This window comes from Oncorhynchus keta, unplaced genomic scaffold (assembly GCF_023373465.1).
Source record: "Oncorhynchus keta strain PuntledgeMale-10-30-2019 unplaced genomic scaffold, Oket_V2 Un_contig_10789_pilon_pilon, whole genome shotgun sequence".
Taxonomy (NCBI): domain Eukaryota; kingdom Metazoa; phylum Chordata; class Actinopteri; order Salmoniformes; family Salmonidae; genus Oncorhynchus; species Oncorhynchus keta.
In genome coordinates this window covers 213,173-351,261 of record NW_026277201.1, presented here as the reverse complement: position 1 = coordinate 351,261, position 138,089 = coordinate 213,173, and the positions used below count along the sequence as shown (strand labels likewise).

At 42.4% G+C, this 138,089-nt stretch overlaps 1 protein-coding gene across 1 annotated transcript; it reads left to right on the top strand.

Annotated features, from left to right (window-relative positions):
• Window positions 1-19,650: 19,650 nt before the first annotated feature.
• LOC118373316 (espin-like) lies at window positions 19,651-131,651 on the top strand. Its single transcript, XM_052500495.1, is given in 15 exon segments — window positions 19,651-20,715; window positions 25,522-25,715; window positions 36,886-37,072; window positions 42,646-42,828; window positions 46,234-46,365; window positions 48,743-48,992; window positions 50,238-50,512; window positions 55,999-56,160; window positions 60,615-60,819; window positions 61,291-61,350; window positions 77,247-77,392; window positions 85,955-86,084; window positions 86,087-86,307; window positions 123,616-124,070; window positions 129,005-131,651. Coding segments are annotated over 14 exon segments (2,523 nt in total). The 5' UTR covers window positions 19,651-20,421; the 3' UTR covers window positions 123,700-124,070; window positions 129,005-131,651.
• Window positions 131,652-138,089: the final 6,438 nt, after the last annotated feature.

Genomic DNA, 138,089 nt, shown 5'->3' with positions numbered 1-138,089 from the left:
AGCCGTCCTCAGGAAAGGAGCTTATCAAGGCATCAAGCTCATTGATGAACTCTCCGAGGGGACCTGGAGGGCGATAAATGATAAGGATGTTAAGCTTGAAAGGGCTGGTAACTGTGACAGCATGAAATTCAAAGGAGGCGATAGACAGATGGGTAAGGGGAGAAAGAGAGAATGACCACTTGGGAGAGATGAGGATCCCGGTGCCACCACCCCGCTGACCAGAAGCTCTCTGGGTGTGCGAGAACACGTGGGCGGACGAAGAGAGAGCAGTAGGAGTAGCAGTGTTATCTGTGGTGATCCATGTTTCCGTCAGTGCCAAGAAGTCGAGGGACTGGAGGGAGGCATAGGCTGAGATGAACTCTGCCTTGTTGGCCGCAGATCGGCAGTTCCAGAGGCTACCGGAGACCTGGAACTCCACGTGGGTCGTGCGCGCTGGGACCACCAGATTAGGGTGGCCACGGCCACGCGGTGTGGAGCGTTTGTATGGTCTGTGCAGAGAGGAGAGAACAGGGATAGACAGACACATAGTTGACAGGCTACAGAAGAGGCTACGCTAATGCAAGGAGATTGGAATGACAAGTGGACTACACGTCTCGAATGTTCAGAAAGTTAAGCTTACGTAGCAAGAATCTTATTGACTAAAATGATTAAAATGATACAGTACTGCTGAAGTAGGCTAGCTGGCAGTGGCTGCGTTGTTGACTTTGTAGGCTAGCTGGCAGTGGCTGCGTTGTTGACACTACACTAATCAAGTCGTTCCGTTGAGTGTAATAGTTTCTACAGTGCTGCTATTCGGGGGCTAGCTGGCTAGCTAGCAGTGTTGATTACGTTACGTTGCGTTAAAAGAACGACAATAGCTGGCTAGCTAACCTAGAAAATCGCTCTAGACTACACAATTATCTTTGATACACAGACGGCTATGTAGCTAGCTATGTAGCTAGCTACGATCAAACAAATCAAACCGTTGTGCTGTAATGAAATGAAATGAAAATGTGATACTACCTGTGGAGCGAAGCGGAATGCGACCGGGTTGTTGAGTGCGGAAGTTCTATTCAGTAGACGTTGGCTAGCTGTTGGCTAGCTAGCAGTGTCTCCTACGTTAAGGACGACAAATAGCTGGCTAGCTAACCTTGGTAAATTAAGATAATCACTCTAAGACTACACGCTCTAAACTACACAATTATCTTGGATACGAAGACATTGAAGATCTAAACTAATTAATTTAACCATATTCAATATTTCTGAAATTGGCATATTTTCATTATCTAATTCACATCAATGTGGTACAGGATTACACAATGAAAATATTAGAATTATTGTTCTATTGGCCTATTATGTTGTAAATAAGATCATGCTATGCATCATAAATGGCGGGTTTGAACGGGTTCGCAGACGCAGTGCACCCCCTCATTGAACTCGTTATGAAACCGGCATGAGATTGACACGAGCCAACCTTTCAAGACAGATGGGGGTCAAGTGAAAATTCAGTGAAGCATAAAATGGAACATCAAGCTTTTATTTGGGGTAGACTAGCCTTGTTGGAACAGTTATTTGAATATTATAAGAATGCCATGGATTTGCCATCATGAAATGTAAATATTCCAATACTAAATGGATCCAGATGTTAAATATGTATAGGCCTACATCAAAACTGTATTTGCTAGCATAAATTAACTATAGTGCTATGATGGATTCATTGTTGTCCATAACGGATATTGATTGCCTTTCTAGTGGCATATAGAGTCATAGGCTACCCTCCCTATAGGTCGTTAGCAGAAGGATGGAGTACTTATCTATATCCAACACCCTCATGATAACCAGCCAATGAGTACTGTTACATGCACACAATAATGATTTACAAGCTTTACATGCTTTACAAGAATGATACATTCCCTAATAATCCTGTTTATGGACACATCTGAAACCGGGCTACCTGATGGCACTCTGGTAAGTGCAGAAAACCTCAAAATGAACAGCGACCATGTTACTTTTGGGAAGCATATTTGATTCTGAGATGGGACATATAACGTTTTAATGTGAAAACTACTTCTAAGACACATACATTCAGTTGTTCTGAAATGACTTCACTGGCCCTAAAGAGGGCGGCACATGCGCAGATCAAATACATTGCTGAAACGCCCACTAAGGTGTTTACATACCCTAATAATTCTAAAGATTGCTCAGAAAACCAGATGTTTTAATCGGCATATGCTTACTCCGATTTTGACCGTACGCCGATTCAGATAAGCAGAGTAAGGTGTTAACATGACTTTTGCGTAATCTGCCTACTGATACTCAACACGGGGGCCCCTCAGGGCTGCATGCTTAGTCCCCTCCTGTACTCCTTGTTAACCCACGACTGCGTAGCCAAACACCATCAATAAGTTTGCTGATGGCACAACAGTGGTAGGTCTGATCACTGACAATGATAAGACAACAAATAGGAAAGAGGTCAGAGACCTGGTGGTGTGGTGACAAGACAACAACCTCAATGTGATCAAGTCTAGGGAGCTGATTGTGGACTGCAGGAAAAGGAGCACCGAGCACGCCCCCATTCTCATTGAAGGGGCTGTAGTAGAGCACGTTTTGAGCTTCAAGTTCCTTGGCGTCCACATCACCAACAAACTAACATGGACCAAGCACACCAAGACAGTCGTGAAGAGTGCATGACGAAACCTATTACCCCTCAGCAGACTGAAAAGATTTGGCATGGGTCCTTAGATCCTCAAACGGTTCTACAGCTGCATTCATCGAGAGCATCCTGACTGGTTGCATCACTGCCTGGTATGGCGACTGCTCGTCCTCTGACCGCAAGGCACTACAGAGGGTAGTGCGTATGGCCCAGTACATCACTGGGGCCAAGCTTCCTGCCATCCAGGATCTTTATACCAGGCGATGTCAGAGGAAAGCCCTAAAAATTGTCAAAGACTCTCTGCTACCACACAGCAAGCGATATACCGGAGCGCCAAGTCTAGGTCCAAGAGGATTCTAAACAGCTTCTACCCCCAAGCCATAAGACTACTGAACATCTAATTAAATGGCTACCCAAACTATCTGCATTCCCCCCCTTTTACGCTGCTGCTAGCCTCTGTTATTATCTATGCATAAGTCACTTTAATAACTCTACCCACATGTACATATTACCTCGATTACCTCGATTAACCGGTGCCCCCACACATTGACTCTGTACCTGTATCCCCTACATATAGCCTCGCTATTGTTATTTTATTGCTGCTCTTTAATTATTTGTGACTTTTCTTCCTTTTTTTCTTAAAACTTAATTTTTGGTTAAGGGCTTGAAAGTAAGCATTTCACTGTAAGGTCTACTACACCTGTTGTAATTCAGCGTTTCACTGTAAGGTCTACTACACCTGTTGTATTCAGCATTTCACTGTAAGGTCTACAACACCTGTTGTATTCAGCGTTTCACTGTAAGGTCTACTACACCTGTTGTATTCAGCATTTCACTGTAAGGTCTACAACACCTGTTGTATTCAGCATTTCACTGTAAGGTCTACAACACCTGTTGTATTCAGCATTTCACTGTAAGGTCTACAACACCTGTTGTATTCAGCATTTCACTGTAAGGTCTACAACACCTGTTGTATTCAGCATTTCACTGTAAGGTCTACAACACCTGTTGTATTCAGCGTTTCACTGTAAGGTTGTATTTACCTGTTCTATTTGGCGCATGTGACAAATAACATTTGATTTGATTTAGGCTGAGAAGTGAGTTTCACAAATCCCCATATGATACCTTCATCCCCCATCTCACTCAACAGCAACCACAGCAGTGAGCTATGTGCAAATGCAGATCCGGGTCACAGTACTAAAGGACATCAAACTGCTTGCTTAATGAGTACAGCTTTCTCCTGATTCGGCTCTTAACGAGGCTCAAAATCCTGACTTCTGGCTTGCAAACACAGGGTCACTCTTTAGGAGGGAAGTCACATCTCTCCACCAAAAAGCCCGCCTTTCGTGAGTGCAAGTGGGGACACTTCAGGCTATGGAGTGAGTTTCACAGATCCTCATCTACTACATTTAGTTCCATCTGACCATCCTGTTTCTTTTGATCATGAAAAACTCCCCAGACCCTGCCCGTGACAAGCACTCATAACATAATGCAGCCACCACCATGATTGAAAATATGCAGGGTGTTAGTGATAGGATTTGCCTCAAACCTAGGCCAAAAAGTGAATTCCTTTGGTGTTCTTTTTCTTCAGTAACAGTTTTACAAACAGGCTGCATGTTTTGGAATGTTGTTGTGTTTTCAGTACAGACATTATTTTTTACTCACACCAGTTTTGTGTAGTGACCAAGACATTTTTCTCCCATCTAAGCCATTGAACGGTTTCCTTCCTCTGGCAGCTCAGTTAGGAAGGACATCTGGATTTGTGTAGGGTCTGAGTGGTATGATACACCATCCAATGCTTAATTATTAACTTGACTGTGCTCCAAAGGGATATTCATTGGGTTTGTGTTCATTTCGTCAACAATAACTATGACGAAAAATACTTTGCAATTACCTATTTTTCATGACAAAAACTATGACGATAACGAGATGCCCTGGGGAAAAAAACAATAACTATTACAAATTATTTTACATTTTAGTAGAAAATATGAGTCGAGACTAATGGACATTTCATTTGACATGAAGCTCCTTTTCGTCTGTTTTGTCCAATCCTAAACATGCAGGATATGTCATGCAATTTGCTTGATCTGATCTGCCCGGCTCTCCCACGTAGTTTCCAGGCAGTCACTTCAGTCACTCGTCCGTCTTTTTAACTGATGCGAAGCCAGGACACTTGAATTGTAACTAACCTCAACTAGAAACAATGTTTACTCTTACTCTCTCTTACTTTCATGTGGGCTATTTTCCATTGATCACATTATAAGCTCAATTTTCCCATGTGTTCTGTTATTCATTCATCTGTGTTGCTGCTCTCGTGCTGCCGTTTTCCTATGGGAAAAACCAATGCTATTTGTTGAATATTACACTGAAAAAATGATTTGAATTTACTTAATTCAAATGTGTACATCGGTTTCACATGAATGAAACATGTTAGCTAAACAGTTTACTTATTTTCTTTTTGTCAAGCCAATATAATTTGTTCAAGTAAATGCACTGTAATGGAATACAATCAATTTAACATGATTTGGTAAAGCACATTTTATTTGAATTAAATGTGTAGCTTCAAATGGATTGTATCATGTTCCCTAAACCTGATCACAACTTGATAATTAACATTTTATTGTTGATATTACTCATAATCATGTAGAACTTTGTCCATACTTTATATTGTAGACAAGGTTCGACATAATTATTCGTGGAAGCACAAGATGAAGTGCTGCCATTTTCTACCTTAGTGTTTGTACTTACAAAAATAAGGAAATCAAAAGCGCATGCTAAAGATGTGTAACCAAGGAGCAAGAGACCATCTGCATCAATGACTAAGAAGACATAAGGCATGTGTTTCAAACATGACTGTTTTTGTAATGGTTCAGCTCTCTGGAGTGACAAATGTCCATTCACTGACATTCAGTGTTCAATGAATTGCACAGGTCTAAATCACATTAATGTAGGCTATACAGTGGCAAGAAAAAGTATGTGAACCCTTTGGAATTACCTGGATTTCTGCATAAATTGGTCATCAAATTTGATCTGATCTTCATCTAAGTCACAACAATAGACAAACACAGTGTGCTTATTAAACTAATAACACACAAACAATAATATGTTTTCATGTCTTTATTGAACACACTGTGTAAACATTCACAGTGCAGGGTGGGAAAAGTATAAGTATTTAATAACTGGTTGGCCCTCTTTTGGCAGCAATAACCTCAACCAAACATTTTATTTTGTTGCGGATCAGACCTGTACAATGGTCAGAAGGAATTTTGGACCATTCCTCTTCACTGTTTCAGTTCAACAATATTCTTAGGATGTCTGGTGTGAACCGCTCTCTTGAGGTCATGCCACAGCATCTCAATTAGGTTGAGGTCAGGACTCTGTGTGGGCCATTCCAGTAGGCATATTTTCTTCTGTTGAAGCCATTCTGTTGTTGATTTACCTCTGTGTTTTGGGTCGATGTCCTGTTGCAACACCCAACTTCTGTTGAGTTTCAATTGGCAGACAGATAGCCTTACATTCTTCTGCAAAATGTCTTGATAAACTTGGGAATACATTTTTCCATCGATGATCGCAAGCTGTCCAGGCCGTGAAGCAGCAAAACAGCCCCAAACCACGATGCTCCCTCCAACATACTTTACAGTTGGGATGAGGTTTTGATGTTGGTGTGCTGTGCCTTTTTTTCTCCACACATAGTGTTGTGCATTCTTTCCAAACAACTCAACTTTAGTTGAATCTGTCCACAGAATATTTTGCCAGTAGCACTGTGGAACATCCAGGTGCTCTTTTGCGAACTTCAGACATGCAACAATGGTTTTTTTTGGACAGCAGTGGCTTTTTCTGTGGTGTCCTCCCATGAACACCATTCTTGTTTAGTGTTTTATGTATCGTTGTCACGCCCTAACCTTAGTATTCTTTGTTTTCTTTATTATTTTGGTTACGTCAGGGTGTGACATGGGTGATGTATGTGTTTTTTGTTTCCTGTCTAGGGGTTTTGTATGTCTATGAGTGTTTTCACTAGTCTAGGTGTTATGTATGTCTATGGTTGCCTAGATTGGTTCTCAATTAGAGGCAGCGGTTTATCGTTGTCTCTGATTGGGAACCATATTTAGGCAGCCATATTCCTTGGGTATTTCGTGGGTTATTGTCTATGGTTAGTTGCCTGTGTTTGCACTTGTTATATATATATATATATAGCGTCACGTTCGTTTTGTATAGTTTGTATAGTTTGTTTAGTGTTTCTTTGTTAATAAATAGAAGAATGTATTCACATCACGCTGCGCCTTGGTCTCCTCCATTCAACGAACGTGACAATCGTAGACTCGTCAACAGAGATGTTCGCATGAAACAGAGATTTCCATAAGTCTTTAGCTGACTTTAGCTTTCTTTAAACGTATTTATTAATGAGACATATATGCATTTTGATTTAGTAAATGTTCCATTTCATCTTACAGTGGTTTAAAAAAGTCCAACTCCTATAGGTCCAGGTGCAGAAGAAATGAAGTACCAAACTTCATTACTGTTAAATGTTTTAGTGGTGAAGCATTGACAGAAGTCTCCCCTATCATACCAGGCATCATAATGGTTCAAATGTATTTCAGGCCAACTTGAATGGTCACTGTCAAGAAATTGTCAATACATGGCACTGCAAACCTAAGAGTATATGTGTTAGTCTGTGTAGCCTCTCTAGGAAAGACAATGGTCAAAAAAACGAAGTTCAAATGGACTGAGACATGGTATGTTTTTCTCTTTATAGGGAAAAATGGAGTAGTTGTATTATAAATGATCAGTATTGTGGAATCCTTTAAACCCAAACAACCATAAAGTCATTCATCCTCTGTAAATCTGGGTACTTTACAATATAACTGCATTGCTTTGATCCTCTGGATCTGTACAAACTAGTTCATCTTTAAACATAATTATCAGAGTTTCATTAGATTGTAGAAATGACAATACTGTAGTTTAGTGAAATGCTTTTTACACTAATTATCAGATGATAAATCTCAATCAAGTACATTTTATATAGCATTTAAGTAAATTACACCCTAAACAAGCCAGATCTGGTGTGTACAATGTTACACTGCCCTTTGTGGTGCATCATATATTTACCATCTGTTTTTGTGAGTGCAATGTCAATCAGAATATGCCTCTGGAGGTGTTTGAGCTTGCAACAAGAAACTGGTATAAGAATTTATAAAACAGCTTGCCAAGCATAAACCAACGTCATTTTCATGAAGCGTCTGCCACTTAGAAGCGTAAACATATAGTAACATTTTTACACTGTAGCGAAGGACTCGAGTCAATACAACCAGGTGACGCGTCTCCTGGCCACAAAGCTTCCGCATCATTTCGAGTCCACAGGGGAACAACAAAGCGACACGTGACTAATGTATTACTGTATAGACATGTTTATTTAATAACAAAATAAAACATTTTATCAACTGCAATGATGAATAAAATATGATACGAGAGTGGGTGACACTGTAATATCTCATTTGTAGACTGATCAAATCATAATTTGTCTAAATATTTTTTGTTTTGGATTGTGCCATGAAAAAAACAATAAACGAATTCGAGTGACCTCCTGGAACAACTTGAACTTGAACTGACTGTAGTCTAACTGATCGGAGGTTCTTCAGAAATCTATGGTCAGTGTAGGTGAGGACAATTGTAAAACTCCAATTTAACTCGTTCGTATCTATTCTACAGTTGTCCATAGACTAAATTTATCTGAATTGAATGATTGAGCACCAAATGAAGGGTCGTATTGTCTACGTAATGAATGTCACGAGAACTGCACGAGCCGGGTAACTCGGGAACCAGTTGGTTGCGCAAGTGTGTTTTTGACGCACACAATAACCTACAAGATGAATGTAACAAACCCAAAAGACTGTCTCAGTATTTTTTTAAACATTTAGCCTTTATGACAACTTTATATTCTTTGTAGTTTGTAGGCCACCGAACTACCTGAAAACATAGCATGCGTAGCATTCATAGCATTCATTCTAACGAGACTTAGAAAAACAAGTAAAACGGTTGTATTGTGGATTCCTGGATAATATGTTTGGCTTACATGTCACTATCAAGTCAAACAACGTTCACTTCTAAATCATGTAATAGTATAGGCTGAGGCACCCTTTAGTCCCCAAGCGTGGACAGATTGTAAGCGTGTATGAACTTCATCAATGACATGAAATGTAAATACCCAAGCCAAAAAGGTACACATCTGGTGCCTCAACTTGAGTTTTCCCTTAAACATGTCGAAGGGCTCTATGGCGTCACATTAGACTCAAACTGTATTCCTAATTTCCCCCAACAGCAGTCTCTCTGACGCACCAGCCTGTATCAGACACGAGATCACGGTAGTCTGCATTATTCTAGGTAGTAATAACTACACTTTTACTCGTATGGCCTTTTTATAGCCTATGCTTCTATAACTGAAATTCAAGAGATCATGCAGTATTTCATATTTCAATCCCATGTATTGGACATTGTCTTTAGATATACAGAATTACAAGTGGGCTAAGCTGCAATCAGACATAGTCGATGTTATTGGACAGACGGCTCGATGGCGCGTTTTTTGAATGCACGATTTCATATGTGCATTGAGGGGTCTTCATTGTGCGGCCCCTGTAGATATGGGGGGCACGAGAACGACACGAGCCTGAGGAACAAAAGGACAGATGGCCCTCCGGTCCATCTAATGAATTATGGAGAATTTGAAGGAAATTGGACCATCAAATAGTTCATGAAGGGTGAGGTATCTTTCTATTTGATAATGTTGCATTATATTGTTATATTAGACCTATAGGCTACTGAAACTAAATACAATGCTCAATGCTATGGGCATCCAACGATATGATCATATTAATGATAGCCATCACATCTTTAAAAGAAGGTCTACCTTATAACATTATTTTACTGAAAATAGTGTGAGAAGGAAATAACTGGATTAATAAACTATATTGAGATCATTTTGTAAAATAATCTATCGATATGTATGTTTAACATTAATGTTATATATGTTTAACATGAAACAAATCATAAAACATGTTTTATGTTTTGATATGGTAATATGCATACGGTTAGGCTATATTCCAGATATTAAGCTTTGATGCTGAGGGCTTAGTCAAGCCTTAGAATGCGTGGACCAATCGCCTCCGCCCACAAATAGCACCCCAGCCACACTGGTTCACCAGCCTCGTGCGCTAAAAGGGCGCTCAATACAATCCACTGTTCCAGCCATCCACGCGCAACGCCACGCTCCTGCTCCATCGAAGCTCCATCAAAGCAAGGAGGCCGATTTCTGGTATGTAATCATCAATAATATCAGAAATAGTATTATCAGAACATGCTGTCTTGTCTGTCTGTTTTGGGAAAGACTAACACGCTTTCCTTGAACGAATGTGTGAACTGTTTATCATTTGGAGCACTCTCGAATTGGCAGAACAAGGTCCATTATGTTGCGCCATATAAACATGAATGTCATTAGCATTTATCAGTACATTTGTAAATGCATTAAAGTAGTATCGTAATCATATTGGTATGAAAGTAGCCTATTGTATCGATACAATGTAATCTTGTGCTTGTGCATGATTAAGTAACACGCATATCGAGAGCGTTTAATGTTACTCTATTGAATGTAGAAGGTCTGTTCTATAATATCTGTTATTAGTCATATTCCTATTGTTCACTCATGTCAAAATGTCATATTATGTCAAGTTAGTGTTAATTCAATCATGGATAAAGTGCTGTTGTTAATGGCATTCTTGAATTGTAAATGGAGGACAAGTGTGTGAGAAAGTTCGACCATGTAAATTCTCACCAGCAAACTCGCGGATGACTGCATTGCTGTGGTGTGGCAGAGGACTGGTAAGTTGGTGGTCATTAAGAAAGAATGTGTTGTCTCAAGGTTATATGGATGTTGGAATTGCTTGTATCTACAGTAAATAGGCTACATCTGTCTGCTAATGTAACATGAAACCCAATTGTAGTTCAATCCATGCAGTGTCAATAAGTGCATTTTGAATGACATAGTTAGCCTTAAGCTACTGACCATACTATAAAGTGTTTAAGTCAAACAATGTGGTATCTCAATAAACAGCTCAGATAGTTTTGCTTTATGAAATGGTAATATGTCAAAGACATGCATTAGTAGTACAAAAAAAAATGAGGAAATAAGAGTTAGGTCTACAAGGAGTTTACAACACATTATGCAGATTATTTTAGTTGGAAGTTGAGATTGCATTACGATGTAATTCATATATGTATATATATATATTTATATTATATATTTATAATTGATCAGTAAAAAATATGCATGAATCATTTACTCACTAACTGTTTTTAAATAATTGGAAAACTGTCAGAATGAATCTCAGTCATTTATAAACCCCATAGTTATTTGGAAAAGAGGTTAATCAAATGTTTCATTAAAGCGGCACTCATATAGTTTTAACCATGTTTTTAGGCTACATGGTGTTTGTTTAAATGTGCTTTGTTTACAACATTGGAGTAAAACAAGCGTATATTTTGGGTTCTGATGATTGAACTAAGGTCATGAGGCATTTATAAGTAATATTTTTCAAAAACCAATAGGTCGGCATACATATCATTTATTCACAAGTCCACAAATGGATGTAGCAACAGCAGATTGCCCCTTTATGGATCTTCAAGTGAATTGACTAGTCTTTATGAATATATATATAATAATAAAGACAATATATAAGAATATATATATACATGCCAAAAAGCTGCTTACAGTCACGCGGCCCCGGGAATCAAACCTGCAATCCTGGCATAGCACCAACCTAAACCAACTGAGCTACAGAGGACCACATGAATGTAGATTGCAGTGTTACCTTGTCATTTTAAACCCCATATAGAGAGCAAAAACCCATTGTTTCTGGTTGATTAATTCCACTGGGCACTCTGGTTGAATCGATGTTGTTTACGGGTCATTTCAATAAAATTACGTTGAACCAATGTGGAATAGATGTTGGATTGACGTCTGCGCCCAGTATACCTGTTAGATATACACAGTTAGGTATTGCTTCACAACGTGTGTGAGTACGCGTCTGTATGTCAAGAGAGAATTCACCATTAAAGTATTCAAGAGGATCAAACCGGACGACCAAATAAAGTGATCTCTTACCGTTTGTGTCTTATTCAATTGTGACAATTTCACATGATGTAGCTACTCCTCTAAACTGATACGCACATACATGCTGAAATATTAAAGTTTTTGTCTGGTCTGGTTATTTATGTATAGTACACTATGGATTGGGGTTATAAATGCGGCATTTGTAGATTGCAGAAAAGTATGTTGTTGGGATGCATATAAATCCTATTTGTCAATTATATAAGAACATTTAGTTGTGATTTCCTTGAGAACATATTTACATTAGATTATTTTATATGTGAAAATTCCAATTGGTCAAGGTATTGGTTTTTCTGAGAATAAATCTCTCCTTAGAGACTCGATGATGACGCACAGGACTGTGCCAAAAGGCATTTACATGCCTTACGAACTAAGGTGTCTTGAACGGTAGGCGTCTTGGAGGTGGGATAATAATGAGCGTCACAAAGGTTTAAAAAGAAAAGTGTTGAAAATGGAACCATAAAAAAACGACAATAAACACCCAATTTAACTCTGAGTAAAAAAATAAATAAGAGCACGTGGTGGCCGTTTTATTTGTAATTTGATTTCAAAATCGAATTTAAAAGCCATTTATTTGTACCTTGATTTCAAAATCGAAATTTAAGGTGCTATATGAGAGGCTCTTGATTTAAGAAGCGAATCAATGAATAGGCCTCCAACTGCACGCGTGCTGTTTGCTCAACCGAGGTTAATTGATGGCACGCGCCACCCCGCTGAACATTTGGACAGATGGGCCAACCTCTCTCTGCGGAAGCTGTGTGGAGGCACTGCCATTAGTAAAGGAATTTGGTAACTGCAGTAGACCTACACTGGAAAATGTATTTAATAACATGTTTATATTTAGCCATAAAATGTAAATACGTGTTTTCATTTGAATGTAAAACACAAACATTCAATATAGGCCTAATTGCAGGGTGTAATATGTAGGGATTTGTTGCTCATGTTATTGTTGTCAATGTTTTTAATTCGAGTCAATTTTGTTATTTTTGTTATTTTGTTTTATTTGATCTGTCTTATAGATTTAGCTATTTTCCCCCCACAATTTTGGTTTAAATTGCCATTGAAATCTATTTGTAATATCCTACATTGTTAATTTTCAGAATTTTCAATAGGTTACTAAAATGTTGAAAACAAATAGGCCTATATTGGAAACCAAAACGTCACTGAAGTTCCCCAGGGAGAAGCAGCGTTCCTGATTTGAATGTTCCCGCGCAGGCAAGCAGCAGATGGCCATAACAACGGGCCTTCAGTTTGGCTCTGAATGGAATTGCAACCAATTTGAATAACTGTCACACGTCAGACGCGTGCAAGGAATATCCCCGCGTTCCCAGACGTTGTCTTCAACGTTCACATTGAAAATCCGTTAGAAAGCCTGTTCCAATTCAATCGGGATTTCCAAACATTTGGGGTAATAGGGGCGTTTAAAATGACCATGGAAACAAATACCCATAAAAGACTAGTCTAGCGCTATAGTGCTTAATTTCTCGATATGGTCTATACAGCCTTATTACTCGAAATGTTTGTGCTATAAATGGTAGACTATATACACAGCAGCTGTTCTCTACAGCAATAAAATAAAGCATATAGGTTTAGGTCTCTTTTTTTTATAGCCTATGTGTTCTAGACATTTTAGACTAATCATTACGATTGCGCAACACATATCCATTTATTTCTGGCAATAAAACTATTGTTCCTTATTTGTGCCATCAATTAATTGTCAGTCCCTCATGGGGTTTTAACGGTCCAATGCAGCTTTTTATTTTTTTTATTTTTTTTAATCTCAATATCAAATCGTTTCTGGGTAACAAGAGGCTACCTTGCCGAGTTTGTTTTCAATTAAAAATATAAAAAAATAACAAAAATAGCTACTTAACAAAGAGCAATTTCTCAAGCAATACTTTTGCTATGACTGTCAGGGATTGGTCTTAGTGGGGAAGGGAAAACTGAAAAGTAGCTGTTATTAGCAGAGAGGTTTGTAACTCTTTCTTAATGGTCTATTAACTCATTTACAGCCTCCATCCAACAGGCGGAAACTTCAGGCAGTATTTTCAAACAGCTCTTACACTAAAAGGGCATTATCATAATTTTCACAATCTCACATTATTATTCCAAACTCGTAGTGTGGAAATATAAATAAAACACGGGAAAATCACGTGTTTGACCGCACTGGGCATTTAATAACCACCTCCTCTTAGCACGCAACCGCATGGTGTCTATAACAATTGGGCTTAAGGCAACAGATTGTCCCATGAGGTACGAGTGAAGCACGGGGCTCAACCCATAGAGACCCAACCAACAGTGTGCTTGAGCAGAAAGTGATAAACCAGATAACATGAGAAGTAAAATAGACATGTATGCGTGCTTATGATGCAGCAACAATGCTCATATTTATGTGCTTAAAAACCGTTTGTTAAATCATCTTAAGCACTGGAATTCCATTAAAGTCCATTACATGATTCTGGCAAGTCAAACTAAACAAAACGAATAGAATATGATTCAAGTCTCTGAAATAATATCATATATAGCCTACAAATATTATATTAGGCTATAAAAATGTTAGGAACTATAAGACCTCAATAATGCTTTTGGGGTAAAGAGCAGCCTAACATACAAGTCTCACTTAAAGGCCCAATGCAGCCGTTTTTATATTAATATCAAATCAGTTTGGGGTAACAGTTAAGTACTTTACTGTAATAGATGTCCATTAAAATCGTAAAAAAATGGCTTTTTAGCAAGAAAACATCTCTCAAGCAAGAATTTTGATAGGGCTAAGACTGAGTGGGGAGGTGGAAACTGAAAACTAACTGTTATTGGCAGAGAGGTTTGGAACTCTTTGTTATTGGTCTATCAGCCAATATACCCCATGGTGATGTCACCATGGAAACCCGAAACTCATGCAAGCATGCTGCTAATAAGGTCCTGTGTTAATTGGGGCGGTTACTAGTCCAACGCTCTAATTAGTGGTTAGAGCGTTGGACTAGTAACCAAAAGGTTGCAAGATCGAATCCCTGAGCTGACAAGGTAAAAATCTGTCGTTCTGCCCTTGAACAAGGCAGTTAACCCACTGTTTCTAGGCTGTCATTGAAAATACGAATTTGTTCTTAACTGACTTGCCTAGTTAAATAAAGGTCAAATAAAATTGCATTTTCAACCAGCAACTATCAGGAAATAACACCGATCACATTTTTTCTCCCTTTTACACTTCGAACACTGAAACTAACAGTGTTAGTTTCATCAGCTGTTGTACAACATGATATAAAACACAGGAACATCATTTTGACTGCATTGGGGCTTTAAGGCTATATCTTATTCACAGATTGTTGTTTTATCCAATAGTGACGCATACCCAGCTAGGTTGCTTGTGTGAGCTGTGGTCCAACATATGATGATTTCCTGTCACCCTCTGGTGATGAAACATATTGCAATTTATCACAGTCAACCATGGAGAGGCATATGCACAGGTATACATGCTATGGGGAATCAAATAAATATATATATATATATTATACAGTGGGGCAAAAAAGTATTTAGTCAGCCACTAATTGTGCAAGTTCTCCCACTTAAAAAGAAGAGGCCTGTAATTTTCATCATAGGTACACTTCAACTATGACAGCCAAAATGAGAGATTTTTTTTTCCAGAAAATCACATTGTAGGATTTTGAATGAATTTAGTTGCAAATTATGGTGGAAAATAAGTATTTGGTCAATACCAAAAGTTTCTCAATACTTTGTTATATACCCTTTGTTGGCAATGACAGAGGTCAAGGTTTTCACACACTGTTGCTGGTATTTTGGCCCATTTCTCCATGCAGATCTCCTCTTAGAGCAGTGATGTTTTGGGGCTGTTGCTGGGAAACATGGACTTTCAACTCCCTCCAAAGATTTTCTATGGGTTGAGATCTGGAGACTGGCTAGGCCACTACAGAACTTGCACAATTGGTGGCTGACTAAATACTTTTTTGCCCCATTGTGTATATATATATATATATATATATATATATATATATATATATATATATATATATATTTGTGATATGCTGGACTATATCAACAATAAGATATGGTTTTTGATATGAGCAAAAATGATTTAAAACTTTTTCTGATATAACATGGGCTACCTGGCCTACTGGCTAATGTATGTCCCCTGATGCAACCCACTAATTATATTGGGTAATGCAAAGTCTATCTCGTATTGCCTACGGAGCTGTGAGGGGAACGGCACCTCAGTACCTCCAGGCTCTGATCAGGCCCTACACCCAAACAAGGGCACTGCGTTCATCCACCTCTGGCCTGCTCGCCTCCCTACCACTGAGGAAGTACAGTTCCCGCTCAGCCCAGTCAAAACTGTTCGCTGCTCTGGCCCCCCAATGGTGGAACAAACTCCCTCACGACGCCAGGACAGCGGAGTCAATCACCACCTTCCGGAGACACCTGAAACCCCACCTCTTCAAGGAATACCTAGGATAGGGTAAGTAAGGGTAAGTAATCCTTCTCCCCCCCCTTCTCCCCCCAAAAAAAAGAGATTTAGATGCAAGTGGCTGTTCCACTGGATGTCATAAGGTGTATGCACCAATTTGTAAGTCGCTCTGGATAAGAGCGTCTGCTAAATGACTTAAATGTAAATGTAAATGTAAATGTAAATGTATGTAAAAGGATTTCGGAATTAAAATATACATAGGACTAACTGCTTTGAAAGACAACCCCTTATAAGCAGTGGTGTGTAATGATGGATGTCAAGGGAAGCCAGGCGTCCCCAAAAAATTGACCCAGAAAATCCGAAAATTATCGCATTTTCGTTTCTCTGTTTCATAATTTTCCTTCAATTCAATAGGCTGAATGTACACTACATTGTCAAAAGTATGTGGACACCCCTTCAAATTAGTGGATTTGGCTATTTCAAACACACCCATTGCTGACAGGTGTATAAATTAGAACAAACGCAGCCATGCAATCTCTATACACAAAAATTGTTGCTCAGTGACTTTCAACGTGGCACCGTCATAGGATGTCACCTTTCCAACAAGTCTGTTTGTAAAATGTCTGGCCTGCTAGATCTGCCCCAGTCAACTGTAAGTTCTGTTATTGTGAAGTGGTAACGTCTTGGAGCAACAACGGCTCAGCAGGGAAGTGGTAGGCTACATGTAACAGTGCAGCTTCCATCCCTCTCCTTGTCCCTAGCTGGGCTCGAACCAGGGACCCTCTGCACACATCAACAACTGACACCCACGAAGCATCGTTACCCATCGCTTCACAAAAGCCGCTGTCCTTGCAGGGAAAAACTACTTCAAGGTCTCAGAGCGAGTGACGTCACTGATTGAAACGCTATTAGCACGCACCACCGCTAACTAGCTAGCCATTTCACACCGGTTACACTCACCCCCCTTTTGACCTCCTCCTTTTCCGCAGCAACCAGTGATCCGGGTCACAGCACCAATGTAACAGTATAGCTTCTGTCCCTCTCCTCGCCCCTACCTGGGCTCAAATCAGTGACCTTCTGCACACATCGACAACAGCCACCCTCGAAGCATCATTACCCATCGCTCCACAAAAGCTGCGGCCCTTGCAGAGCGAGGGAAACAACTACTTCAAGGTCTCAGAGCGAGTGACGTCACCAATTGAAATGCTATTAGCGCGCACCTGGCTAACTCGCTAGCCATTTCACATTGGTTTCACACACACAAGATCATAGAACAGGACCGCCGAGTGCTGAAGTGCATAGCGCGTAAACATCGTCCTCGGTTGCAACACTCACTAGTGAGTTCCAAACTGCCTCTGGAAGCAACATAAGCACAATAACTGTTTGTCAGGAGTTTCATGAAATAATACCCTGTATATAGCCTCCACATTAACTCTGTACCGGTACCCCCTGTATATAGCCTCCACATTGACTCTGTACCAGTAGCCCCTGTATATAGCCTCCACATTGACTCTGTACCAGCACCCCCTGTATATAACCTCCACATTGACTCTGTACCAGCACCCCCTGTATATAACCTCCACATTGACTCTGTACCAGTACCCCCTGTATATAGCCTCCACATTGACTCTGTACCGGTACCCCCTGTATATAGCCTCCACATTGACTCTGTAGCAGTAGCCCCTGTATATAGCCTCCACATGAACTCTGTACAGGTACCCCCTGTATATAGCCTCCATATTGACCTTATTCCAGTAGCCCCTGTATATAGTCTCCACATTTACTCTGTCCCGGTACCCCCTGTATATATAGCCTCCACATTGACTCTGTACCAGTAGCCCCTGTATATAGCCTCCACATTGACTCTGTACCAGTAGCCCCTGTATATAGCCTCCACATTGACTCTGTACCAGTAGCCCCTGTATAAAGCCTCCACATTGACTCTGTACCAGTAGCCCCTGTATATAGCCTCCATATTGACCTTATTCCAGTAGCCCCTGTATATAGCCTCCACATGAACTCTGTACAGGTACCCCCTGTATATAGCCTCCATATTGACCTTATTCCAGTAGCCCCTGTATATAGTCTCCACATTTACTCTGTCCCGGTACCCCCTGTATATATAGCCTCCACATTGACTCTGTACCAGTAGCCCCTGTACATAGCCTCCACATTGACTCTGTACCAGTAGCCCCTGTATATAGCCTCCACATTGACTCTGTACCAGTAGCCCCTGTATATAGCCTCCACATTGACTCTGTACCAGTAGCCCCTGTATATAGCCTCCACATTGACTCTGTACCAGTACCCCCTGTATATAGCCTCCACATTGACTCTGTACCAGTAGCCCCTGTATATAGCCTCCACATTGACTCTGTACCAGTAGCCCCTGTATATATAGCCTCCACATTGACTCTGTACCAGTAGCCCCTGTATATAGCCTCCACATTGACTCTGTACCAGTAGCCCCTGTATATAGCCTCCACATTGACTCTGTACCAGTAGCCCCTGTATATAGCCTCCACATTGACTCTGTACCAGTAGCCCCTGTATATAGCCTCCACATTGACTCTGTACCAGTAGCCCCTGTATATAGCCTCCACATTGACTCTGTACCAGTAGCCCCTGTATATAGCCTCCACATTGACTCTGTACCAGTAGCCCCTGTATATAGCCTCCACATTGACTCTGTACCAGTAGCCTCCACATTGACTCTGTACCAGTAGCCCCTGTATAAAGCCTCCACATTGACTCTGTACCAGTAGCCCCTGTATATAGCCTCCATATTGACTCTGTACCAGTAGCCCCTGTATATAGCCTCCACATTGACTCTGTACCAGCACCCCCTGTATATAGCCTCAACATTGACTCTGTACCAGTAGCCCCTGTATATAGCCTCCACATTGACTCTGTACCAGTAGCCCCTGTATAAAGCCTCCACATTGACTCTGTATTGACTCAATAGTTGCTTGACCATGCTGTAGGTCATGTAACTGTTTATAACATGCAATATGCTTTGTGGCAATCACCAGAAAAGAGGTTGCTCTCCGGTTTTGTGATGAAATAAAGGTGTGGTTGAACTTATTCTGCCGCTGTGTCTCATTATTGTCTCGACCTTATCACGGTCGCAAGGCATATTAACAAACAGGTTATACAGAAAACAATCCAATTATCAATGCCCCATAAGTTGTAATATGGCTTTTTGGGGGGGGGGGGCTTGGCTTCCCAAGTGATTTTACCAAAGCACTGCTTATAAGGGTGGATAGGTTTTGCTACAATGTTATTTATCGACCACTGAAAAAGCACAATCACAAACTAAAAAGTGGTCAAGTCTCCTCCTGCAGACCAGCTGGGGTCTGGAGGTTTTGGTACCAACCCTTTCTCTAACACACCTGATTCTGCTAATCAAGGTGCTGCTTAATAGTTGATAAGCAGTGTCAGTGTATAAGGCTGTAGGTTGGTGCAAAAACCTTGAGAAACAAGTATCTCTCCGTGAGGACTGGCCACCCCTGACATTGGCTACTGTCTCCTTAACTACTGATCCGATTTCTAGAGACCAACCTGTTACTGCAGGAGTGATCTTCCCCTGATGGTTTATTTAACAGGTGCTGAGTCCCAAATCGCAATCTGCGGCCACAGATACATGAGCCAAGACAGCCCTGCGCAATATTCTCCGTAGCTAATTCAATGGGCTACAACTTCGATAACGTTCTCAAAGCGGAGTAATATCTAAGAAAGAAGGCGACATTAAGACCAGGGAATATCCCTGCAGCGGGTGTTTGAGCTATGGCGTGGAGGCAGCGGAGGACAAGGTAGCCAGCCATCAGTTGAACATTATCGTCGTGCGCAATAACAAATCACCGGTACGCAATAATGATGTTTAACTTAATTCGCTCAATTACACGAACGGTACTTGGTCAAATCTGTGGATATAAAGCAAAACAATGTTTTTAACAAGTAAAATGACAATACATGCGCATTGAAATACATGTCCAAAGAAATAGGCTTTTTGTCTTAAAAAGTAGCCTTTACTTAGAGATGCATTTAGATATGTCAATTGAGCAGGATAGGCTTCTAAAGACTGGACATGCATTTATAGGTTCCTGTACTGAACACATGATTTATCTGCGAAGAAAATAGTTCTAGAGTTAAATAGAGATTAACCTCATTTAGAGGGTGCGTTTATAAATACGGAGGAGTTGTCGAGCCGCAGTTATGGTGGTGGAAAGGACACTGATTGCCGCAAGGCAGGGGGATGTCCAAACTCTGAAAGTGCAATTAGCGGAGAAAGTACTGAACAGCGGAGTAAAGGACCTTTTGGGAGCCTCACCTGTCCACCATGCCGCCCGTACTGGAAAACTGACTTGCCTGCGTTTCCTCGTGGAAGAAGTGGGTTTACCGGGCAACGGTTTGGCCAATAATGGCGCCAGCCCCGCACACGACGCGGCTGCCACTGGTAACCTGGCCTGCTTACAGTGGCTATTGACTCAAGGGGGATGTCATACCGCGGTGAGTCAAGTTATTTTCTCGCCTCAAGCATACAGTACAGTAGCTTTTTAAATGGTCTGATTAGTTCCCTAAAGTCATCACGTAATTCATCACAGGCCTATCTCCAGCTGAGATTGTTATTAGTGATAACACTGTAATTATCACCAAGCCCCATTCAAAGGGAAGTGCAGTATTACTCACCACAGCAGGCACTCCAGTGTGCTAAGTTCCATACTTATAGTGCATAACAATGTCACATATCTGCTGGACTAATTGTATATGAGCTTTACAACAGCTTGAGAAAGAGTTATTTGTCTGAAGCCTTTCTCTGATTTTTGAAGTGTTACGGCCCCAGGCCCCAGGCACCCATGAGAGAGAGAATGAAGTAGACGGTATGTGTCAAAAAGTGATTGATTGAGTTATTGCTGTGTTGGTTCCGTAGGTTAACTGAAAGAATAAACGTCTTGTTTTTGAGAAGATAGTTTCCGGATTCGAGCATATTAATGACCTAAGGCTCGTATTTCTGTGTGTTATTATGTTATAACTAAGTCTATGATTTGATAGAGCAGTCTGACTTAGCGGTGGTAGGCAGCAGCAGGCTCGTAAGCATTCATTCAAACAGCACTTTAGTGTGTTTTGCCAGAAGCTCTTCGTTGTGCGTCAATCATTGCGTTTATGACTTCAAGCCTATCAACTCCCGAGATGAGGCTCGTGTAACCGATGTGAAATGGCTAGCTAGTTAGCGGGGTGCAAGCTAATAGCATTTAAAATGTCACTCGCTCTGAGACTTGGAGTGGTTGTTCCCCTTGCTCTGCATGGGTAACGCTGCTTCGAGGGTGGCTATTGTCGTTGTGTTTCTGGTTCGAGCCCAGGGAGGAGCGAGGAGAGGGACGGAAGCTATGCTGTTACACTGGCAATACTAAAGTGCCTATAAGAACATCCAATAGTCAAAGATTAATGAAATACAAATGGTATAGAGGGAAATATTCCTATAATTCCTATAATAACTACAACCTAAAACTTCTTACCTGGGAATATTGAAGACTCATGTTAAAAGGAACCACCAGCTTTCATATGTTCTCATGTTCTGAGCAAGGAACTTAGCTTTCTTACGTAGCACATATTGCACTTTTACTTTCTTCTCCAACACTTTGTTTTTGCATTATTTAAACCAAATTGAACATGTTTCATTATTTACTTGAGGCTAAATTGATCTGTCATCCACTTTGAGCCAGGAGTGATTGACATATTAATATTGGCTCTCAGTGTACATCCAAGGGCCAGCCGTGCTGCCCTGTTCTGAGCCAATTGCAATTTTCCTGTGTCCCTCTTTGTGGCACCTGACCACACGACTGAACAGTAGTCCAGGTACGACAAAACTAGGGCCTGTAGGACCTGCCTTGTTGATAGTGCTGTTTATTATGGACAGACATCTCCCCATCCTAGCTACTGTTGTATCAATATGTTTTGACCATGACAGTTTACAATCCAGGGTTACTCCAAGCAGTTTAGTCTTCTCAACTTGCGTTCGTGAAGAACTCTAATTCACACTGCTTTGTTCACTGACCAATGCTGCAGAAAACCTAGGGATCATTTTTCTCATTCATAAATAGGTCTCAGGGAGTTGGCTACTTATGATGGAATTGAGGAGGCGGCGACTAGTGCCAGTGTGAGCATTGAGTTTACCTCCACTAGCCTTTCAGTGTTTAATGCAGCCCCCAGTCCCACATGTCTGAGCTTGTCTATACATGATACAAAGGGTTGACAACAAAATAAACAGGGAGGAGTTCCAAAGAATGCCTTGCCTTTTGAAGAACCACAAATGATTATTTAAGGTGTACACACCCATGCTCCTTCATTTGAATGGCGGGATTGACGCGAGTACTGAATTTGCATAAATGTCTGAAAAGGAAGTAATGGAGCCTCTCTCTCCTCTGGCTGTTCTCCCATGTGTGTCTCAGGCTTTAGAGAGAGGGTACATGGAAAGGAGGGATGAGTGACTCCTCTGGCTGTTCTGCCATGTGTGTCTCAGGCTTTAGAGAGAGGGTACATGGAAAGGAGGGATGAGTGACTCCTCTGGCTGTTCTGCCATGCGTGTCTCAGGCTTTAGAGAGAGGGTACATGGAAAGGAGGGATGAGTGACTCCTCTGGCTGTTCTCCCATGTGTGTCTCAGGCTTTAGAGAGAGGGTACATGGAAAGGAGGGATGAGTGACTCCTCTGGCTGTTCTCCCATGCGTGTCTCAGGCTTTAGAGAGAGGGTACATGGAAAGGAGGGATGAGTGACTCCTCTGGCTGTTCTGCCATGCGTGTCTCAGGCTTTAGAGAGAGGGTACATGGAAAGGAGGGATGAGTGACTCCTCTGGCTGTTCTCCCATGCGTGTCTCAGGCTTTAGAGAGAGGGTACATGGAAAGGAGGGATGAGTGACTCCTCTGGCTGTTCTCCCATGTGTGTCTCAGGCTTTAGAGAGAGGGTACATGGAAAGGAGGGATGAGTGACTCCTCTGGCTGTTCTCCCATGCGTGTCTCAGGCCTTAGAGAGAGGGTACATGGAAAGGAGGGATGAGTGACTCCTCTGGCTGTTCTCCCATGCGTGTCTCAGGCTTTAGAGAGAGGGTACATGGAAAGGAGGGATGAGTGACTTGTATGACATCATTCTCACTAATACTATGCATCATCAAGAAACTTTTAATAAACGCAGCTAAATTCTCATGATGGTCCGTCCACCAACATTTTAGGGGGGTTAAATAAGTGGTTACTCTCCCCAAATCAATGGCACGACGACCAGTAGCGGTGCATGGGTAAAATCACTGGGGAAGCCAAACACCCCCCTGAAAAAAAGCCATATTACAACTTGTTGTGATAATTGCATTGTTTGATCTATTATCCGTTAATTCATATGCCTTGCGACCGTGATGTATAGGCCTAAAGGCTGAGACGGTAAGAAAAGTGGCAGAAGAAATTCAACCATAACTTTTTTTGTTTTATCACAAAACTGGATAGATACCTCTGTCCAGTGAAATCCACAATTGCATGTCACAGACAGTTACATGACCTACAGCATGGTCAAGCAAGTTCATGTTTCTGACATTTTCAGGACCACTAAACAACTATTGCGTTAGAACCACGGAGAGTTACTGCAAAGCGCAAAGAAAACAGGAGCTGCCTCCGCTATTCCAGCACTGCAATGTCAATGCCATTCTCCTCTCATGTTAACAACAGTCTATCACTCTGTTATATAGTACACTCCTAAAATGCTTGCTCGCTAGCCTAACTTCCATTCATGGGAAACGTTAGCTAGTTAACTTTAGCCTTCTATATCTAGCTACATATTGAACTTCCATCCTCTCAGGCCAGGGGCACAACAATGTATGAATTAATGTTTGGATCAGAACCACCGTCATAATCATTGGCCAGTACAGAGAATTAAGTTAAACCACAAGTCCAAATCCCTATCTACATCCATGGCTAATTTAGGAAAGGGCCAATTTTAGCTAGCTAGCCACCGGAGTGCAACACGACGAGATGCAACAATTGTAGTTTTTCTGTCAATGCTGTATGCTCTCAATGGGATTTGATAGATGTGCTGCCAAATCCAAGCTGGCTTCCTTGAACATTTTGTTTTTTGGTGCGTCAGGACCATCCCCAGTTTAGCTCAATGCTGATGTGGCTAATTTAGTTTTTTTTTTTTGGTCAAGGGAGGCCAGATGCTCGGTGGCGTCTCATCCCTTCAATGCTACGGGCCGCAACAATGTCATAGTCGTTTGGGCCAGACAGCATCAGATAAATGGCCTACATGTAGAGAGACAGAAGGCCGCTGTTTCACTCGCTTGGATGCTTTCTCCTGTAAGATACAGGAGAAAGCCTCTTGCGATTTGAAGGAAAATGATGACACAGAGACATTGTTTCCCTTTGCGTGCATGAAAACACACTGCTGACGACTACTGACGACAACTGCTACTACAATTATTTTGCCAGTTTTTCTGCTCAATAAACTAGTGCTAGTAACAGGAGCAGCCTAATAAGAGCTTCATTACCGCTACATGTTCACCATTCAATGCTAGGCTTACGTGGTTGACAGACTATACAGCCACCACAAAGTAAGCAAATTGGCAAACATTTGTATATGGCCTCTCTTACCATTAGTAATGTAGTCTAGATTAAGTTTGACACAGTGGGTGGTCCTTGTTCGTTTCCACTGTGTCATTGACACCTTGTTTTTGTGAGCGGTTTCAGGCACAGTGTTAACCAATTCAGATAATATATGAACGTCTTTCAAATTATTTCAGGTTCACCCCATCTCTTTTTAATAATGGTTTCATATCTGTTTTTAAATTACTTGAATGCAGAGTAATGATGTCATCTTTTTTAATGCTGTATGGAGCTATTTTGTTGTTTTAGAAATAGTACTCTCTTGTTCCTGACATAAAGATGAAGTGAGACACCTGAAACCCCACCTCTTTAAGGAATACCTAGGATAGGATAAAGTAATCCTTCTCACCCCCCCCCCCCTTAAAAGATTTAGATGCACTATTGTAAAGTGGCTGTTCCACTCGATGTCATAAGGTGAATGCACCAATTTGTAAGTCGCTCTGGATAAGAGCGTCTGCTAAATGACTTAAATGTAAATGTTAAATGTGAGTCCAGTGAATTGATTGGACGATACAAGGCATACATTAGCACAAACCAGACATTGAATGGTCCTGTGTACGTACGTGCTGTAACACGTGTCCTTGATCTAGGCTACTACTAAGATGTAACTGAACTAACCCGACACATAAGCCCTGATGCCTATTTCTGATATTTTCCACGTTTCTCATCTTTTTCAGGACCGGGATAGTTCCGGAGCCACCGTTCTCCACCTCGCCTCCCGGTTCAGCCATCACGAGATCACTGATTGGTTGCTGAAGAGCGGGGAGGCTGATGCCAGGGTGTCCACAGAGACTGGGGCCCTGGCTGTCCACTATGCTGCTGCCAAGGGAGACCTGCCCTCCCTCCGACTCCTGTTGAGACACATCCCAAAGTAAGAGCGCCAATGCTAATACTAAGCTAACCCACTTACCTAGCTATTGTCCACAAACAGCGCTAATGTGGCTAACCCTGACAGAATTTTGGGATGTTTAAATATATATATTTTTTAAATAATTTCTGGGTAACAATGAAGTACCTTAGCATAATATATTTCCTTTAAAATGCACAAATAGCTTTTTAGCAAAAAAAAAACATTTCTGAAGTAAGATTTTTGCTAGGACTTTCTTAGTGGTCTGAGTGGGAAGCAGAGAACTGAAAACCTAGAGGTTTTTAACTCTGTCAATAAACACATTTTACCGCATGGTGATATCAAAAGTCACAATATCATTGGATTTAGTTTGCAATTTGGGTGGAAAATAAATACAAAATGATTTTACATGGCCTTTTTCAGATCCAACCAGTTTTCTTCATTGCTTCAATGTCATCACATTTAAAAAACCTCTCCTCTGTTCTTCTGGTGATGTAGGATAAGGGTACAGCTAAAGGCTAACGGAACTGGTCGTCTAGTACGTTCAGAACAGAGTTAAAGGAGCAAGTTTCTGGGCATGATAGAATAGGTTCAAGGCATAATGTACAGACAAAGGGATGGTAGGATGTGAGTACATTGGAGTTTAACCTAGGCATTGAGTAATGATGAGAGAGATATTGTCTCTATAGACATATAAACCAGGTGATGTCATTGCATTATGTGGGAGGTGGAACTAAATGGTAGGTTAAGGCATATTGAGCAGGGCTCGAGGCTCTACAGTGAAATAAGACAATCACTAACCAGGACAGTAATGGACAACGCATATTGACATTAGGGAAAGGCACGCATAGCCACGTGATCATAGGGGTCCAGTGAGTGGTTGGGCTGGCTGGAGACACGGCGATTCAGACAGCTAGCAGTTGTGATGGATTAGTAGGGTTCCGAGTAGCAGAGGGGTGCACATCCAATTGGCAAAATAGGTATAGTGGCCCAAGAAATTGGCCGATGGATATATTCAACTAACAGTCCAATATGCTCTAGACAGCTAGCGGGATAGCAGATGGGCATAAAGGGGACATCGCGGCGTAGGGGCCAGTTGAGTACCCTCTCGAGCAGGTTACGTCGTTAATCCAGTCGTGAAGGATCGGCGGGGTTCCGTGCCCCGAACCAGCAGTAGGTGTCCAGGTATTGTAGCCCAGGGGTGGCTGATGGGCCTCTTCAGCTAGCCGGGAGACTGGGCCTAGCATGGGCTAGCTGCAGGCTAATTGGTGCTTGCTTCGGGACAGACGTGGGATACGACAAGACGAAGGACAAAGACGTCTGACTGCTACGCCATCTTGGATGAGCCTAGTAGCGAACTAGCGATACGCTAATGAGGGAAACTAATATGGGCATGAAGAACTGGACCGCTTTCTAGTTGTCTCTGGCATTGTTTAACCAAAGCTTTTTGCTGTGGGAAGATAGTGTTCTTATGTCAGGGTTTATGATGCAACATACTGTTATCTCATGGATTTCAAAGGGTAATTGGCCTGTTTGACAGAAATCACAAGGAAGCATGTCTCTTTCATCAGCAACACCGTTCCTTCATTTGTTTTATTGAGCAGTAGTTAGCGAAATGTAAAAAGCTTTGCATTCAGCATCATGATTTTGCTCCTTATAGTTTCCCTTTTTTCCACAGACTTAGCTAGCTGCACAGTACGTAGTGAGGATTGGATTTGTCTAAAGCATGTTATTTACAGACCGATGGTTTCAAGGCCTTGGAAATCTACATGCTAAACATTTGCTCAATTTACAGTGCAGGAAAAATGTAAGGCCCTATATTCCCACTGAAATCCATTCCACAGATCACCATGTGTTTTGACATTTGACTTCAAGGCAAGACATTCATGCGGGGTTCCGTGGCGCGGCAGGGTAGCCCAGTGGTTAGAGCATTGGACTAATAACTGTAAAGGTTGCAAGTTCAAATCCCCGAGCTGTCAAGGTACAAATCTGTTGTTTTGCCCCTGAACAGGCAGTTAACCCACTGTTCCCAGGCCTTCATTGAAAATAAGAATATGTTCTTATCTGACTTGCCTGGTTAAATAAAGGTAAAATAAATAAAAAAAATTAAAAGAAATCACACACGTGGTTATATGCTTGTATAAACCAATGTGTTGAAGGGAGCACGTCAAGCGTCTGAAATGAAACCACGTTATATTTTAGTTCTTGGCTACACAGATGTCGCTTGACGCACATGAGCAGTTTGGATGAAATGGTTGAATAACGTGTACATTTATTCTTCAATGCTCTTGCATACAATGCCAGTCAGCATGTTGGATGCCGATACAATATGTATTATGACTGGATATTGCGATTTGATGTTCCAAACATATTTCTCACTATACAGTTGGTCTGCTGCAGAGAGAGACGAGCGGGAGCTTGAGAAAATACAAAAATAACATTATCTTTTTAAAATGTTTATTTACTTTTTATGGGCCTGGGCTCATAGAGTTGAATCGGTGAATTTGTCCTCCACTGTCATCCTGTCTCTCAACAAAGCTAACAGGATGAGTCTCTGCTGATAGTGCTACTGGAACACAAAAGACAAGGAAAACCTCTGCGAGATGGTCACACACAGAGTGAACATGTTTCACAATCAATTGGAGCAGATTAAGAGCTTTGCCAGAGCTTAATTGCAGAATGTGGTCAAGGGAGGCACAGCGACAGGGCCATAAAATAAACCTTTTAGACTATGTGACAGTGGGTGAACTTTCAACTGTGTCTCTCGCTCTCTCTGGGGGTAAAGTGTAGGATTTGGATTAAGCCTAATGCACTCCCACTTTTCTGTATTGCTTTTTGTTACAACTTCAACTTACTAACAAGGTGTATTGTTGTCTGGGTTTATCCAAGTCTGTTAACCACTTGATGTTTATCAATACCTTTTCAATCGCTCTGGATAAGATTGTCTGCTAAATGACTGAAATGTAATATACCGTTTGGGCCAAATAGATAGGCACCCTTGCAGTTTTCTCAACAAATAATTACCTAGTTCATCTAAAAAATGTGAAATTGAAAACGTTTGGTCACCACACCTTATTGGATTTTCTACATTGTAGCACAGATTTTATTTTGTAAACACAAGTTTACCATTTTAATAAAAAACATTAAGACAGAATTATTGTCATTCTGGAGCTAGTGCCTGGTTGCACAGCCTTTGGCCAAGATGACTACAGACAAAAAGCATCTTGTAGCACCTTTCTACTGACAATTTGTCCCACTTTTCAGCAGCAAACTGCTCTAATTCTTCAACATTTGAGCGGTGTCCTCCACCAACTGCTGTTTTCAGATCTGACCACTCCAGAACAGTACAGCATCTTTTTTTAAACCCTTCCTGGGTGATTTCTGATGTGTGTTTGGGGTCGTTGTCCTGCTGGAAGACCCACAACCTTCAATGGAGCCCCATTTTTAGACACTGGGTTGAACATAGAACTACAAAACACCTGATAACGTGCCGATTTCATGCCCTGCGCATGTTCAAGGCCCCCAGTACCAGAGGCAGCAAACCAACACAACTTTATCAAGCCTCCCCATCTTTGATTGTAGGGTCTTTTTATGGAATGCTTAATTTGGTTGTCAGTAAACACACCGCTGATCTGTACTGCCAAAGAGCTCAAATGTTTTCAATGATCCACCGAACATTTCCCCCGCAAAATGTAGGCTTGTTTACTGTTGGTGGGATTTTGAGTGTCTCCCTCAGCAGTGGGATCTTCCTATGTTTACCAATGCCCAAATGAAGTGTTCAAAGAAAAGAACACCCTCCCTATAATCAACTATGGGGTAGGTTCGATAATGCTGTGGGGTTGCTTTGTCTCTGGTACTGGGGGCCTTGAATGTGTGCAAGACCAAGGTGTTTTGGAGTGCAATTTTTCAAACCAGTGTCCAAAAACTGTCTCTGAAGGTTGTGGGATCTTCCAATAGGACAACAACCCCGAACACACATACAAAGCACCCTGGATTGGTGCAAGTAAAAATGCTGGATTGTTCTGGAGTGAACAGTGAAGAGTCCAGATTTGAGTCACATCCATAACCTATGCTGCGAGCTGAAAACAGCAGTTTGTGGTGGGCACACCTCGACATTGAATTAGAGCAGTTTTCTGCTGACGAGTGGTTCAAATTGCAAGTAGAACATTGCAGTAAGCTCATTGATCGCTTCAAGAAGAATTTGTTGGCAGTTACAGTTGAAGTCGGAAGTTTACATACACATAGGTTAGTCATTAAAACTAATTTTCCACTCCACAAATTTCTTGTTAACAAACTATAGTTTTGGCAAGTTGGTTAGGACATCTACTTTGTGCGTGACACAAGTAATTTTTCCAACAATTGTTTACAGACAGATTATTTCACTTATAATTCACTGTATCACAATTCCAGTGGGTCAGAAGTTTACATACACTAAGTTGACTGTGCCTTTAAACCGCTTGGAAAATTCCAGAAATGTCATCATGGCTTTAGAAGCTTCTGATTAGGCTAATTGACATCATTTGAGTAAGTTTGAGGTGTAGCTTTGAGTGTATTTCAAGGCCCACCTTCAAACTCAGTGGCAATTTGCTTGACATCATGGGAAAATGAAAATAAATCAGCCAAGACCTGTAAAAGACATCAGCCAAGCCAAGACCTGTAAGGAGTTGTGAAAAACTGATTTTAAATTTATTTGGCTAAGGTGTATGTAAACTTCCAACTTCAACTGTATCTTGGCAAAAGGCTATACAACCAAATAGTAAGAGGATGGAATCCACCCAAATATTTAGGGTTTCTGGATCCTTTCACAGCATTATATGGCTGCATTGAGACACTGACTTATCAAAGCCCAGCTCAGTTAATCCCGACCATTGTGTTGCTGAATTGTCATAAAATGCTTCAGCAAATGTACATTATGCCAGGGCTGTTGGTAGACACAAGGTAACCTAATTTGATGTCCCTCTAACTGCTCGGAATGCCTCTGCTGATCCAACAGCTATTGTATGCAGTTATTCTGTGCCTATGAGTTATACTGTGAGCATTGAGGCTGTAGGAAGACCACTGTGTGCAGCTCACCCTGCACTAACATAAATAACATGAGCATGTCTACTTCTGCTAAGCTTCCCAGTAAAGCAATGAAAACAATCAAGCATCCCAGAAAAGTGCTAAAAATAGCCCACGTTAACATATGCAGCATAAGAAACAAGGGTTATGAAATCACTAACTTGCTAGTAAAAGATGCAGAAGTAGACATGCTGATGTTATTTATGTTAGTGCAGGGTGAGCTGCACACAGTGGTTTTCCTACTAGAGCACACCGGCAGGTTAGAGCATTTGGACTAGTAACCGAAAGGATGCAAGATTGAATCCCCGAGCCGACCAGGTAAAAATCGGTTCTGCCCCTGAACAAGGCAGTTAACCTACTGTCCCTAAGCCGTCATTGAAAATAAGAATTTGTTCTTAACTGACTTGCCTGGTTAAGTAAAGATGTAAAGAATAGTGGCTCCTTCTTTAAAAGTTGGGGGGGGGGGCCTCTGTTCCTGGTGACTTTCTTCAGCAAAGATGGCTGACAAAGTATTACGGTGGAAGCAAATGTAAGTAGTTATAACATCATAACGAGTCAGGCAAAACATTTATAATTGAGAGGAATATGTTAGTTAATGTAGAGACAGATGTTTCTGCATATATTTTTGGGGGCATAAAGTTAATTGACAACTTGCTAAATAGCGATTTATCTGAGTGTTATGACATGAGTATGAAATTGTAATTTGTGTTTTAATGTTTTATGGACTCCTGAGAGAACCCGTAAACCAGGCTGTCGTCTGTGAAACAGTGGATGTAAAGAATCTAGCCTGCTAAAGCATTTACTGCAAATGTAATGTACAATTGTGTAAGCTTGCCTTGCAATGCAGCTGATGTAACATAGCTAGCTAGCTATTTACTTATTGTGTAGTGGCGGATAAAAATAACTGTACGCCTATGGATGTGTAGCTAGCTAGCTAGCTACAGATCTGTGTATGGACCCGAAAACGTTAGGTCCTGAACTAATATTCATACCAATCTATGAACCTCAGCTATCATAGTTGTTGTATCAACTTCAAGTCTGGATGGCATAAATGAAGCCTATGGATAGAGTACAATATAATAACTTTATTGTGCCATGTCCTATATACATACTTTTAATGATGCTGTGTCTGCATGTATGTATTACAATTATACACTTCAACAGTGTTTACCACTCCTGCTCCTGAGACATCAATGATTACACGTTGTAACTATGCAATAGACTATAAACATGATTTAAGTAAAGGCTGATTTGTAATTCATATATACAGAATAAGACACCTATGCATATCATACTCTCTTCATCTGCATTAATCTGAGGACACAGGATAGTATTTCAATGAGATACTTAATTTCACCAGTGGAGAATGTGAAACGCTTTATTGAAAGTTCATTATACAGGTGTTATAGATATATAATACATGCATTATGATAATTGTAATATAAATCAGTTCAATCAGTACGTCAATACACACATGGTGTGCATTATAAAATGAGGAAGAAAGATGAGGTGTAGACGACCAACCTTCGGGCCAACTGGGGGCCCAAGGCTATCTTAAGAGTGTGTGAGGTGGCGATTATGGGACTGGCTTCCTCTCAAATCAAAACATACCTGCAGACGAGAGACAGAGCATGATCAAGCCTTGTATTTTTATTCTAACACGGTCAGTCATCATAATCATCAGGAGGTGAAATGCAAAACTGACCTTGGATCATTAACTCTGGGATTACTACATCTCTATCTGTATTTCAGTGTAAAGCATCTCTTTAATAATACTTCCTGTTGACCGGACCAAGTGACCCCTCACCTAGGATTATGCTGTGCCCTCTGTCAGTTAGTTCAGATGCGGGAGGGGTTCACCAAAACAGCTGATATAACCTAGGATTTTTAACCTGAGGATTTAGAGAGAAGGGGAGAGGGATGAAGTGAAGAAGAGACTTATTGTGTGTGGTCTCACCTGGTGTCCACACTAAGTGGCTACAGAGTACTGTATGCTGAAAAACAGACACATGAGGAAAAACCATGGAAGATAATATATGTGACGCAGACACCTATCGAAGTGTACCTGAAACATTTAAATATAGAGGGCTATGTGTCTCACCACTTGGTTATTGCAAGGCTAACCCACAGGGAAATCATGACTTGGCATTAACAGATAAACACAGCCATTTTCACTGGACTACGTGGTGTAAATCTGAATATTAGCAGCTGACATATTAAGTTTTTTAAAATTAATGCATGTGAGACAGGTTCCATGTACAATAAGACAGGCAGAGAGGAAGAGAAAAAGAACACAGAACAGTTGAATTATCTCTGGTTATGGACACTTGACACAAATAAAGCTTCCACGGCCTGTTCTTTGGACAGTGAACATTTAGCAATATCTACATTTTTGACCCCTTGATAAGCTCGCTCTCTGAAAGTAAAGAAAATAACTTATTTTTTGTAGATATGAAAACAATAACTGAGATACGACCGTTCCATCTAAAGCGGCAGATGTAAAAAAGTAATGACTTTTCAAATAAGTTGCCTTAAACGTTATGTTGGCAGACAATTTGTTAGCTACGCTGTCCTTACGAACCACATAGCATATCATTACAGCAGTATGTACCGGTATCTTAGCTATCTAACGTTAGTAGTTATACATCAATCTTGCCATTAACGACGTCAGTAGTTACTCCTCTAACACTGAGATGCAGTGTCTTAGACCGCTGCACCACTCTACAAACATGTACACAGGGATTTTGTATTGTAGATATGTGATACTAGAGTAGTGGCCTAAGGGGACCCACTTAATGTGTTGTAAAAGTGTTATGAAATGTAATATTATAAATTGTATAGAACTGCCTTAATGTTGCTGGACCCCAGGAAGAGTGGGGGATCCTTAAAAAATACAAATCCTATCTCTGGGGTGCCAATCATTTTGTAAATTCCATTTGTCTTTCCTTTCTAAAAATGTTTTTGGAAACTTAAGTTTACAAAAATCAAATTGGTTCTGATATGTTGAAAATCAAATCTGAAATGAGATGAAATAGGGAATTATTTACAAAAGTACACAGGTGTCAATATACACTGCTCAAAAAAATAAAGGGAACACTTAAACAACACAGTGTAATTCCAAGTCGATCACACTTCTGGGAAATCAAACTGTCCACTTAGGAAGCAACACTGATTGACAATAAATTTCACATGCTGTTGTGCTAATGGAATAGACAATAGGTGGAAATTATAGGAAATTAGCAAGACACCCCCAATAAAGGAGTGGTTCTGCAGGTGGTGACTACAGACCACTTCTCATTTCCTATGCTTCCTGGCTGATGTTTTGGTCACTTTTGAATGCTGGCGGTGCTTTCACTCTAGTGGTAGCATGAGATGAAGTCTACAACCCACACAAGTGGCTCAGATAGTGCAGCTCATCCAGGATGGCACATCAATGCGAGCTGTGGCAAGAAGGTTTGCTGTGTCTGTCAGCAAGGCGCTACCAGGAGACAAGCCAGTACATCAGGAGACGTGGAGGAGGCCGTAGGAGGGCAACAACCCAGCAGCAGGACCGCTACCTCCGCCTTTGTGCAAGGAGGAGCAGGAGGAGCACTGCCAGAGCCCTGCAAAATGACCTCCAGCAGGCCAAAAATGTGCAGACTCCATGAGGGTGGTATGAGGGCCCGACATCCACAGGTGGGGGTTGTGATTACAGCCCAACACTGTGCAGGACGTTTGGCATTTGCCAGAGAACACCAAGATTGGGAAATTCGCCACTGGCGCCCTGTGCTCTTCACAGATGAAAGCAGGTTCACACTGAGCACATGTGACAGTCTGGAGATGCCGTGGAGAACGTTCTGCTGCCTGCAACATCCTCCAGCATGACCGGTTTGACGGTGGGTCAGTCATGGTGTGGGGTGGCATTTCTTTGGGGGGCTGCACAGCCCTCCATGTGCTCGCCAGAGATAGCCTGACTGCCATTAGGTACCGAGATGAGATCCTCAGACCCCTTGTGAGACCATATGCTGGTGCGGTTGGCCCTGGGTTCCTCCTAATGCAAGACAATGCTAGACCTCATGTGGCTGGAGTGTGTCAGCAGTTCCTGCAAGAGGAAGGCATTGATGCTATGGATTGGCCCGCCCGTTCCCCAGACCTGAATCCAATTGAGCACATCTGGGACATCATGTCTCGCTCCATCCACCAACGCCACAGACTGTCCAGGAGTTGGCGGATGCTTTATTCCAGGTCTGGGAGGAGATCCCTCAGGAGACCATCCGCCACCTCATCAGGAGCATGCCCAGGCTTTGTAGGGAGGTCATACAGGCACGTGGAGGCCACACACACTACTGAGCCTCATTTTGACTTGTTTTAAGGACATTACATCAAAGTTGGATCAGACTGTAGTGTGGTTTTCCACTTTAATTTTGAGTGTGACTCCAAATCCAGACCTCCATGGGTTGATAAATTTGATTTCCATTGATAATTTTTGTGTGATTTTGTTGTCAGCACATACAACTCATTCATTCAGATCTAGGATGTGTTATTTTAGTGTTCCCTTTATTTTTTTGAGCAGTGTATTTGGCCGCAACTGTACCTGTTGAGACTAAGGGTGCAGGCCACAGCAAGCTAGCAAACTGAAATAGTAGCACCTAAATAATTGAGAATGTAAGTGATTTTTGCACTAGTGTGACCATGTAAAGCCATCTTTCTCACACAAAAGTTGATCTGTGTGTGAGAATATATGAAATAATGATAAGATTGGCCTTGAAGGGTGTGTATTTGTACACTGTACATCCAGTAATAGTGGAGGCAATTTTAAGTTGACTAATTGATAGCTTGAAAAAAATATATATATATTGGGTGTGTGCGTTTGTGCGACGGTGTCATCTATTGTTGCACTTTATATTGCTGCCCTCTAACAAGGACTAGCCCTTTGAAATCTACACCTGTACTCCAAAAGCACTTCCTTTACAGGAGTGCCTGAGTCTGTTTAGGGTAGAACTCAGTAAGTCCCCCTTGTCATGAGGCATCTCATAAGAGCACATGGACATCTTGGTGCATCTTCTCTCCAGTAGTATTTGAGGGGGGTTGTGTGAATGTTAGTATATAAGCACCAGCCCCTTTCCATAAACCTATGTTGTTCTCCCTCTCCAGACCCCGGGATGCAGGAGAGCTCTTTAGTTACACTTTAGTTACACTCCTGAATAATGCAGTTGTCTGCCCACTTCCTGATGACAGAACTGCAGGTCCCTTTCCTGTGGTGAAATATTTAAGGGGTGATTGTTTTGACCTGGAGCATCACCCCAAATCCTAAGGATGCCCTGTCAGTAACACCTACTGTTTGGAGTTTTGTCATGTTTTTCAGACACAAAACAAAGGGGGAGGCTTACTCGGTCAACTTAGTTGTTGGCTTGGGTTCTATGTTGTCTCTGTCCGGTGAGGTGAAACGGGGTGGAGTTGTTTGGTTTGAGGGGAGACACTCCTCCTTTACCCCTCCCCCTCTTACCCACTCCACCTGTCCCGTCCCTCCCTCCATTTCTGGCCTGTCACCACACAGCTGCCTGGTTAACCCTGGGGTAGTGAGGAGCAGAACCAGCGGGGCGGTAAGCCTCTTAACGGGCTCATTGCCTGCTTGTCAGTCAGTGTCCAAATAAAGAAAGGCCTTATGGGATTTAGAGGGGAAGCACTTGTTCACTGCTTGACCTCCCGCTGTGACTAGGAGATCTGGGGCAAGTGTGGGAATTGTCATTGGATGGTCTATCCTGTTGGCCTTTGGGGAACTGTGAGAACATTGAGGGTGTAGTTTGGCTCCAGGGGGTGGAGTTGGCTCGATGTGCTAATCAGAATACTCCCCCAGTTACGGTGACTTGGACTGGAGCCTCATGGAAAGGCTACTTAGGGTTCCAACTTTGACCAAGCCCAATCTGAGGGTGTTATGAAGTTATGGTTGACCTGTCAGTGATTAGATTAGTTTGGGTATTCAGACCCCCCCCCCCACGAATAGCATTAATGCCCAAGTGTTGGCAACCGGATACATGTTTATACACTCTTCTTGTCTTACAACTATTTTGGGTGTTGTTCAAGAATCACAATGTAATTTTACATGGTAATTAATTCAATAAAGTTGAATACAGGTCTGTTAATCCTCTTTTAGCGTTGTCGATTCCCAAACAAAGAATGGTGCCACACCCCTCTACCTGGCCTGCCAGGAGGGCCACCTGGAGGTCGTCCAATACCTGGTGAAGGACTGCGGGGCAGAGCCAAGCATCAGAGCCAATGACGGGATGACACCTCTGCATGCTGCTGCCCAAATGGGCCATAACACTGTCATTGTCTGGCTGGTAGGTCATTGTCCTGATTCATACGGTCTGCTTTTGTCATTTCTTCTACTGTATTTGTTGTACTGTGTTGTACTGTATTGTGTGTTTGAGTCCTAGACAAGCACTACATAAATCCACTGTGGGTGTACATAGGGCTGTTGCAGTGACTGTATTACTGCCACAACAGCAGTCATGAATCATGACCGCAGTCAAAATCCACGTGACCGTTGAGTCAAGGTAATCCCCTCCTATGCACTCTGGACATGTTTTGGTAGTACCCAACTTTCTAAATACCATCAGGTCCTAATGGCCTGGTACTCAGGGCTCTATTGTCCCTCCATCAGGTCCTAATGGTCTGGTACTCAGGGCTCTATTGTCCCTCCATCAGGTCCTAATGGCCTGGTACTCAGGGATCTACTGTCCCTCAAACAGGTCCTAATGGCCTGGTACTCAGGGATCTACTGTCCCTTCATCAGGTCCTAATGGCCTGGTAGTCAGGGACCTACTGTCTCTCCATCAGGTCCTAATGGCCTGGTACTCAGGGATCTACTGTCCCTCCATCAGGTCCTAGTATAGATAGTCCTATACTATACTGGATGGACTGGTTACATTATGCTATGCTCCTAACTTTCTATTCATGAGTCTGGGAGAGAATGTCTAGGTCTACGCAATGCTGTTGGTTCATTGATTGTGCATGGTGGCTTACAGATTTAGCCTACCATTATAGTGAATGTGATTTTAAAAAACCTAGTAAAAGGGATGTTTTTTATATTTTCATTATTTATAGGCCCACACATTTATCTTTTTAGCTACATCATATCTCACGACCATGAGTTTGGGCGGAATATCACCTGTCACGTAGCGAGAGGCTGAGGTAGACTATTAGGCCGAAGTAGACTATCCAACATGATTGAAAAATGAATTGGTAGGAAAGCGGCCTCCAATCACTCTTGACTGCATACAGATGACATGTCTTTTTGCACCTGACCCTTTGCTAATGGGCCATTCTAAATCGCAACTCATTTTATATATTAGTAAAGACAACATTTGAATTGAGAATAGTCTGATGGGTGAAAGTACGATCACTTGATGAAAGAGCATGTGCAGCCTGAGGGAAGCTTTTCTTGCGACTTTCTCAAATCATCAATAGCTTATAGTTGCATCATGCAGCCCATATATGGGGTGGCTAGTGGCTAGAGCATTGGACTAGTAACTGAAAGGTTGCAAGTTCAAATCCCCTAGCTGACAAGGTATAATTCTGTTGTTCTGCTCCTGAACAGGCAGTTAACCCACTGTTCCTAGGCCGTCATTGAAAATAAGAATTTGTTCTTAACTGACTTGCCTAGTTAAATAAAGGTGTAAAAAAATATATATATATATAAAGGCATTTTAAGGTTTGTATAATTCACAACTGAAGTTGCCAAATCGGTTCTATATGTTAGATTTAGAGTTGTTTGAAATGATCCCTTTTACGCTCAACACAGCCACTTCATATGCGCACTCGCTCCAGAATATAAATATATAAAATGTCCTTTTCCATTTTATTCACTTCAATTATATTATTTTTACTATAATATAATGGCAGAGGACTGGTTGCATATCTTGTCTGCTAATTGAACAAGCCTGCAGCCTATGGCCCATAGCCAGATAACATACAGTAGGCCTGCTCATATTCTGTTCTTCTGAAATACATTTATGTCATGTTCCTTTAGACCTGCCTAAAATAATGGGATTATTGCAATGGTGTATTATGAAATAGATTTTTTTTTAATACTTTTTATTTTTGAATGTAGAAAAGGCACATCAGCGGCTTGTATGAGTGGAGGCTTGGAGATGCTAAACATGTTTATGCTAATTAAGGGTCAATTACCATGAGATTGGCAGTTTTTTGCATGCCAATAATCAGCTGACAAAATGTCATGATGCCACAGACCTACATGTACTTCAGTACCCTTTTAACCATAAAGGACATACAGTGCCTTCAGAAAGTATTCAGACCCCTTGACTTTTTACACATTACATAACAGCCTATTGTCTACTTATTAGTCAAATTGAAGAGATACAGTGCCTTCAGAAAGTATTCAGACCCCTTGACTTTATATACATTTTGTTACGTTACAGCCTTATTCTAAAATTGATTAAATTGTTTTCCCCCTCAGCAACCTACACACAATACCCCATAATGACAAAGCAAAAACAGTTTTTTAGAAATGGTTGCTAATTAAAAAAAGAAATAACCTAACTGATCACATTTACATAAGTATTCAGGCCCTTTACTCGGTACTTTGTTGAAGCACATTTGGCAGCAATTACAGCCTTGAGTCTTCTTGGGTATGATGCTACAAGCTTGGCACACCTGTATTTGGTGAGTTCCTTAAATTCTTCTCTGCAGATCCTCTCAAGCTCTGTCAGGTTGGATGTTGAGCGTTGCTGCACAGCTATTTTCAGGACTCTCCAGAGATGTTAGATCGGGTTCAAGTCTGGGCTCAGGCTGGGCTACTCAAGGACATTCAGAGACTTGTCCCGAAGCCACTCCTGCGTTGCCTTGGCTGTGTGCTTAGGGTCGTTGTCCTGTTGGAAGGTGAACCTTCACCCCAGTCTGATGTCCTGAGCGCTCTGGAGCAAGTTTTCATCAAGGAACTCTGTACTTTGCTCCATTGATCTTTGCCTCAATCTTGACTAGTCTCCCAGTCCTTGCTGCTGAAAAACATCCCAACAGCATGATCTTAGTTTCATCAAACCAGAGAATCTTGTTTCTCATGGTAAAACTCCAAGCGGGCTGTCATGTGCTTTTTTACTGAGGAGTGCCTTTCGTCTGGCCACGCTACCATAAAGGCCTGATTGGTCAAGTGCTGCAGAGATCTTTGTCCTTCAGGAAGGTTCTCCCATCTCCACAGAGGAACTCTAGATCTGTGACAAAGGCCCTGGGTGGTTGTAAACTTCTTCCATCTAAGAATGATGGAGGCCACTGTGTTCTTGGGGACCTTCAACAATGCAGAAATGTGTCGGTGCCCTTCCTCAGATCTGTGCTTAGACACATGCCTGTCTCGGAACTCTATGGACAATTCCTTAAACCTCATGGCTTGGTTTTTGCTCTGACATGCACTGTCAACTGTGGGACCTTTATACAGTTGAAGTCGGAAGTTTACATACACCTTAGCCAAATACATTTAAACTCAGTTTTTACCAATTCCTGACATTTAATCCTAGTAAAAATTCCCTGTCTTAGGTCAGTTGGGATCACCACTTTATTTTAATGTGAAATATCAGAACAATAGTAGAGATTTATTTCAGGTTTTATTTCTTTCATCACCTGCCCATGTGAAGTTTGCATACACTCAATTAGTATTTGGTAGCATTGCCTTTAAATTGTTTAACTTGGGTCAAACGTTTTGGGTAGCCTTCCACAAGCTTCCCACAATAAGTTAGGTGAATTCTGCCCATTCCTCCTGACAGAGCTGGTGTAACTGAGTCAGGTTTGTAGGACTCCATGCTTCGGATTGATTTGCACTTTTCGCACCAAAGTACGTTTGAATTAAAAATATATATTTCACCTTTATTTAATTAACCAGGTAGGCTAGTTGAGAACAAGTTCTCATTTACAACTGCGACCTGGCCAAGATAAAGCAAAGCAGTGCGACACAAACAACAACACAGAGTTAAACATGAAATAAACAAACATACAGTCAACAACATATTAGAAAAATAGTATATATTCAGTGTGTGCAAATGAGGTAAGATAAGGGAGGTAAGGCAATAAATTGGCCATAGTGGCAAAATAATTACAATTTAGCAATTAAACACTGGAGTGATAGATGTACAGAAGATGAATGGGATGAGGTTGTTGGATTGGCTATTTACAGATGGGCTATGTACAGGTGCAGTGATCTGTGAGCTGCTCTGACAGCTGGTGCTTAAAGTTAGTGAGGGAGATACAGTGGGGCAAAAAAAGTATTTCGTCAGCCACCAATTGTTCAAGTTCTCCCACTTAAAAAGATGAGAGGCCTGTAAATTTCATCATAGGTACACTTCCACTATGACAGACAAAATTAGAAGAAAAAAACCCAGAAAATCACATTGTAGGATTTTTTTATAAATTTATTAGCAAATTATGAAAAGTCTCCAGCTCAGTGGTTTTTGCAATTTGTTCCAGTCATTGGCAGCAGAGACCTGGAAGGAAAGGCAGCCAAAGGAGGAATTGGCTTTGGGGGGTGACCTGTGAAAATACTGTTTGTATGCATGCATGCATACGCAACATTTGACCAGAAAACCAGGAATGATTGTTCCTGTAGTAGAAATGGCACATTATGCCTTGTGTTTTAGTAATTTATTAGCAGCTCACCACCAGATACATACATGTACGCATACATACACAACAATAACACATTTGATTTACATAATCTAAGTGCTTAACCTCTCCGGTACAAGTGGGACGCTAGAAACGCTAGTGACTCACCTCGACAACAGCCAGTGAAATTGCAGGGCGCCAAATTAAAAACAACAGAAATCGCATTATTAAAATTCCTCAAACATACAAGTATTATACACCATTCTAAAGATAAACTTATTCTAAATCCAACCACAGTGTCCGATTTCAAAAAGGCTTTACTGCAAAAGCACACCATGCGATTATGTTAGGTCAGCACCTAGTCACAGAAAACCATACAGCCATTTTCCAGCCAAGGAGAGGGCTCACAAAAGTCAGAAATAGTGATTAAATTAATCACTAACCTTTGATCTTCTTCAGATGGCACTCCCTGATCTCCATGTTAGACAATACATGTGTGTTTTGTTCGATAAAGTTCATCTTTATGTCCAAATACCTTCTTTTTGTTTAGTCCAGTAATCCAAATGCACAAGTCATGGACACTAAATCCAGACGAAAAGTCAAGAAATGTCCATTAAAGTTCGTAGAAACATGTTAAACGATGTATATAATCAATCTTTAGGATGTTTTTATCATAAATCTTCAATAATATTCCAACCGGCTAAACTAAAGGCTTTCAGCCTGACCACTTGTTGAAACAGCTCTTATTCGCTCCCCTTTCATGGTAGAAGCCTGAAACAATGTTCTAAAGACTGTTGACATCTAGTGGAAGCCCTAGGAAGTGCAATCTGACCCCATAGACACTGTATATTGGATAGGCAATCACTTGAAAAACTACAAACCTGAGATATCCCACTTCCTGGTTGGATTTTTCTCAGGTTTTCGCCTGCCATATGAGTTCTGTTATACTCACAGACATAGTTCAAACAGTTTTAGAAACTTCAGTGCTTTCTATCCAAATCTACTAATAGTATGCATATCCTAGCCTCTGGGCCTGAGTAGCAGGCAGTTTACTCTGGGCACGCTTTTCATCCGGACGTGAAAATATTGCCCCTACACCAAAGAAGTTAAAGCTCTTTAGTCTACAGAGCAACACCCATCCACTACCAATTGTTGATAGAGAATGCTTAATGTTAGGGTTAATGGATACCAATTTGTTGGTGGGAAGTTGAACATCTATAAACTAAGGGGAGCCTTCTAACAAAGTGTTACCGAACCAAATGGCAGCTGGCGCTACATACTGTTCAGCCTCTACTATCCGTTGCAGATGAGCTTCACAGAGATCAGCCTGTCAGACCGGGACTGTGACGGTGCCACGGCCATGCACTTCGCCGCCAGCCGCGGCCATGCCAAGGTGCTCAGCTGGCTGCTACTGCACGGTGGCGAGATCATCACCGATAGCTGGGGCGGAACGCCGCTACACGATGCTGCCGAGAACGGGGAGCTGGAGGTGTGTGTGGTGGGGGGGTTGCCAGTTTATAACCGTCCATAGGGAGAGATCTGTAGGAGAACACATGACAATGGTTCAATGGGGTTAGACACCGTATAGGGCTGTGTGTGAGGCTAGTCAAGACAGCAAGTGGGATGGGAATTACGAACAGGTAACTTCATACAAATCCAGAAATAGCCAAGGGAGCCCATTACACCATGCATTTGAGTGAGAGCGGAAAGTTGATATTGTCTCCCTAAGGTTAGACGCACAGTTGTTTTTTTTATGAGCTGACATTCGTCTGTGTTGCTGTCTTTGTCACTGTCTCTCTCTTCCTCCGTCTCTTTTGCAGTTGTTTCTGACTCCTTCTCCCCATCTCTCTCTCTCTCTCTCTCTCTCTCTCTCTCTCTCGTTGACGATGTTGTTAGTATGTTCGCCTGCTGTTTTTGGTTTCTGTATGTTTGCTATGAGTATGAGCCGCATGCCTGTATTTGTATTCATTAAGGATCCCCAATAGCTGCTGCCAAGGCAGCAGTTACTCTTCATGGGGTCCAGCAACATTAAGGCAGTTATACACAATTTAAAATATGACATTACATTTCAAAACACTTTTCTTTGCCCTCATGCCACTACTCTACTACCACATATCTACAATACAAAATCCATGTGTGTGTGTGTAGATTGCGTGTCTTATCATGTGTGTGTAAGCGTGTCTCTTCACAGTCCCCGCTGTTCTAGAATATGTATTTTTATACTGCTTGCATCAGTTACTTGATATGGAATAGAGTTCCATGTGGACATGGCTCTACATAATACTGTGCACATGTCAATACTTTTCTGCTTGATAAACAGTGCACTTTTCTGTATGTTGTAAAAGCGTTACATCGTCGCTGCCCATATCATTGCATAGTGCAGAAAATACACGAGAGTTCAGGGGCTTTGTTTTCACAAAGTTAACCATTTTCACTGTAGTGTCCAAAATTTCTTTCAAGTTGTCAGGCATTCCCTTGGCAGGAAGAGCCTCTCGGTGGATGCTGCAGTGTACCCACCTGGTGTCGGGAGCAACTGCTTGCATGCGCATTACCACTCCACTATGTCTCCCTGTCATGGCTTTTGCGCCGTCAGTACAGATACCAACACATCTTGACCACCAAAGTCCATTTGATGTCACAAAGTTGTCCAGTACTTAAAAACTCTCCTGGTTTCCAGTGGTTTGCAGAAGGGGATGTCTTCCTTAACTGACCATGCATAAACGTAACAGACATACACCAGGAGCTGTGCCAGGGCCGCCACGTCTGTTGACTCATCCAGCTGTAACGCATAGAATTCACTGGCTTGTATGCAAACCAGTAATTGTTTCAAAACATCTTTTGCCATGTCACTAATGCATTGTGAACACTAGTGTTTGAAGATAATGTCTGTGTAGTTTTCTTGGCCTTTCCCCCAGCATTGTCCCAGTAATATCTGCGGCAGCAGGAAGAATTAAGTCCTCCACAATAGTATGGAGCTTGCCTGTCCTAGCCCCTCGGTAGTTCACCATATAAGACGCTTCTAGCCCCTTCTTATTAACTGTATCTGTTGCTTTTATACTACTTGACTACCATGGCTTATTTTTCAAATTGGCATGTTTTGTTTCTAAATATCTGTGTAAGAGTGAAGGTTTCATTGAGTTGTGAGAGAGTACTTTTGCACATATAACATACTGTGGCTGACGAAAGGCACTACTCCCAATATAAGTGAACCCAAAATCAATGTTGTTCTCATCATATGTGCGCCTCTTCGATGGTCCAACGTCCGTGTCTGTTCAGTTATTTCCTGGGTAAGGGGGCAGTAGCTCTTCAGCTGCATCTGTGTCCATGCTAGCTGGGCTAACAACAAATGTAGAATTACTTATGCTAGCATTGGATGTGGTCGTGGAAGCAGAATAACTTGTGTCGTCAGCAGGTGCAGGTGTAGTACTGCTGGTAGTAGCAGCATGATGTCCTAGTAGTAGTAGCAGTACTACCAGTAGAGCTGGTAGTAGCAGTACGATGCCCTAGTAGTAGTAGCAGTACTACCAGTAGAGCTGGTAGTAGCAGTATGATGCCCTAGTAGTAGTAGCAGTACTACCAGTAGAGCTGGTAGTAGCAGTATGATGTCCTAGTGGTAGTAGCAGTATGATGTCCTAGTAGTAGTAGCATTACTACCAGTAGAGCTGGTCTGTGTCTCTAAATTTTATTTTTGGCAGTGAAACGAGGCTACTAAAGCGAGGAAAAAAACCTCACCCAAATGTATAGCCTCGTTGGAAAATATAAATGGACTGTTTGAAAATGTGGGAAAAATTTTTTATTTGGAGTATCCCCAACGACATTGCGCGTATCCCAGTTTGGGAACACCTGCGTTAAGAGATTGTCACGTTCTGACCTTTATTTCCTTTGTTTTGTCTTTATTTAGTATGGTCAGGGCGTGAGTTGGGGTGGGCAGTGTTTTTCTATGTTGGGGTTTTGAGTTCAGCCTAGTATGGTTCTCAATCAGAGGCAGGTGTCGTTAGTTGTCTCTGATTGAATCACACTTAGGTAGCCTGGGTTTCACTTTTGGTTTGTGGGTGTTTGTTTCCGTACGGTACTGTTTCGGTTTTCGTTCATGTTTATTGTTTTATATTTCATAGTGTTCAGTTTATCTTAAAATAAATAATATGTTATGGACACTTACCACGCTGCGCATTGGTCCTCCGATCCTTCTCGCTACTCCTCCTCCCCAGAGGAGGAAGAATGCCGTTACAGAGATAAAGCAGACTCTTCATTTCACCTGTCACAGACCGGATCACTCACTGTTGCAGCACTCCAGGAGATCTAGTTACAGTATGGAATTCACAACTAAAGGTTTGCCAGCCAGATATGACTAAGTTAACGGTATAAAATGTGCAAAATGCTCTGAAGTTGTGCATTTGGTTAGCAAATTTAGTAGCTAATTATCTAGCTAAGTGGTTAGCTTCTTGAAAAAACAAGCTTCTCCAGGTGACAGCAGAGAATCCTCTCCTGGATCAAGAACCTTCTGTCAAACATTTATTTTGTGTGAGTAGCATTTTTTTTGTTACTTGTATGACTTTGAGCTGGGGATGTCTGTCCTGCAAGTGGTTTGTCAGAGACTGTATAACATTTTTGCAATGCGCATGTTAGCATTTAGCTAGCATTCACTGTGGGATTTTACATGTACTTGTTAGCATTGCTAACCTTTGGATTCAGAGGGTCAGTGGGGCTTGAAAATAGTGGCCCTTGTGTTCAGTGCCAGTATTACCAAATATCCCTGGTTAGCAACATGTCGAAATTAAGGTTTGACAATCTGGATAACGGCCAAACCTACGGATGACATTTGGCTTACTCCTAAAAAGAACGGACAAAGTTTTGTCCGTTCAGTGTGTCCTTCCCCTCTCTCTTTCTCTCCTAGTGCTGTCAGATCCTGGTGGTGAATGGGGTGGACCTGGGCATACGGGACCAGGACGGCTTCTCGTCAGCTGACTTGGCAGAGTACAATGGGCACGTCCAGTGTGCCAAGTACCTGTGCACTGTTGAGAACATGGTGAGACACAGGATGCATTAGACAGGACACACTGTAGTGAAATTGTTTCAACGGAAAATGAAATGTAGTCCGTTTTCTTCCACTGGTGCCTAATGAATACAACCCAGGTGAAATTTGTAGGTAGGGGGGATTATCTAGATGAGAGGAAGATTAAGTCTATTCCAGCCAGGGCACTAAATTAACTTTTTTCATGGTAGCACTGTTGCCCCGAACTTCAACAGTAAGAAGCACCAGTTAAAAATGTAGATTTTTAAAATATTTTTTTTACTGCAAATGACTGTCCTATCATTCTTAATTGTCATCAAATGTTACCTTGATGTAGAACTCACTAGAGTGGGCAAGACAGAATAAAAACTACTTTTTAATAACAGTATTCAAAAGTGCAACATCAAACAATTTTATATAGGTGAATTAAATAACCTTGTAAACTGTTTGACAGGATACCTCATTTCCATACGTTGATTTACATTTTTACATTTACATTTAAGTCATTTAGCAGACGCTCTTATCCAGAGCGACTTACAAATTGATGATCCATTTTTTGATTGGATTTGTAATCCATCATTTTTCTGCATGAGTAACATGGGTCTGAATTTGGTAAAAGCCATATCTTCTTTGGCAATGCAGTAAGCGGTGTTCAATTGAATCTGTAGCTGAGTTAGCTGCCTGTTCACCGGCTTGTTCCCTGTCAAATACGGCTGTCTGGTAGTAGACGTAGTGATGTTGTTCCTGCCCCCTTCCCTCAATGCACTTGTCCAGGAAATTGGTGTGCTTTTGGCATAAGTTATGTTTTAGCAATGACTTGTGTTTTAGGTTGCTGGACCCAGAAGCAAAATAAGTTTTCCCTGCTGCTTTTACCCCACACTTACGACAGTGTGTAGTTTTATCCCTCCTTAGCCACTTGAATTTACGAAGTCACCCCTCTCGAAACATGTAGATCTTTGATTTTTTTCTGAGGTGGATCGGTAGCAGATATCTGACATTGTCCATCTTCTGGTTGTGGTTGATCATTTTCATAATTAGTTTTTTGCTAAGGAAAGCTTCAATTCTGCCGCATTTTGTTGTTCTTGCTAGCTAGCTAATGCCATTACTTAGCTGACAAAGGGGCAGCACAAGTCTGAGGGAAAGTTTGCTTGAAAAGGGATTGGTTGTGTGCCTGGCATGTGATTTAATTAGCTACATTTAAACATTTGTAGCATTATGATTTGTACACAATGTTTCAGCCTGTCTTGTTTGAGCAGTGAAGAAGTGTTGCGGTGTAATATTGTTATGCAATTATATACACAGTGCTCCCAAAATAAAAGATATTAGTCGCACAGCAACATTTTTAGTTAAACTGGGGGAGCCCTGAATCCAGCTTGAATGTAAAGATAATACACTGCTCAAAAAATATAGGGAACACTTAAACAACACAATGTAACTCCAAGTCAATCACACTTCTGTGAAATCAAACTCTCCACTTGACACTGATTGACAATAAATTTCACATGCTGTTGTGCAAATCGAATAGACAACAGGTGGAAATTATAGGAACGCACAGCCCTCCATGTGCTCGCCAGAGGTAGTGAGACTGCCATTAGTTACCGAGCTGAGATGTGGCTGGAGTGTGTCAGCAGTTCCTGCAAAAGAGGAAGGCATTGATGCTATGGACTGGCCCGCCCGTTCCCCAGACCTGAATCCAATTGAGCACATCTGGGACATCATGTCTCGCTCCATCCACCAACGCCACGTTGCACCACAGACTGTCCAGGAGTTGGCGGATGCTTTAGTCCAGGTCTGGGAGGAGATCCCTCAGGAGACCATCCGCCACCTCATCAGGAGCATGCCCAGGTGTTGTAGGGAGGTCATACAGGCACGTGGAGGCCACACACACTACTGAGCCTCATTTTGACTTGTTTTAAATTCTCTGGTAATGCCAATACAGAATACTATCAAATGCTTCTCAAAGATGCCCTCTGGTGGTCAAACTAGCAGTAACAGAAGAAATGGTTGACAAATACATAATGTGCCACAGAATGCTGCAGCAGCATGCAAGGTGTCTCGCAGTGTGATGCAACTTTTAAAGGAGGAACCATTGTACAGTAAGTTGTACAACTTGAGTGTGTAGAGCAAGATAGAAATGTATCATGTGTAAGAGACGATTATCGTTGTGTAGAATAGGAAGTTGTGTCGCGTAGAATAGGAAGTTGTGTCAACTCTATTTGTTACATTTCGATACAACATTCAAAATGTTTGACTTCACTGAACACACCCCGAGACAAGCAAGCACACTCATTTTCTTGAGGAAATTTACCTTTTCAGTCTAAGTTAGGTTGCCCTCCCCCGGTTCCTAGTTGACCTTGTTTTGTTAACCCCTCGTTGTGGTTGTCTTATCCAGAGTATGGCACACCGCGTGCTTTCCAGGGACCCATCGGCCGACCTGGAGTACAGCAAGCAGCACGACATGGGCCTGTCATCCCCCAACAACACAATGTCCCCAGCGGGGTCGCGGCAGACCCAGCAACCGGCCCACTTCGACATGGGCTCGCCCTCCAGCACCAAGTCCAACTACGACTCAGCCAACTCCAGCCAGTGTAGCATGCGAGAAAAGCGGAGCAGCTCACCCCCTTCATCACGAGCCCCCACTGGTCAGACACACACGCACCCCACCCACCCCACACACACACACGCACCCCAGCTTTCACACACACGCACCCCACACGCACCCCAGCTTTCACACACACACCCCACACGCACCCCAGCTTTCACACACACGCACCCCACACGCACCCCAGCTTTCACACACATGCACCCCACACGCACCCCAGCTTTCACACACATGCACCCCACACGCACCCCAGCTTTCACACACATGCACCCCACACGCACCCCAGCCCACACCCCAGCTTTCACACACATGCACCCCACACGCACCCCAGCTTTCACACACATGCACCCCACACGCACCCCAGCTTTCACACACACGCACCCCACACGCACCCCAGATTACACACACATGCACCCCACACGCACCCCAGCTTTCACACACATGCACCCCACACGCACCCCAGCTTTCACACACATGCACCCCAGCCCACACCCCAGATTTCACACACATGCACCCCACACTCGTGCACACACAGACACACGCTCCCTCACACACATTAACTTTCTGAACTAGCTGGATTGAACTATAGCAAAATTGAATTAAGGACAATAGTTAAGATTACACAGTAATGTTCATGTTATGGTGAGGCAATCGGTGCCAGGATCTATGAATACACTATTTGTAGGATTTTCCTAGCCTGGTATGAAAACAGTTTGCACTTTAGCCAATTTTAGAGTGTGTGTGTGACCCCAAACATGACATTTTCGATTTGGTTATGTGTACACTATTATCATAACAATTGTGGGAACTACCACCACTCATCTGACTGGAACAAATTCCATGTAACAATTTGCATTCCTTTGTATGATGCCACAACAGCGCTCCATACTAGTGCTTCCCTCTAGTGGCAGGTAGGATAAATAATCTGTTTGTGAATCAACCACTGCATCCAAACCAAGTGTCTCCAAACGCAATCCTGGAGAGCTTACTGGGCGTTCAGGCTTTTGTTCCACACCTGCACTATTATTGGAAAAAGGTCATGGATTTTATAGTGCTTTTCCAGGTGCGCAAAGCATGTGGATGAAACAAAATCATCCAACAGCTATAATGTGCAATACCCAACCTGGGTGTTTCTATGTCCTTAGAAATAGAACTCCTAGAACAGCCGTTAGTCCACCCATCACCCACCCATTGACTTGAATGGTGATGTCTGTTCAAAGAATTCTAGCTATTTCTATAGCTACCTCATCCATCTCACCCCTGACACATTGTGTCCTTGTCGCAGGCGGAGGCCCAGCGGAGTCGGCCATAAATGACATGCATACTTACACGGATATGCTCAACCCTGACGTGGAGCCCGGAGCTCCCAAGTGCAAGGAGCCCGCCGCCACCGCTCAGCCGCCTCCCCCACCCCTGCTGGCCTTGCCAATGCCCCCTCCCCCTTACTCCCCCTCCCAAACGCTCCTGCCTCCCCCCGAATACCCTCTGCCACAGCCCCCCGCGGACTCAGCCGATATCTATCTGAAGGCGAAGAGCAACCTGAGGCACGTGGAGGAGGTGGTGAGCATTCTCTCTTCCTTTACTGGTGAAAAGCAGAAGGGCACAACTCAGGTTCCTCAAGGGACACAGTCCTGTTGTTTTTATTAACCAATCCTTGGTGTAGAGATTAAAACGTGCGCACACACACTGTCAAGCTCTCACTTGCACACACACAAGGCTTCATGTTGTCTCACACACTAACCCTAATCTCACACACACACACACACACACACACACACACACACACACACACACACACACACACACACACACACACACACACACACACACACACACACACACACACACACACACACACACTATTAAGTCACTTGTACATGCAGTCCTATTAATTAAGAAGCCTTTTTGAAGACTTCTGTGTCCATTGAGAGAACATGCCGTAATCAGGAATTAAGAAGATCAATTTCCTCTCAACCTAACCATTTGATGACATTGAGCTCCCAGTCTAAAAATGGCTGTCCAGGCCTCCCGAGTCGAGCAGTGGTCCAAGGCACTGCTAGCTGTGCCACTAGAGATTCTGGGTTCGAGTCAGCCGGCTGCGACTGGAAGACCTATGGGGCAGTGCACAATTGGCCCAGCGTCGTCCGGTTTAGGGGGGATTTGGCCGGCAGGAATGTCCTTGTCCCATTGCGCACTAGCGACTCCTGTGGCAGGCCCAGGTGCAGTGCACACTGACACCGACACCTTGCCAGGTTCTCTCGTGGTGCTGGTGACAAATGGCCAAGTCCTCACAGAGGGTTGCCTTTCGAATCCACGCTAAGATAATATCCTAGCACAGTGCAGTAAGCTAATCAAACAGACCATTAGCCATAAGAACAAAAAGCTCAAACAGCTGAAGCTCCGATACAATTTAGCTACAGTTCAGATACAAATCTTGGACCAGCTTACCCCACTCCATATTAGGAGATGGTACACTCAGAGCCTTCAGTTGACAAAGGTAATTGTGAATGCAGGTTTTCATGGCTGTGCAAAGGAACTTGTGTATACATGGCTGTACAAAATCAGTTCATCTCTTGTATCTGCTGGATCACAGGTCTTAACAAATGACATAAGTTAGTGGTTAACAGGATTTTTCATGACTACCCAATATCTGTACCCCACACATACAATTATCTATAAGGTCCCTCAATCGAGTAGTGAAATTCAAGCACAGATTAAACCGCAAAGACCAGGGAGGTTTTTTGCCTTACAAAGAAGGGTGGAAGTGTAAACATTTTAAAAGAAGACACTGAATCTCCCTTTGAGCATGGTGAAGTTATTAATTAGGCTTTGGAGAGTTTATCAATACACACAGTCACTACAAAGATACAGGCGGCCTTCCTAACTCAGTTGCCGGAGAGAAAGGAAACTGCTCAGGGATTTCACCATGACGCCAATGGTGACTTTAAAGAGTTTAATGGTTGTAATATGAGAACTGAAGATGGGTCAACAACATTGTTGTTTATCCACAATACTAACCTAAATGACAGTGAAAAGAAGGAAGACTATACAGAATAAAAATATTCCAAAACATGCATCCTGTTTGCAACAAGCCACTAAAGTATACTGCAAAAAATGTGGCAAAGAAATGAACTTTTTGTCCTGAATACAAAGCATTAAGTTTGGGGCAAATCCAACACAACATATCACTGAGTACCACTCTTCAAATTTTAAACCATGGTGATGGCTGCATCATGTTATTGGTATGCTTGTCTTCATCAAGGACTAGGGAGTTTTTGGGGGATAAAAATAAACAGAATATAGCTATAAGCACAGGTAAAATCCTAGAGGTTCAGTCTGGTTTCCAACAGACACTGGGAGATGAATTCACCTTTCAACAGTACAATAACAATAACCTAAAACACAAGGACAAATCTACAATGGACTTGCTTACCAAGACAACATGTAATGTTCCTGAGTGGCCGAGTTAAAGTTGACTTAAATCGTCTTGAACTTGGAAATGGCTGTCTGGAAATGGCTAGGTTAGGTTTGGATGTGCGTGAAGCGCACACTTCTCCCGCATGCCAGTGGCCATTGAAGGTGAGCATTTGCCCACTGAAGTTGGTTATGACACCGAACTTCAGTTAGGTCAAGACCCTGGTGAGGACAACGAGCACACGGATGAGCTTCCCTGAGAATGTTTCTGACAGTTTGTTCAGAAATTCGTTGGTTGTTCAAACCCACAGTTTAATCAGCTGTCCGAGGGGCAGGTCTCAGACCATCCCATCCCCATCCCGCCAGATGTGGAGGTCCTTGGCTGGCGTGGTTATACGTGGTCCGCTGTGGTGAGGCCAGTTGGACGTACTGCCAAATTCTCTATAATGACGTTAGAGGTGTTTTATGGTAGAGAAATTAACAAAATTATCTGGCAACAGCTTTGGTGGACATTCCTGCAGACAGCATGCCAATTGCACACTCCCTCAACTTGAGACATCTGTGTCATTGTGTTGTGTGACAACAGCACATTTTAGTGGCCTTTTATTGTCCCAAGCACAAGGTGCACCTGTGTAATGATCATGCTGTTTAATCCACTACTTGATATGCCACACCTGTCAGATTGATGTATTATCTTGACAAAGGAGAAATGCTCACTAAACAGGGATATAAAGAAATTCAAACAAAGTTTGAGAAAATAAGCTTTTTGTGTGTATGTATGTAACATTTCTTGGATCTTTTATTTCAGCTCATGAAACATGGGACCATACTTTCTCATATCTTTAATATTAAATTATTTACAATGTATGATGGGACACTTAAATGCTCATTGCTTCTGCAACCATGAGAAGCCAACCATAGATCTAATCTAGTAGTTGCCCATGCAAACTAGATGTATGCCACAGCATGACCACGCTGACCACAGTAAAGTAAAAACAAAAGGCTGAAACAGCTAAATGAACACAGATAACTGGGTCTGTCCGTGTGGTGGGAGGGGTTGAGGGTGGTTATAGTCTTGTCCTGGACGCAGAACTGAGCAATTACCCCTTTAGATAGACCAGCTGCAAAGTCCAAATTGGCTATGTTGTAAAAGGTCTTGACCTGGGCTCACAGATCACTGCACCTGTACATAGCTCATCTGTAAATAGCCCATCCAATCTACCTCATCCCCATACTGTATTTATTCATTTATTTTGCTCCTTTGCATTCCAGTATCTCAACTTGTACATTCATCTTCTGTACATCCTACCATTCCAGTGTTTAATTGCTATATTGTAATTACTTTGCCACCATGGCCTATTTATTGCCTTACATGCTGTATATAGAGTTTTCTACTGTATTATTGACTGTATGTTTTGTTTATTCCATGTGTAACTCTGTGTTGTATGTGTCGAACTGCTTTGCTTTATCTTGGCCAGGTCGCAGTTGTAAATGAGAACTTGTTCTCAACTTGCCTAAAGGTGAAATAAATAAACAATTTAAAATTCAAAAATGTCAAAACAAAAATGAGCTTTTTGGTCTTAGACTTTGTTGGGGTTAGGCATTAGGGTTTGCAGTGTGGTTAGGGTTATGTCTAAAATAAGGTTTTATGACTTTGTGGCTGTGACAAATAGTGACCACTCTGCAGAGCTGCCCCAGAACAAGATTCATGACGAAAAATGCATTGCCCACTGTGTGTATGCACGGGCACACCCACACTTCACAAAGTGCTGCTTGGGGACCTCGTCTTTGACAACAGACGTGAGCCAACAATGCAGAAACACCCATGAAGCCACAAAGGACAAGAGAAAAGAAGAAACAACAGGACAATACAAAGGGAGGTCACTGACGTTGGGGATGTCGGTCAATTATTTCTGCCGGTCTTAGATTTGACAATTTAGAACTTGTTCTCAACTGAGACCTGGCCAAGATAAAGCAAAGCAGTGTGACACATTCAACAATACAGTTACACATGGAATAACCAAAAACACAGTCAATAACAATATACATATATTATTATATACATAATAATATACAGTGTGTGCAAATGTAGAAGAGTAGGGAGGTAAGGAAATAAATAGGCCATAGAGACGAAAATAATTACAATTTAGCATTAACACTGGAGTGATAGATGTGCAGATGATGTGCATAACACTTAGTAATATTGCATAATCCTGTATCTGGTTGGTTATACTGTGTGTGTGTGTGTGTGTGTGTGTATATATATATATATATATATATATATATATATATATATATTACTGTCTATAGTGATAAGTACAGAACCCAATAGAAGAAACTGTTTTTACCTCAAACTGTTGTTCGGGTGCCATGTGTTGTTTTGTACAGTGCAACATGTTTTTGTGAGCATAACTTCAGCAATCACCCTTAGGCTCCCCACATTGAGTAAGCCTGGCCAAAAGTGGCTTAACTGAGTTGAGGAGATGGAAAGAAAAGTCAGACGCATCCCAGCTTTTGCTAGAGTCAAACTTGCAATGTAAATAGTTTTAATGCAATAGTTTGCATTAGGTAAATACTCTACCCCCAAAAAGACACAGATGGAAAAGCACTACATTTTTACTTCCCGAACTGATTGAATTTAAATGGAATTGTCCCCAACCCTGGACTACCCATAATATCATGAAATATCATGAAAAGGCCTAGCTACAGTGCCTTACATAAAGAATAATTTTGCACGCCCAATTTTTCATTTTTTGATTTGTTAATTTAAAAAAAAAATATCCAATAAATGTCATTCCACTTCATGATTGTGTCCCACTTGTTGTTGATTCTTCACAAAAAAAATACAGTTTTATATCTTTGTTTGAAGCCTGAAATGTGGCAAAAGGTCGCAAAGTTCAAGGGGGCCGAATACTTTCGCAAGGCACTGTATCTTTGAAACATGGGTCCTTTCGGATAAACTGTTGTCAGGTATCTGAGCTTTCTTCTCAACAGGTGGCCTAGAGAGCTAGGAATGGGAAAGGGAGCAGCCCGGAGATGCAGTAGAGGGCCTTGTTACTGATATCTGTCCCCTCCTGTGAGGTCACGAGGGGGCTCTCTTACCTCAAACAGGAACTGTGTAAATGTGAATTCTTATTTTCTTTGATCCCAAAAGGCTTTTGTGCAATATTAATGGTGATGCTTTAACCCAGAGGCAAAGACGAAAATAAGTTTTGTTCCTGGTGCTGTTAAAGCTGCTTCTGCTCTGAATCCTCCAGAGGTGACACTATATATTTTTTACCCTCAAATGTCAACAAAACACAATGTCCTTTTTGTGGAGATCGGTTTCATGTTAGGCGATGAAGACTTATTTTTATTTTGTGAATGTTCTGTGGTCTACGCTTTGCAACTGTTTGCCTAAACATATATCATATAGAACAAAAGACTATCTGATCACTTAAAATATCTTCTACTTTTGAACTAACCTAGCTTTTATAGCTCAGTCTTCCTTCCACACAGCTACTAAACCCCACATTTGGCCACACTGTCAGTATTTCAAAAAGACCCAAATGGCAAGCCAAAAAAAACAACACGCAAACCCAAACATATTTATTTACTCACTGCTCATTGGCCCCTCCCTTGTTTCTACCCAGCAACTGACTCCAGAAGAGAACCACGATAGGCTGCACCGGGTGGACTCCAACAGAAAGTCTCGAAACTTCAACAAGCAGCCCAGCACGGGGGACTACTACAAAGCCCTGGGTAGCGACACGGTCGACTACCGTGGGGTCCGAACCATGGTGCCTAACAAGGAGGTAAACGGGACCAGACAACCAGGCTTCTCCAACTTCAGTCCTGCAGAGCAAACTGGATGTGCAGGCTTCTGTTCCAGGCCAGCACTATAGACCTGATTAAACTAATCGTTGTCCAGACCTAAGACCATGATTAGTTGATCAACAGGTGTACTGGGCTGGAACACAAGCATCTCCAGGACTGTACTGTTTTCACTGTAGAAGAGGGAGACATTTGTTTTGGGGGCTGCAGTAAGGGCTTAAGGGCTGCAGTATTGCTATGCTTTGAATTAGGTATGCACCGATATGACATTTTTGGCCGATACCGATATCCAATATTTTCCTTGCCAAAAAACCTCGATATTGATATTTTACATTTTTGCAGCCTTTTAAGCATTCTAGTACAGTTCTTTAAAAAAATTAATGTTTTACCCCTTTTTTGCCCCAATTTTGTGGTATCCAATTGGTAGTTAGTCTTGTCTCATCGATGCAACTCCCATACGAACTCAGGAGTGGTGAAGGTTGAGAGCCGTACGTCCTCCAAAACACAACCCAACCAAGCCGCACTGCTTTTTGACACAGAGCACATCCAACTCGCCAAACAGCCCACTTAACCCGGAAGCCAGCCGCGCCAATGTGTCGGAGGAAACACCATACACCTGGCGACGGTGTCAGCGTGCACTGCGCCCGGCCCACCACAGGAGTCGCTAGTGCGCAATGGGACAAGGATGTCCCTGTCGGCCAAACCCTCCCCTAACCCGGACGACACTGGGCCAATTGTACGCCGCCCCATGGGTCTCCCGGTCCTGGCCGGCTGCAACAGAGCCTGGACTCAAACCCAGAATCTCTAGTGGCACAGCTAGCACTGCGATGTACTGCGCCACTCAGGAGGCCACAGTTAAATAGTTAACATACACACACAGACACAGCGGTCTAAGGCACTGCATGGTGATTTGAACTTAGAGGTGCAGGAGGATGACTGCCCGCTGGCCCCTGGTCATCTTCCATAACATAATTGATTTTTAAATATATCCATTTCCAAGATGACAGCATGTCAAGTCATTTGTCTGTGGCTAGTGCATTTTAACCTACTAATAACCTAATTATTTATGGTTGCGTAACTTCGTTGTTGTGTAGTGCAAACGGTTTTAGTTTTGCTGGTGTAAAGATCACGGGTCCTCCTCAACTCAGCACTTCATTACTTGACGTTAACCAAAGTAACCCCATCTCTGGCTGGCCTGAGTTCCTCCTTCGTCTGCGGAGTGTCTTGTCCAAGCTACTCCTTTTTGCTCTTCTCCTGGCTGTCAGTGGCAGCTCAACAATCTTAATGTTCTCTCTATCGACCTCAACACCCAATCTACTCACATGCGCAAACACTCACATTCAGACTCATACATGCACACTGTCCCTCTCTCCCCGTACCTTCGTTGGCCTCTAATTTTTTTGTCAGAGAAAAATGACACTTTTCGTGGTATTGCTTTGTGCACTGACTTTACTGAACTCTGGAGAAAATGAACATTGTCGCTGGGTGATGACATCTGACAATGTGCTCTCCCGTCCATTTTCACTCGGTCCACTCGTCCAAGTGCCAATGTATTTGTGGCATGATGTGAACAGTACGAATTTGTGTCACTACCAAGGTCTAATGGTTTTAAATGACTGTTTTGTATTGTCTGGAAACTCACTTGTAGAATTCGCTTGCAGTAGGTCTCTTAAAAAAGAGAAGCCGTGCAAGGTTATTAAACGAGGTGCCTAGTTATTCTTCTTTTGTTGATATCAGGTAACGTGCAACCTAACCCTGGCCTTGATATGCAATGTCTCCAAACCCACTCTGATTTTAAATCAAGATCTGGTTTTGGTATTTTTCATTTAAATGTACGCAGCCTGTTGTCAAAAATTGATGGGGTTAGGATTTGGGCTAAATCAACTTGATGCTGATGTAATTGTGAAACCTGGCTCAGCAAGTCTGTTTTTGATAAGGATATTTGTATAAGTGGTTACAATGTTTATCGCACAGACCATTTTAAGAAAGGTGGGTGTGTTGCTACATATGTAAAAACTAAATTCCCTGTAAGTGTGGCAAAGTCTGAAACTATATGTAGTTGGAATTTCTTGCTTTGAATATTGAGGTTTCAAAGCGTCTCTCTATAACTGTGATTGGCTGTTATAGACCCCCTGTGCTCTCGGTGATGCATTTTCTTCTTTGACGCACCTTATGTCTAAACTTCTTTACAGTGAAATGATCTTGATTGGTGATCTCAACTGGTGTTGGTTAAAGCCGGTGTCTGATTTAAAAATGTTTTGTAATTCTATGAATCTTACCCAGTTGATTAACTCACCCACTCGCCCAAATCTTAAATGCCCAGATAAATCTACCCTGATTGATTTGATATTGACAAATGTTCCACATAAATATTCTGCGGTTGGTGTTTTTTGTAATGATTTAAGTGACCATTGTGCTGTTGTTGCTGTTAGAAATACTAAGGTTCCTAAAACAAACCTACATTTTATTCGTAAGAGACATTTGATGTGTTTTAATGAGCAGGCTTTCTTTTTGTTGTTGTTGAATTTTTACCCCTTTTTCTCCCCAATTTCGTGGTATCCAATTGTTTTAGTAGCTACAATCTTGTCTCATCGCTACAACTCCCGTACTGGCTCGGGAGAGACGAAGGTCGAAAGTCATGCGTCCTCCGATACACAACCCAACCAGCCGTACTGCTTCTTAACACAGCGCGCATCCAACCCGGAAGCCAGCCGCACCAATGTGTCGGAGGGTACACCGTGCATCGCTGGTCCAAATGTCATCGTGACGCCCATAGCAAGAAGCATAATGAATTCCATTATCGTAGCGTTAATGGATTTCACCTTTTGAGTTTTCTCGCTGAACTCTTTCGAATGACTGCTCAACTTGAACTTGTTGGAAGTGTGCGCTTAGTATTTTTCTGCTTTTGTTCTGTGTAGCGCTATTTTTCGTGGCGTCATTACGTCATCTACTTACATTATATACGTACGCACGTCAGCTTTGGCTTCGGTTTTTGCATTGTTGGATTTTTTGATAATTCCGATATGCTCACCGATATATCGTGCATCCCTAGTTTCAATTGGTCCCTGTCATTTAATGGATGCCTTCGTGTCACTGATAGGCCAGGGGTATAATTTAGTCTCTGATTTGAAAAGGCAAGGAGGACAACTAGTGTACACTTTGGCCACATCACTACCAGGGAAATGAAATGCTTTAAATGCAAACTTGAATTTGTATAAACCTGTGCTTTATCTTTTTAAAGGTAATGTCTTGCTTCAGGTCTAATCTATGTTGGCTTTATGGTTTTGTTGTACTCACTAAACCTAAAGAATATTGTCTCAAATAAAATAAGATAAATGTCAATTTTTGCGGTCAACACAGAAGAAACAATTGAGCAGACAAATAGTTCCACAGACACGGATCAATCAGGTCTTGCACGCACAGTCAACAGGCCCCCCAGGGAGCGGCCCAAAATCTCATGGCTATCAGTTTGGTGTAATCTACATTGAGCCAATTAGGACCTCAGTGGGGCTTCCTAACCCCTACGCGTCCCCAAGGACAGGACAGATGGCGCCCCACGTCGCCCACGGCTAATCATTATCGCCAGCTGGGGCCCGGCACGTGCTGGAGAGCGACCCCCGTGAGACCCCTCATTATAGGGGAAGAGGGGCATAATGACAGGCACGCGTGTAAAAAGAGGAGGAGGAAGGGGGTTAAATGGCACGGTCCATTAACTCTGTAACAGCTGTGTTAGTGTCACTGTCAGGCTGTAGTGGGGGGTGGTGCGGAGGGGTGGGGGGCTATTACTCTATTACTCACAGCAACAGATGCCCCCCACACCCCAGAAGGACACTAGATTAACTCAATTATTAGTCCCACTGGGTGTAATGTCTTTGTGTAGATTTAAGACAGCAAATGTTTAATTGAGCCGTCATTTCAGAGTCAACTATAGTACCATACATCTGTCACAGTATTACTCCCCCTCTCCTCCCACTATAATAATGTTATTGGTCCAGCAAAGCACAGCTACTGTGGACTGTCTTAGCAGGTATTTCTGTGAAGACAGGAGTGATATGGTTCATTGGCTCCTACCATTATGACAATTTCCTCTCAGCTGTCAAGGAATGAGATCACAATGGGTGATGTTTTGACTTTGCAAAAATGGGGAGATGTTATAAAAAAAAAAGTGAAATCACAATTTTAGCTGCATTTATTATTTTCACAAATGTCCATGGCAAGGGATTGATTTGGGTTTAAAGATAACTGTACCATGTAGGCAATTCAATGAAAAAATGTGCTTTCGATCAAGTATTTGAAATCTCTGCATTTGAACTCTGTCAAAATGGTGCCCTTTATATTTAAGATGGACAGGCAACCCTTACAATTTTCCTCATGTTATATGTTTTGGCTGGTGGGATATGAACTAACCATTTTCTATTCTTTATGATCCAATCAGGGTTCTCTGTTATTGGAGGAGTCAGCCGACAGCCCCGCCCCCAGCCCACAGAACAGCACCACCGAGTTGCCCCTCCCTCCTCCCCTGCCCCCACTCCCCATCAGCAATCCCACCCCAGCACCCCCTCCTCCCCCACCATTGCCCTCAGAAATGCCCACCTTCCAGTACAGCACCAACCAGCGACGCCCCTCCTCCTCTTCAGGAAGTGAGTATTCACTCCTGCTATATTTTGATTTTTCTTTTTCTTAATTTTTCTTTCCTCGCTTTCACTTCCTCTCTATTTTTCACTACCCCTTCCTTTCTTTCTGGCATTGTGCTTCTTCTCTCCTCTGCAGTCCATTCTGAACATGTTCTTTTTCATGTTACATTTGCTAGTTTCACAGATGGCAAAACCAGTGTCAATAGACTCCTTCTCAATTGTTCCATTCCAGAGCATTGGGGCGTTGTGTCAGCACTATGATGTCAGCCGCTCTATAGTCAAAACCATAGAGATAAAAAGTTCTCATATTTGATTTGTCCTGTTGAATTTGACACTCATCTGTCTTCTATTACGGTTGTCTACTAACAAGCTCTCTTTTTCCTCCTTCAATTGTGTCAATGGTCCTATCCCTCTCTCCTCTCCTGCCCTCCGGAACACCTGCTGTCTGTCCCCTTCTCTTCTCTCTCTCTCCTAAAGGTGTGGAGTTTCTGTCCCCCTCTCCTCAGCCTGAAGGCGGCCCACTTAGGGTGATAAAGAGTAAGTACTAGTGGCTTCAATTAAACTTTATTTATCCCTTCATGGGCAATTATGGTGCGTCTCAAATCAACATCCTTGTTGTCCCTCTGGGCAGAAGACTTCTCTTTTAACCCATACAAACCATTTCCTTTATTTTCTTCCTCTCCTTTCTTTCACATCCACCTGCCTTGGTCTCACCGTCTGCCTGCTGGAGACTTTGTCATTGGCGACACAGTCGATTAGGCAGAAAACTACTAAACAAATAAGTGGTCAGAGGCTGTACCCTGGTTGGTTGATGCATGTATTAAATGGGCAATACATGGGTTATAAAGAGGTAATAAGAGTGAATTAAAGCTGTAATTATAGATGGGTGTGGAACAAAGAGACCAGAGAACTTATTCAAATTAGGTGTGTGCAAAGTTTAGAGCGTCACAGAAAGACGTACAATACAGAGCAGACATGATTCTGGTCAATAACATGGCAGATAAGCATTGAACATACCCTTTCTGCACAACACATTTCTATCTGAATCTTCTGAAGTAGTCCCAATAAGCCCAGCAACACACGTTTCCTCCTGACGAGAGGGAGTTAAAGGGGAATCTCACCCTGGGGAATCTGGACTTGTGGTCATCATGTCTGAGGCATTTCTAGGACCGTGAGATGTTTCACACATAATTGCACAGGAGGAAGGCAGGTCAGGGCTTCCCCCGCAGAATGATGCACCCTACGACGCCTTGCGGTGTATTGATGTAGGCCTTGCTCTGAGGCATTTGGCGAAGGCTGTTAAACTGTTTGTGGGTTCAGATATGGTTGTCCTTGTTCGATAGAGAGACGTCTTTCAGCGATGTTCCTATCAGCAGATTCATTGTTAAATATATGAGCAGACTTTTTTTCCAGTCTCTGAAAGACTACAACTTGTGTTGGGCAGTGCTTCGTGCTCTGGCCCCTGTCCCTCTCCCAAGATGGGCTTTTTCGAAGAAGAGGCTTAACAACAATTCTCTGGGCAAAACTGAATGAACTGACCAGATGCAATGGCTTCAAGTGATTCCTCTCATCAACACGAATTCGAAGATGGAGCATCTATTAGCTACATGGTGACATTCAACCATACATGCTTCAACCTGAATATAGCAAAGATGATTTGAAACAAAGGGTTGGATTTAGCAAACATTAGAAGCTCAGCTATGGCCGATGCCAGCATGAGGGCAGATGACATAATGTGATATCTAGCTAACTTTTGTTTATCTACTGAAGCCCATATTGTTTATTGCTGGCTAACTTACTACTGTGTTATTGTGGGAGGGAAATCAAGTAATTTTTCTGTTTATTAACTTCGCTAGCTAGGTAGCTAGCTAACTAATTTAGCTAAACAACTACCGGTAGCCATAGGTATGACCAAAAATAATGTTTTACAATCTGCATTTTTTTGTCTCTATTGTTTAATTAACCTATTCTCTTTTTAGTCATAGATATGGCTAGCTACTAAATAGCAAACTACAACGTTACAACCAGCCACCTAAAACTTGGTTTACTAGCAAACATTAGCACATGACTGGAATTGGCTAACTAGTTAGCCTGACACCTGCTAACATGTCATGTGCCACGCCTCGCATTTGTAACTGTAAATCATTTTACTATGTAACATAATTTGATAAGGGTTGACATTGGTTATGATTCTGACCGTGGATGCATTTCAATTTCACAAAATGGTATGCATGACGCAAGAGGATTCCAAACAGATGTAAATTACAAGTATATCCAGCAAGCTAGCTAGCTACGTTTACTAGCAAACAGTGAGGTGAAACAATAATAGAACCATTTACTGTTGTAAATCTCTAAAACAAAAGCTGGTTTCACTATAAAAATATTTGCCTAAACCAGGGTGTATACTACATTAATTTGTTTTATTTTCAATTTTGGACTTTTTTAAAGCATTGTTAGCAAGCAGTTCACTGTAAGGTCTACCTACACCTGTTGTATTCGGCACATGTGACAAATCAAATTACATTTTTTTTTGTCTTGCCAACGTAGTGGTGCGCACACTAAATGATGTAGCACAGACGGGGGGCCACGCACTGCAAGATTCTTCACTTGGTTGTGAGGATTGTCGATACCATGTCTTGTGTGATTAGATTTAACGTAGCTACAACAAACAGTGGCGTAAAGCAGCATCATCAAAGTTTTCAGTCACATTCACACTTGCCATACAGAATTGAATTGTCTAGCCAACATTTTGAATTGAATAACATTGCTTGTGCACTTCAGAGCTGTAACGATTTGACGCTTTGTTTAAAGGCAAGTACAAGCGTATATTATACTGAACAAAAATATCTGTCGTTCTGCCCCTGAACAGGCAGTTAACCCACTGTTCCTAGGCCGTCATTGAAAATAAGAATTTGTTCCTAAATGACTTGCCTAGTTAAATAAAGGTTAAAAAAAAAGAAATATGAAGAAATCAGTCAATTTAAATGAATTAATTGGCCCCTAATCTATGGATTTCACATGACTGGGAATACAGATATGCATCTGTTGGTCACATACATAAAGAAAAAGTGGGCCTCACAATGGGCCTTAGGATCTCATGGTGGTATTTATGTGCATTCAAATTGCCATCGATAAAATGCAATTGTCTTTGTTGTCCGTAGCTTATGCCTGCCCATACCATAACCCCACCACCACCATTGGGGCACTCTGCTCACAATGTTGACATAAGCAAACCGCTCATCCACAAGAAGCCCTGTGCCCTGCGATTGTGAGGCCGGTTGGACGTACTGCCAAATTCTCTGAAACGATGTTGGAGGAGGCTGCTTTTGGTAAAGAAATGAACATTCAATTCTCCAGCATCAGCTCTGGTGGACGTTCCTGCAGTCAGCATGCCAATTGCACGCTCCCTCAAAACTTGAGACAATGGTGGCAAATTCAAGTTGTATTTTATTGTATGTTATTTATCCAAAGATTTTCCATTACTGTTTTTTTTTTTATTTAAGCTTTATTTAAACAGGGACTCACATTAAGATTAAACAGCTCTTTTACAAGAGTCCTGTATACATTACAATTAAAACAGAATAATAAAACATACACATGTATAAAACAATTCAATTCAGCACACAATCACAAAATAAACATATTTAATAAAGCAATCACATTAAACGACATAGACGTCCTCAATCAATCATTTAAACTGCCCGAGTGGCACCAGCACATCTAACTGCTGTGAACTCTGTATATTGTTCCACAAATTAGGAGCAATAAAATTAAATGCCGATTTTCCCAAATCTGTGGAGACTGAAGGGATCTCTAGTGTTATCCATTCCTGAGAACGGGTTTGGTAAGTTATGATTCTTAAGTATAAACACCATGGGACCACGCAGCCGTCATACGCTCAGGAAGGAGGTGCGTTCTGTCTCCAAGAGATGAACATACTTTGGTGCGAATAGTGCAAATCAATCCCAGAACAACCGCAAAGGACCTTGTGAAGATGCTGGAGGAAACAGGTTCAAAAGTATCTATATCCACAGTAAAACGAGTCCTATATCGACATAACCTGAAAGGCCGCTCAGCAAGGAAGAAGCCACTGCTCCAAAACCGCCATAAAAAAAACCAGACTACGGTTTGCAACTGCACATGGGGACAAAGATCATACTTTTTTGAGAAATGTCCTCTGGTCTGATGAAACAAAAATAGAACTGTTTGGCCATAATGACCTTTGTTATGTTTGGGGGATAAAGGGGGATGCTTGCAAGCCGAAGAACACCATCCCAACCGTGAAGCACGGGGGTGTCAGCATCATGTTGTGGAGGTGCTTAGCTGCAGGAGGGAATGGTGCACTTCACAAAATAGATGGCATCATGAGGCAGGAAAATTATGAGGATATATTGAAGCAACATCTCAAGACATCAGTCAGGAAGTTAAAGTTTGGTCGCAAATCGGTCTTCCAAATGAACAATGACCCCAAGCATACTTCCAAGGTTATGGCAAATGGCTTAAGGACAACAAAGTCAAGGTATTGGAGTGGCCATCACAAAGCCCTGACCTCAATCCTATAGAAAAGGTGTGGGCAGAACTGAAAAAGTGTGTGCGAGCAAGTAGGCCTACAAACCTGACTCAGTTACACCAGCTCTGTCAGGAGGGATGGGCCAAAATTCACCCAACTTATTGTGGAAGGCGACCCTAAACGTTTGACCCAAGTTAAACAATTTAAAGGCAATGCTACCAAATACTAACTTAGTGTATGTAAACTTCTGACCCACTAGGGATGTGATGAAAGAAATATAAGCTGAAATAAATAATTCTCTCTAATATTCTTCTGACATTTCACATCCTTAAAATAAAGTGGTGATCCTAACTGACCTAAGACAGGGAATATTTACTAGGATTTAATGTCAGGAATTGTGAAAACTAAGTTTAAATGTATTTGGCTAAGGTATATGTGTAACGGATGTGAAATGGCTAGCTAGTTAGTGGTGGTGCGCGCTAATAGCATTTCAATCGGCAACGTCACTTGCTCTGAGACCTTGAAGTGGTGGTTCCCCTTGCTCTGCAAGGGCCGATGCTTTTGTGGAGTGATGGGTAACGATGCTTCGTGGGTGACTGTTGTTGTGTGCAGAGGGTCCCTGGTTCGCGCGAGGGGACGGTCTAAAGTTATACTGTTACATATGTAAACTTCTGACTTCAACTGTATGTAGGGCAACAGCTTCTAATGTACTAGTGATGGTTTTTTAACAGTCTGATGTCCTTGAGATAGTAACTGTTTTTCAGTCTCTCTGTCCCAGCTTTGATGCACCTGTATTGACCTTGCCTTCTGGATGATAGCAGGGTGAACAGGCAGTGGCTCGGGTGGTTTGTCCCGATCTTCCTCCTCTTCATCTGAAGAGGAGAGGCGAGAAGGATCAGAGGACCAAAATGCGGCGTGGTATGTGTTCATAGTGAATATTTAATTCAAGAAAGTACTGAACACTGCACACAAAAACAATAAACCAGTAAAGACTGTGAAGCTACAAATGAGACCTGTGTTGACACAAGCCACTAGCATAGACAATCACCCACAAACAAACAGTGCAACCCAGCCTACCTAAGTATGATTCTCAATTAGAGACAACTAATGACACCTGCCTCTGATTGAGAAACATACTAGGCCGAAACATAGAAATCCCCAAATCATAGAAAATCAAACATGGACTGCCCACCCAACTCACGCCCTGACCATACTAAATAATGAATACAAAACAAAGGAAATAAAGGTCAGAACTTCACATGGTTGTTGTCCTTGTTGATCTTTTTGGCCTTCCTGTAACATTGGGTGGTGTAGGTGTCCTGGAGGGTTCTCCAACCCTGTTCTACATGGTCTTATCCTGAGCCACACTGGCTGCATTTACACAGGCAGCCCAATTCTGATATTTTTTTCAACTAATTGGTCTTAATCACACCAGATATTTTTCAGAACTGATATTATTGGTCAAAAGACCAATTAGTGAGAAAAAATGTCAGAATGTGGCTGCCTGTGTAAATGCAAACATAGTCCTTTATCTGGCTTCAGTACATTGGCAATTGTGTTTGGCATGGCGGGCTGAGGAAGCGGAGACTCTTTATTCTTATGGCAATGGGCTTGTCCTGTCTGTGGTGAACGGACAACTGGATAAGACTGTCGAAAGTGGTTTTGAGCTTCTTAACCACCAACTGTTTGGTGCTCTAGTAGAACATTTGCTGGTACTGCACGTCTCCTGAAAAGACATGGTTGTGGTGTTGGCATTTTACACTCTTTGTGGAAGGGATGTAGGGCAACACGCCTTTGTTGGTATATGTATCAATCAAATGGGACTGGCTAGCGTATTGTTAAGGGACAATGAGAGGACAGTGTGAGCTGCTTTTGAGAGGAAAGATCAGTCAACAAAGTGAATGGGCTGAGGGGGGCTAAATAAGATGTGAAAATCTAAGGAAGGCTGTTCTAACACAGTATGAATGGTTGTGTATGGGAGATTGAGGAGAAATGGCATCTCAATCGCTCTCATACACAACAATTAATTTACTGTCTAAGCACAACTAAAAACCCCTTCCTCATCTCAAAGTACTGTATGTAAACATCCCCCCCAGCCCATTGACTTTGACATATAGTTCTTGTCAATAGTAGACCTTGGCATGTCTTTTGTGTTTTGAGATTCTGCAGAGAGAAGAATGAGGTGGTTGTCATTACTGTTATAGTCTTGTTTTTATATCTTTCAGTGTCCCTTGCTGGTTTCTGTCCCTCAATCTTCTTGTGCTCCATAACCACAAGGTGTATTCGATCCCTAATGTTTGTGTGCCCAAAATGCCTCCACTTTGGGGTATTTGTCAGCAGGTCACGGTGGAATAACTCCAGATAACCTGAGTTTTACAAAAAGAAAAGGTAAAAAGAGAAGAGGGGTAGACTAAATTGATTACATGGTCTGGAAGGTACTGTGTGGTCCTCGGGCTACCTAACCACCTGTAAACACATAACACAAACCATACAAACACTACTGCTTCTTGCTCTGACAGTGCAGTAATATCTAACAAATAATATCTAACAAACTACACAACATATACCCAATACACACAAATCTAAGTAGGAATGAATTAAGACTATATACATATTCCGGAGACACCTGAAACCCCACCTCTTTAAGGAATACCTAGGATAGGATAAGTAATCCTTCTCACCCCCCCTAAAAGATTTAGATGCACTATTGTAAAGTGGCTGTTCCACTGGATGTCATAAGGTGAATGCACCAATTTGTAAGTCGCTCTGGATAAGAGCGTCTGCTAAATGACTTAAATGTAAATGTAAATGTAATATGGACGAGCGATGTCAGAGCGGGACAGACTAATATGCATTAGAATAATATAGAAAAACAGTATATACACATGAGATGAGTAATGCAAGATATGTAAACATGATTAAGTGACTAAGATACCATAGAATACAGTATATACACATGAGATGAGTAATGCAAGATATGTAAACATGATTAAGTGACTAAGATACCGTAGAATAGCATAGAATACAGTATATACACTACTGTTAAAGTTTGGGGTCACTTAGAAATGTCCTTGTTTTTGAAAGAAAAACACATTTTTTTGTCCATTAAAATAACAGCAAATTGATCAGAAATACAGTGTCGGTATTGTTAATATTGTAAATATTGTAGCTGGAAACTTTTTTAATGGATTTTTAATGGAATATCTACATAGGCATACAGAGGCCCATTATCAGCAACCATTACTCCTGTGTTCCAATGGCACGTTGTGTTAGCTAATCCAAGTTTATCATTTTAAAAGGCTAATTGATCATGAGAAAACCTTTTTGCAATTATGTTAGTACAGCTGAAAACTGTTGTCCTGATTTAAAGAAGCAATAAAACCGGCCTTCAGACTAGTTGAGTATCTGGAGCACCAGCATTTGTGGGCTCGATTACAGGATCAAAATGGCTTTCTTCTGAAACTATTCTTGTTCTGAGAAACGAAGGCAATTCCATGTGAGAAATTGCCAACAATATACTTGTTCTCTTGCTCAGTTGTGCACCGGGGCCTCCCACTCCTCTTTCTCTTCTGATTAGAGCCTGTTTGCGCTGTTCTGTGAATGGAGTAGTACACAGCGTTGTACGAGATCTTCAGTTTCTTGGAAATTTCTCACATGGAATAACCTTCATTTCTCAGAACAAGAATATAGTAATATAGTAATGACTATATGTTGTGGCAGAGCCAGGGTGAAATTCCCCTTTAATGTGGGGGGGGTCAACGAGACTAAAGACTGTTAAATCACCACCCCCAGATGCAGTCTGCAGCAATAACCCTTAGAAATGAACTCTAAACCTGGTGCCATTGGTCCCCATTGCCATCCCATTGTGGTCCCATTGTGATCATATTGCTGTTACATTGTGGTCCCATTACCGTTCCATCGTGGACGGCTATTTACTGAGTAGTGCACCTGTCAGTAGTTATTTCACCTACTTATTGCCTTTCTGGCAAACGTCCTATGTCCACACCCTCAGCCTAAACACAACCATGCACATAGTGTTCGCACACACACACCAATCCACACCCATAGTTCTTGCCTCTAGAGAAAATACCACACCATGCAAACCTAAGCCTGTCTGCATTTGTGAACTGCTAAAGTTTAGCTTGTGCTCCTCAATGAAGATTTACTAGGACCAATTAGACGAAAGTCAACCATCAGTTGTCAGGGGTTTCTATTTTATGGATATTTTGTCTATGGTCTTTGAGGATTTATATGTAAATATATGTATGAAACATAGTTAATCAGTCCAATTTAAAGAAATTCGGTGAATGTGACGTGTAACTTTTAGTTTTTGAATGGATGATGGTCCGGGATGGTGTCTAAGAGCTGAAAGGTGCCTGCTTCTTGATCTCGCCTTATATCAATGGTCTGGCTGGCTCTGTGCGCCTGCACCGGGGTAGGCGGGTGGTCAGGTTGCTCATTAGCTTGACTGACTGAGATCACTCTCTCCCTCCCACTAATCCACCCTCAGAGCCTCTCTGAGCATGTGGTGGTGCTGGACAAGGCAGGGTAAGGCAAAGAAGGGGAAGGGGGGGGTGAGGCTGGATCTTAAATCCAGGCTCAGTTTGGCAAGCCGCTCACTGCCAGCGCCAATTACCACTGATTCCTTTCTATTTCTCCCTGGTCTTTTATAGATGGCTGCTCTCTTTTCTCTGAGGATCGAGATGGAGAGAGCACAGGAGGGAGAGAGGGCGAGGGGGAGGAGAGGGAGTAAGAAGGGGTGGGTGATTGCATGAAGCTTTGCCCCGGTTGCTCAGTCAGCCTGTTGCCATTGCCTCCTGTTTCTGTTGCCTCGCAGCAAGTCTTGTTTTTGCCTCAGTCGGGTAGGAATGAATGAATGATCTAAAGTGAACTGGGTCGTCAAATTCAAAGGAGTTCCATACATACATTCAGGTAATGTATCTATCCTACTGTTTCATTTATTTGTGTCAAGACTTATGCTTTGTCTGTCATTGGGACATTAAAGATTTGACCTTTTGGTGTCTTAGAAAAGGTATGATGAGTCTGTAGTTATTCGCTCGTGTTCATTTTATCATATAGGTACGAGTTTCACCTGCTGATTGAGCTGTCAGCCTGAGGCATTTAGCAGGTGATTTTGTTGTGAGGGTTCAGGCAGCTCTGTTGAATGTACCTTTTTAATTTTTAATGTTTATTTGAATACGTTTGTGGTATCTGATCAAATTGAGTTGTTTTGCGCTTCATTTCTTTACATTGACTTTACGAAGTGCATTTTCCATTTTTATAAATCACTTTAGTCGTTCATTACGGCAGGCATTGCATAAGTATGTTTCCCAGGTAACATAACAATTGTTTTATAACTGTTATTGCGGTAATAGACATTGTCACCATTGTCACTTGTTGCATTATGACAGTTCAGACAAATCACCTGTTGGCATCGCAGGTTGTGTAGCCTATTCATTACTTTACCAGATGGAAACCCCCTGTTGTTTCTCTACTGTCCTTTACACTGTTACAATTTCCAAACAAAGTGCTTTTGTTCCTGGATTTAATAATAAAGACCGCAATTATTAGCAGACCCTATTTTAGGGCACTGTTCTGTTGTAAGGGGATTAGGGCAGTAGCCTTTTGTTTTAACTAAGATTCCACTTTTATGTCTGAATCTTAGTTTTACACAATGAGCTGTGCCGGAGCATCCCTAACCTGTGCATTTTGATTGTGTTCCGAATTGGTCATGTGAAATCATTTGCTGCCCCTTTCTCTCAATAGCAGCAAATTGGCATTGTGTCAATCTTATCTCTCCATTGGTTCTAGAGTGGGACAAAGTCTTGTTTTTTCCCTTGATGCTGCACTCACAGATTATTTGCTGAAATATATAATTCGGTGCACATGACCCCTCTGCCCAAAATTGGTTTGTTTTAGTTTCTAAACCATATGGCGATTAGTTAAATGGAAAGTGGAGGCCCCACTATAGTCCTTTCACAAGAGTGTCATTTTACTACAAGTGCAGCCAGGCAGGTACTCTAAAAAGACAATAAAACCCGCATCAAAAGATTCCTCTCTGCACTCGTCTCCCCTTTTGCGTTTCACACATGCCTTACGTCAGTATTGTCTGCTGACGAAGATAAAATATTCAACAGCCAGGTGTCTACCAGTGTCAGGGTCCTTAATTTCAGGGTTCTTCATTTAGAGTATTCTGAACATTAGACCTATCAGGAAGTTGGTGTTCCTATCTCTACCAGTGTAAGAGCAGTGTGCTTCTAAGAATTGCAAAGATCCTGTGGTATTAGTGGAATGAGGGAGTAGTCTTCACCCAACAGTAATTGTAATTTATATACTTAAAAAGCTATGATAATTATTTTTCCACAAGCAGGATTGAAACCCTGGTATATAGGGGTGGAAGCCATTGTCGTTACCATTAAGCCACAAAGACTTGAGTGTTGGCAGTCTTAAATGGTGGATTTAGAGAGCAACAGGCGAAATGGTGTGTTTTTACATTGTCTCACAGTGAAAACGTAGTTGATTATTTCTGGCTTGCTAGTTACCTTGCTAGCTACATTTCCAGATTAAATTGAACGGATGGCATGCTAGCAAGTTAGTCTATATTTGTTACCACAGTGCTAGCTAGCTAGAGAAATATGAATGTCGTTGTGTGGTCAGTAGCCGAGTTAGGGTCAGTAGTTGTGTGGTTGTGGTCATTAGTTATGGTCAGTGGTTGTGTTGCGGGTTCTTTGGGCCCTATAGTATGGACTTGTTCAGTAGTCGTGTGGTTGTGGTCAGTACTTGTGTGGTTGTGTTGCAGGTTCTTTGGGCCATATAGTATGGACTTGTTCAGTGGGTGTGGTCAGTAGTTGTGGTCAGTAGTTGTGTGGTTGTGGTCAGTAGATGTGGAAGTCATTAACATTAAGCCACAGAAACTTGTGTTGGCAGTCTAAAATGGTGGATTTAGACAGCACTGGGCGAAATGGTACGTTTTTTACATTGTCCCACAGTGAAAATGTAGTTGGTATTCCCGTCAGTAATAACAATAATTATATTGATAACTAGAAAAGGTCGTTTCAGCTGCCTGAAAGTGTTATTATTATTATTGTTAGTGGATGAAGTTTGCAGGTGAAAAGTCTCTGTGCCCTTGAGCAACACATTTCATCATCATCAATTGCTTCTCTCAGTCACTCTGGTTGAAACACCATGTTTAAACTAATGGGAGTTATTGGAGTTAAAAAGTTGGGGTGTTTAATTTAAAGTTGGTTTGGGGTGTTTAATTTAAAGTTGGTTTGGAGTGTGTATCTTAAAAGGCGTACAGCAGTTTTCCAAAAATTCAGATTTTGTTCAAAATTAGCATTTTGCAATTCATTTTGTGTGCTTTTTACCCCTTTTTTCTCCACAATTTCGTGATATCCAATTGGTTGTTAGTCTTGTCCCATCGCTGCAACTCCCGTACGGACTCGGGAAAGGCAAATGTTGAGAGCCATGCATCTTTCAAAACACGACCCTGCCAAGCCGCGCAGCTTTTTGACAATACTGCTCACTACCCGGAAGCCAGCCACACCAATGTGTCGGGGGAAACAACTTGTCGACACGAGTCAGCGTGTATGCGCTCAGCCCGCAACAAGGAGTCGCTAGAGCGCAATGGGACAGTCATTTTTGTAAATTTCTTAGAAGAATTACTATTGCTGAATAATATTTTTTGCAATGGATTAGGAAGTGCACTATTTTTTGCCTACCTTTTCAATAGACAATTGGTGGTCACTAAGCCTGTATTTGGTCAGGATCTGTCTCTGTTTTTGTATCTCTGACAGAGTAGAGATATTCTGCCAATTTGTATGATCTTTTTAGAGCCAAATAGCAAATTTTGTGTTTTTGTTTCATTTTCCCAAGTTAAAATAGGAGGTTTTAATTTCTGTAACAATCTAATTAATGTTCCTGTGTGTTTGATTGTTTAGTGTTTTTAACAACTGACATAGGGGACTCTTTTCAAGGTTCAGCTCTTGGCTTTCCAGTGCTTTGAATTGAAGGGATGTTTTGGGGCTTCATTTTAAATAGTGCCAAAATGTTAGTGTCCTTTTCTTTATATTATCAATTAGAGCAAATATTCCGTCTTCCGCTCTGCACGTATTATTTGGTACTTTCTCTGTTTTCTTTCCCTCCCAATGCTTATAATCATAATTGCAGGTTGATCCCTAAACCTCACTTCAATATAGTGAAATTGGTAAAATGACATAATTGAGTATTTTGCACCAGATTTGGATTGGAATATTTATTTTGGAGAATTGTATTTTTATGGAATAAAATGTTTTGCCAGACCAGAGGCACCGATTTTTAGTCCCCGGTAGTTGTAGATTGGTCCAACATCGGTAGTTTGTTGATGTAGATGTAGATATTGATAAAATGAAGCCTGGTTTGTTCTAAGGTAACTTTAATACGGTAGCTAGTGTAAGCCTAAGAGCGCCTTTCAGCTGAACCAGGGCTCTCCAACCCTGTTCCTGGAGAGCTACCCTCCTGTAGTTTTTCACTCCAATCCCAGTTGTAACTAACCTGACTCAGATTATCAACCAGCTAATTATTAGAATCTGGTGCGCTAGATTAGGGTTGGCGCAAAAGCCTACAGGACGGTAGCTCTTCAGGAACAGGGTTGGTGTGCTCTGAGCTCAACATCAGCATTTACGTAGCTACAGTCAGCACCTTTATGTGATGATGCAGAAATTATTTTGTTTACCAAGTTGTGTAGCCTAATTTATGCAGTAATATGAATGACAATATGATAACTTACTGAACATTTATATTCGTATGGGGGGGGGGGTAACTTTATCGATTTGCTAACGTTACTTTAGCATGAAGCATGTTTGTTCATTAGCTTTCTTAGTTAGCTAGCTAGCAGGAGTTAGCTGTGGATTGTCAGCTAATTTAATGTTTAGGAACCGGAATATTAACCCTTTGTCTGCACATGCTTGTGGATTGTCTGCATTAATCAAGAGTGTAATATGGTTTGGTTGCATTATTGCATTTTGTAATACGTTTTAGAATAAAAGTTGCTTGGGTTGTTAAATAGTTTGTACTTACTGACTTGTGGCTACTGGGATATTTACGGTCAACTTGAACTGCGGACTAAGAATGTCAGGTTGCCACGAAAGGTAAGGAGAGGATGTCATGTGAATTGAAAAGTTGACATCTGTTTAGTCACTCCCCTCCTCAGACTCTCCTTCATCTCTCGTAGTGGGAATAGGGCCGAAGACATCCTACAGCTCGGGAGTACTGTGTTTAAGCATTTCATTCCTGATGCTATCAGGGCTACATGCCTTTCCAGCTTCAAGGGGTTTTTCACACTAACCAACTTTGGCGACACAAACTAGGTCCAGGAGAGATACTTATGTAGTGTAAAGAGATGCTTTGAAAACAACAGGTGTAGACTAACAGTGAAATGCTTACTTACGGGCCCTTCCCAGCAATGCAGAGAGAATAAAGATAAAATAATAGACAACACAAAGAATAAATACACAATGATAAAGTGGCTATATACTGTACACAGGGGAACCAGTACTGAGTCGATGTGCAGGGGTATGAGGTAATTGAGATAGATATGTACAGATAGGTAGGGGTAAGGTGATCATAATGATAAAAAGCAGCAGCATATGTGACGAGTCAGAAAGGTTAGTGCAGATAGTCCAGGTAGCTATTTGGTTAACTATTTAGCAGTCTTGTGGCTTGGTGGTAGAAGCTGTTCAGCGTCCTGTTGGTACCAGACTTGGTGCTTGCCGTGTGGTAGCAGAGAGAACAGTTTGAATTGGGTGGCTGGAGTCTTTGACCAAAAACGTGATCCTTCAGAAAGTGGAGAGCAACACTTATGTAGCTCCACTACGCAATACATTTTTTTATAAAGCCACGTTTAACAGGATTACCAACAGACCGACAAGCTCAAATAGACAGACGTCTTCAATATGGCAGACCAATCCGAACTTGTCTCTTGGCATGTCCAGCCCACTCATTATCTCAGCCAATCATGGCTACTGGGAAGATTCACCCCTTTTTCTGTGGCTTAACCAACAAGGCTCGTAATGTAACAATTGTATTCGTATTTACAGATGGCATACACGTTTGTTATTAAGGCACATGAAAGTTCACATGTTCGAGAAGGCATTTCTGCCAAAAAACGCATTTTGCGAAAATAAATGTTTACGTTCAAGCGTCTCTGTTGTGAAGTCGTGACTTGCGACATATGCCTAGTTTCCTGAATCGGGTCACAAATGTGGAAAAAGTCAAGGGGTGTGAATACTTTCTGAAGGCACTGTTAGTGCTTCAGGGTGTCTGGGATGATGGTGTTGTGAGCCATGTAATCTATCTGGCCCCGCCTTGTGAATGTTAACCTGTTTAAAGGTTTTACTCAAATCAGACATTTAAGAGCGAGATTAGATGTCCAGAACAGCTGGTGCTCTCATGCATGGTTCAGTGTTGCTTGTCATTAAAGCAAGCAGAGAAGGCATGAATGCTTTTGGGTTTCCCTTTGTAACCTGTGATAGTTTGCAAGCCCTGCCACATCCGACGAGCGTCAGAGCCTGCGTAGTAGGAGTCGATCTTAGATGTTTGATGACTTGTCGTAGGTTGTTTCCTTATAAGAGTCCCAATTGGTGTCCCGCTCCTTGAAAGACGCTGCCTTAGCCTTTAGATCAATGCGGATGCTGCCTGTAATCCACGGCTTCTGGTTGGGATATGTACGTACTATCACTGTGGGGATGACTTTGTTGATGCTCTTATTAATGAAGCCAGTGCTCAAACCGAGGTTAGTGGTTGCTGATGTCGAGAAGCTGTTTTCCGTCATAGGAAATGATGGCAGAGACATTATGCACAAAAAATAGTTCAGATAATTAAGATAGATAAAGATAGATAAAAAAATCACACAAAATACCAGAATTGGTCAGGAGCCCATAAAACTACCGCTATCCACTGCAGCACCGACCTTAAAAACTCTGAGACGTCTCCCACACTACCCTCTGAGTGTTAGTGTAAAGGAAAAGGCTCTCCCACACCACATGTCCCTGCAAGAACAACCTTAATAACAGTAGACAGCATTTTTGCTCTGTCAGCCAAATAAAAAATGAAAGGCTTTTAAAATATCCACACATTTGTGAATCATTACATTAATCAAGTGTGTAACGCTATGTACAATATGGTTTCAGTGAGAAGCTCCTGTATAGTTTGAATTGCTATCCTTATTTTGTTTGTCTATATACTATGTTATTTATGGTATGCTAATAGCTGCACTCATGAAGTAAGGATGTGGCTTTGGTCACACCACCTCCAAGGCTAGTGTAAACAGAAAAGTAGAACATTTGATGTTGAAGAGAAATAGATCTCACTCAACATATTTTACCCATGTAAATCCACCCTAAGGCTTTGTAATTTATTTGAAAATTCAGTTTATGTAATTTGATAGTCAATTGGAAGTGTTTAATTGTGTTTTCTAGAGAGCTGAGTTTTACTGGATATTTATTTGGTTTAAATTCAGATGTTATTATTCCATAGAGATGATCTTTCCAAATGTAGCCATTTTGAATGATCATTTTTCTATTCTCCATTCAGACCATTTCTCCCAGAACTGGTTTCCATCAATAGTTTCAGTGTTTTCAAAATGTTTCCATTTCTTCCATCTTAGGTTATGTTTGTATTCTTTCAATGTGTCACAATTATTCTTGCCGAACATCTGTATCTTGTGGGTGGTAATGTTTTGTCTTGGATAAATATCTAACATTTTTTCCTTGAGCTTACAATTACCATCCAACCATTTCTCTTTTTGAGGTTTCCAATTAGAATTGTTTATTTTTTGGTCTATTGCATAAATGTGCTTTTGTGGCTGCTTTATGATAAATCTAATGAATGTATTTCTCGCTCGCTCTCTCTCTCACTTTTCCCTCCGTTCTTTTGTCCTCCCCAGGCAACAAATCCTTCAACATGATGTCCCACACCGGAGACAACACGGAGTTGCTGGCTGAAATAAAAGCGGGGAAGAACCTGAAGCCCACCCTACACAGTAAAGGCTACACAACAGTCTTCTCCAACAGCGGCCTGCCGGGCACTAATGTATGTGGCTTCTACACTGTCATAACATAACTATTAAATGTGAAGACTGTTATGTGATCAATTCTCCGTGTAATTATTCCGTGATTTGTTTAATCACGGAATAGTCATTAACTAGGAAGTCGGGGCACCACGGGAAAATGTTTAAAGAGCCTCTATTTCCCAAATGTAACTTCAGATATTTTTATATATTATCAATTAGTCACTTATTAATGTATTATTACCTCATCAGTCATATTCTGAATGTCGCAAACCCTTGAATATCTGCATGAACCCTAACATAGATCATGAATCAGGGATAAACTATTTTTTAAATGTATTTTATTTCACCTTTATTTAAAATTGGCTTATTTATTTACTAACTAAATAAACACACACACGATATGTCATACGTTGTTTACTAACATGATACAATGAAAAGTCCCTAATAGACGAAACCGATATGGCAGCTTGGTAGACTAAGGAAAGGGGCGAGGACAGCTCAAGAGCGGGAAACTCAGTGGACCCACGTACATACAGTTCATAACTACACTCTATAATACTTTGAACATGCACAGCCACTCATTCGAAAATAAATTGCAATTGACATATTTATGAGTGTATGCCTTTGTTGTACCTCTCTTTAATCGCCGGTCCGTCTGCTAGAGAGTCAGTAGATAGAAAGTCTCTGGTTTGTCCATCAGAGATCAGTCTTTCGTAGTTGTAGCTTGTTATAATGGATACGTCAGGCGTACCATTCGGTCGTTCGATCGGTTATGTTTACCAGTCTAAAGTACTTAAACTGCTGCAGACTGAATAATTGTTCTTTAGTTTGTAGATTTCAGCATGGGGATGATCCCTACGTTCTCTGGTCTTGTCCTTAGGTAGAGTTGTAGTTTAAACCATTTTGCAACATCCGGCTTATGCCTTAGTCTGCTTGGTCAATAAGTAGTAGCCATTTCAACGTGGGGACCCCGTCCCTGCGTTCTCTTGACTAAATGTACATTTTTGTCACAAGTCCTTTTATTAACTCTGTGGAAAGGGACGTTCCATGACGTTTGGGTATAATGTCTGTGCTTATAGGGGCGTGGCCACTGACTGATCATACGTTACTATGAAAAACCATTCTCATTTAGAAGACTAAGATCACATTATCATCTTTCCAAAAGTATTCTTATACTTAATCATGTATTTCATACAACATTGATACAAACCCCATAATTAGGAAGTGTATACAAACAAAGATACAGTAATGTGGGTCTCTTGTCGTTCATGAGGTCACCAAATGAAACAAATTCAACATGGTCATTCTTTGCTTCCCCACCGACCGGTTCCACAATCTCAAAAATAGACGTTTTGATAGCTTCTCTGTTCCACTGTGAAATCCTCTCTCCCCATACTGCATGTCCAAAGGGGGAGAGGGTCTCTTCAAGGAATTTACGACCTGTTGTTAAGTCATATAACTGTCGAGAGAGAGAGAGAGATCTTCCCCAAAGAGTCATGAGAGATAAATAGATATGGTCACAGACACTTTTATCCACACACCACAGAATATGCAATCATATTGTATGGGTCAAATCCTAACTCCAATTTAAGTAGAATTTTCACTTAGTCATGCTTTGGTGTCAATAGGAGACAAAGTGAAAATCACAACTCCCACTGAAGTACATATTCAAGGAAAAATGGTGCTGTTATAAGCTGCAGGAGGCTCCAACCAACGGCTCCAGCCATCAGAGCCATACACACTTTGAAAAAAAGGGTTATTCTCCTGTCACCATAGTATAACCCCTTTTTGGTTCCAGGTAGGACCCTGGTTCCATGTAAAAAGGATTCTACCTGAAACCAAAAAGGTGTTCTTCAAAGGGTTTGCCTATGGGGACATCCAAAGAACCCTTTTAGGTTATAGATAGTACCCTTTTTTTCTAAGAGTGTAGATGCAAAGTTCTGTTTTGGTTGGTGATATAGAGAAGTTTTTTTGATATGTTGCTGAGGATACAGGAGTATTAGCAAAGCAGTTTGACTCATTCAGTAATATGTGTTGGGGGTCATATGGGATCACCGGTCCTTCTTAAAGAGACATTGCAACAACATTCTAACATTTGGTTGGTTGACCATAATATAATAATAATAATATATGCCATTTAGCAGACGCTTTTATCCAAAGCGACTTACAGTCATGTGTGCATACATTCTACGTATGGGTGGTCCCGGGAATCGAACCCACTATAAGACATTTTCAAACAAACTGTGCCATGCTACTGTATCTACTTGCCAAAGCAGGAGTTAGCAGATGTAGAACAGTGGTACACACCCCCTTTGACATTGCCCAATAGTTCTCCTCTTACTACTGACTGTGGGAATCTATGGCAGAGGACAGAAATGTTAATATCAGTGACATTTCACCTCATAGATAGTAGTATAAATAGGCAGACCTGAGTATGAGGAGAGACTAACTTTGTATACATTTGTAGACTACCAACAAATAGTAATTGTTTTCTGGTAGCTGAGGGAAAGGGTTGTCATTATAACCAGGATGTACAGTGTCTTCAAAAGTATTTATCCCCCTTGGTGTTTTTACTATTTTGTTGCATTACAACCTGTAATTTGAATGGATTTTTTTATTTGGATTTCATGTAATGGACATCACCAATTTGGACTATTTTGGGTAAGTGAAATAAAAAAAAATACTTATTTCAATAAATTAAAAAAAAATATATATAACGGAAAAGTGGTGAGTGCAGATGTATTCACCCCCATTGCTATGAAGCCCCTAAATAAAGATCTGGTGTAACCAATTACCTTCTGATGTCACATAATTAGTTAGATTGCACACAGGTGGACTATGTAAGTTTCACATGATCTCAGTATATATACACCTGTTCTGAAAGGTCCCAGAGTCTGCAACACTACTAAGCAAGTGGCACCATGAAGACCAAGGAGCTCTCCAAACAGGTCAGGGACAAAGTTGTGGAGAAGTACAGATTAGAGTTTTTTTTTTTTTTTTAAATATCCAAAACTTTGAACAGCCCACTGAGCACCATTTTAAATCTGGAAAGAATATGGCACCACAACAAAACTCACATACCTGGCAAGCAGGGCCTTAATCAGAGGAGCAGCAAAGAGACCAAAAATGACCCTGAAGGAGCTGCAAAGCTCCACAGTGGAGATCCATAGAAGTATTAGGCACCATTTTAAAGATACAATTCTCGTTAATCCAGCCAAAGTGTCTGATTTCAAAAAGGCTGTGCAGCGAAAGTTCCACAAACGATTATGTTAGGTCACCACCAAGTCACAGAAAAACACAGCCATTTTTCCAGCCAAAGAGAGGAGTCACAAAAAGCAGAAATATAGATCAAATTAATCACTAACCTTTGATGATCTTCATCAGATGACACTCATAGAACTTCATGTTACACAATACATGTATGTTTTGTTCGATAAAGTGCATATTTATATCCAAAAATCAAATTTGACATTGGCGTCTTATGTTCAGTAGCTCCAAAACATGCTGTGATTTTGCAGAGAGCCACATGAATTCACAGAAATGCTCATCACACAAGCTAACTCTCACATGACCGCGCGTCACGAGTCTGTGGCTCTCTGCCAGACCTCTGACTCATTCCCCTCTCATTCAGCCCCCCTTCACAGTAGAAGCCTGAAACAACGTTCAAAAGACTGTTGACATCTAGTGGAAGCCGTAGGAAGTGCAAGATTACCAATATCCCACTATCTTCAATAAATCACATCAAATCACATTTTATTTGTCACATACACATGGTTAGCAGATGTTAATGCGAGTGTAGCGAAATGCTTGTGCTTCTAGTTCCGACAATGCAGTGATAACCAACAAGTAATCTAACTAACAATTCCAAAACTACTGTCTTATACACAGTGTAAGGGGATAAGGAATATGTACATAAGGATATATGAATGAGTGATGGTACAGAGCAGCATACAGTAGATGGTATCGAGTACAGTATATACATATGAGATGAGTATGTAGACAAAGTAAACAAAGTGGCATAGTTAAAGTGGCTAGTGAAACATGTATTACATAAGGATGCAGTCGATGATGTAGAGTACAGTATATACGTATTCATATGAGATGAATAATGTAGGGTAAGTAACATTATATAAGGTAGCATTGTTTAAAGTGGCTAGTGATATATTTACATAATTTCCCATCATTCCCATTATTAAAGTGGCTGGAGTTGGGTCAGTGTCAATGACAGTGTGTTGGCAGCAGCCACTCAATGTTAGTGGTGGCTGTTTAACAGTCTGATGGCCTTGAGATAGAAGCTGTTTTTCAGTCTCTCGGTCCCAGCTTTGATGCATCTGTACTGACCTCGCCTTCTGGATGATAGCGGGGTGAACAGGCAGTGGTTCGGGTGGTTGATGTCCTTGATGATCTTTATGGCCTTCCTGTAACATCGGGTGGTGTAGGTGTCCTGGAGGGCAGGTAGTTTGCCCCCGGTGATGCGTTGTGCAGACCTCACTACCTTCTGGAGAGCCTTATGGTTGAGGGCGGAGCAGTTGCCGTACCAGGCGGTGATACAGCCCGCCAGGATGCTCTCGATTGTGCATCTGTAGAAGTTTGTGAGTGCTTTTGGTGACAAGCCGCATTTCTTCAGCCTCCTGAGGTTGAAGAGGCGCTGCTGCGCCTTCTTCACGACGCTGTCAGTGTGAGTGGACCAATTCAGTTTGTCTGTGATGTGTATGCCGAGGAACTTAAAACTTGCTACCCTCTCCACTACTGTTCCATCGATGTGTATAGGGGGTGTTCCCTCTGCTGTTTCCTGAAGTCCACAATCATCTCCTTAGTTTTGTTGACGTTGAGTGTGAGGTTATTTTCCTGACACCACAATCCGAGGGCCCTCACCTCCTCCCTGTAGGCCGTCTCGTCGTTGTTGGTAATCAAGCCTACCACTGTTGTGTCGTCCGCAAACTTGATGATTGAGTTGGAGGCGTGCGTGGCCACGCAGTTGTGGGTGAACAGGGAGTACAGGTGAGGGCTCAGAACGCACCCTTGTGGGGCCCCCGTGTTGAGGATCAGCGGGGAGGAGATGTTGTTGCCTACCCTCACCACCTGGGGGTGGCCCGTCAGGAAGTCCAGTACCCAGTTGCACAGGGCGGGGTCGAGACCCAGGGTCTCGAGCTTGATGACGAGCTTGGAGGGTACTATGGTGTTGAATGCCGAGCTGTAGTCGATGAACAGCATTCTCACATAGGTATTCCTCTTGTCCAGGTGGGTTAGGGCAGTGTGCAGTGTGGTTGAGATTGCATCGTCTGTGGACCTATTTGGGCGGTAAGCAAATTGGAGTGGGTCTAGGGTGACAGGTAGGGTGGAGGTGATATGGTCCTTGACTAGTCTCTCAAAGCACTTCATGATGACGGAAGTGAGTGCTACGGGGCGGTAGTCGTTTAGCTCAGTTACCTTAGCTTTCTTGGGAACAGGAACAATGGTGGCCCTCTTGAAGCATGTGGGAACAGCAGACTGGTATAGGGATTGATTGAATATGTCCGTAAACACACCGGCCAGCTGGTCTGCGTATGCTCTGAGGGCGAGGCTGGGGATGCCGTCTGGGCCAGTGAAGGACAGACCGCATGTTTTCGTTGCAGGCCGTGTCAGTGGCACTGTATTGTCTGAGTTGAAAAACAACAAACCTCAGATTTCCCACTTCCTGGTTGGATTTTTTCTCAGGTTTTTGCTTGTCATATGAGTTCTGTTATACTTACAGACATCATTCAAACAGTTTTAGAAACTTCAGTGTTTTCTATCCAATACTACTAATAATATGCATATATTAGCATCTGAGACTGAGTAGCAGTCTGTTTACTCTGGGCACGCTTTTCATCCAAAAGTGAAAATGCTGCCCCTATCCCAATGAAGTTATAGAAAAAAATAAGCAAACACGTTTGATGTTCGCCAAAAGTCATGTGGGAGACTCCCCAAACATTGGGAAGAATGATGAAACTAAAATTGAGCTTTTTGGCCATCAAGGAAAACGCAATATCTGGCACAAACCCAACCCTCCTCATCACCCTGAGAACATCGTTCCCACAGTGAAGCATGGTGGTGGCAGCATCATGCTGTGGGGATGTTCTTCATCGGCAGAGACTGGGAAACTGGTCAGAATATAAGGAATGATGGATGGCGCTAAATACAGGGAAATTCTTGAGGGAAACCTGTTTCAGTCTTCCAGAGATTTGTGACTGGGATGGGAGGTTCACCTTCCAGCAGGACAATGACCCTAAGCATACTGCTAAAACAACACTCAAGTGGTTTAAGGGCAAACATTTAAATGTCTTGGAATGGGCTAGTGAGAGCCCAGACCTCAATCCAATTGAGAATCTGTGCTATGACTTAAAGATTGCTGTACACCAGCAGTGCCCATCCAACTTGAAGGAGCTGGAGCAGTTTTGCCTTGAAGAATGGGCAAAAATCCCAGTGGCTAGATGTGCCAGGGTTATAGAGACATACCCCAAGAGACGTGTAGCTGTAATTGCTGCAAAAGGTACTTCTACAAAGTATTGACTTTACTGTTTTTTTAATGGTCTTATTTCTTGCTTGTTTCACAATATAAAATATTTTGCATCTTCAAAGTGGTAGGCATGTTGTGTAAATAAAATTATGCAAACCCACCAAAACATATTTTAATTCCAGGTTGTAAGGCTACAAAATAGGAAAAATGTGAAGGTGGGTGAATACTTTTGCAAGCCACAACTAAGACTAGAGGTTAGTGGCACAAAGATGCCTCATCTGAAATTGTAAAGGCTGCTGTGTTAGCAAGTATTTGTATCCCCTTCTGGGTTTTAATGAAAAACAATACGCCTATGATATCGTTCATTGCTTCTGTGGCGATGAGTTTTATATTGCTATTATGTAATGTCAGTCAGTGGCCTCTGATAAAAAGATTATATTCTGGAACAAAGGGTTTTTCAGGCATCAGAAGGATCCCAGATTGAGTGCTAACAGTGTATTTACCTGTGAAACCTCATTGAAGTGACGAGACACACTCTACAACATGAGACTTTCATCCCACATGATCAACATACACTGTATGTCAGGGATCATCAACTAGATTCAGCCGCGGGCTGATTTTTCTTCTTGAGCAGATAATTATGTAATTATGTGCTCAATATGGGAACACAATTACAAATAATTTGTAGACTGTAAATTCCCCACGAGAAACTCAAACAGATATGTTGGAACATACTTTAAAAAAATAAATAAAACCAAGCTTACATCTGGTATATGATCATGTGTCTCTTTATTATGTGGAAGAATACTCTGGAACAGATTTCCTTCAATTAAAATCACTTGGAGCTGATTTCCTGGTGTTTTTACAGTATTTTATGCCCAACAAAGAAAAACATTTAAAAGTACAAAAGTTTTGCACACAGCCATTTGCACTTATCACAATATGACCATTTAACAGTTGGTTAAATGGTGACTCACTGATGGCTGAACAAACATGTCACTCCATGGTGGGTTTTTAATGCTTTTGACTGTTCACTCTGTCATCGTGGAGAAGAAGTGAGGAGTGCTAACTTGATGACTCAACCCATTGTTCTCCCCCTCAGAGCTGGCATGGCCTTCACCGCCACGCTTGCTTGCATTACACTGAATTAGCCCAAAGCTTCCACTCCGTGAAACCAATGAGTAAGCAATTCAATATGAGTGGTGCTCTGTGCGGTTGTTATTTGCTACGTGTGACACACCGAAGCAACTTGTTAGGTTCTCCTTTCATTCTATAGGCAGTCAGTCTTGTTTCAAATACATACGTACATAAGCAAACGTATATGGACACCTGCTCGTAAAACATCTCATTCCAAAATCATGGGCAGTAATAAGGAGTTGGTCCATCCTTTGCTGCTATAACAGCCTCCACTCTGGGAAGGCTTTCCACCAGTTGAAAATTGCTGCAGGGACTTGCTTCCATTCAGACACGAGCATTAGTTGGGCACTGATGTTGGACAGTTAGACCTGGCTCGCACTCGAACCATGTAAAACAGATCATTATTCCTCCTCCACCAAACTTTACAGTTGACACGATACATTTGGGACAGTTAGCGTTCTCCTGGCAGCCAGATAGTGAAGCATGATTCAAGGCGAGTTTTACGTGCTTCAGCACTCGGCAGTCCCGTTCTGTGAGATTGTGGGGCCTACCACATCACAGCTGAGCCGTTGTTGCACCTAGAGGTTTCCACTTCATAATTACAGCACTTACCCTTGATTTGACAAACTGACTTGTTGGACGGCCTCCTATGGCGGTGCCACGTTGAAAGCGACTGAGCTCTTCAGTAAGGCCATTCTACTGCCAATGTTTGTTTATGGCGATTTTATGGCTGTGTGCTTGATTTTATACATCTGTCAACAACGGGTGTGGCTGAAATAGCTGAATCCACATACTTTTGTATATATATAGTGTGTCTTGGTTTCTGTCATTCCTCAATGTTGCACATCCTGTGTAGTTCATGTATATCGCAACTGAGCCCATTTAGTTAAAGCCAAAGACATTCCTGTTTGACCTTAATGAACAATGAAGCTTTCGAACTTTATTCCTCTCTTTCTGCCACCCCCAGGGAGAGAGCCCCATGTCACCACCCCAGACCCACACGGTCAGCCCGTCCTCAGCCAAGCCCACGTCTCCGCCCTCCACCGCCAGCGCCACCTCCCCACCCGCCGCCCCCAGTCCTGTGGGCACCAGCACGCCCGGACCCTCTCCACCTCCAAGAGCAGCGAGCAGCACCTCAATAGGAACGTCAGCGGGGAAGCAAGCCTGATGGGACAGACCCGGAAGGGTAGCCTGGCGGACGTGGAGGCCCTAGTGCCCACACACGACGAGCAGGGCCGAGCCATCCCTGAATGGAAAAGGCAGGTGATGGTGCGCAAGCTCCAGGTGAAGATGCAGGAGGAGGATGAACACAAGCGCAAGGTAGGCGTGGATGGAGGAGGTGTGAGAGAAAGGAGTGTGATGATAAGCATTTACAATTTCAGCTCTTTTTTTTGTGCTGCTGTCACAGAATGGGCACTGAGGGGAAAACAAGGTCAAAGTGGTTAAAAGGGTTGGGCTGAAATGTGGGTTGGTGGGTTTGTTTTGTTTAAATGGGTTTACTTAGCTAACATATGGAATTGTTTTAAGATAGTCATACCTTTTTTTATTTAGCTATTTTATTTTGAATTTAAGTACCTAAAGGGACCCCCCAAAAAACAAAAATATTGAAATGTTATTTGATAAACATTGAATAACACATTCAAAATTGGCAAATTAAGTTTGTCTTAATCTAGGAGAAATAAGAAAGCTCAGGGACTATTTTAGTTTTTTGGGACACATATTTAACCTCTTGTTTTTGTTGGCACAAAACTACCTCGATCCTTCCATTCGTTGTATGGGTTACCTTCAGATGAGTCCCATGACACTTATGGGGGTCGCAGAGCAAAACACCATTGTGTTCGTGAGAGTCTCCCCTTTCCATTGAGTGGTCATAATAGTTTGTAAACTATTCTGAAGTTAGATGTTTTTGTGAGGGGACCGAATTTTGGGATGTCTCATGGTCTGAAAAACACCGCTGTAGCTTGGCCACCTTCCACCGCAGATGATGAAAGCCAACATAGGCAGATGCAGTGGATTGAAACGCAACCTGATATCTGATGGATTTTTTTTTGTTATGCCTGGGTTTGGTTTGAGTAAGAACATTGTGGTTCTAGTGCTTTTCCAATCCTTTTCATGTTTTATTGGTGTTGCAATATCTGATTGTTGATTTTATCTATTTCTGAAGAAGTCGGCCTACAGGTTGTAGTCAGATGATTGATTAGTTGGTAGCAGTCTTTAATTTTTCACTTTTAAGCTTTTATACCCATGTTTTGTGATTAGAATGAATTATGTATTTTTTAATGATCATTAGGTTGGTATGTAAAGTTGAACTCTCTGATCTGCCTGGCTGCTAGCTACTAGTATCTGTGCCCTTATTATCTGATACTATTACATTTACATTACATTACATTTACGTCATTTAGCAGACGCTCTTATCCAGAGCGACTTACAAATTGGTGCATTCACCTTATGACATCCAGTGGAACAGCCACTTTACAATAGTGCATCTAAATCTTTTAAGGGGGGTGAGAAGGATTACTTTATCCTATCCTAGGTATTCCTTAAAGAGGTGGGGTTTCAGGTGTCTCCGGAAGGTGGTGATTGACTCCGCTGTCCTGGCGTCGTGAGGGAGTGTGTTCCACCATTGGGGAGCCAGAGCAGCGAACAGTTTTGACTGGGCTGAGCGGGAACTGTACTTCCTCAGTGGTAGGGAGGCGAGCAGGCCAGAGGTGGATGAACGCAGTGCCCTTGTTTGGGTGTAGGGCCTGATCAGAGCCTGGAGGTACTGAGGTGCCGTTCCCCTCACAGCTCCGTAGGCAAGCACCATGGTCTTGTTGTATTACCTGTAGGAGCTTGAACATAAAGGATGCTGTACATTGGCAGCAGTTCTATCATAATACTACAAGTAACACGCTTGCGTCTTTGTCACGTAGAGTAGGCCAGAAGGCTATACTGGAAAACTTAACCTCTATCAAAATAAAAAATATGGCGGAGCCGCAAATGGTCTTCTGTGCTTCAGGGTGTCTATTTACATAGTGATTCCTGAACAAAAACAACAGTACTGCCATCAAACATATACCTTATGGGACAGCTAAAAACAATGCTGCCCCATTCACATCTCAATCCAAAATGACCTCTTTATGAATTGAAAGAGAGGCTCCTTTTGTAGGACTAGCCCCTCCCCTCAGAACAATTAACCCTAATTAATTAAGCAATTACCTCGTCAAACCTACATTTTCCATTAACTAAACATACTAAAGGATATACATTGCAGCACGTGTTTTAAACAATATCACCACATAACATTTACAAAATTACATCACTACTGACAGTGTCTTTTAATATGCCCATTTACATTAATGAGCCATTTGGGACAGGCACTACAAAGTCAGCGCAATTCCCTTTGCTCGGGTCCTTATCCAGCATACCCGGAAGCTACAGAGATGGAGAGAGAGAGGAACAGAACAAACAAACGCGCTCATCCATAATATCAATAAGTAAAATACATATTGCTGATATTGAATATGAACATTGACAAGTGTGAAATGTAAAAAAAAAGTTAATTTGTGTGTCGACCCACATTGTTACCTTATCTGATAATGGAGCAGGGAGGAGTGATGAATGTATGCATGCGTTAAAGTACCAAATGCTGCCCAGGCCAGTGACGGACTTCTACGTCACAGTCTTGAACAATAAACATGATTGACAGGTTAGAACCCTGAAGCTTATGTATTCCCCAGGGAAAATGCCCCTTAAGCAGTTTGAGAGCTTCTTTGCCATTGCCCTTCTTTAAGTGCTATTACTAAGGTTGTCCTATCAGACATTTGCAATGTGTTTGTTTATTTATATAATCTATATTTGGTGTAAACGTGTTGCTTTGTTTTGACTGGAATGTTAAATAGGATTTGAGTCTTAACAGTCAGTACTTGTTCCATCCAAGATGGTAGACATTGGCTACTGTGCTAATATAGGGACAGATGCCTTAATTGCTTTTCAAGCCTATTAAGGACCCATACATGTTATGTTGATGTAACAATTTCCTCATTTATCAATGAGTACATTCTAAAAGTGTTTCCCAACTCAAGTCCTCGATTATCCCCAACAGCACACATTTTTGTTTTGTTCTTGCCATAATTGATTTTTACATACACATGTATTTACTAATATAGATAAATAATGATTTGTTAGCAGTTTATAAGCAGACCTCCAAAAAAGTGTATCCCATAAACCCACATACTCAGCCATGTTCAGGCAGCAGTTGTGTGCTGGTGATTTTGCCACCCTGCTTTCATAAAGGAGAAGGCTGTGCCCTGAATCTCAGCTAATCTGGGAGTTATGAAGCGTGTACTGAGGCAGTGCACCACTAAATCCATGTAAATCATTTGTGATGAAGTTTGACCATGCGCTGTGTGTGTACAGTACACCAGGAAGTGCAAGCTGAAGGAACCTCCCCCCTTCCCTCCTCTTTTATGGTATTCTTTGCTGTCCCTTGACCTCTGTTCTAGTTTGCGGCCAGTGGACATTGTCAGCCTCAGGAGTGACACTACTCTCACGTCCACAATGCCATCCTTGGGCCCTTTTGGAGAGCTGATGATGGAGGACGACCTCATCCGCATTGAGAAGCAAATTGAGAACCTGCAGGTCATGCACAAGATGACCGAGGGGAGAAGGAGCTGGAAGAGCTGGAGCGAGAGCTTCAACACTCCTTCCCGTGTCTGCCGCCCTCAACCAGCAGCACTTCTCCATAAAATCAAATCAAATTGTATTTATTTGTCACATACACATGGTTAGCAGATGTTAATGCGAGTGTAGCGAAATGCTTGTGCTTCTAATTCCGACAATGCAGTAATAACCAATAAGTAATCTAGCTAACAATTCCAAAACTACTACCTTATAGACACAAGTGTAAGGGGATAAGAATATGTACATAAAGATATATGAGTGAGTGATGGTACAGAGCGGCATAGGCAAGATACAGTAGATGGTATTGAGTGCAGTATATACATATGAGATGAGTATGTAAACAAAGTGGCATAGTTAAAGTGGCTAGTGATAAATGTATTACATAAAGATGCAGTAGATGATAGAGTACAGTATATACATATGAGATGAATAATGTAGGGTATGTAAACATTATATTAGGTAGCATTGTTTAAAGTGATATATTTTACATCCTTTCCTATCAATTCCCATTATTAAAGTGGATGAAGTTGAGTCAGTGTGTTGGCAGCAGCCACTCAATGTTAGTGGTGGCTGTTTAACAGTCTGATGGCCTTGAGATAGAAGCTGTTTTTCAGTCTCTCGGTCCCAGCTTTGATGCACCTGTACTGACCTCGCCTTCTGGATGATAGCGGGGTGAACAGGCAGTGGCTCGGGTGGTTGTTGTCCTTGATGATCTTTATGGCCTTCCTGTGACATCGGGTGGTGTAGGTGTCCTGGAGGGCAGGTAGTTTGCCCCCGGTGATGCGTTGTGCAGACCTCACTACCCTCTGGAGAGCCTTACGGTTGTGGGCGGAGCAGTTGCCGTACCAAGCGGTGATACAGCCCGACAGGATGCTCTCGATTGTGCATCTGTAGAAGTTTGTGAGTGCTTTTGGTGACAAGCTGAATTTCTTCAGCCTCCTGAGGTTGAAGAGGCGCTGCTGCGCCTTCTTCACGATGCTGTCTGTGTGGGTGGACCAATTCAGTTTGTCTGTGATGTGTATGCCGAGGAACTTAAAACTTACTACCCTCTCCACTACTGTCCCATCAATGTGGATAGGGGGGTGTTCCCTCTGCTGTTTCCTGAAGTCCACAATAATCTCCTTAGTTTTGTTGACGTTGAGTGTGAGGTTATTTTCCTGACACCACACTCCGAGGGCCCTCACCTCCTCCCTGTAGGCCGTCTCGTCGTTGTTGGTAATCAAGCCTACCACTGTTGTGTCGTCCGCAAACTTGATGATTGAGTTGGAGGCGTGCGTGGCCACGCAGTCGTGGGTGAACAGGGAGTACAAGAGAGGGCTCAGAACGCACCCTTGTGGGGCCCCAGTGTTGAGGATCAGCGGGGTGGAAATGTTGTTGCCTACCCTCACCACCTGGGGGCGGCCCGTCAGGAAGTCCAGTACCCAGTTGCACAGGGCGGGGTCGAGACCCAGGGTCTCGAGCTTGATGACGAGCTTGGAGGGCACTATGGTGTTAACTGCCGAGCTGCAGTCGATGAACAGCATTCTCACATAGGTATTCCTCTTGTCCAGATGGGTTAGGGCAGTGTCCAGTGTGGTTGAGATTGCATCGTCTGTGGACCTATTTGGGCGGTAAGCAAATTGGAGTGGGTCTAGGGTGTCAGGTAGGGTGGAGGTGATATGGTCCTTGACTAGTCTCTCAAAGCACTTCATGATGACGGAAGTGAGTGCTACGGGGCGGTAGTCGTTTAGCTCAGTTACCTTAGCTTTCTTGGGAACAGGAACAATGGTGGCCCTCTTGAAGCATGTGGGAACAACAGACTGGGATAGGGATTGATTGAATATATCCGTAAACACACCAGCCAGCTGGTCTGCGCATGCTCTGAGGGCGCGGCTGGGGATGCCGTCTGGGCCTGCAGCCTTGCGAGGGTTGACACGTTTAAATGTTTTCCTCAGTTTGCAAAGAGTCAAATAAAGTTTGTTCAGAGCCATCGATGTGTCTGCTTGGGGGGGAATATATACGGCTGTGATTATAATCCAAGAGAATTCCCTTGGAAGATAATGCGGTCGACATTTGATTGTGAGGAATTCTAAATCAGGTGAACAGAAGGACTTGAGTACTTTTATGTTGTTATGATCACACCACGTCACGTCAACCATGAAGAATACGCCCCCGCCCCTCTTCTTACCAGAAAGATGTTTGTTTCTGTCGGCGCGATGCGTGGAGAAACCCGCTGGCTGCACCGATTCCGATAGCGTCTCTCCAGTGAGCCTTGTTTCCGTGAAGCAAAGAACGTTAGTCTCTGATGTCCCTCTGGAATGCTACCCTTGCTCGGATTTCATCAACCTTGTTGTCAATAGACTGGACATTGGCGAGAAGAATGCTAGGGAGTGGTGCACCCTGTGCCCGTCTTCGGAGTCTGACCAGAAGACCGCTCCGTTTCTCCCTTTTACGAAGTCGTTTTTTTGGGTCGCCGGCTGGGATCCATTCCGTTGTCCTGGGTGAAAGGCAGTACACAGGATCCGCTTCGCGAAAGTCATATTCTTAGTCGTACTGATGGTGAGTTGACGCTGCTCTTATGTTCAGTAGTTCTTCTCGACTGTATGTAATGAAACCTAAGATGACCTGGGGTACTAATGTAAGAAATAACACTTTAAAAAAAAAAAAAAACTGCATAGTTTCCTAGGAACGCGAAGCGAGGCGGCCATCTCTGTCAACCCCAAAGTCCACGAGCAGGTGGAAGATCTACCAGCCTGGTGCAGCAAAATCTCAGCCATGCTCTTGAGCAGCGTTATCCTCCTATCCACTCTCTGAGGAAAGACAATAGACCTCATGGATTTGATATCTCCCGGATAAGCTCAGGAGGAAGTGAGTAATAATAGGATGGGCCAGAGGGTCCGCTGGTGTCATTGGTCAATCCCAGGCGTTCTCCACCAGGGAGGAGGTGGAGAAGGAGATCAAGCAATGTGATGTCTCTGTGAAAGAACTGAAGGCCAACTATGAGATTCAGAAACTATCCTAGTTTGCTTTGCCTACGACAAAACAAACCGGGTATACATGCGCAAGAGGTCCCTCCATGTGGTGAGCAAGTCCAGTTATCACCCCGAGACTATTCAGAAGGACTGGATTCTGTGCTCCAGTCTCCTAACAACAAAGTCCTTCCTCCAGTCCAGGAATCTTTACCTCTAGTGGAGGAAACTGTATTCACACCATCTCATGCTCCTCTTACATACCAGTCTTACAAAGTGATCCCTTAGTCGGATCAGTTCAACCAGGTTCTGTCTACAGACCTTATACTGACCAACGAGCAGCTGATCCGGAGCCTGGAGGTGCAGACAGACATGAGCTACGTCCGGGAGTGCATAGCGATGAAGAATGAGCTTATCGTCTTCCTGTTGCTGGAACACTGGAGAAAGTAAACCCTCTGAGTCCTACAGGCCAAAGTACACAGACGGGGAAGTCTAGGGGTTGGTCTGGATGACGATAACTGGTTTACCCCTGAGATGGACGGAGACATGCAGAGACAGAATGACAAAACACTCCTCTTCCTGAAGTCCAGGCAAGTGGTGGTGAAGCTGATTGGCCACTGGAGGACAATCATGAGCCAGGTGCCCACACGCCAGATCCGCCAGCTCAGCCAGTCCCAGATGATCTACTGGTCAGAGCACTTCCTTCCACACATAAATAAAGCATTGGTCAGTTACGAAACCCTGACCCTAGACCTCTTTATGCGGGTTTACTTCCAGCTCCTAGAGATGACCATGTCACGCAGCGAGCGCAAGTTCCGACACCTGCTATGATGCGAGATGTTCGACCACATCAGACAGCTACAGCTGGGAGCTGAAACGCCAGTTCCACCGCAAGGTCCTGGACATTGAGTGAGGGAAGCGGGACTGGATGGACAGCTTCGAAGACATTAAGAAAAATACTGTTCAAAAAGCTGTGCAAGACTCTGTAGTACAGGTTGTGACAGTAGATACAACAATACATAGTGTAGTACAGGGTGTGACAGTAGAGACAACAATACAGAGTGTAGTACAGGGTGTGACAGTAGAGACAACAATACAGAGTGTAGTACAGGGTGTGACAGTACAGACAACAATACAGAGTGTAGTACAGGGTGTGACAGTAGAGACAACAATACATAGTGTAGTACAGGGTGTGACAGTAGAGACAAGAATACAGAGTGTAGTACAGGGTGTGACAGTTGAGACAACAATACATAGTGTAGTACAGGTTGTGACAGTAGAGACAACAATACAGAGTGTAGTACAGGGAGTGACAGAGACAACAATACAGAATATAGGGCAGGGAGTGACAGTAGAGACAACAATACAGAGTGTAGTACAGGGTGTGACAGTAGAGACAACAATACAATACAGTGACAGTAGAGACAACAATACATAGTGTACAGGGTGTGACAGTAGAGACAGTGTAGAGGGAGTGACAAGAGACAATACAGAGTGTAGTACAGGGTGTGACAGTAGAGATAACAATACAGAGTGTAGTACAGGGAATGACAGTAGAGACAGGGAATGACAAGAGACAACAATACAGAGTGTAGTACAGGTGTGACAGTAGAGACAACAATACAGGGTACAGGGTGACAGTAGAGACAACAATACATAGTGTAGTACAGGGTGTGACAGTAGAGACAACAATACAGAGTGTAGTACAGGGTGTGACAATAGAGACAACAATACATAGTGTATGAAAGGGTGTGACAGTAGAGACAAAAATACAGAGTGTAGTACAGGGTGTGACAGTAGAGATAACAATACAGAGTGTAGTACAAGGTGTGACAGTAGAGACAACAATACAGAGTGTAGTACAGGGTGTGACAGTAGAGACAACAATACAGAGTGTAGTACAGGGTGTGACAGTAGAGACAACAATACAGAGTGTAGTACAGGGACAGTAGAGACAACAATACAGAGTGTAGTACAGGGAATGAGAGACAACAATACAGAGCATAGGTGACAGTAGAGATAACAATACAGAGTGTGACAGGGTGTGACAGTAGAGACAACAATACAGAGTGTAGACAGGGTGTGACAGAGAGACAACAATACAGAGTGTAGTACAGGGTGTGACAGTAGACATAACAATACAGAGTGTAGTACAGGGTGTGACAGTAGAGACAACAATACAGAGTGTAGTACAGGGTGTGACAGTAGAGACAACAATACATAGTGTAGTACAGGGTGTGACAGTAGAGACAACAATACAGAGTGTAGTACAGGGTGTGACAGTAGAGACAACAATACAGAGTGTAGTACAGGGTGTGACAGTAGAGACCACAATACAGAGCGTAGTACAGGGAGTGACAGTAGAGACAACAATACAGAGTGTAGTACAGGGTGACAGTAGAGACAACAATACAGAGTGTAGTACAGGGTGTGACAGTAGAGACAACAATACAGAGTGTAGTACAGGGTGTGACAGTAGAGACAACAATACAGAGTGTAGTACAGGGTGTGACAGTAGAGACAACAATACAGAGCATAGGGCAGGGAGTGACAGTAGAGACAACAATACAGAGTGTAGTACAGGGTGTGACAGTAGAGACAACAATACATAGTGTAGTACAGGGTGTGACAGTAGAGACAACAATACAGAGTGTAGTACAGGGTGTGACAGTAGAGACAACAATACAGAGTGTAGTACAGGGTGTGACAGTAGAGACAACAATACAGAGTACAGTAGAACAACAATACAGGGTGTGACAGTAGAGACAACAATACAGAGTGTAGTACAGGGTGTGACAGTAGAGACAACAATACATAGTGTAGTACAGGGTGTGACAGTAGAGACAACAATACAGAGTGTAGTACAGGGTGTGACAGTAGAGACAACAATACAGAGTGTAGTACAGGGTGTGACAGTAGAGACAACAATACAGAGTGTAGTACAGGGTGTGACAGTAGAGACAACAATACAGAGTGTAGTACAGGGTGTGAGAGATAACAATACATAGTGTAGTACAGGGAGTGACAGTAGAGACAACAATACAGAGTGTAGTACAGGGTGTGACAGTAGAGACAACAATACATAGTGTAGTACAGGGTGTGACAGTAGAGACAACAATACAGAGTGTAGTACAGGGTGTGACAGTAGAGACAACAATACAGAGTGTAGTACAGGGTGTGACAGTAGAGACAACAATACATAGTGTAGTACAGGGTGTGACAGTAGAGACAACAATACATAGTGTAGTACAGGGTGTGACAGTAGAGACAACAATACAGAGTGTAGTACAGGGTGTGACAGTAGAGACAACAATACAGAGTGTAGTACAGGGTGTGACAGTAGAGACAACAATACATAGTGTAGTACAGGGTGTGACAGTAGAGACAACAATACAGAGTGTAGTACAGGGTGTGACAGTAGAGACAACAATACAGAGTGTAGTACAGGGTGTGACAGTAGAGACAACAATACATAGTGTAGTACAGGGTGTGACAGTAGAGACAACAATACAGTAGTGTAGTACAGGGTGTGACAGTAGAGACAACAATACAGAGTGTAGTACAGGGTGTGACAGTAGAGACAACAATACAGAGTGTAGTACAGGGTGTGACAGTAGAGACAACAATACAGAGTGTAGTACAGGGTGTGACAGTAGAGACAACAATACAGAGTGTAGTACAGGGTGTGACAGTAGAGACAACAATACAGAGTGTAGTACAGGGTGTGACAGTAGAGATAACAATACAGAGTGTAGTACAGGGAGTGACAGTAGAGACAACAATACAGAGTGTAGTACATAGTGTGACAGTAGAGACAACAATACAGAGTGTAGTACAGGGAATGACAGTAGAGACAACAATACAGAGCATAGGGCAGGGTGTGACAGTAGAGATAACAATACAGAGTGTAGTACAGGGAGTGACAGTAGAGACAACAATACAGAGTGTAGTACAGGGTGTGACAGTTGAGACAACAATACAGAGTGTAGTACAGGGTGTGACAGTAGAGACAAGAATACAGAGTGTAGTACAGGGTGAGAGAGACAACAATACATAGTGTAGTACAGGGTGTGACAGTAGAGACAACAATACATAGTGTAGTACAGGGTGTGACAGTAGAGACAACAATACAGAGTGTAGTACAGGGTGTGACAGACAACAATACAGAGTGTAGTACAGGGTGTGACAGAGACAACAATACAGAGTGTAGTACAGGGTGTGACAACAATACATAGTGTAGAGACAACAATACATAGTGTAGTACAGGGTGTGACAGTAGAGACAACAATACAGAGTGTAGTACAGGGTGTGACAGTAGAGACAACAATACAGAGTGTAGTACAGGGTGTGACAATAGAGACAACAATACATAGTGTAGTACAGGGTGTGACAGTAGAGACAACAATACAGAGTGTAGTACAGGGTGTGACAGTAGAGACAACAATACATAGTGTAGTACAGGGTGTGACAGTAGAGACAACAATACAGAGTGTAGTAGTCAGGGACAGTAGAGACAACAATGTGACAGTAGAGACAACAATACATAGTGTAGTACAGGGTGTGACAGGGAATACAGAGTGTAGTACAGGGTGTGACAATAGAGACAACAATACATAGTGTATGAAAGGGTGTGACAGTAGAGACAACAATACAGAGTGTAGTACAGGGTGTGACAGTAGAGATAACAATACAGAGTGTAGTACAAGGTGTGACAGTAGAGACAACAATACAGAGTGTAGTACAGGTGTGACAGTAGAGACAACAATACAGAGTGTAGTACAGGGTGTGACAATAGAGACAACAATACATAGTGTAGTACAGGGTGTGACAGTAGAGACAACAATACAGAGTGTAGTACAGAGTGTGACAGTAGAGACAACAATACCGAGTGTAGTACATGGAGTGACAGTAGAGATAACAATACATAGTGTAGTACAGGGAATGACAGTAGAGACAACAATACAGAGCATAGGGCAGGGTGTGACAGTAGAGATAACAATACAGAGTGTAGTACAGGGTGTGACAGTAGAGACAACAATACAGAGTGTACAGGGTGTGACAGTAGAGACCACAATACAGAGTGTAGTACAGGGTGTGAGTAGTGTAGTACAGGGTGTGACAGTAGAGACAACAATACAGAGTGTAGTACAGGGTGTGACAGTAGAGACAACAATACAGAGTGTAGTACAGGGTGACAGTAGAGACAACAATACAGAGTGTAGTACAGGGTGTGACAGTAGAGACAACAATACAGAGTGTACAGTAGAGACAACAATACAGAGTGTAGAGATAACAATAGTACAGGGTGTGACAGTAGAGACAACAATACAGAGTGTAGTACAGGGTGTGACAGTAGAGACAACAATACAGAGTGTAGTACAGGGTGTGACAGTAGAGACAACAATACAGAGTGTAGTACAGGGTGTGACAGTAGAGACAACAATACAGAGTGTAGTACAGGGAGTGACAGTAGAGATAACAATACAGAGCATAGGGCAGGGAGTGACAGTAGAGATAACAATACAGAGCATAGGGCAGGGAGTGACAGTAGAGATAACAATACAGAGCATAGGGCAGGGAGTGACAGTAGAGATAACAATACAGAGCATAGGGCAGGGAGTGACAGTAGAGATAACAATACAGAGCATAGGGCAGGGAGTGACAGTAGAGATAACATTACAGAGCATAGGGCAGGGAGTGACAGTAGAGATAACAATACAGAGCATAGGGCATGGAGTGATAGTAGAGATAACAATACAGAGCATAGGGCATGGAGTGACAGTAGAGATAACAATACAGAGCATAGGGCAGGGAGTGACAGTAGAGATAACATTACAGAGCATAGGGCAGGGACTGACGCAGGACATTGCACCTGCTCCAATTCAAGTCACCATAGTCACATTAATGTCTACCCAGAGAAGAGCCCAATGAGGACTCAAGTCAAACTGATCTATTAACTGAGAGTCACTTCCTGTTGAACGCGACACGAGGGAGAGCTTGGTTTGTTGTTTAGAAATTATATTGGGAAGTTTCTTAGTAGCTAGCTAACTTTTTATTTTGGATCCCACGTTGCAGTTGGTATCAGTTGCTGGGGCTGCTAGTATCTGTCCAGTGGTACCCCTCCCTTCTCCCGTCGATTTCTGGTGATATGGAGAGGATCTGTGTCTGCAGCACGTATCTTACGAATCGTGTCACCCTCTTCTCTCTATACACCAAGTCACTCGGCGCTGTCATATCCTCACATGGTCTAACTTATCATTGCTATGCTGATGACACTCAACTACTATTCTCCTTCCCCCATTCTGACACCCAGGTGGCGACACACATCTCTACGTGCCTGGCAGATATCTCCACTTGGATGTCGGCCCACCACCTCAAGCTCAATCTCGACAAGACAGAACTGCTCTTCCTCCAGGGTAAGGCCTGCCCGCTCAAAGACCTCTCCATCACGGTTGACAACACCACGGTGTCTATATCCCGGAGTGCAAAGAACCTTGGTGTGACCCTGGACAACACCCTGTTCTCTGCAAACATCAAAGCAGTGAGTCACTCCTGCAGGTTCATGCTCTACAACATCTGTAGAGTACAACCCTACCTCACACAGGAAGCGGCGCAGGTCCAAATCCAGGCATTTGTCATCTCTACTGCAACACTCTGTTGGCTGGGCTCCCCACTTGTGCCATCAAAACCCTGCAACTTATCTAGAACGCCTGGATGCCTGGTGTTCAACCTAGCCACTTTCTCCCATGTCATCCTGCTCCTCCGCACAGTCCATTGGTTCCCAGTCAAAGCTCTTCTCTGTCTTGGCACACCAATGGTGGAACCAGCTTCCCCCTGAAGCTAGGACAGCAGAGTCCCTTCCCATCTTCCAAAAACATCTGAAACCCTACCTATTCAAAGAGTATCTTAAATAATCACACAGCACCCCCTCACATCCCCTTCTCACCCCGGCCGGGCACAGGCCTATTCGAGTCCAACAAATGGGCCTGTGCAGGATCCTGTGAAAGCTGAAAGTGTAGCACAGGAGAGTGTTCCCAAAGACACAGTTCAGACTTCTGTGCAGGATTTGGCGTAGAACATTGGGCAGGATACTGTTCATGAAGCTGTGCAAGACTCCGTAGTCCAGGCTGTGAAAGCGGAGACCAGAGTACAGAGTGTAGGGAAGGGTGTGATGCAGGACATTGCTCCAGTTCAATTTACCATAGTCACACCGGTACATGAATTTCCACCCAAAGAAGAGCACAATGAATACTCAATCAAACTGATCTATGAACTGAAAAAGTTCAGCAATGAGGAGATCAACAGATACATTTAAGCGCATCTTTGCCTTCTGGAAGGAAAAGGCTGAACTGTTTATCTGACCATCAGAGTTGGATGAGCAAAAGATATGTGGAATACTCTTTACACAAAAGTGTTAGGCTAAAAGCAGACAGCAGTGCCACGAAGGACGTGGTCAAGGAAACTAACTTCAGTGGCGTATGCTAGGGAGAGAAAGCTAATCTGGGTTGTAGCTTTGAGGTCTCGGGTAACACGTGGTTTTAGTAAGGAAAGGAGCATCTAGTGTGTGATTGGATGTGCGGCGGTCAATGCACTTTTTTATTTGCATATCAGTGGTCGACAAGACAATCTGGTGTAATGATAGAAGAGGGCTCTAAATGTGCTTCCAGTAATGATTCCCTGAATTCTGAAAAAAAAGTCTGCAGTTGCTACATCAATTTTTGGGCTGTTAAATAAATGTTATTGCCGTTGATTCTTGAAGAATAAAGCTTATAAATTTGAGCTTAAATGGTCGTACCTCATCAGAACTCAAACATTCAGCTTGTTTTACTCCAATGTTTGTAAACAAAGTAAATTCAAACAAACACTATACTGTGGCTTCAAAACATGATGGTCAGTCCTTGCATCCATAGCTTTGTCTATGAATTTGAGTGGTATTTCTCAAGCCCCATCCCTCAGCTGTTTACCAAAGCAAGTGGTAGGTTGACCGCTTTGTTTAAGTTTCTTATGTGTTATTGGTTTGTATTTCTTTGAAATCCAAAGACCGACCCTAATGTTGGAGAATGTAGTGTAGGAGGTGGTTTGCCATTTAAAACATTATAGAACATATTGTACTTAGGCAATGCAATGTAACATAATTTGATCAAACCGGAATATTGCTGAAAATGTTTTTAAACTTTGAAAATGTCAAATATTGTAGAGAACAGTTGGGTGCAGACAAGGGCAAGGAACATACCAGTATCGCAATATTTTTTCCATGGCAAAAATGAAAATGTTAAGCAGACCAAAAGTCTTCGGTCCTTTAACCTCTAGTGACACCCTATCCCGTGAACGGGACCGTTGTCATCATCTGACACTAATTAGCATAACGCAACAGACATAAATCTTCCTAGAAAATCTTCCTATTCATGAAAATCACAAGTGAAATATATTGGAACACAGGTTACCCTTTTGTTATTCACCCTGTCATCTCAGATTTTCAAAATATGCTTTACAGCTAAAGCTCGACAAGCATTTGTGTAAGTTTATCGATAGCCTAGCATAGCATTATGCCTTGCTAGCAGCAGGCAACCTTGTCACGAAAATCAGAAAAGCAATCAAATTAAATTGTTTACCTTTGATGAACTTCGGATGTTTTCACTTACGAGACTCCCAGGTAGATAGCCAAAGTTCATTTTTTCCCAAAAGATTATTTCTGTAGGCGAAATAGCTCCGTTTGTTCTTCACGTTTGGCTGAGAAATCGACCGGAAATTGCGGTCACAACAACTCCGAAAAATATTCAAAATTTTCTCCATAATATCGACAGAAACATGGCAAACGTTGTTTAGAATCAATCCTCAAGGTGTTTTTCAAATATCTATTCGATAATATATCCACCGGGACAATTGGTTTCTCAGTGGAAGCGATTGGAATAATGGCTACCTCTGTACTTTACGTGAGATTTTCTCTCCGGGAGCATCCGGATGGGATTTTTCTCAGGCTTTCGCCGGCAACATCAGTTCTGTTATACTCACAGTTTTGGAAACGTTAGTGTTTTCTATCCAAAGCTGTCAATTATATGCATATTCTAGCATCTTGTCCTGACAATTTTTTTTCCAAAAACGAAAATACTGCCCCTAGAGTCTCAACAGGTTAAAAACCTGCTCTATATTGTGTGCTATAGCTTGGAAAATAAATAATAAAGATGTTCCTAAAGTTAAAATCTGCTTTGTGTTTTGTTTCCTTGCAACGATAGTAACGAGTATCGCAATACTGATATCCTCCTGGCCCTAAGCCTGACCCCCAAGAAACTGCACCCTTGGCATGCTGGAGTAACATTCTAATGATATTTATACTGATATCATCCTGGCCCTACGCCTGACCCCCAAGAAACTGCACACTTGGCATGCTGGAGTAACATTCTAATGACATTCATACTGATATCATCCTGGCCCTACGCCTGACCCCCCAAGAAACTGCACCCGTGGCATGCTGGAGTAACATTCTAACGACATTTATACTGATATCATCCTGGCCCTACGCCTGGCCCCCCCAAGAAACTGCACCCTTGGCATGCTGGAGTAACATTCTAACGACATTTATACTGATATCATCCTGGCCCTACGCCTGACCCCCCCAAGAAACTGCACCCTTGGCATGCTGGAGTAACATTCTAATGACATTTATACTGATATCATCCTGGCACTACACCTGATCCCCCAAGAAACTGCACCCTTGGCATGCTGGAGTAACATTCTAACGACATTTATACTGATATCATCCTGGCCCTACGCCTGACCCCCCCAAGAAACTGCACCCTTGGCATGCTGGAGTAACATTCTAATGACATTTATACTGATATCATCCTGGCACTACGCCTGACCCCCCAAGAAACTGCACCCTTGGCATGCTGGAGTAACATTCTAATGCCATTTATACTAGTGTATTTTTAGGGTGCTGTTTCACCTCTGAGTTCAACTTCTACATGAAACGCACTGTGCTGTCATTAGTCAGATATGCATACAGTAACATCACATAGGTTTGACAAATATTCCCCTGATACTCACAATGGACTATCAAACCAATTGCTCCTTACGTATACAATTCTTGACTATGAAGATGGCTTTATTATCAAGAACGATGATCACTTTGCCGTCTACAAAAAGAAAAAAAAGGAAAAGAAAGAAAAAAAAGAACAGAGCCATATTTTACTCGGTCTCACATGGTGCTGGTTGTTGCACAAGCTCTACGATGAGGAAAGTAGGTCTCCAGTGTTCATTTCAACTGGGTTACACAATGGCTTACACGCTATCATTTTTACCCAGTCTGTGACCTTATCAGGATGTAAACAATGCACACCTTTCAGAACAGATTAGGAGCTTGTTGAATAATGATAGCGGGGTTTGTATTCAATGGAAATGAATAATGATTTTTGTTACTGTGTTGTTTTGCATCTACACTTTCACATGTTCATATATTCACATTATCAAATAAACCTTTAGATTGTTGATAATATACATACAGTTATATATATCTCATCACACTTTTGAAATGTTTTAATACACTACATAACCAAAAGTATGTGGACACCTCGTCGAACATCTCATTACAAAATCTTGGGCATTAACATGGAGTTGGTCCTCCCCTTTACTGCTATAACAGCCTCCACTCTTCTGGAAAGGCTTTCCACTAGATGTTGGAACATTGCTGTGGGGACTTGCTTCCATTCAGCCACAAGAGCATTAGTGAGGTCAGGCACTGATGTTGGGCAATTAGACCTGGCTAGCAGTCGGCGTTCCAATTCATCACAAAGGTGTTCAATGGGGTTGAGGTCAGGGCTCTGTGCAGGCCAGTCAAGTTCTTCTACACCATTCTCGACAAACCATTTCTGTATGGACCTCGCTTTGTGCACGGGGTATTGTCATGCTGAAACAGGAAAGGGCCTTCCCCAAACTGTTGCCACAAAGTTGGGAGCACAGAATCGTGTAGAATGTCATTGTATGCTGTAGTGTTGACATTTCCCTTCACTGGAACGAAGGGGCTTAGCCCGAATCCTGAAAAACTGCCCCTAGACATTTACACTTCACAATAACAGCACTTACAGTTGACTGGGGCAGCTCTAGCAGGGCTGAAATTTGACGAACTGACTTGTTGGAATGGTGGCATCCTCTTCAGTAAGGCCATTCTACTACCCAATGTTTGTCTGAACAATGTGTAAACATGGGGCACCCTCCTGAATTACCCCCAGATGTAGCCAATCTTGACATTGGATTGCTTTCGCCATTAGATATCAACAGTGTTAACTTTCTGCCTGTAGCATAAAACTTGTTCTTCAAGAATTCTTCAAGAATCTCCTTTAGAGCCTGACATGAGTTCAAAACAACAATAACAAGCAAACATGACACACAAGACAATTATTCAACAGGTACTGGTAGGGACAGGCGGACAGGACCGGACATGTAGATAACATTTCATATTGGTCTTTGGGGGAAGTAATTGGTTAACCAAAAGGTTATGTCAACCGGATTAGACACAGATACCATTGTTTTATAATAATAATAATAATAATGAGCAAATAAATAGTAATAGCAAGTTAGAGGAAACACTAAGGTGGGGATCAGTTCATCGGGAGTTGAGTACTGGGGTGCAGTTTATGTTGAATGATTTGAATCTTGTCTTTGGTGGATCCTGTAATTTATTCCTTTATGACGTAGCCATTGAAAAACAGAAAATTGGTTTCTGTTTTTCCAGTTGAGTAATATTGTTTTTTTGCTGATTGCTAAGGCGATTAAAAAGGACTGATGATGTTTGGGAGGTAGGTTGGATGATGAGACATCTCCAAGAAGGTAGAGGGATGCTGTGACCCGAAAGGGTGTTACTTCTTTCCAGAACTGAAGGGTGGTTGGACAGAGCCAGGAAAGTAGTTCTCTGGAGTGTTGTGACTAGTGTGAACAGATGTCTGTGTCAATGCATCCAATTGTGTGCATTTTGTGTTGGGAGTTATGTGCTCTGTGATTTTGTGTTGAGGGTAATGTGCTCTGTGAATTTCGGGTTGAGAGTTATGTGCTCTGTGAAATTTTGTGTTGGGGGTTATGTGCTCTGTGCATTTTGTTTTGAGGGTAATCAAGCCTACCACTGTTGTGTTGTCCGCAAACTTGATGATTGAGTTGGAGGCGTGCGTGGCCACGCAGTCGTGGGTGAACAGGGAGTACAGGAGAGGGCTCAGAACGCACCCTTGTGGGGCCCCAGTGTTGAGGATCAGGGGGGTGGAGATGTTGTTGCCTACCCTCACCACCTGGGGGCGGCCCGTCAGGAAGTCCAGTACCCAGTTGCACAGGGCGGGGTCGAGACCCAGGGTCTCGAGCTTGATGACGAGCTTGGAGGGTACTATGGTGTTGAATGCCGAGCTGTAGTCGATGAACAGCATTCTCACATAGGTATTCCTCTTGTCCAGATGGGTTAGGGCAGAGTGCAGTGTGGTTGAGATTGCATCGTCTGTGGACCTATTTGGGCGGTAAGCAAATTGGAGTGGGTCTCGGGTGTCAGGTAGGGTGGAGGTGATATGGTCCTTGACTAGTCTCTCAAAGCACTTCATGATGACGGAAGTGAGTGCTACGGGGCGGTAGTCGTTTAGCTCAGTTACCTTAGCTTTCTTGGGAACAGGAACAATGGTGGCTCTCTTGAAGCATGTGGGAACAGCAGACTGGTATAGGGATTGATTGAATATGTCCGTAAACACACCGGCCAGCTGGTCTGCGCATGCTCTGAGGGCGCGGTTGGGGATGCCGTCTGGGCCTGCAGCATTGCGAGGGTTAACACGTCTAAATGTCTTACTCACCTCGGCTGCAGTGAAGGAGAGTCCGCATGTTTTCGTTGCAGGCCGTGTCAGTGGCACTGTATTGTCCTCAAAGCGGGCAAAAAAGTTATTTAGTCTGCCTGGGAGCAAGACATCCTTGTCCGTGACTGGGCTGGTTTTCTTCTTGTAGTCCGTGATTGACTGTAGACCCTGCCACATGCCTCTTGTGTCTAAGCCGTTGAATTGAGATTCTACTTTGTCTCTGTACTGACGCTTAGCTTGTTTGATAGCCTTGCGGAGGGAATAGCTGCACTGTTTGTATTCGGTCATGTTACCAGTCACCTTGCCCTGATTAAAAGCAGTGGTTTGCGCTTTCAGTTTCACGCGAATGCTGCCATCAATCCACGGTTTCTGGTTAGGGAATGTTTTAATCGTTGCTATGGGAACGACATCTTCAATGCACGTTCTAATGAACTCGCACACCGAATCAGCGTATTCGTCAATGTTGTTATCTGACGCAATACGAAACATATCCCAGTCCACGTGATGGAAGCAGTCTTGGAGTGTGGAGTCAGCTTGGTCGGACCAGCGTTGGACAGACCTCAGCGTGGGAGCTTCTTTTTTTAGTTTCTGTCTGTAGGCAGGGATCAACAAAATGGAGTCTTGGTCAGCTTTTCCGAAAGGAGGGCGGGGCTGGGCCTTATTTGCGTCGCGGAAGTTAGAGTAACAATGATCCAAGGTTTTTCCACCCCTGGTTGCGCAATCGATATGCTGATAAAATTTAGGGAGTCTTGTTTTCAGATTAGCCTTGTTAAAATCCCCAGCTACAATGAATGCAGCCTCCGGATAAATGGATTCCAGTTTGCAAAGAGTCAAATAAAGTTCGTTCAGAGCCATCGATGTGTCTGCTTGGGGGATATATACGGCTGTGATTATAATCGAAGAGAATTCTCTTGGTAGATAATGTGGTCGACATTTGATTGTGAGGAATTCTAAATCAGGTGAACAGAAGGATTTGAGTTCCTGTATGTTTCTTTCATCACACCATGTCTCGTTAGCCATAAGGCGTACGCCCCCACCCCTCTTCTTACCAGAAAGACCGCCTCGTTTCCCTCTTTTTCGGAGTCGTTTTTTTGGGTCGCCGCATGGGATCCATTCCGTTGTCCTGGTTGAGAGGCAGAACACAGGGTCCGCGTCGCGAAAATCATATTCTTGGTCGTACTGATGGTGAGTTGACGCTGATCTTATATTCAGTAGTTCTTCTCGACTGTATGTAATGAAACCTAAGATGACCTGGGGTACTAATGTAAGAAATAACACGTAAAAAAAAAAAAAAAAATGCATAGTTTCCTAGGAACGCGAAGCGAGGCGGCCATCTCTGTCGGCGCCGGATCACACCTGACTCTGGTGTTTTCCAGAGTCAGCAGAAAGGCCGCTTTAGCGTTTTACATTTTCATAACTGTGACATTAATTGCCTACTGTCTGTAAGCTGTTAGTGTCTTAATGACCGTTCCACAGGTGCATGTTCATTAATTGTTTATTGTTCATTAAACAAGCATGGGAAACAGTGTTAAAAACCCTTTACAATGAAGATCTGTGAAGTTAATTGGATTTTTACAAATTATCATTGAAAGGCAGGGTCCTGAAAACGGGATGTCTTTTTTTGTTGAGTTTATGTAAAAATTGTCTTCATACTAGATAAAATAAAAATAAATATCCTATAAATCATATTGGCTACACATGGCCTGTCTGCAACGAACTTGAAATATTATATCAACTATTAACTTGGCTCCGGCCTGAAGCTTGCGCTAGCAAACTTGCAACATTGTATAAAATATTCTGCTCCAGTGAACTTGGGACAGACACAGCTGTAGGCTATTTGCCTACAGGGATAAGAAGCAGTGCTTGACTTGAACAGGAGCTGAGTACCGGCACCTCAAATTTTCTCCTGCTTGAGCCCCCGTTCCTCTTATAGAATATTAGCTCAAAAGTATTGTGGAGCTCCTGCACCTACATATAAACAGTACCAACACCCAAAATGAGGACCGGAACGTATTTCAGTCCAAGTCCAGCACTGATAAGAAGCCTATTTTATGACTTATCCACTGTATCGGAGCATGACATTTCCCCCTTTCATTTTCCCTTTCACGCTGAGTGGTTATTGAAAGTGAGAGAGCTGGAAAGATATTTCAAATACATTGAGCAACTATTGTCATTCTCAATGGATGTAAAAACAGACCTTGTTTGCTTGCTGTTTGAGGTGAAGAAAACATTACTTTGAGAAGCTCCACAGGTCATTAGTGGTGATGAGTTAAGCCAATCAGAAATACTATCAGTCCCAAATGGGCACATTTCTATGCCTACATTTGCGCACAGGCCAGGTAGCCTATAGGCCTACTTCTATGCGTGCCTGTGTAACAGTGTGATTAAAAATTCCTGCATAAAATGGGTGTTATGCCACCTCCTGGTGGATTAGTGTGTATACAATGTCTAACACAGTGATACAAGTATGGAATTCTGGGTAATCCACTGCAGATTTATGGATGAGTTGAAAATTGAATGGTCCCGGGATAGACATGTATAAAGTTGACATTACATCATAAAATCCACATTTTACATAATACATTAGCAATTTATGTTATTCGTAACTAATGTTGTTGGTTTGGCGTAAAATAAGCCACCCTTTAAATGTTATTTGCCACTTGGGTTTTATGCTAGCTAAAGTTCCCTCTGAAGTTGGTAGCTATCTCGAGAATGCATCTTTAGGAGTGCTGTTTATATCCCGTCTCACCACTCATCCATACTGTGTGTGGGCCATGATTGCAGGTATTTTGACAAATGTGTAAAGTATATGTGTAAATGTATGAGCACCAGCTAGCAGTGTATTAGCCTGGTTTTGTTAGCTTAGGAAAATGTGATACTTTCTAGGTGTATTATATTTCTTCGCCATAAGAGAGTGACATGGAGTCATTTTTCAGTTAAATTTGATATCTTTTGAATACTAAAATGGATGATAGTTTATTCTGTTGTGAATGAGATTACATGGAAACAATATATATTTTTTATTATAAGTAAATTAGGAATGATTAGATATTATTAAATCCAGAACCAATCAAAAGTTTGGACACCTACTCATTCCAGGGTTTTTCTTTATTTCTACATTGTAGAATAATATTGAAGACTATGAATTAACACATGGAATCATATAGTAACTAAATGTGTTTAACAAATCAAAATATATTTTGGATTCTTCAAAGTAGCCACCCTATGCCTTGATGACAGCTTTGCACACTCTTGGCATTCTCTCAACCAGCTTCATGAGAAATGCTTTTCCAACAGTCTTGAAGGAGTTCCCACATATGCTGAACACTTGTCTTGTCTGCTTTTCCTTCACTCTGCGTTCCAATTCACCCCAAACCAGGTTGAGGTCAGTGTGATTGTGGAGGCCAGGTCATCTGATGCAGCACTCCATCACTCTCCTTCTTGGTTAGATAGCTCTTACAAATGATAGTCCTAAGCGCAAACCAGATGGGATGGTGTATCGCTGTAGAATGCTAAGTGTTCCTTGAATTCTAAATAAATCACTGACAGTGTCACCAGCAAAGCACCATCACACCACCTCCTCCATGCTTCACGGTGGGAACCACATATGCAGAGATTATCCGTTCACCTACTCTGCGTCTCACAAAGACACAGCGGTTGGAACCAAAAATCTCACATTTGGATTCATCTGACAAAAGGACAGATTTTCACCAGTCTAATGTCAATTGCTTGTGTTTCTTGGCCCAAGCAAGTCTCTTCTTCTTATTGGTGTCCTTTAGTAGTGTTTTTGATTTATTTTATGAATTCAACCATGAAGGCCTGATTGACACAGTCTCCTCTGAACAGAATATGTTGAGAAGTGTCTGTTACTTAAACTCTGTGAATCGTTTATTTGAGCTGCAATCTGAGGTGCAGTTAACTAATTAACATATCCTCTGTAGCAGAGGTAACTCTGGGTCTTCCTTTCCTGTGGCAGTCCTCTTGAGCTAGTTTCATCATAGTGCTTGATGGTTTTTGCGACTGCACTTGAATGAACTTTCAAAGTTCTTGAAATGTTCAGGATTGACTGATCTTCATGTCTTAAAGTAATGATGGACTGTTGTTTCTCTCTGCTTATTTGAGCTGTTCTTGCCATCTGGATCTGGTATTATGTAGCAACATTTGAAATTGTGTTTTTTACATGAGATAAAGTAGAGACTCAGAGCGACGAAATGCACTGCATTTTTGAGGAACAATGAGAAAGTAATTCTGCTTTCAAAGTTGATAAACATGTAAACTCACTTTTGAGAAAATGGCCTTTAGTGAAGAGCTATATTTTTTGTCTGCACCCATTCAGCATTGTTCACACCCTCTTAAGCTTTACCCCCACCCATCTCGTTTCGCTCTTGGGAGAGTTTAGAGTCCCACGCTTGACGCTGTAGCCGATGATTTGTTTCTCTCTGGATAAAATGAAAGCAGCCTAACCAGCTCTGCTGGCAACAATTTCATTACTCTTTTTGGCCGACGTTTACTGACACCGGCCATATTCAACAGGTGTTGTACACCATAGCTTAACACATGTAGCTAGCTAAGTAAACAACATGTAGGAGTTTGTGTTGTACACCTATCATGTGAAGTTCGCTAGCAAGCCAGCCATCTAATGTTAGCTCGCTAAACAACAATGAACATAGTGCCAAATAATTACTACCCTGCATAAATGTTTAACTTTTTTAACATTTTAATTTCACCTTTATTTAACCAGGTAGGCTAGTTGAGAACAAGTTCTCATTTGCAACTGTGACCTGGCCAAGAGAAAGCATAGCAATTCGACACAAACAACACAGTGTTACACATAGAATAAACAAAACATAGTCAATAATACAGTAGAACAAAAGAAAACAAACAGTCTATATACAGTGAGTGCAAATGAGGTAAGGGATAAGGGAGTTAAGGCAATAAATAGGCCATGGTGGCGAAGTAATTACAATATAGCAATTAAACACTGGAATGGTAGATGTGCATAAGATGAATGTGCAGGTAGAGATACTGGGGTGCAAAGGAGCAAGACAAATAAATAAATACAGTATGGGGATGAGGTAGCTAGATGGGCTGTCTACAGATGGGCTATGTACAGGTGTAGTGATCTGTGAGCTGCTCTGACAGCTGGTGCTTAACGCCAGTGAGGGAGATATGAGTCTCCAGCTTCAGAGATTTTTGCAGTTTGTTCCAGTCATTGGCAGCAGAGAACTGGAAGGAAAGATGACCAAAGGAGGAATTGGCTTTGGGGGTGACCAGTGAGCTATACCTGCTGGAGCGCGTGCTACGAGTGGGTGCTGCTATGGTGACCAGTGAGCTGAGATAAGGCAGGGCTTTACCGAGCAGAGACTTGTAGATAACCTGTAGCCAGTGTGTTTGGCGACGAGTATGAAGCGTGGGCCAACCAATGAGAGCGTACAGGTTGCAATGGTGGGTAGTGTATGGGGCTTTGGTGACAAAACGGATGGCACTGTGATAGACTGCATCCAGTTTGTTGAGTAGAGTGTTGGAGGCTATTTTATAGATGACATCACCGAAGTCGAGGATCGAAAGGATGGTCAGTTTTACGAGGGTATGTTTGGCAACTTGAGTGAAGGATGCTTTGTTGCGAAATAGGAAGCCGATTCTAGATTTAATTTTGGACTGGAGATGCTTAATGTGAGTTTGGAAGGAGAGTTTACAGTCTAACCAGACACCTAGGTATTTGAAGTTGTCCACGCATCCAGAGTAGTGATGCTGGACGGGTTAGCAGGTGCGGGCAGGGATCGGTTGAATAGCATGCATTTAGTTTTCCCTGCGTTTAAGAGCAGTTGGAGGCCACGGAAAGAGAGTTGTATGGCATTGAAGCTTGTCTGGAGGTTAGTTAACACAGTGTCCAAAGAGGGGCCAGAAGTATACAGAATGGTGTCGTCTGCATAGAGGTGTACCAGAGAATCACCAGCAGCAAGAGCAACATCATTGATGTATACAGAGAAGAGTGTCGGCCCTAGGATTGAACCCTGTGGCACCCCCATAGACTGACAGAGGTCCGGACAACAGGCCCTCCAATTTGACACACTGAACTCTATCAGAGAAGTACTTGGTAAACCAGGCGAGGCAATCATTTGAGAAACCAAGGCTGATGAGTCTGCCAATAAGAATGTGGTGATTGACAGAGTCGAAAGCCTTGGCCAGGTCGATGAATATGGCTGTACAGTAATGTCTCTTATCGATGGTGGTTATGATGTTGTTTAGGATCTTGAGCGTGGCTGAGGTGCACCCATGACCAGCTTTGAAACCAGATTGCATAGTGGAGAAGGTACGGTGGGATTCGAAATAGTCTGTAATCTGTTTGTTAACTTGGCTTTCGAAGACCTTAGAAAGACAGGGTAGGATAGATATAAGTCGGTAGCAGTTTGGGTCTAGAGTGTCACCCCCTTTAAAGAGGGGGATGACCGCGGCAGCTTTCCAATCTTTGGGAATCTCAGACTATACGAAAGAGGTTGAACAGGCTAGAAGTAGGGGTTGCAACAATTTCGGCAGATAATTTTAGAAAGAGAGGATCCAGATTGTCTAGCCTGGCTGATTTGTAGGGGTCCAGACTTTGCAGCTCTTTCAGAATATCAGCTATCTGGATTTGGGTAAGGAGAAATGGTGGGGGATTTGGCGGGTTGCTGTGGAGGGTGCCGGGCAGTTGACCGGGGTAGGGGTAGCCAGGTGGAAAACATGGCCAGCCGTAGAGAAATGCTTATTGAAATTCTCAATTATTGTGGATTTATCGGTGGTGACAGTGTTTCCTAGCCTCAGAGCAGTGGGCAGCTGGGAGGAGGTGCTCTTATTCTCCATGGACTTTACAGTGTCCCAGAACCTTTTTGAGTTAGTACTAAAGGATACAAATTTCTGTTTGAAAAATCTAGCCTTAGTTTTCCTAACTACCTGCATATCACGGGGGCTATTCGATGCTAATGCAGAATGGCACAGGATGTTTTTGTGCTGGTCAAGGGCAGACAGGTCTGGAGTGAACCAAGGACTATATATATTCCTAGTTCTACATTTTCTGAATGGGGCATGCTTATTTAAGATGGTGAGGAAGGCACTTTTAAAGAATAGCTAGGCATCATCTACTGACGGGATGAGGTCAATGTCATTCCAGGATACCCCGGCCAGGTCAATTAGAGAGGCCTGCTCGCAGAAGTGTTTTAGGGAGCGTTTGACAATGATGAGGGGTGGTCGTTTGGTCGCACACCCATTACGGATGCAGGCAATGTGGCAGTCATCGCTGAGATCTTGATTGAAAACAGCAGAGGTGTATTTGGAGGGTGAGTTAGTTAGGATGACATCTATGAGGGTGCCCGTGTTTAAGGATTTGGAGTTGTACCTGGTAGGTTCATTGATAATTTGTGTGAGATTGAGGGCATCAAGCTTTGTTTGTAGGATGGCCGGGGTGTTAACCTCTTGCTAGATGGGACGCCTGACACGCAGGCGTCCCATCTAGACATCTGGAAATGCAAATGCGCTACGCTAAATGCTAATAGTACTAGTTAAAACTCAAACGTTCATTAAAATACACATGCAGGGTATTGAATTAAAGCTACACTCGTTGTGAATCCAGGCAACAAGTCAGATTTTTAAAATGCTTTTCGGCGAAAGCATGAGAAGCTATTATCTGATAGCATGTAACACCCCAAAAGACCCGCAGGGGACGTAAACAAAATAATTAGCATAGTCGGCGCTACACAAACCGCACAAATAAAATATAAAACATTCATTAACTTTGACAATCTTCTTTGTTGGCACTCCTAGATGTCCCATAATCACTATTGGGTCTTTTTTTCGATTAAATCGGTCCATATATAGCCTAGATATCGATCTATGAAGACTGTGTGATAAACAAAAAAATAATAGCGTCTTATAACGTAACGTCATTTTTTTAAATTAAAAAAGTTGACGATAAACTTTCACAAAACACTTCAAAATACTTTTGTAATGCAACTTTAGGTATTAGTAAACGTTAATAAGCGATCAAATTGATCACGAGGCGATGTATATTCTATAGGGGTACGTCTGGAAATAATGTCCGGGTAAATCTCAACCAAAATATCCGGTCCGAGACCTGAAGAAATCGGCTGTCTCTTCTTCGTTTGACCAAGAAACAAAGCCTAGGCAAATGACAAGACTGTTGACATCGTGTGGAAGCTGTAGGAATTGCAATCTCGGCTCCAGGTAATTTGCTTTCCCATAGACAATTCATGCAAGTGGCGCATTGATATATTTTCCAATTTTCAGTGATCAGATTTTCCTGCGCTTTTCGATGAAACGCACGTTCTGTTATAGTCACAGCCGTGATTTAACCAGTTTTATAAACGTCTGAGTGTTTTCTATCCACACATACTAATCATATGCATATACTATATTCCTGGCATGAGCAGCAGGGCGCTGAAATGTTGGGCGATTTTTAACAGAATGTTCGAAAAAGTAGGGGGTAGGAGTAACAGGTTAAGCATGTCCCAGTTTAGGTCACCTAGTAGCACGAGCTCAGAAGATAGATGGGGGGCAATCAATTCACATATGGTATCGAGGGCACAGCTGGGGGCAGAGGGAGGTCTGTAGCAAGCGGCAACAGTGAGAGACTTGTTTCTGGAAAGGTGGATTTTTAGTAGAAGCTTGAATTGTTTGGTTACAGACTTGGATAGTAAATACAGAACTCTGCATGCTATCTTTGCAGGAGACTGCAACACTGTCCCGAATCTGCTGGGAGTTAACCAACAAGGTTCAACGTAAGCTAGCTAACATTAGCCTCTAACTAGCAAAGCAAACAGCTCTAGGATACGAATAATAACGTCATACACGTAACGTTAGCTAACGAGCCAGCCAGCTAACGTTAGCTAGTTAAACAACAATGAACACAATGCCAAATCATGTTCTTACTACCCTGCGTGAATCTGCTGGGAGCTAACCAACCAGGTTCAACGTTAACTGGCTAACAATTAAGCTCTAACTAGCAAAGCAAGTGGTTCTGGGATACAAATAATACACGTAACGTTGGCTAGGGAGCCAGCCAGTAACATAGCTAGCTAGCGAACCATAAACTTCAAGCTTGAAATGAAACCACTTTGTCAAAATTAGAAATGTGTAATATCTATCTTACCCATATACATCATGCATGATGGACGCCTCACCATGTCAGGAATGCCATGCCACGGTTGCCCTTCGAGACAGGTGTTTTCTCCATATCTTTAGCTATCATACTCTAATTCCACTGATTTCAAAAAACTCGATCCTCCAGAAAGTGGAGAGCAACACTTATGCAGCTCCATTACACAACACATTTTTAAAGCTGCGTTCCACAGGATTACCAACAGAGTGACCAACTCAAATAGACAGAAGTTCTCTATATGGCAGACCAATCTGAACTCCCTCTCGGCATGTCCAGCCAACTGTTCCTAGGCCATCATTGAAAATAAGAATTTGTTCTTAACTGACTTGCCAAGTTAAATAAAGGTAAAATAAAATCTCAGCCAATCATGGCTAGTGGAAAGGTTGCTTCTTTCTCTGTGGCTAAACCAACTAGGCTTGTAATTTAACCATTTTATTTGTATTTACAGATGGTATACATGTTTGTGCACATGTTCTACAAGGAATTTCTGCCGAAAAAAATGCATTTTGATAAAAAATTTAAAATGGTTGCGTTAAAATGTCTCTCCTGTGAAGTCGTGTCTTGCGACATACGCCTAGTTTCCTGAAGCACACCTGTTAATTGAAATGCATTCCCAGGTGACTTCCTCATGAAGCTGGTTGAGAGAATGCCAAATGTGTGCAAATGTAACGGATGTGAAACGGCTAGCTTAGTTAGCGGTGTGCGCTAAATAGCGTTTCAATCGGTTACGTCACTTGCTCTGAGACCTTGATGTAGTAGTTCCCCTTGCTCTGCAAGGGCCGCGGCTCTTGTGGAGCGATGGGTAACGATGCTTCGTGGATGATTGTTGTTGATGTGTGCAGAAGGTCCCTGGTTCGCGCCTGGGTATGGGCGAGGGGACGGTTTAAAAGTATACTGTTACATTGGTGCCGTGACCCGGATTACTGGTTGCTGCGGAAAAAGGAGGAAGGTCAAAAGGGGGGTGAGTGTAACGGATGTGAAACGGCTAGCTTAGTTAGCGGTGTGCGCTAAATAGCGTTTCAATCGGTTACGTCACTTGCTCTGAGACCTTGAAGTACTAGTTCCCCTTGCTCTGCAAGGGCCTCGGCTTTTGTGCAGCGATGGGTAACGATGCTTCGAGGGTGACTGTTGTCGTTGTGTGCAGAAGGTCCCTGGTTCGCGCCCGGGTATGGGCGAGGGGACGGTTTAAAGTTATACTGTTACATTGATGCTGTTGACCCGGATTACTGGTTGCTGCGGAAAAAGGAGGAAGGTCAAAAGGGGGGTGAGTGTAACGGACGTGAAACGGCTAGCTTAGTTAGCGGTGTGTGCTAAATAGCGTTTCAATCGGTTACGTCACTTGCTCTGAGACCTTGATGTAGTAGTTCCCCTTGCTCTGCAAGGGCCGCGGCTCTTGTGGAGCGATGGGTAACGATGCTTCGTGGATGACTGTTGTTGATGTGTGCAGAAGGTCCCTGGTTCGCGCCCGGGTATGGGCGAGGGGACGGTTTAAAAGTATACTGTTACACAAAGCTGTCATCACGACAAAGGATTGCTCAAATATAAAATGTATTTTCATTTGTTTAACACTTTTTTGGTTACTACATGATTCCATATATGTTATTTCATAGTTTTTATGTCTTCACTATTATTATACATTGTAGAAAATAGAAAAAATAAAGGGAAACCCTGGAATGAGTAGGTGTGTCCAAACTTTTGATTGGTACTGTATATATTTTTGTTACTGCTCGACTAAAACAATCTTGGTCGACCAACCAGTCGACTAATTGTGGTCAGCCCTACCTCCCACTCACAAGGCAGGCAGTACGCTTGACCTAATCTTCACTACAGGCTGTTCACCTACTATTCTCACTGCAACCCCCCTCCAGGTCTCTGATCACTACTTTGTTTCCTTTTCTCTCCCCCAACCCTACCAACTCAGCCCCTACCCAGATGGTCATGTGCCGCCGTAATCTTTGCTTTCTCTCATCCAGTACTCTCTCCTATCCTATCCTCTCTCCCGTCTGCTATATCCTTCTGTCTCCTGACTCCGGCTCTTCAACCGTACTCTCTTCACTTTCTGCATCCTTTGTTTCTCACGGTCCACTTTCGTCCGCGACCTTCCCCTCCTACTCCGTGGCTGATCGACTGCGTGCTAACAGTAGGTCTGCGGGCAGCTGAGCTGAAATAGAGGAAAACAACTTCTGGAGGGCCTATTATCCTTCCACTCCCTCTCCACCTTCTCTTCATCTGTATCTGCTGCTAAAGGCACTTTCTACCACTCTAACCTCCATCCCTGGGAAACCATTCTCCACTTTCCCATACCTCATTAACCATCCACCACCTCCCTCTCTGCTGACGACTTTGTTAACCACTTTGGAAAAAAGGTTGACGACCTCATTCACTCTGCCTACTGAGCCCACTGATCCAACTCAAACATAACTCTCTCTCTCTCCAGATGAAATCCTGTGACTAGTGATGTTCAGCCGCCCAACAACCTGCCCACTTGACCCAATCCTCCCTTCTCCAGACCATCTCTGGAGACCTCACTTCCCTCATCAACTCATCCCTGACCACTGGCTGCGTCCCCTCTGACTTCAAGATGGCCAGTCGCTCCCCTTGTCAAGAAACTAACACTCGACCCCTCTGACATTAAACCACAGACCCATGTCCCTTTCTTTTGTTTCCAAAACACTTTGGCGTGTTGTCTCTGACCAACTCTCATTATCTCTCTAAGAACGATCTTCTTGACCCTAACCAGTCAGGCTTCAGGGTGGCTCACTCAACTAAGACCGCTCTCCTCTGTGTCACAGATGCTCTGCCAAAGCTGACTCTCTCTCCTCTGTTCTCATCCTCCGACGTCTTTCCGCTGCCTTCGACACCGTGAACAATTAGATCCTCCTCTCCACCCTCTCACGCTCTGCACACTCTAGGATTGCACACTACCTGGAAGGTTGCTCCTAACAGGTGGTGTGGAGAGGATCTGTGTCTTCATCATGTGCTCTCACTACTGGTGTCCACTAGGGCTTGGTTCTAGGCCCTTTTCTCTTCACACCAAGTCACTCTGCTCTGTTATATCCTCACATGGTCTCTCCTATCATTACTATTTGGATGACACTCAACTATTCTTCTCCTTCCCCCCCCCTTCTGACACACAAGGTGGCAACATGCAACTCCGCGTGCCTGGCAAACATCTCGGCTTGGATATCGGCCCACCACCTTTGCGCAACCTCGACCAAACAGCTGCTCTGCCTCCCGGGGAAGGCATGTCTGCTCCAAGACCTCTTCATCACGGTTGACAACTCCACAGTGGTCCCCTCCCAGAGTGCAAAGAACCTTGTCGTGACCCTGGACAACACCCTATTGTTCTCTGCAAACATCAAAGCAGTGACTTGCTCCTGCAGGTTCATGCTCTACAACATCCCTAGAGTACGACTTGTCAATGCTAGCATGACTAGGTTTTCTCAATTTAACTCACCCAGTGCATCGTTTGGCCATGTTTTTCACTTTTGGGTCCGTTCCATCAGTCCTAATGTACCAACCCGTTTGGTAAAGAATTATGAAAATCCGATAAGAATCTTGTATGGCAGAAGATGAGTACAAAAATTGATGAAGTAATCTAAATATTTGGCAAGTTTTTCCTTATGTCAGTGGCGTATATGTGTTAACTTGTTTGCCATTATATGACATGCATGATTTCATTTCCTACATAGATATGGTATGACATATGAGACAAAATACATGAGTCATCTATAAATATTACAGAAAAGGTATACGTTCTGACAATATAACCTATACAAAATAAATGCTTTCCTTTATAAGTTTCACATTCAAATATAAGGGCGCAGTGGTCTAAGGCAGTGCTAGATGTGCCGCTAGAGATCCTGGTTCCAGGCCGCGACCAGGAGACCCATGGGGCGGCACACAATTGGCCCAGCGATGTCCGGGTTAGGGGAGGGTTTGGCCGACAGGGACATCCTTGTCCCATCGCGCTCTAGCGACTCCTGTGGCGGACTGGGCGCAATGCATGCCGACACTATACACTATTGCCAGGTGTACGGTATTTCCTCCGACACATTGGTGCGGCTGGATTCCGGGTTAAGTGGGCATTGTGTCAAGACGCAGTGCAGCTTGTCTGGGTTGTGTTTCAGGGGCCGCACGGCTCTCAACCTTTGCCTCTCCCGAGTCCGTACAGGAGTTGCAGCGATGGGACAAGACTGCTTTCCCTCTTCTTCACCTCCTGCTTTCCCCTTTCCTCTTGCTCCTTCTGCTTTTCTCCTCCCTCTCCCTACTTTTCCCCTTCCTCCTCCTGCTGCTCCACCCTCTCCCGTGTTCTCCCTCCTTTTCCCTTTCCTCCTCCTGCTGCTCCGCCCTCTCCCCTGTTCTCCCTCCTTTTCCCCTTCTTCCTCCAGCTGCTCCGCCCTCTCCCCTGTTCTCCCTCCTTTCCCCCTTCCTCCTGCTCCGCCTTCTCCCCTGTTCTCCCTCCTTTCCCCCCTTCCTCCTCCTGCTGCTCCGCCCTCTCCCCTGTTCTCCCTCCTTTCCTCCTTCCTCCTCCTGCTACTCCGCCCTCTCCCCTGTTCTCCCTCCTTTCCCCCTTCCTCCTCCTGCTGCTCCGCCCTCTCCCCTGTTCTCCCTCCTTTCCCCCTTCCTCCTGCTCCGCCCTCTCCCCTGTTCTCCCTCCTTTCCCCCTTCCTCCTCCTGCTGCTCCGCCTCTCCCCTGTTCTCCCTCCTTTCCCCCTTCCTCCTGCTCCGCCCTCTCCCCTGTTCTCCCTCCTTTCCCCCTTCCTCCTCCTGCTGCTCCGCCTCTCCCCTGTTCTCCCTCCTTTCCCCCTTCCTCCTGCTCCGCCCTCTCCCCTGTTCTCCCTCCTTTCCCCCTTCCTCCTGCTCCGCCCTCTCCCCTGTTCTCCCTCCTTCGGCATTCCAGCTCCTGCTCGTCCTCACGGCAGACTTTGCTTCTTTTTTTCAATAAGGGTGACATTTTGTGCGTCAATGTCAGACAGTGCAAGTGCTTTGAAATGTGTATGTCCCATGTATATGAGACCTTGTAAGCTAAGCCTTCTATGTCTTGTATTTTTTTATACAAAACATTTCTGTTCTGTCTAAATGTTACCCACCCATAAAAGTCAGATATTACAAGAATATTTTATGAAACTGCTGCCACATATATTAATTACAAGTTCCAGGTAGAATATATAGAATCATTTAACAGAATTCTTATCTTTTCCATATGGGAATCCCTGCCCACCTGGTGTGCTGGGGGAGCTAAATCTGGTGTGCTGGGGGAGCTAAATCTGGTGTGCTGGGTGAGCTAAATCTGGTGTGCTGGGTGAGCTACATCTGGTGTGCTGGGTGAGCTAAATCTGGTGTGCTGGGTGAGCTAAATCTGGTGTGCTGGGTGAGCTACATCTGGTGTGCTGGGTGAGCTACATCTGGTGTGCTTGGTGAGCTAAATCTGGTGTGCTGGGTGAGCTACATCTGGTGTGCTTGGTGAGCTAAATCTGGTGTGCTGGGTGAGCTAAATCTGGTGTGCTGGGTGAGCTACATCTGGTGTGCTGGGTGAGCTAAATCTGGTGTGCTGGGTGAGCTAAATCTGGTGTGCTGGGTGAGCTACATCTGGTGTGCTGGGTGAGCTAAATCTGGTGTGCTGGGTGAGCTACATCTGGTGTGCTGGGTGAGCTACATCTGGTGTGCTGGGTGAGCTACATCTGGTGTGCTGGGTGAGCTAAATCGAGTCCACCTGCTGTATCTTTACCAACCCAGAGATTCAAGGGGAGGAAAATGATGTGTAGTGAGTAGACTCTGCCAAATCAAGGGAAAACAAAAATATAATTACTTGAACCCCTGGAATGAATTAACAAAAAAACTGAGCAAACTAAAATGCTATTTGGCCCTTAACAGAGAATACACATTGGCAGAAACACTGTGACTGACCCAAAAATAAAGAAAGCCTTGCTATTCAGAAAGTTCGCCGTAGGCAGACCTGGCTCTCGAGCGGACCAGCTATGTGCTCACTGCCCACAAAAGGAGGTGGAAACTGAGCTGCACTTCTTTACCTCCTGCCAAATGTATGACCATATTAGAGACACATATTTCCCTCAGATTACACAGATCCACAAAGAATTTGAAAACAAATCCAATTTTGATAAACTCCCATATCTATTGGGTGAAATACCACAGTGTGCAATCACAGGAGCAAGGTGTGACCTGTTGCCACAAGATAAGGGCAACCAGTGAAGAACAAACACCATTGTAAATACATATTTACTTATTTTTACTTTTTTACTTTAACTATTTGCACAATGTTACAACACTAAAGACATTTGAAATGTTTTTATTCTTTTGGATCTGTGTGTAATATTTACTGTTCATTTTACATGCCAATAAAGCCCCTTGAATGAATTGAATGAGTAGGTCTGAGGCTCTAGGAGAATCTCAATTGAATAGTCCTCACGTCCTCTCTCATCGCCTCCTTCTCAAAGCCATTGGAGGAGAAGGTCACAGGGGTGGGACCTCTGGCTTTCTCATCCAATGGGTTTTGAGAAGGAATCTTAAGAGAGCTGACACGAGAAATTCTCCCTCTGAGTGGATTTTATCAATTGGGTTTTTGTGTCACCTCTAATCTAAATGTCCATATTTTATCATGGCAAGAAAGGGCACCATGTTCAAAGGACCATTTAACAATCCATATTTCAATTTCTTACCAAGTTCAGCGCACACGTATATATACACAATAAGACACAGTATTGGTCTTTGCCTATCAGTTCATAGTATATTAGCTCAAGAGTACTGCCTTGCAACATGAAGACTTCAAGGAATTTCCATGCATTCCCTAAACAGCAACCGTTCTTGGTACTCGTCCAGGTATGAATGGATGCCTTCCGACTGCGGCAGCGCACGCCTTTTATATGATGCAATTAGCATACAACCATGTAAATCTACAATGGCTGCTGTGCTGCTGTATAGGTAGCATTAAACTGGCTTTGTCTCACTTTCTATCAAATTACATCACATTTTTACTCCCATTCTAGAGTTCCCAGGGGAACCATAAGAAATGCAATGTGTAGAGAGCTAAGCTTACACGGATACTGTTGGCTAGGGCCAGTGAAACGCTGTGGGGTGAGAGGGATGCGAGGGATAATGGATCTGTAGCCAGGTGAAAATGAGAAATCCAAGATGGCTCCCATCCTCTAATTAGGACCTGAAAGAGACAGGTTTCAGGCAGTGTGTGTGCACTGTCCACAACCTGTCTGCAATAAGCTGGGTTTCAGTCACTTAAAACTGGCTCTCAAAATCTCATTTGATTTGTCACATGCGCCGAATACAACAGGTGTAGACCTTACTGTGTAATGCTTACTTACGAGCCCTTAACTAACAATGCAGTTCAAGAAATGGAGTTAAGAAAAGATTTACAAAATAAACTGAAGTCAAAAATAAAAAGCAACACAATAATGAAGCTATATTCAGGGGGTTCAGGTTAGTTGAAAGTAGGGGTAAAGTGACTGCATAGATCATAAACAGCAAGTAGCAGCAATGTGGTTGTCAATGTAAATAGTCTGGGTGGCCATTTGTTTAATTGTTCAGCAGTCTTATTGCTTGGGGGGTAGAATCTGTTAAGGAGCCTTTTGTACCTGTACTTGGCTCTCCGGTATCGCTTGCCGTGCGGTAGCCGAGAGAACAGTCTATGACTTGGGTGATTGGAGTCTTTGACAATTTTTTGGCCTTCCTCTGACCCCGCCTGGTATATAGATCCTGGATGGCAGGAAGCTTGGCCCCAGTGATGTACTGGGCCATACGCATTACCCTCTGTAGCACCTTACGGTCGAATGCCGAGTAGTTGCCATACCAGGCGGTGATGCAACCGGTCAGGATGCTCTCGATGGTGCAGCTGTAGAACTTTTCGAGGATCTGGGGACCCATGCCAAATCTTTTCAATCTCCCAATGGGGAAAAGGTTTTGTCGTGCCCTCTTCACGACTGTCTTGGTGTGCTTGAACCATGATAGTTTGTTGGTGATGTGGATGCCAAAGATCTTGAAACTCTCGACCCGCTCCACTACAGGCCCGCCTTTTCCCGTAGTCCATGATCAGCTCCTTTGTCTTGTTTACATTAAGGGAGAGATTGTTGTCCTGGCACCAGACGTTCAGGTCTCTGACCTCTCCCCTATAGGCGGTCTTATCGTTGTTGGTGATCAGGCCTACCACTGTTGTGTCATCAGCAAACTAAATGATGGTGTTGGAGTTGTGCTTGGCCACGCAGTCGAAGGGTGAACAGGGAGTACAGGAGGAGACTCACCCCTGAAGGAACCCTGTGTTGAGGATCAGTGTGGCAGATGTGTTGTTACCTACCCTCACCACCTGGGGGCGGCCCGTCAGGAAGTCCAGGATCCAGTTGCAGAGGTGTTTAGTCCCAGGGTCCTTAGCTTAGTGTGGGTACTATGGTGTTGAATGCGGAGCTGTAGTCAATGAACAGCATTCTCACATAGGTGTTATTTTTGTCCAGGTAGGAAAGGGCTGTGTGGAGTGCGATTGCATCATCTGTGGATCTGTTGGGGTGGTATTCAAATTGGAGTTGGTCTGGTGTTGATGTGAGCCATGACCAGCCTTTCGAAGCACTTCATGGCTACCGAGGGTGGTAGTCATTTAGGCAGGTTACCTTCACTTCTTGGGCCCAGAGTCAGCTGATAAGGTCTAGACCTGGGTTCAAATTTTATTAGAAATTGCTTTAGCTTGGCTGGAATGCCAGATGGGTGAGGTTTGCAGTTTTGTGACTACTCTATTTGATACCTTGCAAGCTCAACAAAGCAACAGATAATGTATTTGAAATGTTTTTTAAATGGTATTCGATGCCAGCTCTTCACAGTGTATGTTTCAGCCATACTATGTAAGCATTATAAAGGGTCCATAATCAGGTGATTCACCTTTGTGAGCTACATCATTGGAGAAACAACAAAAGATGGGAAAAGTGTCAGTTCTTTGGAGGCTAATGGGAAGACTGTAGTAGTGGAGTTGGGCAGGGACAGTGTTTAAAGTGTGGGCCCCATTGTGACGGGCTCTTGTGCGTTTGGTCCTCTGCAGGTGGATGAGGAGGTGGCGCGCCTGGCGTCCATGCCAGGATGGCGAAGGGACATCATCAAGAAAAAGCTTGATGAAGAGAAGTGAGTGAGAGGCGGTGCTACCCATCCCATTACTCCAATCAGGAGCTTACACTGTTACTCCATTATCTCTTCAATGGTCTCGGATTTGTCCTCCCTTCTGTCAATTTCTCCGGTTGTTTGTCTGTTTGCCTTGGTTAATGTTTTTTTTTTTATCTTCTCTTTTCCCCCCTCAAGTTGTGTTGGGTGGGTTGATAAAAAAAGTCATGTAGATCCTGAAATATTTACAGCATATAGCTAGCTACCTACTGTATAACCACTATACACATTATTTCCTGTAGTCGTTAAGTAACGTTTTGAATGCCATGTATTAATACTGTATTTCCTTAAATTCCTTTTTGTGCCTAACTTCTCCGGGTCGGACAGGGGGCAAAAAAGGTAAGAAAACATTCTATAAAATGTTCATTTATAATATGCCACAAACTATTATCATGATCTTGGTTTCCATCCAATTTGCAACAGATTTTAAATGCAAATATTATAAAATCCACATAAAAACAATACGTGCATTTTCCCACAACCTACAAAAGGTTGTGTGTATTTGCGGGAAAAAAACAACTTTGGCAGTTAAATTCCAACGTACCGAATAACAATGTGTTAAATAGAGAATGTGCACTGTATTTTTGGATCAAAATTCAAAATACATTTAATCTTGATGTTCTGATGCCTTTTGGGCAATTTATAGTATTGCTTTTTTGTGGAGTAATGCAGCTGTTTTTCTGTGTGACTTGTTTTATTTGTGCTTCCCAGACAGTGTTTTTGTGTATGTAAAGTATTTGATACACTGCCGATTTTGCAGGTTTTCCTACTTACAAAGCATGTAGAGGTCTGTAATTTTTTATCATAGGTACACTTCAACTGTGAGAGACGGAATCTAAAACAAAAATCCAGAAAATCACATTGTATGATTTGTAAGTAATTAATTAGCATTTTATTGCATATGACATAAGTACATCAGAAAAGCAGAACTTAATATTTGGTACAGAAACCTTTGTTTGCAATTACAGAGATCATACGTTTCCTGTAGTTCTTGACCAGGTTTGCACACACTGCAGCAGGGAATAAATAGGAAAACCTGCAAAATCGGCAGTGTATCAAATACTGTACTTGTTCTCCCCACTGTATATATATATATATATACAGTGGGGCAAAAAAGTATTTAGTCAGCCACCAATTGTGCAAGTTCCCCCACTTAAAAATATGAGAGAGGCCTGTAATTTTCATCATAGGTACACTTCAACTATGACAGACAAAATGAGAAAAAAAATCCAGTCAAAAGTTTGGACACACACTCATTCAATGGTTTGTCTTTATTTTTACTATTTTCTTCATCAAAACTATGAAACATATAGAATCATGAAGTGACCAAAAAAAGTATGAAACAAATCTAAATATATTTTAGATTCTTTAAAGTAGCCACCCTTTGCCTTGATAACAGCTTTGCTCACTCTTGGCATTCTCTCAACCAGCTTCATGAGGTAGTCACCTGGAATGCATTTCAATTAACAGGTGTGCCTTGTTAAGTTAATTTGTGGAATTGATTTCCTTCTTAATGCGTTTGAACCCATCAGTTGTGTTGTGACAAGGTTGGGGGAGGGCATACAGAAGATGGCCTTATTTGGTAAAAGATCAAGTCCATATTATGGTAAGAACAGGTCAAATAAGAGAAATGACAGTCCATCATTAATTTAAGACATGAAGGTCAGTGAATATGGAACATTTCAAGAACTTAGAAAGTTTCTTCAATTGCAGTCACTTAAACCATCAAGTACTATGATGAACCTGGCTTTCATAAGGACCGCCACAGGAAAGGAAGACCCAGAATGACCTCTGCTGCAGAGGATAAGGTCACCGAGTTCGAGGAACAGACATGTCATTCCCACCGTGAAGCATGGAGGAGGTTGTGTGTTGGTGTGGGGATGCTTTGCTGGTGACACTGTCAGTGATTTATTTCGAAATCAAGCTACACTTAACCAGCATGGCTACCACAGCATTCTACAAAGATACGTCATCGCATCTGGGGTTAGTGGGACTATCATTTGTTTTCAACAGGACACTGACCCAACACACCTCCAGGCTGTGCAAGGGCTATTTTACCAAGAAGGAGAGCGATGGAGTGCTGTATCAGATGACCTAGCCTCCACAATCACCCAACCTCAACCCAATTGAGATGGTTTGGGATGAGTTGGACCTTTGAGTGAAGGAAAAGCAGCCACCAAGTGCTCAGCATATGTGGGAACTCCTTCAAGACTGTTGGAAAAGCATTCTAGCTGAAGCTGGTTGAGAGAATGCCAAGAGTGTGCCAAGCTGTCATAAATATTTTGATTTGTTAAACACTTTTTGGGTTACTACATGATTCCATGTGTTATTTCATAATTTTGACATCTTCACTGTTATTCTACAATGTAAAAATAGTAAAAATAACATCCCTGGAATGAGTAGGTGTGTCAATTTTTTAGTGTGTGTGTGTGTGTGTGTGCGTGTGTGCATTCAGAAAGTATTCAGACCCCTTGACTTTTTTTAACATTACAGCCTTATTCGAAAATTGATTCAATTGTTTGATTCTCTCATCAATCTCTGCACAATACCACATATTGACAGACATTTTTTAAAAATTCAGACACATTTTTACTGAAATATCACATTTAAATAATTATTCAGACCCTTTACTCAGTACTTTGTTGAAGCACGTTTGGCAGCGATTACAGCCTCGAATCTTCTTGGGTGTGACGCTACAAGCTTGGCACACCTGTATTTGGGGAGTTTCTCTCATTCTTCTCTGCAGATCCACTCAAGCTCCGTCAGGTTGGATGGGGAGTGTCGCTGCACAGCTATTTCCAGGTCTCTCCAGAGATGTTAGATTGGGTTCAAGTCCGGGCTCTGGCTGGGCCACTCAAGCACATTCAGAGACTTGTCCAGAAGACACTCCTGCAATGTCTTGACTATGTGCTTAGGGTCATTGTCCTGTTGGAAGATCAATCTTCACCCCAGTCTGAAGTCCTGTGCGCTTTGGAGCTGGTTTTCATCAAGGATCTCTCTGTACTTTGCTCAGTTCATATTTCCCTTGATTCTGACTCATCTCCCAGTCCCAGCCACTGAAAAACACCCCCACAGCATGATGCTGCCACCACCATACTTCACCGTAGGGGTGGTGTCAGGTTTCCTCCAGATGTGACACTTTGCATTCAGGCCAAAGAGTTCAATCTTGGTTTCATCAGACCAAACTTAAAGCGGGCCGTCGTGCCTTTTACTGAGTGGCTTCCGTCTGTTCACTCTACTATAAAGGCCTGATTTGGTGGATTGCTGCAGAGATGGTTGTCCTTCTGGAAGGTTCTCTCATCTCCACAGAAGAACTCTGGAGCTCTGTCAGTGACCATCAGGTTCTTGGTCACCTCCCTGACCAAGTCCCTTCTCCCCCGATTTGCTCAGTTTGGCCGAGCTGTCAACTCTAGGAAGAGTCTTGGTGGTTCCAAACTTCTTCCATTTAAGAATGATGGAGGCCACTGTGTTCTGCAAAATATTTTGGTACCCTTCCACAGATCTGTGACTCGACACAATCCTGTTTCGGAACTCTACAGACAATTCCTTCAACCTTGTGGCTTGGTTTTTCCTCTGACATGCACTGTTAACTGTGGGACCTTTTTATATAGACAGGTGTGTGCCTTTCCAAATCATGTACAATCAATTGAATTTACCACAGGTGAATGCCAATCAAGTTGTAGAAACATCTCAAGGATGATCAATGGAAACAGGATGCACCTGAGATAAATGTCTATGTTGTCTCAGAGCAAAGGGTCTGAATACTTATGTTTATTTAATAATTTTAATTGTATTTTAAATAAATTAGCAAAAATGTCGATACCTGTTTTTGCTTTGTCATTATGCGGTATTGTGTGTAGATTGCTGAATTTTAACGAGGCTGTGAGGCTTATTAAATAAGGCTGTAACGGGGGGAAAAGTGAAGATCTGAATACTTTCCAAAGGCACTGTGTATGTGTGTCTATGTTGTATTATACAGAGCGCATTTGGAAAGGAGACCTAGGTTTCACTGTCTTCCCTGGCAAAATAAAGGTTCAATAATACAATACAAATGATTAAATCCGTAGCCCAATAAACAGCTTTCCCGAGTCGTAGTGGGAGCACCACACAACATATCATTGCGTGACTCCATGTTTACTTCGATATGATGGTTATTATATCAATATTTGCGCATTTGCGCAACCATTTCTCGCATAATGCATTTTACCGAGACAAAAAGATCCCACATTGTCTAGCGTGTTTTGCTTTGTCAACATTTGGAAAGTTTACCAAAAAATGAGCTGTTTTCCATTATCCCTGTTGTGACATTCTTTATCCGACACGTACTTTACTCACATAAAAAGGTTGCATGGGAATCCTGGTTAGTAGTGATGCCATATAGCATGCAGATTTTTGGTTTCACATGGACTGAAAATATCAAGTTTTCCAACTACTGGTCAGTAATATTAGAATAACACCCATCATTTCATACATCCCCCTGCAGAGTTATAATGAAGCAGTCAAACTCTCATATAATAAATATTTGTAAGACATCATATAAAATGGATCAACTAGAGGCAAGCATGGCATTATATTGACGTATCAACCCTCAAATGTTGCTGCCTTTTTGATACAATAGGACTCGGTCATTAACAATCAGCAATCAGCGTTAGGTGACTAACTCATTGATCCTGCTCATTGTAATACGACACGTTTGAAAGTTAGTTAAATCCTCCATAAGGCAGAAGTCTCTTTACCTGGTATGTATTTAGAAATGACACCGTAATGTATGTTTACTAGGTGGTAACCAGTTATAGGAGGTACCAAAAGTATTCATTGTTACCAGACCAGGGTCAAATACTTGAGCTTTGGTTTGCCCGGTACAATGGAACCAATAGAATTGTCCCAAAAGTTTAAACTCCCAGCTAATTTAAGCCCATCTCAAATATTTACATTTGACTGTGGTGACCTAGCCTAAAATCCAGAATCTGTTTTGTGCTTACATTCCACTGATTGTACTCCGTGTCATGACAGACAAGGAGGGGTGAGCTAAACAGACTGGGTCCCAGGGTAATAGTGACCTTTTTATTTACTCAACAGGGTCAAACCGAGCAAGCTATACTGGTAACGCATGCACCATAGTTACCATGTAAAAAATAACATATCAGAGACAGCACAGTAGAGTTCGGGTTGGCCCAGAATCAGGCAATTGTTTCTTAATACAAGCTGAAACAGTCACACATTGAATCACACTGACACCTTGTATTCACCTTCCCTCTTATTGGTGCACTCAGAAAAGAAGAGGAGCTTGCAAACAAGGCAAAGGACAGCGGGGAGAAGAAAGAGCAGGAGCGACTACGGACCATGGGTTACAACGAGAGCAAGTTGGCGCCATGGCAACGGCAGATCATCCTGAAGAAAGGAGACATAGCGAAACAGTAGATAGGGCCTCCCCATCCAACCCTCTTCCCCTTCAATGTCAACCAACCAAACCCCAACCACTACCAAAATCCCCTCCCATACCCAACCCTCATCGCACCCCACCCCAACCAGGTTTCCACTAGATAACACAGCCACAAAGTCAGATTCCAGAGCCACAAAGGCAAAGTTAGCTACAAAAATTTGCATTTTGGCATTCATTTAAGGTTATTAGGGTTAGGTTGAAAATAAACGTGAAATTATAGAAATAGGCAGAGTTTAGCCATAATTATGACTTTGTGGCTGTGTTAACTAGTGACGACCCACCAAACAGGACCATGCCACCTCCCAACATGCTTTGCAGCTCTGCCATCCTGAAATGGTGTGGCCGCACCAAGGTCCCGTGGACAAAAACTGTACGTGTCGCAACGTTAGCGGTGTCTGATTCAAAGGACAACATGAGCACATTGAATAGATGCTCCTACCCCTTTTTTTCCTGTCAAAACATTTGGCTAAATTACTGTACGTATCGCAACTGTATGAGACCCTTAGACTTGAATCATATACACTAGCTTTACTTTACATTATTTAACATGACTCTGTAGGAATTTCCCACACAATTCCACACACTTGAACAACCTTTGTCAATGTTGATCTGTTGTTCTGTCTTGTTGGCCATTGTGGGAAAAGTTGTCATTGCTATAGGCTGAGCAGTTTGTCATAAATAGAAAAACTGTCCACGATCTGTTTTCTCTGCATTTGATTCACCCACACTTACATTGATAATTGAGCTCTAAAACTAGACTGTTGTATTCCACTGTAGGATTGCTTTTAGGATGGAAAATGTCATGGTTAACATAATAAGCAATGGCATTTTGATACAGTATATATCATCTCCATGTATTGCACAAAGACCTATATTCTACTTAATGATGCTATTTTTCATTGAGCCCATCTGAACTTCCAGAGATATTGTTGAAACAGGAAATGGATAAAGTCCCTCCTGTATCTGTTATTTTGTACATTAATATCATATGGGTAACTGCAACCATAAGTCATTTAAAATGGGTTTATTAATATTGTTAGTTGTGGATAATGTCATTTAAGTAAAAAAAAATAACACTGAACAAAAATATAAAAGCAACATGTAATGATTTCAATGATGTTACTGAGTTACAGTTCATATCAGGAAATCAGTCAATTGAAATGAATTCATTAGGCCCTAATCTTTGGATATCACATGAACGAGAATACAGACTGGTCACGGATAACTTTTTTTAAAAGTAGTTGATCAGAAAAGCTGTCCGTATCTGGTGTGAGCACCATTTGCATTGTGACACATCTCCTTTACGCTGTTGATTGTGGCCTGTGGAATGCCCCACTCCTCTTCAATGGCTGTGCGAAGTTACTGGATATTGGCGGAAACAAACCGCTGTACACGCCAATCCAGAGCATCCCAAACATGCTCATTGAGGTGACATGTCTGAGTATGCAGGCCATGGAACTGGGACATTTTCAACTTCCAGGAATTGTGTATAGATCCTTGTGACATGTGGCCGTGCATTATCATGCTGAAACATGAGGTGATGGAGGAGGATAAATGGCACGACAATGAGCCTCAGGATCTCGTCACGGTATCTAAAATGCAATTGTGTTCGTTGTCCATAGCTTATGCCTGCCTATACCATAACCCCACCGCCACCATGGGGCACACTGTTCACAACGTTGACATCAGCAAACCGTTCACCCACACGAAGCAATGCATGCTGTCTGCCATCTGCCCGGTACAGTTGAAACCGGGATTCATCCAGGCCATCGAAGGTGAGCATTTGCCCACTGAAGTCAGTTACAAAGTCGAACTGCAATCAGGTCAAAACCCTGGTGTGGACGACGAGCAGGCAGATGAGTTTCCCCAAAAAGGTTTCTGACAGTTTGTGTAGAAATTCTTTGATCTTGCAGGTAAAGAAGCCAGATGTGCAGGTCCTGGGCTGGCATGGTTACACGTGGTTGTGAGGTTGGTTGGATGTACTGCCAAATTCTCTAAAATGACATTGGAGGAGGCTTACGGTAGAGAATTTAATGTATCTGGCTACAGCTATGGACATTCCTGCTGTCAGCATGCTAATTGCACACTCCCTCAACTTGAGACATCTGTGGCATTGTGTGAGAAAACAGCACATTTTAGATTGGCCTTTTATTGTCCCCAGCACAAGGTGCACCTGTGTAATGATCGTGCTGTTTAATCAGCTTCTTGATATGCCACACCTGTCAGGTGGCTGGATAGTCTTGGCAAGGGGGAAATGCTCACTAACAGGGATGTAAATAGTTTTTACAATTTTTTAATTTAACCTTTATTTAACTAGGAAAGCTAGTTAACTTTGTAAACACGTGTGCACAACATTTAAGAGAAACTTTTTTTGCGTATGGAAAATATCTGGGATGTTTTATTTCAGCTCATGAAACATGGGACTAACACTACATGTTGCTTTTATACTTTTGTTCAGTTTGAGCATTTAACTCTTTTTTTTAACTCTTTTACTTTTCAATGCCCTTATTGTGATCATGGTGAATTGTTTGTGTTGCATGTGTCTTATGGATGTCATAATTGACTGTGTTGTCCAACCAAAAGCACATCTCTTGTTATCCAAGAGGATTGAACACTCCACAATCATGCTAATTAAAAAACACGTAATATTTAGCAAATCGCTATGAGTTCAACAAGCAAACATGTTTTCTTTTATCGATGTATAAAATATTAGGAGCACAATCATAACAGAAGTCTCATCAGCACACTGAATATTGCAAAAGTCCCACAAATATATCAGTGTCCTTTATCTGGCTTTCACCAGTAAACCTTGCAATGTAATATTTTATGAGCAGATCCTTTTACTAGAGGAGAGTTCTCGCTCTCTCTCACTTACGATATTTTCAATCCACCTACTCTTTTTTTTTAGGTAAATGTTGTAGTTTTTTTTGGTCAAGGGACCAAACTATAGGTAACTCGGGCATTCTCTTTTTTTTTTAGAAATGACCGTTGACACATTGTTGGTTTCGTAGGATGATGTGCACTAATGCTGTGGCTGGAGTTGTTGGTCCTCAGAAATGTGCCAGACGTGTCTTTCTGAATGTGTATATAAAACATACGGGCATCCCCAATGTCAGAAAATGTGCTACAGGTTTACTTCATATGTTTTGGGTGTACATCTTTGCAAATGTATCAAACATAATATATAATGAAATGCATGGTCCTTGTTGAGAAACTATTTGGAAATATTCAATTCATTGGATGGCATATTGATGTGAAAATGTAAAACTAAGTAAACGTCATTGCCATTAGAAGATTTTCTATACATTTAATACTGTATATAGTAACCCTCAATACTTTGCTTACATAGATTGTTGGTTCATGAATGTAAAACTATAATTTCAGATTGTCAAATGGAATCTTTGGGTCTGGCAAAATTAAGGCAGCAATACAATTTTAAAAACACTACAATATAATGTGTTAAACAAATCAAAGTGTTAAGCAAATCAAAATATATTTTATATATGAGATTCAAATAGCCACCCTTTGCATTTATGACAGCTTTGCACACTTGGAATTCTCTCAACCAGCTTCATGCATTTAAATTAACAGGTGTGCCTTCTTAAAAGTTAATTTGTGGAATTTATTTCCTTCTAAATGCATTGGAGCTAGCAACAGCGTGTTAGCTAGCAACAGCTAGTTCCTTGTTACGGAACCCTAACCGTCTGCATGCGTGTGCCATTGTGCATACATTTATTTGCTGTTGCTAGCTAATTTGTCCTGGGATATAAACATTGAGTTGTTATTTTACCTGAAATGCACAAGGTCCTTTACTCCACCAATTAATCTATACATAAAACGGTCAACCGAATCGTTTCGAGTCATCTCTCTTCTTTCCAGGCTTTTTCTTCTCTTGACTATATTGCAATTGGCAACTTTCATAAATTGGGTACATTACCGCCACTGAGCTCGTTCGTCTTTCAGTCACCCACGTGGGTATAAACAATGAGGAGATGGCACGTGGGTACCTGCTACTGTAAACCAATGAGGAGCTGGGAGAGGCAGGACTTGCAGCGCAATCTGCGTCAGAAATAGAACTGATTTCTATTTTAGCCCTTGGCAACGCAGACGCTCGTTGGCGCGCGCGAGCAGTGTGGGTGCAATAATTGAATAACATAGATTTCTAAATGTATTTTGCAACGCTCGCACACGCGAATGGTGTAGTAAGCCTTTTAACCCTTGGCAATGCAGACGCTCGTTGGCGCAATAATTGAATAACATAGATTTCTACATTTATTTTGCAACACTCACAAGCGGTGTGGTCAGCCTGTGAGCCTACAATTTCTCTGAAATTCTGCTGGACAATTGCCGAACAACTGAACGTTATGTCACACTAAGTTGTTTGCAAGAGAATCTCTTTCTTCGAGTTGGACAGGTACTGTACTTTTATGAATAGTTTTTAATTACGTTTTGTCAAGAGGGAATAACACAGCAGTCGTCGACCGTGGGACGCTACACTCATACCCCTTTGTAATCGATTTAATGGTGCCGTTTTCAGTGTGGGTATATGCAATTGTTTTGTTTAGAGGTGGCACCACTGGTTCAAAAGTGGTGTTGCAAAATTCATACATGTATTTTCTGGGGCCTCATTTATAAACCTTGCATAAATTTCACACAATTTCTGCCCGCGCCATTTTTGAAAGTCTGCCCACGCCATACAAGCGCAAGTTTCCTGTTATAAAAATCTGACCTTGTCATAAAACTGCGTGAAGGAGCATTAGAACTCTGCCTGAAAAATACCTTCCATTCACTTTTTATGGTGACAATAACGCCCTTATTTGCTATCTAATGTGGAACTATTGGCATTAGGCCATGGCATGCAGAAGACTAATTGTTGTTTAATATTTAGTTTATCAATAGATTATTGGGTTTCTATACCCTGGCTTGGTATAGGCTCAGATTAAATATGCAACTATCTCACACCAATACTGTAGCATACCCATACTGTCAAACATTTCACATAAACTACCGGTCTATTTTGTTGGCAGGATGATAAATCTTTAACAGTAATTTATGCTGTATCTGGAAAAGGACCTGCAGGAAGTACAGGGTGCTGCAGCAGCCTCTGATAAATCAGAATGAGCTTTTTTTAAGGTTGTGATCCATATATTTATTTACAAAGCTAGGAGACTGAATGTCAATATCCATCCTCCGGCAAGACAATCTGTTCCTGTATTGAGTATTTGTGCCGCCATAGAAACGGCCCCTCTCAACACATATTGATCTCCAATATAGGCAATGAAAGCCACGGATCTGATATCATGTACCACCACCTCATGATGCCAAATATGGAAAAGTTACAACCAAGAGCAGCACCAATGTGCCTAACCATAAACATCAACGCCTTTCTTAAAATCAATACACAAGTATATATTTTTAAACATGCATATTTAGTTAATATTGCCTGCTAACATGAATTTCTTATAACTAGGGAAATTGTCACTTCTCTTGCGTTCCGTGCAAGCAGTCATGGTTTATGCAGCAGTTTGGGCTGCCTGGCTCGTTGCGAACTGTGTGAAGTCCATTTATTCCTAACAAAGGCCGTAATAAATTTGCCAGAATTGTACATAATTATGACATAACATTGAAGGTTGTGCAATGTAACAGCAATATTTAGACTTAGGGATGCCACCCATTAGATAAAATATGGAACGGTTCCACATTTCACTGAAGAATAAACGTTTCGTTTTCGAAATTATAGTTTCCGGATTTGACCTTATTAATGACACAAGGCTCGTATTTCTGTGTGTTATTGTATTATAATTAAGTCTATGATTTGATAGAGCAGTCTGACTGAGTGGTGGTAAAGCAGCAGCAGAATCGTAAGCATTCATTCAAACAGCACTTTCATGCATTTGCCAGCAGCTCTTCGCTGTGCTTCAAGCATTGTGCTGTTTGACTTCAAGCCTATCAACTCCCGAGATTAGGCTGGCAATACTAAAGTACCTAAAAGAACATCCAATAGTCAAAGGTCTATGAAGTACAAATGGTATAGAGAGAAAAATTCCTATAATAACTACAACCTAAAATGTCTTACCTGGGAATATTGAAGACTCATGTTAAAAGGAACCACCAGCTTTCATATGTTCTCATGTTCTGAGCAAGGAACTTAAACGTTAGCTTTCTTACATAGCACATACTGCACTTTTACTTTCTTCTCCAACACTTTTTTTTTGTATTATTTAAAACAAATTGAACATGTTTCATTATTATTTGAGACTAAATTGATTTTATTGATGTATTATATTAAGTGTTCATTCAGTATTGTTGTAATTGTCATTATTACAAATATATTTGTATAAATCGGCATTGGCTTTTTTTTGTCCTCCAATAATCGGTCTCAGAGGTGAAAAATCATAGTCGGTCGACCTCTAATATGAACCCATCACAGCCAGAAAAGGTGAGGAGTTTGTTATACAAAATAGGAAAAAGATTCCTATGTCGATTATTTTAGATTCTAAAAATAAAACAGATTTTCGCTGGATCCTATTCGTAAGCTATGAGCCTAGGGCTAGGGCTTTTATTGTCAGGTAAATGTGAATTGGAAACACTCCTGGCCTAAGGTGTATCAAACCCTTTCAAACCTAGTTATTATTAATCCGGAATCTGATATCAAAACACCTAGAGACAACTTCAATGGACAACATACTCTGTCCTTTAGTGAACTTATTTTCCGTTGCAAAACGTTTTTCTATGATGTGAAAGAGTGAATCTTGTAAACACATTCCTCTGACAAAGACCATTTGATACTGATGTCTGAATTGGGAAAGACCTTGTACTCAACATTACAATTAAACAAGACACATATTACTTTTTATTGTATTTTATAACTGAATCAAATTGTACTAGTTATTTTACTGTAGTTAATGTACTCTGCCTGCTGGACCAGTGAGGCAAACTGTCATATCCAGGATGGATGTACTCCACCCCTCCTGCCACCTGACTGACTGTTCATAACCTGTAATACATTAAATAGATGGAAGGGGTTTCATCACCCACTGGAGACTTGAACACAGAACGTCACTCAGAGAGCTGTGCATGCCAGTGTGTTAGACAGCCACATCTTTAAATTTGGGCAAATAGACTATAGAAATGCCACTCTACTTCTGGTTAGGCAGCTGAAGTTGTACACTACACAGAACAGATTTTGATTTGTTAGGTAAAGTGTAGGCATGCTGTCTTTAGAAGCACATCAATATGATATGTACAACAGAAAATGTATCAAGCTGGGTGGCATTTGTGCAATGTCCACATGTAGCCTACACCTCAACGGATAAGTTATAGCCAGTTATATAATATTGTTCTAGGACAGCTGAGCTGACTGAAGACCACAGGTATTCAACTCGCAGTAGTTGATATCGGTTCCATGGTAACATGTATTGTGCCTAACTGTTTTCTTGCCTAACATCATTATTTGGAAACGGTATATTGATGATATTTTTGTTCTATGGAGGGGTGATGCAAAACAGCTCCAGGGGTTCCATGCTTTTCTTAACTCCTGTTCTGAGCATCTGAGATTTACTATGCAATCTGATACACGTCAAATCAGTTTTCTTGATCTTCTGATCTTGTGTGAAGATAATGTTCTTTACAAGAAGCCTACTGATCGTAACAGTTTGTTGAGGGCTGATAGTTGTCACCCACTTCCCTTGAAAAATAGTTTGCACTACAGCCAATTCTGTCAAATCAAAAGATTTGGAAAAAACAATCAGATTTCGACAGAAATATGGCTGAGACGCAAAGAAAGTTCAAGGAGAGGGGCTACAAGAATGATCAGATTAATATTGCTATTGAGAAAATTAAAAACAAAACATGACCTTTTTCAAGGTCAGTCTCGCAAAAAGACGCATTGTTGTGTTCTAACTACCCGCTATTCAAATCGTTCTGAACAAATTAAGGGAATCGTTCACAAACATTGGCACATTCTAAAATCCGATGCTAGTCTCTGTAATGTCTTTTCGGACCTTCCCTTGGTCGTATACTCGCGGGGCAGAAATCTGAGACCAATTGGTACACTCTGATTTACCACCCAAAGATATTCCTGAACAATGTGCTCAATGTAATGGCACTTATAAATGTAGATCCTTCAAACACCCACAAACCGGGAAATCGATCCCAATCAAAGGTGTTATTACATGCCCCACTAAGGCAGTTATTTACCTTATAACTTGTCCTTGTGGTAACAAATTGTGGGTAAAACAAAGCTCGAATTAAAAGTACGTATCTCAGAGCATCGTAGCACCATTAGGTGTAAAAACTTTACTTACCCAGTTGCGGCCCACTTCTTGGAGGCAGGCCACTCGATTTCGTCTCTGCGTTATATTGGCCTCGAACATGTCACCATCCCTAGGAGAGGGGGTGACGTTGATAATTTATTGTTAAAACGAGAGGCTGCCTGGATCTTTAACTTAAAGACCCTTGCTCCCTTCGGTCTCAACGTAGACTTGATCTGAAGACATTCTTGTGATTATTGTGACTGCCATTGTAATTGTTTGTAAGCTTGTGTAGTCAAAAGTGAATTTATGATCGTATGCTATCCATTTGTTTGTATGGTGTTTTGTATGCCATTTTAATATTTGAGAATTAACCAATGATTTTAGGCCACTCTTGGCCATGATTACAGACGCCTGTGTCTTTTGACACTATATAAACGAGTGTTTGTGATTATACCCTGATGAAGACAGCTTGACTGTCGAAACGTTGGTAATTAAATGTTTGCATCCGAGCTCCTAGAGTGTGCGGCTCTCTTATTTTCAAACATGTATTTACATACCTTGATGAAACGTTGAAACTAAGTTCCAAGCTACTTTCATAGCAAGGCGTTGTATAACGAGTGTCTTGTGAAACACATACCAGACACTGGCTCTTGCTATCTT